At 27.7% G+C, this 118,203-nt stretch overlaps 2 protein-coding genes across 6 annotated transcripts in view; both read left to right on the forward strand.

Annotated features, from left to right (window-relative positions):
• Window positions 1-5,774, forward strand: part of LOC107441560 (Negative elongation factor A) — a 29,794-nt gene extending 24,020 nt beyond the window's left edge. For all 5 annotated transcript variants that reach the window (XM_016054869.3, XM_071178707.1, XM_043041721.2 and 2 more), the window contains one exon: window positions 1,016-5,774. In XM_016054869.3, the coding sequence (XP_015910355.1) occupies window positions 1,016-1,191 (176 nt within the window). In that variant the 3' untranslated portion in view covers window positions 1,192-5,774. The remainder of the gene's footprint in view (window positions 1-1,015) is intronic.
• A 25,978-nt stretch (window positions 5,775-31,752) lies between these two features.
• On the forward strand, window positions 31,753-104,613 carry LOC107441561 (uncharacterized). Its single transcript, XM_016054871.4, has 2 exons — window positions 31,753-33,525; window positions 102,620-104,613. Exons 1-2 carry the CDS (start codon window positions 32,172-32,174, stop codon window positions 102,907-102,909), a joined length of 1,644 nt encoding a protein of 547 aa, XP_015910357.2. The 5' UTR covers window positions 31,753-32,171; the 3' UTR covers window positions 102,910-104,613.
• The last annotated feature ends 13,590 nt before the right edge of the window (window positions 104,614-118,203 follow it).

Genomic DNA, 118,203 nt, shown 5'->3' on the forward strand with positions numbered 1-118,203 from the left:
GAACTTTCTTGTCCTATCAACACTGATGATCAAAAGTCTGCAAAACGCAGTCTACAGATCAGTCATGTTAATAAAAGACCATCGAAAAAACAAAGAACTGATGAGAAAGTCCATAAAGGTCCTTCGACCATTAAACAAATGTTTTTTAAAATGATGTGATACATAAAATCCTGCTTATGCATAATTACTCAAAGTTATCTAAATTATTAAAAAAAAATTATTTTAATCAAGATTTTATTTAAGAACATAATTACCATTTATTTATATTTATTTGAATAGATAATAATGTAATCATTATCAGATTGGCTATTGAATTCATATCATTTTTTCTTTTGCACGTTTAATGCTACAGTTATAAACTTCCTCTTTTTTGTGTTTTTGTCAATCACATCCCTGGAATTTACAATTTAAACCATGGTTTCTTAAATTTTTTTGAAATGTATACCTCATAATATTTACGAAAGTTTTATGAAACCCCAAGTAATAAGCTTTGTGCAAATACAACACAGGCATGAGTGAAACTTTGCTTTCTTTATGAAACCCCAAGAAATAAGCTTTATGCAAGCACAACATAGGCATGAGTGAAACTGTTACTTTCTTTACTTATTCTGTATACTTTGTTCTGTATACTTTTTACTTGTTCTGTATGCAGTTTTAATTTTAAGAAATATAAACTTTTTTTTTGTCTCTATTGTTTTAACTCACATACATTGTGTATAATTGTAATTCTAAGTTATAGAAATATCAAAATTTCTATAATTTTTGGCAGCCCCTGCTGCAGATTCCCCAACATTCGGGACCCACAGTTTAAGAAACTTTGATTTAGATAAATTGTGTGCATCAAATCAAAATTTTGTTCATTATGACCTCCGGAAAATCAAAACTTTTTATGGCCCTCTTACAAAAAAGATTCAGTACCAAGTGCATCTAGCTGTTAATCTTGTTGCAATGCTTATTAAAAACTGGAATTGCAAAATTAAACTTTTTTAATACTATTTTTTTTTTCTTTTTTTAGATAATCCATGTCCACATCTTGGACAGATTGTAACTATTATGTTGAGTGAAAATGAAGAAAAAGTTCAACAACCTGATGGTTCCATACAAACAATGATCGTTGAAACGCACTTCCAAATGAACTATAGTACTGGTGAATGGAAGCGTGTTAAAAAATATCGTAGAAATGATCTGTAATGTCTTCCACAGAGAAATAATTATATTGTATATTATTAGATCAATCATACTGAGATCCACGATTTATTTTGTTACCAGGAATTAGTGGTTCCAGTGTGGGTTGCTCCTTGTATATATTTTGTTTTTAAAAATTGTGAAAGTACAAAATTATGATGAATGATTCTTAAACTTGATTTAGCCAAATTTTTCTTCCGTGATAGTCAAAGTTCATGTTTAAAAATTATACCAAAAATAAAAATATTTTTTCATGTGTATATTTAACATGTTTATTCATTGATCATTCATCATTAGTTGTCAAAATTGTTTTGAAATGCTTTAAATGTGCATTTCTGCTCAAACCATTTAAATCTATTTTTAAGCATTTTTCTTTTTTTCTGCCATTGAAGAACTAGGCCTAGATTTTCAAACTGAAATAATTAGAAACATTTAAAATACTAAAATGCAGAATTTTTTTCCCCTGTAAAAAAAACTTAAATTCACAATGTTGCAATTAAAAGGACTTGGAAATTCCTTTACCTCTGCATTTAGCGTTCTAAAATCATTGAAAAACAAATCTATTTTTACTACAAAGTCAAAAGGTTAAAGCTTTGCGTCATTTAATTCGAATTAAAAAATTTTCCTTTGTGGGCTGTTCAAATATTACGTAGGGGAAAAGTTTGTGGGGTTGTATAGTTATGTATGATTTAAATTAAAAATAAAAGGGTAAGTTTTTAACATTTTATTTTTAAAATTAATTATTACACTATTAAATGAATTATTACACTATCAAATTTAAGTTAAATCAACAACACTTTGATCAAGTTTGACTAATGAACGAAAATATAGATCAATATACTGTTATACTTCACCTTTATAAGTTACACCTCACCGTAGTCTTCGAATTTTTTGATATATTTTGCAAGGAAAAAGAGTTGAACTACGAACTTCTTGTGCCTTCAATGTTAAAAATACTTTATCTTAACAACTTGACTGTAGCCAACTTTTAAAAACTAAATTTTTTTATGAACTTAAGAGACAGGTTAAATAATTTTTTAAAAAAATCTTGCCCTTATCTCTCTTTAATCAGTTGTCTGCTTGTGCATCCAACTTTCCGTTCCTCTTTTAATGTCCCAAGGTTCTAGAAGGGTTAGGTGACTTTAACAAAACAGACATTGTTAGCTGTGGATACTTCAAGTGTGTCGGAAAGCATATAAAGCAATTGTCTACTAAGGAAAAATTTTATTGGTAAAATATACTATTCTCCTAAACAACTAGTTCAAATTTTTGGTATTGAGGATTGATTTTTTTTTTTTTAATTGAGGATTGACCCAAAGGGAATCATCTAGTGTTGTACCCATCATTAATTGAAATAAATTGTACATTTGTTTAATTAGTGAATCTCACTTATTTCTGCACAAGAAATACAGAACAAAGCTGTGTCAACCAGAATAAAAAAGCTCTGCAAAATTTCACGTACATTGAATTTAAAGTTTCAAAGCCACTGCAAATCATGTTACTTTGACTTACTTAAGCTGACAGGAAAAAATTCATCATAATTATTTCTCCCTCAGAAAGCTTGAATGAGTGATTTGAAGACATGGAAAGGCTGTTAAAAATTCCTAAGACATTTGTGCGTAATATTTGAACTACCCTTTTTATGCTGTATAAGTATATCGAAATGTATTCAAACTGTAAAGAATAAAGTAGTAATGTAAACAAAACATATTTTACTTAAGGTTTTGTAATATAAGTTTTTGTCTGTGATCTAAGGTTATAGTTATGTAGAGATTATTTATTTTTATCAAATTAATATATGACTTATTATAATGCATTGATTATATTAACAGTTAAACTTTTTTTTCTTTTTGTATATATTGTAAATGAGAGAATTAAATATCTTATCTAATTGCCATTCAAATATGTCTATCTATAAAATATTATATATTTCTTATCCCACCCTTAAAATGAGTTTAGATATCCCTGAAAATATTTGTTAAACTTAGTATGGTTGTATAAATTTTCTTGTGTACTAATTATTAGCTCTCAACGGATATGTAATATATTGGGTTTTAATTTTTAATAACTTTATCTTTTCATTGCTATCTGATTTGTGTGTATATTTTGCTAACAGGTTGCTTTCAAAATAAGGAACTACATCTTGTTGGTCTACTTATTTATTGCATGCATTAAATTTCTTTTGTATGGTTTTGACTAACAGAGCTGGGGAGTCGAAGACAATTTTGCGAAAGTCTGAAGATTTGTTCAATTCTGTCTTCAGTTAGTTAATATTTTGATTTATTGATTTAAAAAAAGAATTTTAATACATGAAGATTTTCATAATTTTCCCAACAATAAATAAAATATGAATAAGAGGAATTGGACAATTTAAGTTAATTTTTGAAAAATTATATCCTGATACGCATTTATTGCTAATAAAACATTTATTTTTATAATAGTTTGGTGATACTGATAAGGGGAAAAAAGCATGCATTTCTCCGCAAATAATAAATTTTTGGATGCTATTTTATTTTTTAACTATCTTTCGAGTCTCAAAATCTGAAACTAAATTTATTCAATTAAGTATTTTAGATTTATTTAAATTACAAAGCTAATTTAATCATTTGTAAATGAATCATTTATTATAGTTTCTAATTAATAAATTCTCACTAAAAAAAATCTACATGCAGTTGGATGCTTACATCTATACATGCAATATACTGATATCAAGCTCTAGTAACAGTTTTGCAAAGATATTTGTTGTAATGCATTTTTCTAATTGTCATTTTATGAAATAAAATGTAATTTAAATGAAATATGATTAATTCTATTTGTACATTAAAGAGTAGAAATAAATAATTTAAAATTAATGATATTTTAAAGGATTCTGAGAAATTTTTGATTTGAGTATCACCATAGGCAAGCATTTCATGTATAGATGCCACAGCTCTGTTTCAGTCGTCCATATTGTAGGAATTTGTTTTTTGCCTTAAATATTTCTTGAACACACATTTAGTTTTAAAATTAATTGTTCATTGCTTTTTATATTAGTGCAATTTGTTTTATATCTCATTTTTTATTGTATCTTAAAATAATGGGGGGGATTTTTGCCTTATGTTAAGTTTTGATGGTGGAGTTATATATATTTTTAATGTTTACGCCTTATGCCAACTATGCAAATTTTGCTGGTGTTCAGCAACGATATATCTACGCAATAATAATCCATGTTGTGAAACAAGTGTTTCACATGTTTTGTTGCCTTGACAGTTAAAATGTGGTATTTGACTAAGAATGTGCTTTTATTTTAAAGACTGGTACTGATTTTTGACAGTTGTAAGATAGCACTCTTATAAGTTCTTGAAATCATGAGTTATATAACATTAGTGTTTTCCCAAGTTCGCTTGTTTCTTCAAGCCTATTTCTTAGTTTACAAATTGTGGGGATAAATCATCTAATATGGCTATAAAATATTATATATAATGTGTGTTTTACTATAGATCGCCATTCGTGCTTTTGATACCAATCTCAATAATGTAACTATAAATAAAGAGAACCTTAAAGTTGTTGATAATTTGTTAAAAACCTGGAAACATTGTGCAACAAGGTGCTCTTTTATCAGCAGGTGTTGTGGTTTTTTGAAGCAGGAATGATACAAAGTGAATGATATCCACTAAGAACCATGGTAGGTGACAACTGGCTATGCCTACTAATTTGAAAATCTAAGTTAAAATATTGATGGTTAACACTTTGAGCATATTTTTAATAAAATCTCTGTCTAAGCTATCTGCGCTATAAAGGAGTGCTCATATTGTGGTATAGCAATGAGAAGCGCACTAATAATAGAATGAATTAAAAGTATCAATCACTGATGGCTGGTGTGACTTTAACATGAAATGTCTGTCACCGCTTACCGATGTTACACACATTGTGTTGTACATTATTAAATCTATATTATTCTTTTTTAATAATTTAGATACAAAACTTTTGCAAGTAAGAAAGATTTTTATTATTCAGTATAATAGTGTATAATTTATAGAAAGCATATATAATGTAAAATTTCAAATTCTTTAATTTATATATGCAAGAAGCATGGAGATTTTAAAGTATATTATCTGTATAATATAAATATATCATTAATATTTAATAGCTTAACTTGCAGGTTTATTACCTAGAGAAGTACAAGCTATGCTACCAATTAATATTCATTATTTTTTTCTTATTCCTCAAATGCATTGTCTTCAAAATAATTTGGCAATTTAGACCAATGATTTACTGTGCAAAGAAAGAGCATATTGCTTTTCGCCTAGCATTGTTTTTCCCAAGTCATTTTTAAATACTTGGTTATAATAACACATTTTATCATATCATGACATTCTATTTGAATGATTCAAATGAGATAGTTTTGGAATAGATCACAAAATGTAACTGTGATGGTATTTGTTAATGGAAAAATGTGATTGTTTATATAAACAAAACTAGACTGTTTTGTGATGCTGTAATTTTGTAATATATTGCTATGTACATGAACAATGAAACAAAAATTTTGCAATAAGATAATACTTAATCCCTATTTCTAGGATGAATAAATGTTTATGTTTAAAGTGGTATGTCATTTGATATTTCTTTTACTGTTACGAAATTTCAGATTTTTATGCGTATGAATGGCAGAAATGTGGAGAATGTACTCTCACCTGTTAAAATATTCAATCACATAGTCGCTTTGTTAGGTGTCTGAAATATTTTTGTCCAATTTGATATTAATTTATTCATTGATATTTTAATATCCGATTAGGAAAAGCATCAGTTTAGGAAATGTTAGGCAAGCAGAGATTATTGTGCTCTGGAAAAAATCTGAATTTCCGGATTTTTTCCAGATCGCGAACCGGAAGTTTCTGTAAATCCAAGGTCCAGAAGTTTCAAGAAATCATCAATCACATTTATGTATAAAAATTTTTGTATATTTTATTTAAAAATATTAGAACTAGAATTTATGCTTGGCATCTTTCATTCAGGGTATCCGCGCACCTGGAAAGTCATGAATTTCAGTATTGAACAAAATTGGTCATGGATTTTGGTTTTCTAGTGTTGCAAGTGCTGCGCCAATTGTGGAAACCTGGGCCTATATGCTCCAAATTGAAGTAGTAGGCTTAAATTGCCCTGATCTGCGCCAAAAGGGATATTTTCCCCCTGGGTATCGCCAAGTCACAATTTTGCGGCAACCAACTGCCATGTGATGGGTTGCTCTGGATTCAGTGCGAAGGATTCTTGCACTATCATGTGCAGGAATTTTCGGGGACCGACTAAACATTGCCAAAGTTTAATAGCAAAAGAAAATTTTATTTCTATTGTTAATTTCACCGTTATTGAAGTGCCACCGTCTTCGTCCATGGCAAGCTTATGGCCTTCTTGCTCTATTCTATTTATAGAATAGTACTCATGATCTTGGAATTAACTTGGGGGCCATTCTCTAAGTACATATTTTCATGTTGATCCTCAGAGCAGTCAAGAATCACAAAGCTTCATAACCTCAAAATTTCCATCTCCCTTTCATTCATTTAATTTAATAAAGATAAGAATTAATTGAGTTTCTTAAGTGTAAATTTTTATCTGAGGGGCCATCCACTAATTGCATATTGTTTTTAAACATTTATTTTACCTTATTACTTTTTTTTTACTAATATTTTTTTTATACTTATTGCATTTTATTATTGTGTTATTACTTTCGAAAATTTCAGTGCTCTTATTTTGTTTTAGGAAGGGTAAGATTTTAGATTTTAAATAAGTATGAATAGAGGGGCTTTCAGAATTTTTAAAGCAGCAAAAAAATCTTATGTTTTTCAGATTTGTCATTCAAAAATACTTTAATTCATCTCTTAATGATTTGATTTAAAACAATTGATATAAAAAATTTTAATTATCACAGATTTGTTAAATATTATGAGTGTAGGGACAATATAATAATTTACTTCTGACAAAATTTTTTTAGCTTCAATACTCATTGTATTTGCATTTAAAAATTATTTAATTTTTTTTAATCATTTCATTAATGCAGTACTTTATAAGTAACCAATTTTAATAAAAATTTATTAGGGGCCATTCACTAATTTACATTTGTAATATAAATTTATTAAAGTTTTCTTAATTTGCTTAATTCTTTACATATTTTTATAAATTTGGTATGATCAATATTAATCTTGTTAATGTTGTGTTGAATATACTATTACAAATAACATTTATTTAAATTTTAATAAAATTACACTCGATAACCTTAAATAATAGTTAAATTAATTAGAGTTTTGAATTACCTTTTACAGAATTAAATAAAGTAATTATTAATTTAAAAAATAGTATGAGCCACTCAATATTGAATTTATTTAAATTGCTTTTGCCAAAAGCTCTTTTTTAAGTAATATTTCACCTATATTAAATAAATGTTTAGGTTTTTTCCAAACTGAGACACCATTGATTCACTTGCTGTATTATAAAATGGTGTCTCTAGTTTAAGCATTGTTAGGGCGTTTTTTAAAAGAGTTCTGCTTTTCTTAGTTTGACAGGAAAGGACTTAAAATCTTTGGATGTAGAAAACGCAGAAATTTGGCAAAATTCAAATTTAATAGATGTTGGACTAGATACCACAAATGCGATGACATCATTATCTTCAGTAAGAAATTCTATGTATTTAGGTGCTAGGTCTATGGCACATGCAAAAAAGTTATTAAAAGCATTGCCTCTTGAAAATAGGTTACTGTACCATCTTAAATTGTTGCATCCTGTAATGAGAATGGAATTCTATTAAGTTAATAAGATATCTTGCAACAGAAACCCCATTCATTATAAAACCTGAAGAGGCATGTTTATTACGTGGAGAACCAGAAGGTTATTCTTGTGACTCAAATGAATATGCACCAATTGATGTGTTTTGGAAAAACTATTTTGTGAAGAAATATAATTTGGGAAATATCAAATATTCTCTTATAACAAAGCTTTTTAAAGCTCTTTTGTGCATACCACATGGGAATGCCGATGTTGAAAGAGGTTTAAGTACTAGAGAGGTTTTAGTTTTGTTCATATGTGTGAATAAAAAGCTACTTGACAAAGGGCAAGTTTAAATTTGCATAGTGTTAATGATTTGAGACAAGTTGTGTCACTGGGAATTTAAATAACTTTAAAGTTGTCAAAGATATGATTAAAGGAACTCGTGCAGCATTTAAAAATTATTCTGCTTGATTAGAGGTTGTGAAAAAAGAATGTGAACACTGAAACTGAGGAAAGCAGATTAAAAGTTGCTGAAATTGATTTGCTAAAAAAATTGAAGGCTTCTCAAGATCTCTTAGCCACTGATAAAAAAAATATTAAAGATGGGTTAAATAATAAAGACATGTTTATAGAAAGCGGACAGATCCTCTTATCTGAGGCTAAGTCGAGCATAGCAGAATATTTAACAGAATTGGAAGCTACCAAAAAGAAACTTAATTTGTTTATGCAGGGACCTTTAAAAAAGTGAAAAAAATAAGATATGCCATTAATGAACAAAATTAAAAACTCTTGTTTTAATTCTTTTTATTAAATATGCTCCAAATCTTTGTTTCGCTGCTCCAAAATTGCTTTTGTGTCGCTCGAAAGATGCCCCAAAACCATGTTTTGCCACTTGCACCACTGGTCTCCGAAAAATCTTATTTTTTAAATGGAATCCCTCCCCCCCAATTTCCTCCTGTTCCAAACATCTGAATTCCTAACAAAATCACCACTCAGGCATATTTTATTAGAATATAAAATGATTTTATCATGTTCTTTAAAAATTATGGTGTTCTTTCAAAAAATGAAGGAAAAAACATAATTTCTAGATCGAATTATCTTTTAAACTCTTTTGTGATTTAATAATTCTTATTATTTATTTTATTTAATTTTATCAATTTAAAATTCTAGTTGAAGCAAACCAGTCATTGCAAAAAAAGTTTTTATTCCTAAATGAGAACAGAAAAATCAGGAGTATTTCTTTCCTTTCAGATGAACAAGAAAAGTATCTTTGGAATATAATTCTACAGAAAAAAAATTATTTGCTTTTGTTTTTTTTCTAGCTATTTTATTGTTTCAATTCTTTCTTTACTCTTTATTTTAAATTTAAAATCTATAAATATGAAGATGCAGAGTATAGTTTTGGTTATGCCTTTTATTATGTTATTATAATGCTTTTTTAAATGCATTGTTGCGTTTTTGTCGGAGAAAATAGTAACTTCATTAAGTCATGAAAAATTCTTGGAATTAGTCATGGAAAATCATGAAAAGTCATGAATTTGAAAATCTAAAATGTAGCAGATACCCTGTTTATTTGTAAATATTTTTTCTGGTAGAATAATAAATGTCATTAGAGATAAAAGTAAACTTATACATAATTATTTATTTAAATGATGCTGCATATAATTTATTTAGAATTTCTTGTTTTGAAGATATCAATGATTTTAATTTTTAAAGGCATTAATTTTTTGAAATGCATCATTAATGATTTTTTTCAAGAAATTTTCAGTTGGGCTCACAATCACTCCTGGGCAAGTGTATATTGGCAATGATGCTTAACTAAATCTAGCATATACTTCGAATATTTACCATAACGACTATGAGACATTTGCCGGTGAAAGTTGGAATTCACAAATTTTGGTCTTTCACAACGATATATTTACATACTAATTTCCATTCAAAAAGTATATCAATTTTAACTCCAACTTAACATTATCACAAAAAAGACACAGAAAAAAGAAAAGTTTGTTGAAGTTTTAGTGTCTGGGAAATATGGTCCCCATAGTTTGATCAGGAGAGCAATCCAAAGTTTGGATTTCGCCATTACTTCTAGAAATTTTTAAGTGAATTGAAAAATTTTTGCACACAATTATGAAATTCATTATCCAAAAACAATTCCATACAAAAAATAAATTTTAGTAAATATTTTTTATTAAATGATAGTCCAAAAATTTTTTAATTGTAAAGCATACAATTTTTATATAATTTTAAAGTGTGTAATTTTGTATGTCGAAATTGGTCGAATTGTTCCTGAAAAATTGGAATTTTGAAAAAGTCCTATTTTAAATTCAATTTCTCAGGAACAACTCAACCGGTTTCGCACAAATTTTTTGTTCAATTCTGCACAAATTGTGTATACAATTCTAAATTTTTTCGCTTAAAAATTTCTCGAGCAAGAAGTTAACTTAGAATCGCTCTCCTGACCAAACTATGGGGACCATATGTTTCGGGGGTCAGAAATCCGAATCCGTTGGAAAAAGGGTATGTTTATTCAGAAAACGTGCGTTGTGTGTCTGATTTCGTAACTTAAAATATCGTCTGCCCTTAATTATTTGCATATTTAGTGTCATCCCCCAGTCGAGCCATTAAGATTGGGTCCTAGAACATGAAGATCCGATTATTAGATCAGAAGTTATTCCGGGTGGTCCGTTTTTTTTTTTTTTTTTTTTCTGCTAACTATACATTTCCTTTTCTACTGCAATAGGATTGGAATAAGAAAAGTTCTTGGATTGAATTAAATATTTTTCTTCGGATTGAACAAATATTTCTCTCTGAACAAGTAATAATTATTTGCGATTCATAAATTATTTAATATTTCGATTGCTAATAAACGGCATCATTCTTACAAATCTCATTAATGTAATTTTAATTTTTTCCCCTTTATTTTAAACACGTTCGAAGTTTCATGTCGAGTTCTCTTCTCCATTTTTCGAGAGAATGATCATGGGAAAAATTCCTGAAACAAAATAAAATTATACACGTTTGGTTGTAATTTTTTTCCCTTTATATTATTCAGAAGAGAAAATATTTTAAATCTCAGACATTAATGACGGCAATTTTTTTTTGTTTTTTTGTAGAATTTCATAAATAAAAAATCGCAAGAAATTCAAGTCTATGTAAATTCCCATTCAGACCAGCTGCAGACTTTGTATTTTGTGTGTTTTTGAAAAATATTGCCGGGTTGAATAAACATTTATCGATTTATTTGCTGAAAATTAAAGTCAATTTAAACATTCGCCAACATCTCTTCGGCAATTAGGTTAAATCGTGTAAGAAGGAACCTGATAAATGTCAAAAAGCATACTTTTCAGGTTGCAATAGATAAAATGGCCATTAATCTGAATTTATAGTCCATCCTAACAATCAATCGATCTTTTATTTTCAATTATCAAAAGAAATCTAAGCTCGTCGTGATTTTTATCTTTCAAATTTATAAAGTTAAAATTGTTAGTGACAGTTTAAAATGTTTCGACCGTTAAGGTGTAAAATAAAATTGGTTAGATCTTTTTAATGAATGAACTGTGAAATTCAAGCCAGCAATTTCATTTTGAACTTATTTACAATACGATTTAACTAAAAAAAGGTATGGAGAAAACTTTTTTAAAAACACATTGTAGAATACATACAAAAAGAGAAATCGAAAGGTGATTTGCTATACTTCGAACAAGGCAGCCAAATTGGTTTTTAGCTCATCTTCCAAAATTGTGATTCGAATTTCTATCTTCGCAACAATATTAATTTGTGGTCTCTTTGTGCATATTTTTTGACTTCATTTTCGACAAATATTCTGAAAATGTTTAAAATAGATGTCATGAAATTTTGATCTCGGTGAAATTCCATAGCAAGAGCGAAAAAATTCATGAATATCGTAATATGGTGATAATTATAAATATCGTGATCATATATCGATTTATGATCGTTGAGACTGATTTTATCAAAAAGGATTCCAGACAAAAAAAAAATTTCTTTACTTACATATCATCTATCAAAATTCTTGCGATTTCGCAAGCACTGATAGCCTCTTTTAAATCTGAACAAATTTCTCCACAATCTGCAAGAAGAAATTAACATTTTACTATACTATTACGCCTTTCACAATATTGTTCATCTATAATAATAAAATGAAGACTTTGCCTGATCCCAAAAAACGTTAACAAAAATTTTAATTCGATCGTTCGGGAATTCTTATAGCTTCAAAACTTGCCATCAATAAAAATAAAGCTGTAGCCGATTCTGATTTTTTTCTCAAATATTTAAACAATATTATCAGTTATGTTTGCTGGCTTATAGCTCTCATTAATCAAGAAATTAATTTACTGCAGTTTTCTAAATATTTAATTATTCTTTATTCATCATGACAGCTAATATCAATGATTAGCTTGAACTAGAGCCCCTGAATCAGACATGACTGAATTAGACTTAGCTTGAACATGGTAGCGTAGATGGACTACGTTATCAAATAAGTCTTCCTCAATTTATCTGAAATTATGTGTTTATTTTGTTTATAGTTGTGCTTTAGAAAGGTGTTTCAATAAAACTAAACATTTTCAAATCAATGGTATTTAAAATGTTGAAGAAATTGTATACTGAAGTGAAGAATTAATGGAGATATAGAACTAAGTCGTTTATGAGAAAGGTAAAAAAATTGCCATACTATTATTAATGTCAATGGTGTTTGATTAGCTTTGATACTTGATTTGATGGTAACTGATATAGAAAAAACTTTGTAATAAAAAGCAAACTTAATGGAGAAAGGGTAAAAAGTTATTTAGGAGAAGCGTGTGAAATAGCTATACAATTATTGCCTTAATGATGCTTACTTCATTTTAGTAAAAGATTCTAATTAAAAAAAATAATCTATAAAAAGCAAAATTAATGAAGATAGAAAATTTGTGAGTAACTTTTCTTATTTTTTTCTGGGTGTAATTGTATTATAAATGAAATAATTAGTCTTAATTTTCAAATTCGATCAACTTTTTAAATTACGAATTTCTCAGCATTTTTCACTCGAGGCCGACACGCAGTAATTATTTCTTCTAAGATTTCCGTAAACTTCTTGGACCCAATTTCCAAAGACATCAAAGGTCAAAAAAAGCACATTTTTATACATTCCTTCATTGAAATAGAAGATAAAAAAGACTTTTTTTTTCTTTTTTTTTTGGAAAAACGCAGGGGATAAGGGAGAAAATAGTTTTTGATCGATTCCATCAATTGGAATCGGTGATAAACGGCTGATGAACGGTGTCTTACTGCACTTGTTTTACCGACACTATTGACGTATGTTCTATTCAGAAAATTTCAAATTAAACGGGACATATTTTGCAATTGTTTTGTTTTATTTTATTTTACTACCAGTGTTGAACAGCTAACCCAAATCTCGGTTTACGACTACATATCTTCAACTCCGTAATCTTGTAATTTTGAATCCTGTCCAGAAGACAAGGGAACTCCTGGATCAAGTATCGGGAGAGATTTGCCTTCGTGGAAGACTTTTTGATGGAACTAACCCACATGGAGAGGAAAACCACGAAAACCTCCCATGCTTAGTCTGAGGTCAAGGGGACTCTAACCCATGAACCGTCTACCACTGGGGATATTCTTTACGTCAGCACTGTGATCGATGCGAGTCGGGTGTGGAATTCGTATTCACCAGCCATCGCTGGGATTCGAACCCGGAAATTCCATATTACTAATTTGGAAAAGCTCGAGCTTTTCAAAGAAACCTGTAGCCAAACTCAATTCGCTCTATTGAGCTAATTACGCTGATTACTGAGCTACAATGCGTTAATTATATTGAGGCTAACAATTATTTTGTTCGTGCTCTTTCAGAAAAATTGCTTCAACTTTGTAGCACACCGTCGGTACTTAGAACCATACAAGCATGGTGCTATCTTTGCCGTAACCTAAGTTTTTAAATTGAACCGAAGTATCGAGTAATAAAATTAAATATATATGATAATATGAAATGAATACAGCAAATTTTTGAGAATGTAGCACAGTAGAACGTTGAATATTTTTATATTAAAAATAACGCGTAATGTAATTTTTATTAAATTTGCAATGTATGCAAATCTTTCTGCAATTGATTGCACAATTAAAAAAATACTTTTTTTAATAATTGAACAAAAATTAAGATTATTGCATTTTCACTATGCCGACCGGCCTGCGTGGGGGTTAGGGAACTGCCTTTGCATCAGAAAGGTTCTGGGTTCGAATCCCGGGCAAGTCATGGATGTTCTTTCCTTCTCTGTCCTTACTGTGGGAGCAACGTTGACCCACCTAATATGGTGCCCCTGAAAGAGAGGTCAACAAAATTGCCCTGTAAATGCCTGAATTGACGAAAAATGTTAACACAGGTGGTCATTGGGGTGGAAAAAAAACATTTTTACTATTGCTGTTGTATTTTTTTATTTATGTATTTTCCCGCTTATTATTTTTCTTTTTTACTTAGTTCATCTTATTATTCTATGCGTCCATCACACAAAGATAAAAGGTCACTTTTAAAGAGAGAAAGAGATTTTAAATTATTGACTTAATAATCGTCTGCTTTAGGAAGCTATTTGGGTATTTTTGTTCCATGTATTAACTTGTGGGTGCTCGCAAAAGCAGCTGTTTGAAAAAGCAGGTGAAGTGAATACGACCTATTTTTTAAAAAAGAATAAAAGGGGTTGTTGATTACTAATTGAAGCTTCGATAATGCACCCATTTTCTGGAATCCATAAGTTTGGTTTTTCAATTCAAGATCGTTTGCTTCATTTAAAATCAGAATTTTAACACTCATAAAGAAAAGCCCCTTTAAAAAATTTTCTCTTTTCTTCTAGTTTTTTTTTCAACAAATAAATCGCATTTCTTTCAAGGTAAGTAAAATATTTTTATTTTAAAATTACAAAAATAACATTTATTTAAATTGTATTAATAACATTAAGGTCTAGTAATAAAACATAATTTTATTTTACAAATTTATAGTTACTTTTTTTAACTATTCTTTTTTACCGGTATACTTACTTGTTTTATCTGGATAAAACATTAATTAGTCGATGTTTTGAATTTAAATGTTAAATCAAAACAAAGCATTAATAATAATAATAATTACAGAAGGAATAACCCTGCAGATGATAGGAATGAAATAAAATCCTGCCCTTTCAGTATTACAAATATTGCCATAAAAAATAGTTTTTATATATTAAACTCTTTAAAAGTTAAAGCTTCTATGAGAGAAACTCATTACCATACAATCATTTAAAGGGAGAAATAAAAAGGTGTAATTTACTAAGCCGTCGCTAATCTAGCCAAATGTTTGAATTAAAATAAAGAATGAAGTGAAAAATGTCTTGGTGTTTTTCAGTTTTTTTTTTGTTTTTGTTTTTTTTAGTCTTTTAAAGTTTATATTTATGTAGTGCACACCTTTTATATGAAAGCGTTAATTTAAAATTGCTTGGTAAAAGCTGTTTTGAGTACGGCTCAAAAATTAAATTGCCCGACGTGCCCGTGATGTGCAATTTTTACACTTATATGCCCGGTTTGGCATGTAAATATTTACCAATATCGTAAAATACTGATTAATCTTCTCTAAAATTTTGAAGAAATCCTTGGAAAGGGCGAATCAAGGGCACAGAAGGGAAAGATAATAAATAAAATCAATTATATTTGATAAGACCTAAATATTACATTTAATTATCTATATAAGAGTTTATTAAACAAAGTCTTATAATATTTTACTTTTGTAATAATACTTATTTTTATTTTAATATATATATATATATAGTTACATAATATAAACACAAGCTTTTTGCCTTGTGTTTAAGTATTTGGCATATTTTTGAATAATTTGATTCTTATGCGCATAAATGTCAGTTGTCATAATTGTCTGAAAATCAAAGTAAATTAATAAATACTTTCGTTTTAAAACGCCTTTCTTCTTAATTTAGAATACTTTATTTTTGAATTGTATAACTTAATATCGCTTACTTTATTTCATTCGCTCCCTAATGTCAATGAAAATTTTATAAAAATTGCTGTCTTCTTTTAAAATTAAGTTTTCTTATATCTTAAGCTACATTTAAAAAATGATAGTAATGCATCAAAAATAAAGTTTCCTCCTTTTCGAAACTCTTTAAGACTGTAATTTCATGTAATATGCGACAACTGTGTTTTCAAATCTATTTTTCACTTCAAATCTGAAGGCCGGGGTAGACTGGTCGGTAGGGCGCTGGACCCATGTCCCAGAGTTCGTGGTTTCGAACCCTGCCGGACGAAGCCTCCCCGTGTAGTAAAGTGACTGATGCACGTTAAGTCTGTCGAGTCGCAAAAGTCCTCCATGTTCCCATAGCAAATCAATACCTCTAGAGGTACTGGATTGGAGATCGTTCGTTCTCTGACTCAGGTCAAAATTACGATCTGTGGATGAATGAATGGATGTATTAATGGATCCGCCCTATAAACGGGTGTGACGTATGGTGTGGCAGAAGTCGAATTCTCGGCCATAGATGGCGCCACTGGAAAACAAGAACAATCACACCCCCTCTGCCTAAACAGGCATACGTCAACAACTTCAATTCTGGACTAGTTCTAATGACTATAGAGCAAGAAATAGCGAAACAATTAATGGAACCTAAAGGATTCAAAATGTTGACCATTTTGCTAAATCAAGAAGAATGATTTTAGTCAAGGTTGTTTCCTGCATCAATGTATATAATAAGGGCTGAAATGTATGTTTAGTGCTTAATATAAGCAAAATTAGCTTTATAACTCCTTTAAAATCTTTAAAAAAAATTTTCAAATGTAAACTGAAATAACTCAAGTGAAAGCCGATTAATTTGCTAAGCGATTTGGTGAGACTGCTTTAATGTGCTGGAATGGCTGGTTAGATAGGTTCAAAGAGCAGAATAACATACATTCAGGGTAAATTATCAGAGAGTAGGGAAGTGTTTCCATATCAGATACTGAGGATTGCTCATCAACTAAAGATTACTACTTTTTGTGTACACAAGACGAAGAGTAATAAAAAATAAAAGTTAACACATTTTTGTTACTACGTATGATTTTTCAGTCATTTTTTGTATTTCATTTTATTGGTCATTTATTTAAATAATGTGTAATAAATGAGGGAGTTTGGAACCGTTAGTTAAAATTGTTTGCGGAACGGATATAGTGAAGTCCCGGTTATAGTGAACCGAAATTTCGGTCCCTTGAAGGTTCACTATTGCGGGGTTTGACTGTATAGTTACCTTTTTGGAAAAACTTTGTAGCTAGTTGTTCATTTCCTCTCATTAAAAGCTTCTAGAGTAGACTAATAGAAACAATTCATATCCCTTGAAATAATTTTCTTTGAAAAAGAAATGGGGAAAAAAATAGAAATACCAAAAAAATTTAGGTATTACTTTAAATTGACAATATTTAGACTTCACCCATATAGTAAATGTACAAATTTTGAACAAACACAAGTAATACTATTTCGAATCTCTATGATTTCCAAGTCATTACTAAACTTTTGACGTATAAAATGATTTAGTAAAATAAAAACAAGACAACAAAAATGCTCATTGTTACATCAGTTTTAACCAGTGCCGTATGCAGACTCTTGGGCCGAATAAATGTATATTTAGAAATTAATTCATCAATATTATATACAAAAAAAATTTACCCAGCGAATGCAAGACAAGCACTTTAAATTCATCTTCAGTTTTCAAAATTTTCTTTATCTGTTATTAATAAAATATAACTTTAGACTTATAACTCATAAAAAATGCAAATAAGAATTCAACAAATTCCATTTCCTATAGTTTTGTTCTACGCATTATTACAAATTAAACTGCAGAATGCAGACGATTCTGTTTCATCAACTATAATCGATAACATCCATAACATCGGAGATACTTGCTAACTTACAACTGTTTTTAATCAATATCGAATTTCGAATTTATTGCACGTTCTTCAAAAAGTTTTTGATTCATTATATTGTAAGATTTAACGTGGGGTGGCGTCATCGAATCAGTAGTTAGAATGCTATCTAAAGCCGGGTGATTATTTATTCCATAATTATGCTTTTGAGGCGCATTTTTATACACTAAATTAACAAAAAATTAAAGGTACTTAAAATGAAAAATTAAGTTACTAACTGAAGTCGAAATTCATCAGGCACATTGCTTAGTTGGATACTTGCAATTCAAGACAAAGTGAAGTGATTATTCCTAACCATGTAATTTAAATCAGATTTAATTGGATATCTAAAAGCTACGTCAAGCGTGTGTGCCGAGACTCATTGGCTTCTGCATTGACAAATACCACGTCAATTGCAGGTATCCAATTGTAGTAAAACTAAACTATAATGCATTAACTATTAATAATCAAAAACATAATTTTGGGTGCCGACTGATTCTGAGTTTTATTGATCTTTATTTTGATAAGTGATTGCTTTGCTTAATCTAATTAAGTCACCGGAAAAGGCCACAAATGATATTAAAAAGCTTACTGATGATTTTAACTAATTTAATTAAATCGTTATATGGCTTTGTATATGACTTTCAATTTTGAACTTGATAGCGTAGTGTTGCTTAATATCAATTTATCAATTTTTAACTTTTTATTCCGTACGAAGATCGAGTATTCAGCTAGTTAGAATTAAATTAGTAGGAATTTCTTCTCAATATGATTCGTACCCAAAGTAGAGATAATTTCATTCAAAGTTTTTAAAGCAATTTGTAACAATATTAATTCTAAATGACGCTTTAACAATCGCTTGTATCACGGTCTACAAAAACAATCGATTTTATATGGCTTTCGTTTTTTGGGCAGTTTCACATATTCTGTGACTAAAAATATCATGTGGGCTTAAGTTGTTAAGAATTATAATGGCGAATATTAAAAACTCAAAATGAAACTGGATGATGTTTATTTTATGCATACATTTTTAAACCATCCCCTAACTTTTCTCGATAGTAAAAAATTTTAACGATCCGCCTTGATGAACATTCTTTTTCGAATTTGTTGTTTTTCATCAGAAAATTCTTATTTGGTGAGCTGATAGCAGATATCCGCAACTGTGGGTCAGTTCAAAAAGTCCTCCACGACGGCAAAATTTCTCCCAATATTTGATCCAGGAGTTCCCTTGTCTTCTGGATTGGGTTTAAAATTACAAGGCTACGGAGTTTAGCATTAGTAGTCGTAGACCCAAAAATTGGGTCGGCTGTTCAACGATTATTATAAAATATAAAATTAAAAAAATTGTTCAGTGTACCGTTGTCCTATTGCTCTATGTTCTAAATTCTATGTTCTATTGCTCTATGTTCTATTGCTCTATGTTCTATTGATCTATGTTCTATTCTCTATGTTCTATTGTTCTATGTTTTATTGTTCTATATTCTTTTGTTCTATGTTCTATATTCTTTTGTTCTATGTTCTATATTCGTTTGTTATATGTTCTATATTCTATTGTTCTATTTTTCGATGTTCCATTGTTCGGTGTTCTAATGTTCGATGTTCTATTGTTTTTCAATGTTTTCTTGTGCCATGTAACCTTTTGCATGACCATCGGAAATTAAAAAAAGTTTTGTTTAACTTATTGCGACAAAACGTGAAATAACAAAGTAGTAATTGCCTAAAACGTCTTAAACATAAGAAAAAACATAAACTTCGTATGAGAATATAGAATATGTATAATAAAAACTAAATACAATTAACTCTATAAGTACGAAGTACCTATCAATACAAATTATCTTCTATTTTTACAATTCGTACATTTATTATATAAAATCCATGAGCATCAGAACAATTATTTTTATCCTAAAGGTTAAAGAAATTTTTTATAAAACTTAAAGGAATTTTTGTTGACTTCTACTTGTAATAAAAATTCAAACACCACCTTCTTAGTGAGCTTAATAAAGTTCGAGAGTATTTAGAATTCCAAACTACTATTCAAGATTTGTAATAAACCAGCCGCCTCCGATGAACGTCTGCCCTACCTTTTTAAATAAGTAGAATTTACTGGATATCGAATTTTGAAATCGTACAGTCAAAAATCAAGACAATATGTTAGTATAATAAACTTTTACTGTTCATGTGAATCTAGATTTTATTTTTGTCCCTAGATTTTATTTTGCTCATATGATATCGTGGAGAAGTTGTTATTAAAATTTTACTATAATATATGCAGAATAACTAAAATTTAAAAAAAAAAAAAAACAAATACGCCAATTATCTAAATTGGGCCTTTGATGGATAATAAATCAAATTAGCAACATTTTCAAAATAAAACTATGCACTTTTTTTTTGACAAAACAAAACGAAATTTAACTATTATAAATATCTTTAAGTTAAAAAATTACTCAGATCTGGAACAGAAAACAGTACATTTTAAAGTATATAAACCTTAAAAAAATAATTTAGCTTAATGGAAGACAAGAACTAAACTAAAAGACATAACCAAGGTATGACTATTTACGTTAAAAAGTTAAAAACAGTTTTTACATTTATTTAACACGTTTAATTGGTAATTAAAATGGACTTAAAGCTTGTCAACCAATTATTATTTAACTTTTTTAAATCTAGACGAAAGAGTTTTGCTATTAAAAACTTTAATTTTTTTCTTAATATTGAGACCCAGGAGATGAGATATAACTAACTCAGTGTGTTCACTCAAGGGTGTAATTTATGTATGTTTGGGTCATCTATCGTCTACCAAGCGTTGGCCACTCTCTTTTTGAGTTGTAAACCACACAAACATTAACACCCATGACTAATGAATATAAATTTCAATATCGCAATGCATTGTCAAAACTTTATCGCCATATTTTTGCAATTAATCTTATTTCTACATTGGTGCCAATATTTTTGTTACCTAAATGAAATTCAGTAGCATTCACAATAATATGTTATTCAATAATTACTGCTTTGCATATTTTTCACGATATTGTCACATTCGATATTGTGCTCCTAGCTCCATGATATTGTGTGTCATCGGTCCTGTATTAAAGTTTTCTTTTTGATACTATATTATTTATTAGTATAAATAAGATGGCAAATCGCTATTTTATTAAAAATTAAGAAATGGAATTATAATGCAAGGAAACGTGAAGAATGGAAACTTCACTGAGGCAGGTTAGAGCCAGTAACTGATTGTTAAACTATTGAGTTGTAATAATATACCACCATTTTATAACTTAATTACTTCCGACTAACAAGAAGCAAAAACTTTAAAATAAAAAAAAGTTTAGTTAATTTGTTTTTTAATTAACAAAAGTGTTATTTAAATTGTATTAATGCGGTTGTGTTGTATTCAGTAAACGGATAAGCTAAAATATCCCAATTTGAAGGAAAGAAAAAAACCTTTTGGAAATGAAAATGTCCCCGTCAGATGCATGCCTGTATATAAATATATGTGTATATATATATATATATAATNATCAGGAAAATGTTAGTCTTTAAAACTCTTTTTCACTACTTGCTAATTCATCTTTCAAAAGTCATTTCCCTACTACTATCGGTGCATTTATGCTTTGTTTCATTTGAGTTAACAATAAATATAATTTATCGTTAGCATTGGTTCTAGCTGATTCGATAAAGGAAAAATTCTGTTTGCAATCACAAAATGTAAACTGTTTAAATTTTTATTAAAAAATTATGGTAAAATAATCGGCAGCAATCAGTCCTTCCAATTAGGATAAAGAACATTTTTTACCTTTAGGGTTTTGAAACCGTTTAGAACTAGTACTGTTATAAAACCATGAATACAAAATACAGTTTTTAACCATTTAGAACTAGCATGGTTTCAAAATCGTAAAAAAGAAATTTAACTGACTTGGCTTTTATGCCAGGCTTTTCATTAGGTAATGGGCTTTAGAGAGTGCAGGACACTGGAAACTGTTCATGTGGTGAAATGAATGAAGGAAATATAGTGGCGTCAGCGCTGAGACTCGAACCCCAATGCTGTCGGTTATGAGATTGACAGATTAGCCCTCTTGGCTATAATATGTACGCAGTTACAAGAAACTAGGCGGCTTCCTTAGGTGAGCTTAGTTGGTGCTATAAATTTCAGGTTGTTTAACCATATTAGAAGAAAGCAGTTACGAAACAATTTTTCTCTCAGTTAACTATTTAAATACCATCTTATTTATGGTTATTTGACCGTATTGTTTGAATATGGTAAAACAACAATTAAATCAATCTAAAATATTCGTGAAAAAAAGCATTTGCTTACGCAAAATTTTGCGTAATTTTTCTGTTTTTTGGCTTACTATTTTCTGCTATAACTCGACGCTTCAACTTGCGTAAATTTTGACGCATTTTTGACATAAATATTATGTAAAAATAACGTACTCATCTCCTTCTTGCCTAGAAAAAAGTGGTAGATAAAATATTCGTGAAACAAACGTATTTGTTTACGCAAAATTTTACGTAAATTTTCCGTTTTTTGGCTAACCATTTTTTGATATAATTCGACGTTTCAACTTACGTAAATTTTGACCTACTTTTGACGTAAATAATACATAAACTGATTCATATCTAGTAAAAAGTGGTTGGTATAATATTCGTAATAGAAACGAATTTTTTTAAGCATAATTTTACGTGAATTTCACGTTTTTTCGGACATCCATTTTTTGCTATAATTCGACCTTTCAGTTTTATGTAAATTTTACGAATGCTTAGTAAAATTTGACGGTTAAATATACGTATTTTTGATGCAAAATTGATGTTTCTCTGATGGGTAGCATTTTTTTTCACGTGTACAAAAATGTTTCTAAATAAGAAAAAAGTTTTTGGTTTTATACTTCATTCATTCCTTTCAATTATTCTATTCGTTATGCGTTATTCAATTGACAGAACTTTACTACTATGTATTGGACCCCTCAAATATGGAGTCAGAAGAGCTGTTATGAAATTTGGATCCTTTAATAATAATTTTGCTTGTTTACTTCACCGTATCTCTGGAAGCTTTTAAGAATCGAAAGTTTTTGTGCACAGTGATAAAATACTTTTAATCAAAGAAAATTACAAGTTAAAAAGAATCGTCTTAAATATTTATCCGTTATTTTTGTAATTATTTTTATTATGTTATTTAACCCTTTAAAACTATCCACCTAATTGTATTGTATACTCAAGTCATTTTGAATAGTGGGAAGCTATTAATGATTAATTAATAGTCAAATTAAATTTTAATTTTAGGGGTATGCCAATTTTTACTTGACAATTTTTTGTTAATTTGCAATTTTTACAAAGTGCGTAATTTGAAAAGGCAAAATACAAAATTCGAACGAAATTGGTCGAAGAGTTGTTGGGAAATGTCACTTTAAAAATGCGGCTTTTTGAAAAGATTTTAAATCAAAAACTATTACCCCGATTTTGTTAAAATTTCGTATTTTGTTGAAATTACATTGTTAAAAAATTTGAGATAGTGGGTTCTCGGGTCTGATTCTTTAACTTAATTAATAGTTAGCGATATTTAATTGGGGTATTGAGTTCACGCCATTAAACCAATAAGACTGACTTTTAATTTGTGAAAATCCGGTCAATAGAACAAAAGTTATTCATGGTAATATCTTTTTTTTTTTCCTCTTTTTTTCCCCTTCTAATTACACTCTACATCTATTTCCTATGGTGATTTACTGTAATACATTTTTATCGAAAAAAAAAATTTTTTTTTATGTGTCGATTTATATACTCTCAGAAATAAAAGTCTCACCTTTGATGATTCAACAATCCTTGAACAGTATTTCTTTAATTCTGAAATCTCAAATATATGACGAAAATGTTTCCTCACCTCGAAACTTCATCGTAGTGTATTATGGGAGATTGTTCACTAGAATGATGAAACTAGAATAAAAACTGGACAATCGAAAATTTATGACAACCGGCTGTATGGTGGACAGGATATTGTCCTAGCACTAGGAAGATCGGAAGTTCTAATCCCGCATAGTTCATGGGAAAAATTGTTCTCTTTGTTTTATTTATCATTGTTGTGTTGTTACCCCTTTATGGTGCTCATGTTAAACTGAATGTTAGAAAAGTTACTACGGCAGACCCCATAAGATCTTTTTTATTTATTTATTTTTTGGACAAAATAGAATGATGAAACGTTTCTTTAATTTTGACGAAATTCGTTTCCTCGAAGAAGTGACGATAGTTATTTCATCACTTGGACGAAATTTTTGCTCAGAGCACATACAAGGAAACGCTTTCGTTAAAAACAAAGAATGTTTCGTGATAACAATTTCTTACAGCGCATCAGTCTCTTGAAAAACGCATAAACGGTGCTTTAATGTAATATATTTTCATCATAAAAAATGTTTTTTATTATTTACTATTAACTCTCAAAATGTTAAAATGAAAAAAGAAATCTTAGCAATTGATAGCGTCTGCGTCAAAAATTTGTGATCCATAACTTAATGAAATTTGTAATAACAAATAAATAAACCATAATATTAACAACTATAACATTCAAAATAAATTGCACGACACATTATTTTATTAGAATATTCAATGAAGCATAATTTTATTTTCACTTGAGTGCGTTTACAGAAAAGAAAAAAGAAAAGCCTCTAGAGCATGTCAAAACGTAATATAAAAGCACGATTTAGCATGTAAAAGCAAGATTTAGTTAAACAAATAAAGATAAGGAAACCAAAGTTATTTAAGGTGGAGTTCAAGCAAATGAGGCGGTTTACAATTATGAATCGATCCAATGAAGTGAATGTTTGAAACTTCTTGGATAAAATTATGTGGTATAAGGCAATTTTAGTGATTAGAATAATATTGTTCATTTTATTCCATTTGGAATGTTATTATTATTCGTAATGTTATTATTATTTTATCATTATAAGAATTTACCTTGAAATAATTATCGTTTTTTGAATTATTTTTTCTCGAAATTTTTAGTTTCCTTTATTTATTTAATAAAATTCAGATATTTAAAATAATGAAGTAACTTATAGCACAAAAATCTTTAACTCTGCAAAAAATTATAATGATAAATGGCAAAACATTTAAGAAAAATGCAACATTTATTACTTTTTCTCAACTCTTTGAAATGATTGAGGAAAAATATGAAGTATATTTTATGTTTTCGCAAGTTTCTTAACTTTAATAATTTTTTAACATAGTGTCATTGAGGTAATACAGGTAAATAAAACATCAAAACCAATTAATTCTACTTTTATTTTATTGCATATTTTCTTACGCAAATATTACTGGAGCCATAGTCCTTATAAAATAAGTTATAAAATATTTTCTAGTTAAAACGTTAATTTTTAACGCTCTTTAACGTAATGACAGTATTAAATATTATTTTCAGGAAATGTCAATGATTAAAATTGTGTTTTATTAAGGGGAGTTTTATTCATTTTTTTCAGGAAAATGCTAGTCTTTAAAACTCTTTTTCATAATTGTCTTTCACTACTTGCTAATTCAGCTTTCAAAAGCCATTTCCTTACTACTGTCGGTGCATTTATGCGTTGTTTCATTTGGGTTAACAATAAATATAATTTATCGTTAGTATTGGTTCTAACATTACCCAAAATTGAAAATTATGATTCGATAAAGGAAAAATTATGTTTGCAATCACAAAATGTAAACTGTTTAAATTTTCATTAAAAAATTATGGTAAAATAATCGGCAGCAATCAGTCCTTCCAATTACGATAAAGAACATTTTTTACCTTTAATGTTTTGAAACCGTTTAGAACTTGTACGGATATAAAACCATGAATACAAAATACAGTTTTTAACCATTTAGAACTGCATGGTTTCAAAATCATAAAAAAGACATTTAACTGGCTTTTCTTTTTTGCTAGGGTTTTCATTAGGTAATGGGCTTTGAATGGAATAAAGGGAATATCGTGGGGTCAACTCGAACTCCAATGCTGTCGGTTATGAGATTGACAGATTAGCCCTACTGACAATAATATGTATGCAGTTACAAGAAACTTGGCGACTTCATTACGTGAGCTTAGCTGGTGCAATAAATTTCAGGTTGTTTAACCATATTAGAAGAAAGCAGTTACGAAACAATTTTTCTCTCAGTTAACTATTTAAATACCATCTTATTTACGGTTATTTGACTGTTTTGTTTGAATATGGTAAAACAACAATTAAATCAATCTAAAATATTCGTGAAAAAACGTATTTGTTTACGCAAAATTTTACGTAAATTTTCTGTTTTTTGGCTTACTATTTTCTGCTATAACTCGACGCTTCAACTTGCGTAAATTTTGACGCATTTTTGACATAAATATTATGTAAAAATAACGTACTCATCTCCTTCTTGCCTAGAAAAAAGTGGTAGATAAAATATTCGTAAAACAAACGTATTTGTTTACGCAAAATTTTACGTAAATTTTCCGTTTTTTGGCTAACCATTTTTTGATATAATTCGACGTTTCAACTTACGTAAATTTTGACCTACTTTTGACGTAAATAATACATAAACTGATTCATATCTAGTAAAAAGTGGTTGGTATAATATTCGTAATAGAAACGAATTTTTTTAAGCATAATTTTACGTGAATTTCACGTTTTTTCGGACATCCATTTTTTGCTATAATTCGACCTTTCAGTTTTATGTAAATTTTACGAATGCTTAGTAAAATTTAACGGTTAAATATACGTATTTTTGATGCAAAATTGATGTTTCTCTGATGGGTAGCATTTTTTTTCACGTGTACAAAAATGTTTCTAAATAAGAAAAAAGTTTTTGGTTTTATACTTCATTCATTCCTTTCGATTATTCTATTCGTTATGCGTTATTCAATTGACAGAACTTTACTACTATGTAATAGCTCTTCCTATTTTGCTGTCATTCCGGCAAATTCTTCAGCTCATCAATTATAAGGCCTTTGATTGGTAATGTTACTGGAATTACTAATGGACTAAGATACGTGAATGTAGCTAGCCCAGGTTGAAATGTTCCAATCAATTTAATCACGCAATTGAAAAAGTTTTGCTGGGAGACATAGATTTCTAAGTCTGACATCGTTTGATTTCTTTTTAAACCATTTGGCATCATCACACCTTTTAGTCACCAACTGTTAGAAATACCGATGTCAAGTTTGAATTGAAATAAAGATAAAAAAGAATGGCGTATAAAAGCAGAACTTTTTTTTTTAGAAATTGATTCATTTTATTGGGAAATATTTTGAAAATAATTTCATATCAAATGTGTCTAATTATTGAATAGCAATATATATATATATTTTTAGCATTTAGTGTTAGTGTGCATATACTGTAGACTGCGTTCAGTTTGACAATCAATCGTCGGATAAAGATATGTTTTTTACGATAGTTAACTCTAAGTATTTAAGGGAATTTTTGCATTTCGAAAAAGTGGGTTTTGAATTAAAAGAAATTTTATAGTTTTGAGATTTTGTGTTCGAATTAATTGTGTTCGATAATAATTGTGTTCGAATGAGATGTTAATAATTGTGTTCGAATGAGATTTTGTTTAGAATTAAAATTCTAACAGTGTACTGTTAGAATTTTAATTCTAAAAATACTTTAAAATAAGCAGCAGTACTCTGCCCATCCAATTAACCGCAAAATTTACGGTGAAGAAATTTTTTTTTTACTTTTACGGTTGTGAAATCGTTTAGAACTAGTATGGTTATTAAACCATGAATACAAAACTATACAGTTTTTATACAGTTACCGTTTTTTAGAGATTTGTAACAGTAAAACTTTACAGTTTTTCGTACAGGTTTCTTACAGTTTCATACAGGTCTACCATTTACATCACTAGCAGGGTTTCAAAACCGTAAAAAAGAATTTAACTAGACAGAGCTTGTCCTTTCGTTATGTAATGGTTATTGGAGAGTGCTGGACACTAGAAACTCTTCATGTGTAGAAGAGAAAGGAGGAAATACTGTGGTGTCAACGCAAGGACTCGAACCCCCGTTCTGACCGCCATGAGACTGACAGATTAGGTCTCCCTCTCTCACTGCATAAATACGTACGCAATTTTAAGGAACTAAGTGGCTTCATTAGGTGAGTTATATAGTGCGATAAATTTCAGGTTGTTTAACCGCATAAAATGAAAGCAGTTTGTAAACGATTTTTCTCACAGTTAATTATTTAAATACCATCTTATTATGCTTCTTTGACTGTTTTGTTTGAATATGGTAAAATAACAATTAAATCAATTGTTATGTAACCATTTATTCCGAGAAATTTTTCAACAGTGTTGTAGTGAATACTCTGTATAACATTAAATGATTTTTAAATTTTAACTATACTAAAATTTTTATCTACAAGTTACAAATTGTAACATCTTAACAAATGAAATGCTTTGATGAAATTAAATTATTTGAAATGCATTCATTTATCACTAAATTATATTCATTTTATTTTAATAAACTCTGTTTTATTTAAATCATTGCACGCCCGATATTTGCACGCCGCATTGCCTAGGCATTGCACGCCCGATCAATAATACCCAATGGGTCATTTCATTTTTCAGAATGTGGGATATGTTATCCCTTGCCTTTTTTTTAAACTAATTTTCTTATAAAGATTTAGATTTTTTTTTGTCCTTAAGAAACTTTTTAAGGTTTTTAGTTTTATATTTTAAAAGGATTGAATTTACCATGTCATAAATATTATGATTAGCAGCTTGATATAATTAATGACACATAAAAGCAAAGTTCTTTTTTTCTTTAAGAGTTGCTTCGTTTTATTGGGATTATTGTATTGAAATTATTTTATTCTATTGAGATTATTATGATTTTATCAAATACTTTTAAAATTCATAATTGTCTTTAAAAATTCACTATTATAAGTCAGCAAATTCCACAAAAGTTATACTGAGAGAAAACAGGATTGTTAACATTTTATTTACACCATTTGAGTTCTTATATTAGAGTTTTATTATTTTTTCACTGATGACTTTCGAACCTAATTTTAGATAATTTATTCGATTCACTGTGTAAAATTGTTTGAAATTTGTTTCTTTTTCTTGAAAAATTTATATTAAAAACTAACGTCTCAGATTAGTTTTTTTATTTTTTTTTTATTGTCTAATTATATTTACTTTTGTTGAGTATCAATAAATATCATCAATATTCATTTTGTTCAGTTCGTTTTAAAAGAAACATTTGTTTATCTAACTGCTGTTGCGAAGAATGAAAAATAATTAACTATTTGGTTTAGACTCACATTTTTATAAGACTTAAATTTAAGTAGATAATGTTCATTATCTTAATGTCGATAATCTTAAATATTATTTTGTTAAGACAATATTCTTAATCTTTAACAGAACAAAAAAAAAACTAAAATTGGGTTTTAAGATGGATTTAGTTTTGTTTCAAATTGGAAATATACTCTCTTTGAAACTATAAATGGTTAAAAAAAAAAACTATCCAATATGCCTTCGTTTCATAAAGAACCTAAAATGTACACATTTTAGTATAAAAATTACTAAAATGTACACAATTTTGATCTATTTTAGCGACACTAAAAACCAATATGTGCTAATTGTTAAAGCTAATTTTGGTTTTTAAGCCTATTCCATTGTGGATACATTATTATTCCAATTTAGTTTACAGGGGTCTGTCCAGACATTTTGTGAAAGATCCGTTTTTCGTGAAATTGGGAAAAAATTACTCACATTTTTTCAATCAGCTTCCGCTTTTATGAATTTGTGCAAATAGGGTCCGTTATTGCAAAAAAAAAAAAATTTTCAAGGAGTTTTTAAATTGTAAAGACATTCATGATAATGCTCAACACTGTAAAATTATAATTAAAAAAATTAAATTTAAAAAAATAAACAACAATTGCTGCTTTTAAATTAGAGATGCAACATGCAAATATTTGGTATTTAGCCTATACTGCTGAACGCAGAATATTCATTTCGGACGAATAATGGAAGAATCGTCTGCCGAAGACAAAACTTAATTCGTTTACATCCATCTTTCTTATTTTCTGCCCTGGAAAGGGTTTATTCGATTAACAAAATAATAATGAAGATAAACAAATTTGTGAAGGGTCCGATTAAAAGAAAAATCATTTTATGAAGGGTCCGTTTTCATAGAAAGATATTTTGTGAAGGGTCCGTTAACGGTCCCAAATTTCTTCTAAACAGACAGACCCCTGGTTTATCTGTATATCCAAAATAGATTAAAATTTTATCCACTTTGGAAACATCACTTTTGCAATTTAGATTCTATAGGTATTCAAAATGTATTATAAAAACCGTTTATTTGATTAAATTTATACATTTTCAATACTTCATTACAATATTTCCCGAATTTTTTTCTCCTTGTAGTTTAAAACAATAAACCCCTTTATTAATAAGTGTTTCACCTCCAACTAATTAGAATTTTTAAAACATCATGATAAAACAATTAATAGACCTTTGATTGGTAGCGTTAGTAGAGTTATACTAAATAGACAATTCTAATATACCTAATTCCTTTTAAAATGTTCCAATAAATTTAAACATGTTAACCGATGAAAAAACAAATTAATATTTTTTTAACATAACATGTAATGATCACAAATTAAAACTAGACCATTTGTGTTGATTTTACTTTTTTATGGTTAAAAAATTTCGTTTCATGAAAAAGTATCCATATTATGGAACTAAGTATCTCCACCTATATAGTGATTGACGAATCATGGGTTATAGTTCCCTTGTCGTAAGGCTAACCGTAAGAGGATTTTGTGGTTTTGCTTAGTTCAAAATTACAACACTACGGAGCTAAACATTGTCCGATATAGATCAGCTGTTCAACTCCGGTTGAAAAATAAATTAAAAATAATTTGGAGTAAGTCCCTGAAATGATTGAGCAAAATTGGTGGCGAATTTTTTTTTATATTCTTGGAAAGCAATGAAATAAAGATACATATTTTAAGTGTTAGTAATAGTAATTTTGCAAAAGCTATCTTATATCAAGAGAAAAGAAAGAAAATGCTAGCTAAAACCGGAAGATTTTAAGTACTTATACTTTTGAATTTATCGTTTCATTTCAAGAATAAAATAATTTTTCATTCATTTAAGATAAAGCGATTTTCAACATAAAAGATAAAATAGTTTCACATACTGAGTATATCAAAATTAGGCAAAGTATCGTGTTTAATACATGAAGGTCATGGAACATATTCTTTCTAAAGGAGACATTTTGTTTCAAACTGTTTATCAGTAGGTATTGTTTCGAGATAGGTATCTTATAAGTTTCCGGAATTTCCAAAATTTCCTAATACCCCTAAACCACTGACACAGACATGTTTTTCACCATAAAACTCTCGAATAATGCTTTAATGAACCTTTAAAGTTGTTGCTTATCATTATATTGTATTATTCTCAAACATCTTATACATTCTAATTTCAATGCTCAAATTACAAGTATTTAATAAAATTAAAATGCGAAAATAATGCTTTCGCTGATACTACGCTAAATCTGGTTGAAAATTTGCTTAAATCAATAAAATGTATGAGAAAAAGATTTCTTAGAAATAATACCTCGAATAATTTTTCTTTGAAGTAAAATAGATCTTTTTTTATCTCACTGCGATTTGAATGGACTGCGGTAGGCTAACGATGTGTTATCAGAATAAATGATTTTAAATCAAATCATAAGACCTCCCATGGTAGGGAATATCATTGAAATAATAAGCAAATCACTTCTCTTTTTACAAGAACAATAGCTGTGAAGGGAGTGGAAATATTATCTTTACTACGCGCATTTGTCGGAAGAGAGACCATGTGAAAAAATAAAATAAAAAGATTCAACCAGGTCGTCAGTCCACATTTTTTTACAGTCCTCCTTGTGTCGTATTAAAAGCCCGAGTTGTAAAAAGGAATTCTGAGGTGGGCCGCCATTCTCCGTGGGTGTCCGCCTCACGACTGCAAACAAACGATCAGTTTATAGTTAAAAACCAACATTTTTTACTTTCCCTCTATCATTTGCTCACTGTTACAATAGGATCGGCATGTGAACTCATGAGGAATTTCTCATGCATGACGTCACGAACGAATGGGCGGAGTTTCGGAAGTGCTCTCGTCCTATGAGCAATATTCATCAAATAGAAAACGAAACGATCGATGCATGTCCACCACCCCAAACTCAGAAAAATAAAACCAAAACAAACAAAAACAAAACAAAAAAAAGGCGGGAGAAGAGAACATCGTAGTTTCGAATAACAAGATTCTTCGAGTCAACTCTGTTAAGAAATCGTCTGCTACGATTTAAGTTCTATCCAAGTTACGGTTTTGTAAAAGGTTTCGAATTGATGCTTGGCGGAATGGATGTGGAAGGCGGTCGCCGCATCGAACCGCCCTCCTCCCGTTGTGGGAGCGGCGGAAATCTTCTAACTTTCTCCATCGAAAGGATATTAGCGCCTGATTTCGGGCCCAAGGCCGATTTTAAACAAACCGGTAATTTGCGGTATCTCGGTTATTCCCTTCCCGCAGTCACTAGTGAAAAGCTCCCGGTGAAAAATTTCGAGAAGTCGTTTCTTCGTGAACAATCGAATGGTATTCACATTGAAGAGTCAGAATTGAAATTGCCTAGTTTTGAATTTCACAATCTTTTCAACTTTAAACCATATACGATTCGCGATGATAGATTTATAGCCAATGAATCATTCCTTAAATCTAATCCCATCAAAGCGTGGGAATATTTAAGAAATTATTGTTCCTTTGACCGAAAAGATTTGACAAAACTCTCCAGCAAAATAGACCACAGTTCACACATTAATGTGCCTAAAGATATTGCTAATAGTTTTAAATTTCCATCATCAGATGTTTCCTACAACAAATGTTCATATTCACCAAATGGAAATTCACACTCGAGTCCGATGGTACTTGATGAAGCTTCTCTAAAGAGTAATTCAGACACCAAATGTGAAAAAGACTATCTTCTCAATGACTGTTCCTTATCTCCCGCTTTAAACCTTAAAAAGCTAGGAAATGAGGCATTCAATTGGCCGAGAGCTATCTCGCCAAAAGACGATTCAATCTCAGACGATATTTATGTCAAACTTCATCAAACTACCGCAAAATACTCACCTGCGGATTCAAAGACATTGAAACTAACACCTTGCAAAACACCCGAGTTAAAGCCCTCTTATCACTATACAGATTATTTTGATCTATCATCTTCGCAATCTTCATCGGAAGAGAATAAATCCGAATTGATGAAACTTGAACTGAAACTAAGACACTCTTTCAACGATACCTGTGATACCCGAGGATCTACGGTGATTAGCGATTCCAACAGGTGCTCTCCGAGAAGTAACAGCTGTTCGTCTTTTAAGTCAAGCCCCCCAGCAGTCCGAGAAAATCACTTAAGACAATGCGATCTTGAGAAGACACCACCAATAGAACAATTAAATGCAGCAGTCAATGGAAAATCGATTAAATCGGTACAGACGTCGCAGTCTGCTAATAATAGGTCCGTTAATTGTGTTTCAAGCAGCAGCAATGAAAAGACAATAAACATTGAAGAACCAAAGCTCCCCAGTAATGAAACAACGAAACCTAGTGACTCTAGTGCAATAGAAGGAAAGGAAATTGACTTAGATAATGAAGAGGCTTGGCCTGTCTGGGTGTTCGCCACACGATACAGTTGTCGACCTTCTTCCGGTAAGTAAAAGATATGAATCAAAAATAATTTTATCGAAATTAGAGATTACAATGAGATTTTTTTCTCCATTAAGTCAAAGATTATATGAGTTACAATTACGAAGCATTATTCCTTACACAACAAGTATAAAATAAACATAATTTAATTTCTATATTAATATACATAGTTTCTTCTGTATCTCCAGCTACGCAAACTTTAAATAATGGTATAAAATGTGTCTTTAATATGTAGATTTAAATAAAACAAAATCATGCGTTAAAAAAAAATTTCAAATTTAATTAATAAATTTTTTTTTAATCATTCCTTAAAAGTATGGTAACGTATAATTTTTAGCATTTTCAATTTATTGTAAGATATTTTTATTGTGTTCTTCCTATTTTAGTCATGAAACTAAACCCAAATAATAAAACTTTGTTTCGTAGAATTTCATAAATTATTTAATTGTAATTAAAAAAAGTCGATCAACGAGGGTAATTATTTCATAACATAAACAAACACTATGTAAAAGCATACAAACTGGAAGAAAAAAAAAGGAAAAAAAAGAATTATACCAAATGTTCTCCAATGCATTGGACAAAATTTTCCAATGTATTGGTCTCAAAAAATGGAGGAAAAAAGGGAAAGAAAAATAGCATTTAAAGAAAAACAAGTTTTTTATGCTATACTCATTTCAATATAATAGATACGATATCAATTTAAAAGTGATAAGTGTAATAAAATACTGCAAGAAAAGTTATCTTTAAATAATTACAATTCTCCTGAATCGGTTGAAATTGTAAATACAATTTAAAAACAAAGGTCTTTATAAAGATAACTGCTTCAAAAAATTTTAATCAAAACAGTTCTCTAATTCTATGAATAATTAAAAAATAAAAGAATGGTAATTTGGTTGCTTTGTGGTTCTGAAAATAATTTCACGCAAAATTGAAAGATACAAGAATTTGATTATAATTAATACTCATGAAATGCTTGTAATTTTTTTTAATCTTAAAAAAATAATTAAGACACTAAATATATAAATAATAGTTTTCCTATAATGTTCCATATTTCCCACCAAATTAACCAATTTGCTTTAGATACCTTTTCGTGTTTTGAAAATTTTTAACTATAATTCTTTTAATGCCTTTTATATACAATATGAAATATATAATTATTGTAATAACGAAAATATACATGCAGTAGGTATCTGTTATCGATATTTATATGCAGCAATATAATTTTATCTAGATAACTTTTGTAAATTATTATAAAATATATGTTTCGTATTAGATATATATAAGGGAATATTTTTATAGTAAAAATGCAACACACTAATGAAAATCTTCTCCAATTATGGAGAACTCATAAAGAATAAATTTTTTTTTTGTTGTTTATTCATAAACTCTGAGTTATACAATTATTATATTCTCTATTTAGTAAAATGAATAAACTATGTGTTGGATAAAAATACATTTTTTTAAAGTTCATATAATCGAGAAACTACGAAAACAAAAGCTTTTATGAGTAAGCTACTGGAATACTGATGCATGTGTAAATCAATAATAGTAAATAATAAATGTTCAATAACTAGGGGTACTATTTCTCTCAATCTTTTTCACCTTATACTTTGTCTCGCCATCTTTCTTCGTAGTTTATAGATATTTTTTTATCTTTCAAAGTACGTAAAAGAAAGAATTCTTATCATTCGTATTAAGGTTTATTAATTAAGAGATTGAGGCATTATAATTATAAGTCACATTTCAAATTGTTCAGGAAAACGTTTATGTTTGTAAACACTCCAGTTTCCACGTAAGAAATAACATATTTCTGTGTATTCGTATTTTGCTGTTGTCTACTAAGGGAAACTTGCAAGGTACTTATCTGGAAACAATGCTAAGCAGCAGTTTAATGTACAACGACCATCTTTGGCTTTTCATTATGTTGCTCCAAACCCTCTCAATTTTTCACTCAAGTCATAATTAAGCTATAGCTTTGAATTGCATTGACTGCAAATAACGTAGATCATGACATAAGCATTGGTTGTAAGTGACGATTGTCATGACAATCATCCTAGACAATTTTTAAGTTTTGATCATCTTTTCGGTGCTTTAAATTTAACATTTTCAAAAATCGCTGATTTAAATTTTCAAATGGAATAATATTTTTATTCTTTGATGTATAAAAAAAATGTCTTTCAATTTCGACTTTTTTTTCTTCTTCAAATCATCATAAAACACCCGTAAATTTTTCAATAGCGAATTCCGTCTTGAATTAAAAATAAATAAATAAGGTATTCGAAAGGTGTTGTTAATAAGGTTGTTGTTGTTGTTAATTTACGTCGCACTAGAGCTGCACAATGGGCTATTGGCGACGGTCTGGGAAACATCCCGGAGGATGATCCGAAGACACGCCATCACAATTTTGATCCTCTGCNAGCTTTTATGAGTAAGCTACTGGAATACTGATACATAAATAAATCAATAATAGTAAATCATAAATGTTTAATAACTAGGGGTACTTTTTCGCCTTCTACTTTGTCTCGGGATCTTTCTTTGTATTTTGTAGACATTTTTTATCTTCCAAAGTACATAAAAGGATTCTTATCATTCTTATTAAGGTTTATTAATTAAGAGATTGAGGCATTATAATTATAAGTCACATTTCAAATTGTTCAGGAAAACGTTTATGCTTGTTAACACTCCAGTTTCCATGCATTTCTGTGTATTCGTATTTTGCTGTTGTCTACTAAGGGAAACTTGTAAGGTACTTATCTGGAAACAATGCTAAGCAGCAGTTTAATGTAAAACGGCCATCTTTGGCTTATCATTATGTTGCCCCAAACCCTCTCAATTTTTCACTCAAGTTATAATTAAGAGATAGCTTTGAATTGCATTGACTGCAAATAACGTAGGTTATGACATAAACATTGATTGCAAGTGACGATTGTCATGACAATCATCCTACATAATTTTTAAGTTTTGATCAACTTTTTGGTGCTTTAAATTTAACATTTTCTAAAATCGTTGATTTAAATTTTCAAATGAAATAATATTTTTAATCTTTGATGTTTAAAAAAACTGTCCATCAATTTTGATTTTTTTTCCTTCAAATTACCATAAAACACCTGTCAATTTTTCAACATCGAATTCCATCTTGAATTAAAAATAAATAAATAAGGTACTCGAAATCAGACTGTAGGTGATTTGAACTAAAATATTGGTACTTTGAATTAGAATGCAAGATTTTATCACCTGTTTAAAATTACAGCAATTTATAGAATATTAAGCTGAATTGATAATTTAGAGTGCTCATTTTCAGAAAAATCGGTTCAACCATAAACCATACTATCGGCACTTTGAACTGGAACATTGTGCGAATTTGCACTATGTTGAGAATAAAAACACGATTAATAAGATATGCTGATGATTCAATTTAATGTCGCACTAAAAAAGAAAAATCAGTATTGAATTCTAAAATCAATACTTTGAACCACATAAACGGTACTGTGAACCAGAGCATCGGTGCTCCGGACTAGAATATTGGTACTTTGAGCTAGAATATCAGTACTTTGAATTGGATCATCAGAATCAAAACATCGGTACTCGGAATCAAAATATCAGTACTTGGAGTCAGAATATCGGTACTTTGAACTGAAATATTGGTACTTTGAACCAGAATATGGGAGCTTTGAACAAGATTATCAGTACTTTGAATAATAACATCGGTACTTTGAGCCAGAATATCGGTACTTTGAACTAAAATATTGGTACTTTAAACCAGAATATGGGAACTTTGAACAAGATTATCGGTACTTTGAATAAGAACATCGGTACTTCGAACCAGAATAATCTTATTTTACTTGGAAAATTTGAAATCTTAAGCCTAAGTTTTTGTAATAATCCGTGAGAAAGTGAGAAAACCACTTGTCTATCAATCAAAGTACACTACTACTTCCTTTGAAGTTGTTACATCATCTGCTCCGTGACAAGAACATTAAATACAGTTTACCCAATCATTAGAGACAACCTCTTCAACTGCTTGCCAAAATCTCTGGAGCTGCTTTCCATTTAAGAAAAGAAGAAGAAAAAAAATGCCAGGGTTAAAGACAGAATTATCTGATTTATCGCACTCGCTGTCCCAAGTATATCATATTCTGATAAAGGAACACACGCAGTTGTATAATGTAAATCTCAGAAAGAAATTATTGTGACGATTTCTAAATAGTTAACAAATTGAATCGCCATTTGAGGAAAAACTTGATTTATGTTTCACCTGGATTGTAAAAAGTAATCTTGTTAGTTCCTTAAGTGGAGAAAAAAATCTTTATTAACTTTGCACAGTATCGAACATATATGCGTTCCATTTTTCTTATGAGCCACTAAAATTTACAGTTTTTTTTTATTTATTATTATTTTTATTATTTACGTTAGCACTTCTTACTAAGCATTTAAATTTAAATGCAATCCTCTTCATTTTTAAAACACTGCACATGCTGAGAAAAATTGGTTATACCATACTATCAGAACATAGAACCATACATATCAAGTTTTAAAAGGAAATACATTGTGTCGATTAGGTAATAGTTACAGAAAAATATTTAAAGCTGCACTGTAAAAATCCTGGATCAAATTACGGTAAAAAGTAACGGCACTCAGGGTGTCGGTACTTTTTAATCGGATCATGTTATAGAACAAAAAATCTGATTTACCATAATTTTTACAGTTATAAATAGCTTGAAATCAGCGAATCACTCTAATTAAATAAATATTACTGTAAAAATTACAATAAAGTATTTTACGGTAAAAAATTTGGTATTACTGGTAAAGAACACAAAGGGTCGATACTTTATACTCTAATTTGATTCTGAATTTTTTACAGTGTATTTCAGATGTTCCCAGATATTTCTTTTAGTGTTTCCATTGGTTTAATTGAATTTTCAGCTAAAAACCCAATAGAGAAAAGGAAATATTAGTAATCATTCATCTGCAGATCCTAAAGTTAAATGTTTTTAAGCATTTTTTCCTCTAAAGCAATGATGTAATAGATATCAATAAATAAATTTTTTTCACTCAATAATGGCAATTATTTTCACTAACTTACTTAAATTAATTCTAGGTTTTAAATAAAGTTTAATTTATAAAGAAAATTTCCTCCAAAATAATGAAAAATGTTCATTTCTGAAGCAGCGAAATCTCTATAGTGGTTAGTTATTTAAAATTCATTTGAATTTCAAAAATAGTTAGATTAAGAAATTGCTTATTTATTTCGTGTTTTAAAGAGATGGAGGGTTAAGGGACTTCTATTATTTCTATAAATATCTTATAATATGGATTTAATTTAATGATGTTATTTGCCCAGAATAAATTAAAATATTTAAAGCATCGATATACAATAATTAAATGTTTTGTAAACGGCTTGAACATTAGATGAATAAAATAAAGCTTTTGCGTTTTATTTGCACTTTCGTTTAATATGCATTTTGATACATAACTAATACAATAAATAACTGTCTTGGTCTTCTTGATCAATGTGTACACGTAAATTTTATAGCCAATGTAGAACTTTATATCAATGTAGACTACATACATTGATTATAAATTTTATGATCAATGTAGAACTTATAAACTATTTATTTTGATCTTCCTTTTCCTTTTTTGTTTGAGAAATTACAATCAATTTAAAAGAAGAAAAAAATTATCGTCATATTATCCATTATCGGGAAGGCATTTGAACAGATTATATAAAATACGGAATTGAACAATATGACATTGCGAATTATGGATACATTTATTATTGCAATATATTACACAATACAATATTATGAACAATATTTCCTACAATAATACGAACACAAAGTAGCTTTTGACTCAGTTTAAAGCATTCAAGTTATGTTAAGGTAACTTAATCTTTTAAGCATATTTAAAAGATTATTTAAAGATTATTTATTTATTTTAAAAATAATGTATTAAAATCAGCAACAATTAGCAAGAAAAACTTAGGTAAGCAACTGATAAGCAAAACAATTAATTAGGCAAAAATAAATGCATTATAAAACCTTATTAACATATTATATTTTTAAATCACTAAATATTTGTGCCGCGTATAACTTAATCTTAAGAACACTTAATTATATTTTACATCATTTATATTTTTTAATACAAATATGCTTTTTTTTTTAAATTAGGAAAACCTTTTTTAAAAATATTAAGATAAAGCTGTCTTTCGAATACAGAACATTTTTAAATCAATAAAAAGTTTTCAAGAAATGCTTATGTAAAGTAATCTTATGAACACGCAATAGTTTTTCAATGAATGAGTTTTTAAGAAATGTTAAGGTAACAAAAGCATATAAACATATATTTTTTTAAATCAATAACATTTTGATGAAATGTTGAGGAAAAGTTATCTTACAAACACTAATTTAACGAATTGCTTTCCTGAATTGTTCAGGAAACGTAATCTTATCAACATTTATTTCTTTTTGAAATCAATATTTTTTAATCAAGATAAATATGTATATTTTTTTAATAGAGAAAGCCTGTCAAGAAATATTTAGGTAAAGTAATCGTTGGAAAAAGTAATATTTTTTTTAATTAATAAATTGTTTTCTTGAATTGTTCAGGAATCGTAATCTTATCCACATTTAATTCTTTTTTAAATCAATAATACTTTTTAATCAATGCAAATATTTTTTTAATTTTAAATCAAGAAAACTTTTCCAAGAAATGTTTAGGCAAAGTAATTTTCGGAACAAGTAATATTTTTTAAATCATTAAAAAGTTTTTAAGAAGTATTAACATAAAGCACTCTTTAGAACATTTAATTATTTTTGAAATCTATAACATTTTTTAATGCAAAAACACCTTCTTTTCTTTTCTTTTTTTCAAATCAGTGGAACTTTTTTAATAAATACGAAGGTAAAGAAATCTCAATAAAATATTTAGAATGATTAGATATATTTTAGAAAAATGCAACAATCATCATAATATATGATTGTTTATCAGAAAAAAACATTATCAAAACCAGATCAATCTCAGAAACCGAAAAATCTTATAAGAACCATTTGAAAATGATTTTTAATAAAATGGGCAAATAGTATGTTTCATTATTACGATGCATTACGCAAATATTTAAACCATCCTCCTATACTACTACTCATTTTATGCAAAACTAAATCAAATATTCTCTTATCAAAAACTAAACCAGATCAAAAACTAAAACTAAAATTCTCGCATCTTGGAATTTTAATAATTAATTAATAAATTATTGCAGTTATTCAAATATTTCAGTTTCTAGACAGTTTTCAATTAAAAATGGAATTTTAGCCATGCCCTAATATGTATCCTGTTTATACCGGTTTGAAAAACCACAAGCACTAAAAAAGCTTTAAAATGTTCATTTTATTATTTATTTACTTTTATTTTCTTTTTTCCAAGATGATTCCTGACTTTGACATTCGTTTTGGGCATCAAGCAATTGATACGATAATATGGTGTTCAAAGTTGATTTGGTTGAAGTACAGTTTCTTGTTTTTTTTTTTATTAAAAATATATATTAACGAACTATAAAGTTTATTTTAAGTCATAGAGTAGGAATTTAAGACGCAAATTTTATTTTTGTGAACCAATTACAATGAATTATTTTTAAACTTTATTAGGCTTAATTTGCTGAAGTATCCTAACCTTGCTTGTAAATTCATTTTATGGATTAAAATTTGCTCCTTATATTTATGTAATCTGAATTTCGGAGAAACAAATTATAAAATATAAAGAAGAAAAAAGGTAATTAAAGGGGGAAAAAATTCACTTGAAAACTCGCGTGATTTTTTAAACATTTTGAGATACAAAAATAAAATAAAAAGTATAATTAATTTTATAAATTTTACATAAAATTTGTTTTATAAAAATCTAAATTATTAATCATGAATAAATACTATAAAAGAAAAACATGAAACATTTAAAGAAAATTGTCCGATAATTGTTTGTATATAGCTTACGTATATAGCTCAAAATTATTTGAAATAAAAGGTTTGTGTAGTAGTTTAAAATTCATAACGAATTAAATTTGTAATTTAAACGAGACAGAACTTTTTCTTATTAAAACTTTTGCATTAAAATAAACATTGTACATACATCGCTTAACCATCAGACGATTACATTTTATCTGCGTTCGTTTCATAAAATGAATTAGTGACTTCCTAAAACCGAATTCGAGTTTGATATTAAAGTTATTCTCGTCCGAGTTTGATATTACAATTTAACCCATTCTTCGTATGGGGAACAAAAAACGTAATGAATATAAGAATTTTTGTTAATCAACACTACGAAATCATGTACAAATCTGAAAGGGATACTCCAACACATTTAATGACGCTAAAAGAACAATTCCAAACTTATTTATTATTATTCGGTGGATTTCATGGTGACTTTAAGTTATTAGAATTAGCAAAACACGTTTTTAGAATTCCATCTCAGCCAGATAAATATTAACTGTACTAAGTATCATTTGGAATGTTAACTATTTATCGTAGTCAGCTTATTATATCCAAGATTTTTCATAATCAAGGGATTTTCTCCTGTATTTATCCCTTTCGAAAAACCGTAAAAGTTACCCATACTACCAACATTAAAAAACCTATGCTAAGCTTGTGCTTATTTATTTACGCAGACCCTATTTTCAAGATTAAAAAAAAGCAATATTGGCATCAAAAATAGTTTGGTAATTTTTTTACATTTCTCCTAAACTAATGAGTACTTTTTCTCCATTCATTTTTTTTTAAGTGTATAATTTTTCTTATTATTTTAATTGACAGGGAATTTAAAATTATTTAGTTTTGAAGAAACAAGTTTTTAAAGAGAAACTTTAAGCAAAAAAGAAAAGAAAAAAATAACGTGGTATCAGATAACATTAGGAAAACTAATTTGGTGACGTAGTCTGCATACGTTACCCCTCTCACGTTGCTCATCGAGCTAACTTAAATAACGAATAAAAATTATTAAATATTAAAGAGCGTGCATTAAATTCCTTTTTATTAAATATAACTAAAAACTTCCAAACATCACTGATTTTATCTTAAATATATTAGAAAAATCAGTGTTGTCTATATTTTCATTTAAAGCACTGGCTACTATTATACCAATCATAAAAATTCCAATTTTTTTTTAATGTCTATCCTTAACGATCTAAATGAAATTTTTGAATAACTTTCAGAATTAGAGGCTAAAATTTCTCCGCTCACCGTCCAAATTTCAAGATGACAGCTCAAACTGTTCTGAAGTTATAGGAGAAACACGCAAACTCTTTATTTTATTATTATAGATTAGAGTATTTAAATGGATTTTAAAAAAATGTTTTACTGTAGGTTTTTCTAATTATAATTTAGTCGAATTACTTAAAGATTTTCAGTCAAAAGGGATATATTGGGATACTTAGTATTAGTATTTCTTTCCTAGTCTTTAGTTTATTTTAACATGCTATATTTTTTCACTCCTGTTTGTTCGCTGAAACTTTTACGTATGACATAAATATAACATGTTTCTAAGCTTTATTTCTAAGCCACTGGTAAAAGCATTTCATTTATAAAAGCATAGAGAGTGGATACTTTTTTGAATGTTTCTTCAGCAAATGAAGAATTTTAAGTAAGGGTTAAACATTTTGTGAAAAGTACTTTTAAATAATATTCATTCAATTAAATCAACCATAAATTTATTCTTTCTATTATAGTTTTTTTTTTTTAACTTTAAGGTCATGTTAGTATAAACTAATTTAAAAAATAATTACAAATGCGAAAAAAATAGCTTAAAAATTGTGAGAAAAAGAAAAGAAAAGGAAATTCATACTCGAGTAGCACTTTGTATTTCTTTTAAAGTTTTTTTATAACCTGAACTGGGTACATTGAATTTAGCATGCATTTTGAACTAAGCTTTTTCGTTTTTCCATAAGTAAGCATATTTTCATAAAATTCTCAACATTATAAATAAGATTTTTATTCCTCTATGTAAGAAATTGTATATTTGTAATGCCTTGGAAGTAATTATTTAACATCACTTTAATAAATATTAACCATGAAATATGTGGTTTTTCAAAAAAATGACTGAAAAATTGATAAAATTTTTAATATTTATTATAATTTTCATATTTCTTACTTCACATAAAAAACATTTGTCATCATATAAAATGCCATGGCATTTTGTTCCGTACAATATCTAGGTAAAGTATATAATAATTTTCATATTTCTTACTTAGTTTAAAACACCAGACATTCTAAAGCATTAATTCTCAACCACCGGTCCACGGACAGTTGTAAGTTGATGTTATTAGTTAGCCGTTGTAGGTTCGTGGATTAATGTCTGTATTAGAATAAATTTAAACTTTATTTATATTTAAATAAATCAAAATGTTTTTCGTTGTACAGAGGTATCTGAATAACCAGAACTGGACAAAATTTGTATTTACGAAAATTTTGCTAATTGTCTAAATTAGTAACCTTATTAGTCCGCGATAAAATTCCAAAATATTTCACCGGTCCTTTGTGTAGATCAGAATTAAGAAGTAATGTTCGATAGAATTCCGACATATAATTCGCTACATGCTGAATTTTTTTTATAAATCTTCCATCGCTAAATGTATAATAAATCTATATTAACAACGATCGAGGTAGATGTAAATAACAGTGATAGTAGAATGTTTTATGTACAGTGACGACACCGGCAATGATCATTTTTTGCTGGGAGTAATGTCAAAGCTATTTAATAGGCGTTTTAAAAATAACTAACTTATTTAAATGCAATTGAATTGGTATTTTCCAGTGTAGTTTTTCAAGCTCTTTTATTTTAAAAAGATTTTGAAAATCATGTTTGTTGTCCATTTCCTTGCCGTCGGGTTTACCGTGGGAGGTTTTATTGGTTTTTCTCACCCCACAACGAAAATGCGGTTTAGTTCCCTCAAAAAAAATTCTCCATGTAGGCTAGTTTGTCTCAATACTTGATCCAGCAGTTCCCTTGTTTTCTGAGTTGAGTTAAAAATTACAAGGCTACGGAGTTGAATATTGATAGTTCTAAAGTCAAAATTGGGTCGGCTGTTGTTTTTGGGATGGTAGTTATATATGTCAGACCACGAGGGGAATTATAGATGGACTAAGGGATATAGGATTATAGCAAACATTTCATTATAATCTTCCTAGTTTTAAAAAAAATTAAAAAGAAAGAGAGAAATTGAAAAAAAAAAAAGCAAAAGCACTTTTTTTTTTTTTTTTTTATAAAAATACTTGTTCAAATTCAAACTATTCAAACTCGTGCTGATTTTAAAGACGCAACTGTTGAATGGTGATTGTAAAAAAAAGGTCGAATTCGCTCACATTATTGCTAGTAAGCAACTGAAAGTAACTATTTTAGCATCTTTCTATTTAGTATCGCAGGCCATCGTAAATTCAATGAAGCTTAACTGTAGTTGTAATAATTTTCGAAAACTGCAATTTCAATTAAACATATAATATCTATATGACATATAATAATCAAATAACTGTTAAAGAACACCATATAATTGCAAAATTGATTTTTTTTTATTGATTGATGATTTAAATAAACTGCTCAAATTTTTTATTAGTAATTATTCTGAGGATTTTTATTTCAAAATTATATTTTCTATCATCTAAATTACATTACTGTTTTTCTTAATACAATAGTTGATACAAAAGTTTTATAGTACAGTACTTGAAGAGTAATTTTTCGAAAAACTATAAAGCTATACTAATTTTAATAGTAATAATGTTATAATAACATTCTGCAGTTTTAAGTTCCAATTCTTGTAGTCGTATTTATCTATTTCTTTCCTTTTTATTTTTTACAGGTAATCTATTTCATTGTACACTGTTCATTGTGACTGCAAATTCCATTTGTGGCTAGAGTTACAAAATTATAATTTTAGGAATATAAGTTCTAAATTATACTATAATTTACTCTGAAATATATTTAAATATGAAAGATGAAAACAAATTTGTAATGTATTTAAAATTTTGTTAGACCCAATAAATTAGCTATTAAATTAACAATAAATGAATTAATTGGACAAAAATTTTAAATTTTATTTCAAATGAATCAATTTTAAAATACAACTTTTTATTCATGTTGAGTTTAACTTGTTTTTTGCACTCACAAACATGGAATTTATATCCTCACTGTATCTTGCAAATCAATTTTAAAAAATGTATTCTACGCATTAGATGGAACAAAACATAAATCGCGCCACAACAAATTATCAAAATATGTAATTACATCTTTTTTGTATGCAAAATGCATAGAATAAAAAGCTACTCCCTATGTTAAGAAAAAAATCGTTATCAGGAAAAAAAAGCCACAAAGAAAAACTATTATTAAATGTACTAAATATTTACTTAATAACCCTTTTTTTTCTTCTTTTTTTTGCAATTCATCACAAAGTCACTTTCTCAAATAACACTAATCGACTACATTTATTTATTGTTCTTTTCAAATCGAGGTATGATTGCTTCCTAATATCTATTATATCGCCAAGGCATCAAAGAAATTAAACATAATATATAAATCCAAGATAGGGAGAAGAAAAAAAAAACGTAATAAACAACTATTGACCAATTCATTTAGGTTGCCTTTGGCAACTATATCAACAAAGCCAAATCAAATGAATATTCTTTAGTATGACTTTATTCCAATCAACCGCTTGGTACATGAAGATTCTATTTTTGCTGGTGACAATAAAACATAAATAATGATACCCTTCTCAATTGCAAAAGTCGAGCAACATCTGTCGATCAGTCTTTCATCTCAAAAATAAAATTAATTTTACCTTCAAAACATTGACAGTTCGTTGCTAAACTAATAACAGGATGTAAAATCTCTCCGCCCTAAACCCTTTTGGTCCTGATAAAACATATGGTTCAGAACTCAAATAGAAGTTATTAACGCTCTAAAAGATGCAAATGTTTGATGGGGGGAAAAAATAAGATAGGTGGGTATTAATCGTTAGCCAAAAACACACTTAAATTTTGACATCTATCGGTGGGCAATAATGTAGATATTAAATTTGTCAAAGATCAGGTTGTTGTCTTGGCAACGCGGGCGGGCGTGGCCACCTGGTGGTCCTTTTCGGAACTTAAAATTACCTAGCACGCACTCATGGTTTATTAACGGTGGCTATTAGACACGGACACGTGACTTGTGTGTCCCCTCTTCCCCTGTCATCTTTTTGTGTACCACCTCTTTTTTTCAACATCTGAGTCACGGAGATTTTCCGAGTTATCTTGGAAGGAAGAAGAAGAAAAAAAAATGAAGTAGAATAAAGAAGGAAAAGATTAATAAGTAGAGAATGCTATCGTAATGTATCCTTCTTCAAAGAAATGAACGGATATAAAAAAAGGGAGGAACATTTCAATCAAAAAGCTCTAGATTCTTGATCTGTTGTGAAATGTATATATTATATATNTACGCATGCAACGTTACTTGCAGACATCTGATTATTTGTTGATATAAACTATTCGCTTTTAACATTTAATTTTTCCCTGCTTATAGCTCAGTTAGTTTCAGCTTTTCACTATCAACTCGATATATATAAATATATATATACAAATATATATATATATATATATATATATCTGAATGAATTTGCACATGAATTTTACCTAGGGAGCATTTTTCCACCTATTAATTTTTTTTCACTCAATTGTATAAAAGCTAAAGTAAGATGTATCCGCAGGAAAATATATAGCTTAAATTTGATAATTAGAACTAGTTTAAACTTATTTTTTATTCAAACAAAATTTATGTTTTTCTATTATGACATATATTGCAATAACCACTTGTAAAATATCAAAATTACCAAGAACTAAAAATTCGTTCTCATTAAAAATTTTAATAAAAATCAATGGTTTCTGATATCTTATAGTCGAATTTCATCTATTTTCAAATAAAACTAGTTTTCGAAATAAAAGTTTCACTGGTAAATGTATTTTATGCATAGTTATTTTTTGGAAATCTGAATTAGAACAAATTAAGTTCGTTCAATTTATTCAATTTTTTCATCCAATTTCTAACAGTGTTTGAACTTTTTCTACAACAAACTCGCTTTCAATGGTATGATTTGTATTTCATGATGATTACAGTTTCGATTTTATTTTATGTCATAAAATATCATGATTTTCAATTAATGACTAATCTAAAATGTAATATATTTTAAGTTAAGTTTTATGTATTTTATCTGAAAAATAGGAGGGATAAAACAATTATAAGGACTTGTATGGACTTGTGAACATATTATCCTTTTAACACTAGAAAGACTGAAATACCTATATTGCTCAAAAGCATTCAAAATTACTGCATTGTGAAAGAATATCTAATGTATAAAGAAATTCGTTTAAGATTAATTTTTAATATTTTTGATCAGTTACATAACAAGTTATTAGTAAATATCATCAATAAATATAATTATAAAAGTCACAAAATTCTAAGAAATTATATCATTACATACAACATTGATTTTCTAATTGAAATTAAAAAGCAGTCAAAATGACTTCCTTGAAAAAAAGAGTGTCTTAAAATAAAAGTGACTAATTCCTTGAAAGTGCTTGAAAACATGGAAAAGTCATGCCATGGTCATAATTATAGACTAAATTTTCTAATGTAAATTCTAGTGCATTTACCCCTATTTTGAAATAATAAAAAACAACCTTTTCCCACTTTTAAAAGTGTATTTAAAAAAAAATAAAAGTGTATTGACATAAAAAAGAAATTAAATATGTAATAGATTAGTTAGTTACATCAATACCTAACATTTCATGTGAGAGATATGTTTTTGCATTTCAGAAATGAAACATATTTTGTTTTTGAAAATGAGCATTAGTTTCTAAAGTTATTTGTAACATGTAATTATTTCTTGTTAATAAATCTATGAAAATTTACTTACTTTCTCAGAAATTCATGTTTGTATTTTAATGAATATTCATATTACCTGACAATACTATTTCAACTGAGTAATAAAAAGTTGTAATAAACAAATGAAGAAAATATTTTGGTTTTGTTTTGCTTAGTTTCGTGCACAATAATTTCTAAAAGCACTAATTATTCAATCGTTTCTGCACAGAGAAAGAAATTCTAATAAAATTAGTGTACTGTATGGAGCAGACATTTCCTATAAAAATAATAATATTAAATAAATAAATAAAAACACGATTCTGATTCAAAAGTCAAAATATACGGTATTTAAACCATTCATTATAGTAAATTTTCCGTTCATAAGGTACCGGTTTACCGGAAATTCTAATTTTCAAATTTATAGTTCTATACCACACATGTAGTAAAAAATACAAAACTGATAATTTAATTTAACCGAATAAATGTTTTTTTTTATGCTCTATGTTATTATGTTAAAATAACCAAATTTATCAAATTTTATCACAAATTGAAGAACCATATTTTATTCTTAATGTTACCGAAATCATTACGAAACACTTCGGTAAAAATTTCCAAACTTTTTGGAGTAACCATAAAAACAAATTACCAAAGAGCCAGAAACAAAGAGCCGATAATTTTTTATTTTATTATTCTGGTAGTTTTAACCATTTTTTCCCCTCAGAATGACGAAATATTATAGTTTCCATCAAAAAGAAATCAATATTACTTTATTTATTTTTTCTGTCTTTAACTTACATAATATATAATTTTCAAAAAGGAATTTGTTTAAAATTGGTACAAAAATTTCAAAAAATCAAATTGTTTCCAAATTTTTTGAAATTACGACCTAATTTGCCGAATACAACAGAAAATGTACATTATTTACAATTGACATTAGCTGAATACGGACATACAGTAAAATGGCCATTGAAATTGAAAATGTTTACAGTATGTATAAAATTTTTCCTTACAACTATAACTTACTTTTTTTTTTTCAAAAATTCGTTTTTTTACCTTTATGCACAGTTACGCTATCTGAGGTACTAATGAAATTCTGCAATAAATTGATAAATAAATAAAATAAAGAAAAAAAAATAAAAATTTATTTCAGAATACTTCGCGATATACTTCAGAATACTTCGCGACTACTTATTTAAGCGCTTCTGAAGGAACAATAACAACAACCAAGAGAAATCAATGATATTATATTTCTTTAACTTCTCGTAATAATATATCAATTGCAAAATTTCTGCAAATGACGAAAAATGTGTACATTTTGGTATGCTTACATTTTTCCGATTGTAGTTAGATCTCTTAAATATCATGTGTAATTCTAGATATACTATACAGATCTTTCAACAGATTGCAATTGTACTTTATGATAGGGTAATTTTAAACAATTACTTTCATCATTGCCACCACATCGCCGAAATAAAACACTTCTTGGTGCCATTGTGTACAAACAATCAAGAACTTTATTTTAAAAAAATCACTAGAAGTCGAGGATTCGCTTCCTCAAACCTAGCAATCAAATATTTTTGTTTACAGGTATACCGCAATGCATCGATGCCTGTAAAAAAAAGTAAAAAATTTTCTGTTTTATTTACAAATGTGATTTTAAATCTCCGCATCTAATATTTTTTCCTTATCACATACCTTTAACAGACAATTTTTTGGAAGAAGAAAAAAATATTTAGAAAAACAAAAATCAAAAATATTATTGTTGCTACGGTATTCAACAATAGAACAATATTTATGTCTTTCAAAAAATATATATATAAATGATGTCTGCTCTGGCGTAACCTAATGAATAGAATTCACTTTGAGATATCGGAGGTAGCGTTGCGTAAAAGAACCAAAAGACAGATCGGCCTGACTCCTTTGCCGCCCACAGAGACAATCCCCCTGGGTGGTCTACCCACCCTCACTAGTGGGGGTCAAGAGTTTTTGCTCAAGCTACTGAAAAATAAAGCAACTTGTGTTTTTTGCCGGTTCTTCTCAACGCGCTTTATAACAAGCACCCGCTTTATTTTACCCATAAAGGCAAAGATTTACTTTTAACGCCACGCCTGCTTGTTAGAAGCTGAAGTATCCTATTTCGAAGGGGAAGAAAGTGCCCGTCAAAGTGCCAAAACTGAAACACTGTTGAAAGTCAAGCCTAGAGATAATTACTATTTTTTAGAAACACAGTCTTCATTTAGATGAATAAAAAGTTGTAAATGGTAACTCGACAGGAAAAATCATACGACTCACTCTCTTATATTTCTAAATTTATACCGCAAGGCATTTAATTTGAATTATATATGGCATAAGAACTTTTTCCGAACTTTTTTTCATTAAAGGGGTTTTTAAAGCTCTTTCCCCTTAATTACATTAAAATGCTTAAGCAATTTAAAGTAAAGTCAAGAATTTAAATAACAGCTTTACGTACCATCTTAATGAAAACATTTTGTTGAAATTCCAAAGGAACAAATATTTTTATTTAAAAAAAATTATGTATGAAAAAAATTATGTTAAAAAAATCATTAAATTTGACAAAATTTTACCTCATAGAGGAAAACTATCAAAGGCAACAATTATTGCATATTTTTAAGATCCTACTCAGTAAAAAGTTCAGAATCAAAATAAATTATTCAAAATAAAAGTACTGGTACTCAGAGCGCCGGTACTTTTCAATGTGGAATACATTTTTCACACAAATACCGGAACATATTACGGAAAGAAAAATCTACCATAATTTTTGAAGCAATAATTACAGTAAAATCGCTGAATCACTCAAATTAAAATATTACTGTAAAAATTACGGTATAATATTTTACGGTATATACTTCACCGTAATTTTTACGGAAGAAAGATTTTACGGTAAAAGTATTATACGGATGATGTACCCAAAGTACCGGTAATTTATACCGGAATTTCTTACAATATAGGCAATGCAATGTTTGAATAACCTTTCAAATATTAAAGATTGGATAAATATAAAAATTTGAACAATTTTATTTTCAAAATCTGTGGCTTTTTTTTTTTTTCATTTGAGTCAAATACATATTGGGCCAATTTTAAAATCATACTTTTAAACGTGTATTCTATCATACTACACTTACGTTTACAAGATGCCTTTAATAATTTAGCAATAAATAATAATAATTGACTTTATAAAATCCTTCAAATTTTTGCACGGACAATTAAGAAGTTATTTATCTTCTCATTTTCAATTTTATAATATGCAAGCTCTGTTTCTTTTTAATAATTCATGTGAGCAAACTGACGCTAATGATGGATCTTTTAAATTGCAAAAAAATATATTTCCTCTCAGACAAAATCCTAATTATAATATTTTAAAATCTTATTCATAATGAGTTCTTAGTAAATTATTCTTTTGATATCATTAATCTAATAAATTACAATTGCTCAAATATAGCATCGTTGTCTTTCTTTCCGAGCACGCGAGTTTGTCAACTATTATTTGATTAAAATAGACATAAAAAAATCCTAAATGAAACCTAGGTCTAAATGATTTCTTTGTTTTATGAAAATAAAATCATTAAAAGCTTAGAATAAAAGGATAGGCTATTTCCACTTCAGCTTGTAATGGGAAATTGCATTTTAGCGTGTTGAGATTTTCTACAGTCTTCGTGCAGGACTGAAAAATATCTTGTTCTAATTCAGAAAGGAAACCAAATAATTTAACTAAAGAGGCGAATGTAGTAAATATCGGAAATAACTTTGAGTCTAGCTCGCTTTCATGTTCGTCTGAAACTATGTTAGAAGTATAAAATAGCTCGTAACTTAGATCTTAATTTCAATCGCATATGGAATTGAGAGAAAGAAAAACATACTTGAGGTAGTTCAAATAAGATTTGTAACTATTTTGAGTGACTCTGAGTTATATTTCATCCGCACTGTAAAAAACTCTGGATCAAATTGCAGTATTAAGTACTGGCACTTCATCCATAAAATCAATTTTTACTGTAAAATTTCAAACCGTAGTTTTTTTGTATGATTTTACAGTAATTATTACTGTAAAAATTACGGTATATAATATTTCTTGTTCTGGTAAAAATAGATTTTAAGGTAAAAAGTACAGGCACCCTGAGAGCCATTACTTTTTACCGCAATTTGATCCATCATTTTTTACAGTGTAAGTATGCATATTTTAAAACTAAACACACTCACATTAATGTAATAAACTAAAGATTAATATTTATAACTAAGCATTAATGTCTAAAACTAACCATTAATGTATAAAGTTAAACATTAATGCACCATTTGTTTCCTAATTGCGATTATAGGATTAAGTAACTATTAACGAGCTCTAAATTTTTCAATGAATAAAAATTTATAATTTTTTAGTTTGTATATTGTCTTCATATTTTAAAATATTAAGAAAACAATTGCTAGGGGTATAAAAACATAATATTTTAATCTATTTAATCCAATTTAGTGTTATATTTTTATGTAAGTTGTATGATGTATAAAACTGAGAATTGCTGGCTTTTTCTCCCTTTTTTAAGGAAAAAAAAGAAAATATCAGAAATCCTAAATGTTATTTGAGTTATGCTTATATATAGTTTTTATAGCGCTAAATAATGTACAATGATATAACTTGTATTCATTCAATTTGTATTCATTCATGAAGAAATTCAATGTATTCACTACTGCGCATTAATTTTAATATATTCCCAGCTTCTCTTTTTGTTTGTTTCTGTTCAATTTTCTAAAGATATGCAAAGTAATAATAAATGGATGTTGCTCTGCAAATAACAGCTACTTGAATAAAATATGCTTAATATGTTTTGAATATGCGTTTGACAAGTATATTTTGCAAGCTTTTGTTGCAAAATTCAAAATACAGATCAGTAGTGTAATTAAAATAAACAATAATGCTTAAAGCATATATGAACCTCAATGTTTTTTGTTTTCTTATAATGCTTTTAAATTTTAACCTAATGTCGTATGAAGTATTTTTTTTCCTTACGTTGATTAAAGTAATAAATATAACATTTTATGAATGCGAGTCTGAAATAATCAGAAAGTTACATAGTACAACAATTTTAGATATTGTAATTTTCTACTTAAATTAGAGAAACTTATGTCAATAAGTTTGGCTCTTACGTTTTCATTATCATTTTATTCTTTATGTTCTTAAAATATATTCTACATTACGTGTGTTAGATGTTTTACTAAAGCAAATGTTTTCTAAACATTAGTAGAGCATAACAACAAAATGCTACAGTGAAAATGAATGAAATGAAAAAAAGGGTAGGGGATAAAAGAGCACCAGCAAAAAGTGCATCAGAAAAAAGCACCAGAAAATCACTCCTAAGGATATATCATAATTATGATTAAATTATTATTAGGGATATAATTAAATTAATTTAATTAATTTTAATTCATTATTTATATTTTTAATTAATTATTTTTTATTAGGTATTTAAATCTAAAGTAATCACTTTGAAATCATACTACAATTAAAAGCTGTAATCACTTAAAAATTCTTCAATTTTTCTAGAAAATCATATTAAAAAATTTTATAACTACAAACTTTTTCTCTTACAAAGCAACTATTATTGTGAGCTAATTTTCATGTGAATTATAAAGTGTTCGAAAAATAAATTGTCATTAAAAGAAATCAAAAATTTAAAAAAAAGTATTATTCCATTAAATATTGTAGTTTTTATCTTGCTTATCTTGATTTTATAACAATAGAATATTATAAAAGTAATTTTTTTACATATTAAACATATGCAACTCGATATTTTTTTTCTATTTTTAAATCATATTTTAATATTTATTTATTTTAAAGTAAATATTTAATTACTTTAAATTACTACAATTATAATTGAAAAGAAATAAAATATAAATTGATAGTTATCTGATTTCTTAAAAATAAAATTAAGAATAAATTTCAGAGGAAAGAAAGAAATGTTTTGTTGAAAACAAACTTATTCGTCTCGACAGTAAATTTCCTTATAGCGCTGTTAAATATATTTTAAGCTTCTTTTATTTTACATAATATTTAATTAAAATATAATATTTTTTAAATACAATTACAGATTAAATTGAAGGTAATAAAACTTAAATATTTTTTATTTCTTTAACAATTAACAATAAAAAAATATTATTCACTATTAAAAGAAATGATTTTTTTTCTCAAAACTGAAAAGTTTGAAAATCTCATCAACTATTTATCTAAAAATGTCTAATCACATAAAAATACATTGAAAAATAACTTCTTTTCTTTGCATAAATTGTTACAGAAATCTTGAGACAGTATTTAAAAAAGAATTTCTTCAAAAAGTTGATACGAAAAAATTTCGTACTTTTAAAAATGACCATAGTATTAATACTAATAGTGAGATAAACGATAATGCGTGCATTTCTTGAATCTGCGAAATGTTCTAACTTTTTAAAACTTTAAAGCTATTTTAATTACGAATATATTAAGCATTATAATCCAAAACTTAAGGCTCAAAACAGAAAGAAAAGTTGCTTTGAAATTGAAAAAAAAAATTTTTTTTTAAATTTTACAATTGGCTATCTTATAATTTAAAAAGTTGTTCGCGCAATTTAGTCGAGTTCGGTTAACAGATTTTGCTGAATATAAACGAGAAAAAATACGAGGATGCCACCCTGTAGTCAATATACTAATTTTTTTCCTCTCTCTCTTTTTCTTCCTGTTTATATTAAAAAAGCTGACCACCTTTTTTTACTTTCTTTTTTTTTTTAATCCAATACTTTAAAACAAGTTTTTAAATTCTAATTTGGAATATTAAAATTACATATTTTAGCATATATTTACTTACGGAAAAATAAAAAAAATAGTAATTCATTTCAAAAAAACTCTTGAATTTGAGTGTTCGAATTGTTTAGTCTTTTTTCTAAAGCGAGGAGGGAAATAATTATTAACTCTCTTAATACTTATAATTTCTGGTCATTTACACCATAAAGTGTAACTCTAGAAAAAGAAACCTATAATCAAAAAGTCATAAAGGGTGAGAATAGAGACTGTATTCTTCTTTTAGAGAGTCAGTAAATAAAAACAAACAGAAAATGTATGAAAAAAACTGACTGGCTTGTTTGTTCTAGACGATTTTATTTATTTTGTTTTTCACCTTTAAAAATTTCAATTATTTTTGGTTTCACTTGCAATAATAAATATATCAAATTTAAATAAAACTTTTAATTGCTTTTNGAAAAAAACTGACTGGCTTGTTTGTTTGTTTGTTCTAGACGATTTTATTTACTTTGTTTTTCACCTTTAAAAATTTCAATTATTTTTGGTTTCACTTGCAATAATAAATATATCAAATTTAAATAAAACTTTTAATTGCTTTTACCCGAAAATATAAACACCCTTTTACTAAAAGTATTATACATTCAAGGATTACAGCGGTTTAAAAATCATAATTACAGAAGTAATAAAAATTTTCTTCTTTTTAAGGTAACATAAAATTTGTATTTCTCGTTCTTCAATTAAAAGATGGCTCTAAAAAACAAAATTTAGAACCAAAGTAAAATGAAATTTTAATAGCTTTTCAATATAGTAAAACGCATTTAATTACAGCATGGGGACTATTGAAAATTAGTTTCGAAAAATGTTTCAACATTGTTTAGTTATTGTTTTTAATAGACATGTAGTTGCTAAAGTACTTGTGTTTAAAGAAAATAACTTATTGAAGGCCAATCAATACAAATTTAGTATTTTTCTCTTACTGTCAGTGCATGATTATGCGTATTTTTGGATCTGATAAAATTGTTGAAAACTAAACAACACAAATTAGGCATATTTTTTTCATTAGCATAATATTTTGAGTCTAAAATTATAAATTATTACTTTAATATCGAAAATTCTAACATTTAAAGATAGTTCATGAAGAAATATATGTCAAACAGATCATTCGCGCAGCATAATGGAGTATTTTTAGAACCGTTCGTAAAAAGATATGTCATATATTAAAGATCTTAATCTTAAATAAAGGAGAAAAATATTTATAACTATCATTATTTCTAATTTATTTATTAAATTTTAAATTTTGAAATATTTAATTCATCTATGCATATGAGAAGCACGCTATTACATGAGATAAAAGCTTTTCTATAATATTTCATGCTAGTTTCTCTTTCAATTTTTTAAATATTTAGATATTTTTTATCTTCAAAATAAGTTTGAACTTTTCAATTTTTATTTACTGTTTTTCTTACTTTTAAGAACTTTAAACATAGCAAAACATTTTTTTTAGAAATGGGAAAACATTAGTAGAAAGAAAAGACTAACATTAGTGAATTAATAAAAACTTATTCTTTTTGCTTTGATCATACTTACTTTTGAGTTGAGTCTAATAACGCAAAATATTTTTAAAAAAATATGACTTGAATACTTACGAATAACTTATACAAAATGTTTGTCAAAAACATTATTATGAAGTATTTTTACATCCTTTAAAAGAGACGATAGTTATAAAGATCTTATACTTAGGTTTACGAAAGAATTATCTATAGTTATCGTTTCTAATACATATATTCATTAAATTTTTAAATTTAAAATATTTCATTCATAAAAATATATGAAAAATGCTTTTTCAGAAATAAAATTTTGTTTTCTCCATTTATCACTAACTAGAGATATTCAAAACTTAGTTTGCTTATTTGTTTGTTTTCATAGTAGTTGCCACGATAGTATAAATTTCTCATGAGTAAATATAATAAATTTCGTTTTTGGTTTATAAATCAAAATTTTTGGTCTATTAATAACATAACTATGGAAAACTGTGGAATAAATTCTTATGAACTTTATCTAGCTAACTCTATTAAAACCCTTAAAATATAAAAAAAAAACAAAAGCCATTTGTGCGATTGCGTGCTTAAAGTAATGTGTCGCATAGTAATGATGCATTAATTTTTCGTACAAATGATAATGATGTGAAATGCGATGTATAAGAGTTAATTAACAAATCAGTCGTAGAAGTTATAGTTCGCAAAATTTATTTGACTACCATTGTTAATTAATGATTTTCGTGTTATTTAATTCAGTGACAATATTTTGTTAGTAACAATGAAACCATTAATCAATTATTCAGTGATTATATTATTAAATTAGTAATTGAGTATTAGTAAGACTGTTAAGTATTTCAAGTTTTAAAATAAATGTAAATCATTTCAAACAGTATTTAATGCGACAACTATTTATATAGATATAGATCTTATGCGTTTGACAAGTNTGCTTTGAACTATCTGTATGCCAAGTTTCATAACTTTCGGTCTGTTGGTTTAGGAGTCTATAAAGAACACACACACAGACATTCATTTATATGTATTGTACATAAAGTAGAATAAACACAGTTATTAAAAATGTGAGGCTAATATCCATTCAATTATTCATGGAAAAAAATCGATTGACTAAAGAATGATCTCAAAGAAAAATAAAACATAAGAGTTGATAAAGAGTCATGCATTACAGATACTAGGTGTATAAACGTTGAAAGAGGAGATAATTAAGGAAAAATGTAGGAATGATTGCGCGCTTTAAGACAGAAGCGTGTATCGAATAAAGCTATGGAAAGTTAATGAGTTTCGTGGCCGAAAGTAATTATTTCCCCTGACTAGTGGAATTTCCATTGGAGGAATAGTAATTATTATGTCCTCTATACTTCTTGAAGTTAAAGTGATTGATGAATATATGTTATTTGAAATTTCGGTAATACTTGTTTTAGATAACCCCAAAGATTAGTGTGTTTATTTATTGATATAGTGACTTATTACTATGCAGATATTGGCTTGAAAAAAATGTGCAACATACGAAATAAAAAAAAATTTTAAAAAAACTGCACCATAATATTTGTTCCATTAATCTAATATTAAAATGTAATTTTTTTTTAAAATTTCAGAACTTAAACTCATTTAGATGACGATTTTAAAAAATATATATGAATTAAAATGATGGTAAAAATCTATATTTCTTACAATTATAAAAAATATTATTTTTAAATGATATCTTCTGCACTGTAGAAATTTCCGGATCAATGTAAGATTAAAAGTACTGGCAATTAGGATTACAGTGCTGTTTACCGTAAAATCCATTTTTACCGCGAAATTTCACGGGACGAAAAATTCCGATGTTCTGTAATATATATATATATATATATATACAGTAGTACCATGATTAACCCCGAGGTTTCTGTTAATCGAGCCGATAATAAAGTTTTTTTTTTCCCTGATATTCTTGTAGTATAATCATTTCGAAAGTGGTCTCTGTAATTCAATAACTCTTGTCCATTGTTGTTCTATATAAATTAATAAACCATAATTAATGAACCATAGTAAATAATTTAAAAACTATAAATTTATGGCAAAAATTTGGTATATATAAAATTACCATAGGATATTCCTACAAGACATTGCTTTTGGTAACATTTTACCATATACTTTTACCGCATACTTATGGCAACTATTATTATGGCAATTATTAAATTGGTAAATTGAATTGCTGAATCAGGATAATTTAATCATATATTACACAAAAATTATGAGACATATGCCACACGGAAACTTTTTTTTGCAAGAAGTTAGCATTAATGCGGTAAAAGCGCTGCACGAATAGAGGATTCATTATTCTTTACAATTTCTATATTCTTGTCGTTAATAAAATATAAATTGTATTTCTGTTATGAATTTAAATGATCCTTATAAATAAATTTTGAATGACACATGAAATAATATAAATACATTTTCTATTTCATAGAAACGGAATTAATATTTTCTATTAGCATTATGAAAACGGAATTAGACTTACATTATGACTTAAGTTTTTCCATATTATCAAAAATCGTTTATTCACTGTGTTGAATTTATTCTCTTAAGTCAATATTACGGGCTATAAATCATAAATAGTGAATATAAAAAAGTTAAAGCCAGGTTCTTTTACCATATTTATTATTTATTATTGTCATGCATACTTTTTTTGATAGAAAAATAATAATGCGAGGGACATGTAATTTTATGAATTTTTCAATATCATGACAAGGAATAACATAAAACTATAGTATATAATGCTATCAGTTAATTATGTTCTATAGCTGAATCTATTCTGCGTAAAATTGAAATTATGAATTTATTATTCTCTCTTTTATGCAAAAAAAATAACTTTTTAAACTTTTGAAACCGGTGTGTTGCAAATTTGACTGAAAATATTTCAAACATTGTACGATTGATTTGAAATTTAAATTAAAATTTTCCGAGAAGAATCTGATCTTATTGAAGTTTACATGAAAATTATTTATTATGACATTTTTTTAAATGTTAAATTCTTTTTTTTTTTTTTTTTTTTTTTTTTTTTTTTTTTTTTTTTTTTTTAATTNTTTTTTTTTTTTTTTTTTTGAAATTTTTTCTTTAGTATAATACAAATCCAAACAAAAATAGTTCAAACATTTCACGGACAAATTATACTTCCTTTTTAAAAGTTAAATCGTTAATTCTTTACACGTTTTCAACTGGTCTGTCACAAATTCGAGCGGAAATAGTTCAAATATTTCATGACCAAATTTAAATTCGTATCACGAATTTTATTAACGGGTTAAAAACCTTTAACGAATACCAGTGTAGTGACAATGACTTAAGAAAAGTTCCTTTTTTGGAAGTTTAAAAGAAAAAGAAATTGGAATTTCATTAATGTTTACTGCATTAGAATAATTGTTAGATTTTTAATATTTTTAACATTTCCTATTTTATTCAAAAACATGAAATTTGCTCGCGATAATTTCGAAATAACTATCTGAAGTGAAATTGGTTATATAAACTGTGAAATGTCTTTATTGTATAATATCAACGTAGTCCGAAAAAAACATCTAGACATCTTTTTTCTTGTTAATTTCAACATTAACAAAATATTATGTAAAACAAAAAATATTATGTAAAACAAAATATATTATGTAAAACAAAAAATATTATGTAAAACAAAATATATCATGTAAAACAAAAAATATTATGTAAAACAAAATATATTATGTAAAACAAAAAATATTATGTAAAACGAAAATATTGCGTAAAACGGTTGAACATGTGTTGGGGAATTATACGATACTAAAAGAAATATCCAAAATCTGATTATCAAAACACACGCTCAAAAATAGTTTTAAAAGAAATTCTTAAGTAACAACACTGTAAAACAAATTCTGTTAAAAAATGTAATAAATCTATAAATTTTCTACAAAAAGCATCTGCGCGCTAATATTAAAGAAATTTATTGCTTAACTGCATCGCAATTTGTCAAGAAAGAGATTTTTTCTGTTATCTGTAACCATCTATACAGATTGTATCTGTTAGGTACAGAACTTTTCAGTTTCGAAAATGAAAAACTTTGATATCAAAGAGGCAACAAATAATTTGATGCATAAAACAGATGATGATCGGTCTGTGTAACGGTCAAGGAGTCGGCCTTATACCTAGAAGGCGAAGGGCTCAAATTCTATTTCAAGATGTCTGAACTTAAGTTCAATGAAGAAATAAATAAATAAATAAAAGTTCTACAACGATTCTTTCAGACGAGATTGATTTCGATGTCTCAAGAATCGCAAAAAATCTCACGAAAAATGGAATAATTTAAAAAAACAAACTGAAATTTTAAAAATCTGGCTCAATATGCAAACCAAAAGGTATACAGCTATCTTTTTAACAAATTCCTTTGCCGTAACCTGACCTACGGAAAATGTGCGATGCGTACAAATACTTTCCGTAGTGTTCAGCTACAGGAAATTTCTGTTAACTTGTTTTCTTCCGTGGCATACGAATAATCTCTAGTAATTTTGATACCAAAAATTTTCCTTAATATAACAGAAATATTTTTTACAGTGAAATACGGAAGAGTGGAACTATTATATTATATACTATTATATACTTGTGTAGATTATTTTTATTCTAATTTTTAATTTCTACTTTTACAACTCCTGATACAAAACTTGCTAAAAATATTTTCACCTCTTAACTACATTGAACAACTCTTAAGTCGATTTTTTTTAAAAAGTACAGAGTCTGCCAAGTTAGATGAATGACTTTAAAAATTACTTTAGCTAATGACAATAAAGATGTAGAAAATCAAACTTGATTGAGTACAAATTGGCTCTTTGATTTATTTTAATAACAAAGCACGTTTGTTAATTTAATAATAAACAATTAATTTTGCAAATAGGAAAATTTTAAAGGGAGAGAACTATTATAAATTTCATTTGGTAAAGCATACAAAAATAGTTTTTTTTATTTTTTATTTCAAGTTGATAAATGAGTTATAATGTTATACCATGAAATTAATGAGCCATTAAATATACTAAACGAAATTAAAAACCGAAATTAATACTAGTTTAAAACTCGAAATACCGTGAAGAATAACAATTAAATGATTTAAATATTTCTAATTTAATAGTATCTTAAGGGAAAAAACTAAAATTATAATAAATTTCAATGTTAATGATTCAATGTTTTAAACGAAAATAAAAGACGAAATTAACTCTAAAATTCGAAATACCGTGAAGAATAACAATTAAATGATTTAAATATTTCTGCTTTAATAGTGAAAAAAGTAAAATTCTAACGGATTTTAATGTTAATAATGTTAATTTCTTTCAATGTTTTAAACGAAAATAGCCAAAATTAACACTAAACTAAAAATTCGAAATACCGTGAAGTATAACAATTAAATGATTTAAATATTTCTGATTTAATAGTATCTTAAGGAAAACAAAACTAAAATGATAATAAGTTTTTATGTTACACAGAAAATATGTGAATTTTCTTTTTAATGTTTAAAAAAACAAAACCATAATAAAGAAACAAAATCCATATAATAATTTAAACAGAAAAAAAAGCACAATTATTATTTTTAAGAATAAAATTATTTTATTTCTAATTAATTTTAGAACATTCAAAAATATAATTGCACAATGTGCTTCAAGTGAGAGTCTTAAGTGAAAATTTCTAATTTTCAAAAATATTTTTCTTTTCATTTTAAACCCAAATTATCATAGAACCAGTGATAGAAAATGTAAAATTAAATAATGAACTTAAAGACAACTCAAACATTTTATTTTCTTCTGAAATGTTTTTTAATTTATTTATATTTTTGCAAGAATAACTTATTTAACTACACGTATCAATAAGAAGAACCTGTTCGGTGCATTCACTTGGATTTAAACAACCACAAACAATTTTTTTTTTTTAATTAATAGTGATAGCATTCAGTCGATTAAATATAACATAATATGTTTAAGGCACTGAACCTTAGCAAATAAATTAAATAGATTTTGTTTATTTAATTGCTTTATTGATTTTTAAATAATATTTTAAACAATACAAAATACTTTTATTTATTTTAGAAACATTACATTGAGAGGCAATAAACAATGAAATTGCAGTTTTTTTTCTGTAAGCAATCACTTCAATTCCTTATTATTAAATAAATATGTTATCTGTAGTAACTAAATATTTCAATTAATTTTATTTTATTTTTAAAATAGCAAATTTTTTTTAAAAAAAAGCGTTTCATAGTTTTTGACTGAGAAATGTATCAATAAATACAAATAAAAAAGAAATGCAAAGTGTTCATAACGACTTAGTTTTTGCTTTTAAAAATATAAAATAAGTAATGACGAGAATAAATTTTATTAATTATTGCGAATGTTTTAAGAAATAAGAAATAAAAAATACTTGATATTTACTAGGAGTTCAATGAAATTTTCATTCTTCTAACGAATTGGTCTCAAAAACTACATTATTTAATATTAATATTTAATTTAACTTAAACTTTGATATTGTGCTTGTATTTAATTTCATTATCCTACTTCAAATTAAAATAAACTTATTTTAACATTTAGATTGTGATATTAAAAGAGTAAGTTATTGACTGACTTAGTTGATTTCATATCAGTTAAAGTGAAAATATTTTGCTCGATTTTCGAAACTCTAATAAAGATTAGCAAAAATTAATTTTTTAAGATACAATAAGCATTTAAATAGCGCAAATTTAAAGTTAATTTTTAAAATCAGAATTTTGCAGCATATACTTCCTCACGCAATGTAACTATTTTTGAAATTTTATACTAAGTGGAATTAACCCGGAGCTATGAAGAAAGGAAATAAAAAATTCTGCTTATAATTTTCCTTTACTTACAATTTACGTTAATATAACTTACATAATTTCTAGAGTTTCAGAAGTTTATTTTCACATTATTAGAACGTTATTTATAATCACTAGATTTTTCTTTGAGATTTATCAAGTAGACAAATAAAATAAATTTACATTCAATCTGAAAAAAAAAAATATTTATTTTATTTTGCATGCATCGTACCGTATTTTTAAACCTTTACACGAAGTTATGACAAAATTATAAAAAATTACAAGACAAAATTGCAAAAAAAATTACAGCTTTTAAATTTATCAAGAGGGAAAAATAAGGGAAATTTAAAATTGATGCTTAAAAATTAAAAAAAAAAAAGACAATTTAAAACTATAAGTAAATTTTTTTTCACGAGTAACGATAATGAAGCAAGATAAGGATTTGCAAAAAAAAAAAAAAAAAATCCGTTGCTTAAACTGTAAAAAAATTTCCGGATCAGATCCGGTAGAAATTACCGGCACTCCGAGTACATATTACCGGAACATGTTACGGAAAAAAAATCTGATGCACCATAATTTTTACAGAAATAATTACCTTAAAATCACTGAATCAGTCTGAATAAATATTACTGCAAAACTTACGGTGTAATATTTTACAGCAAAATGGATTTTACAGATAATTCACCGAGAGTACCGGCACTTTGTACCGTAATCTGATCCGGAATTTTTTACAGCTTACTGATATTTTTAAATCGAAATTTTGAACTCTAGCGAATAGATAAAAAAAAAGTAAATTTAAATTTTATTCTTTAAAAATTTTTTTGTACATTTCATCATCATTTCGTACATCATTATACATCTCATACATCATTTTGCATTTCATACAGCTCATCATACATTTCATTTCGTACATTACGTAAATGATTTTTTAACTTTAATCTGAAATCAAGGTAAAAATTTTTTAAAACGTTCCCCCCTCCCATTATTAACCTGATTTTAATGATTAAAAATTCCCTCTTCGAGATCTAGGAAGCTAATAAATAAGGTAAATTTAAATTTTTTCTTAAAGTATACTTTTGAATATATGCATCATTTTGAACGTAGCTGACTGATTATTAAACTTTATTTATGAAGTAATTATTTATTGAAAATTAATTTGCAGAAATTCACTTCATTTTAGTTTCCGAAAGTTATAAGAAAAATAAATACTCGCTTTGTGCAATAACCTTGAATTCAAGAACAACAAAAAAAATTATCCTTCACTCTTACAACTAACACGATCTTTTATCAAATATGACATAGATCACTTTACTACAATGTAACACTTATAATTGATTTGCATACTCAAATTATGTTGAATATTCATAAATTATTAACTGAACAAAGGTAACAATTGTTTTACTACAATATGAATACAAAACATAACCATTAATTATTCTCTTCATTATTAAACTTTAAATGTGTATCCAGGATTCAGGAAACATTAATCATTAGACCTTTCTTCGAAATTCTATAGACTCAAATTGCTCCATTCACATATATTTAGAAGCAGTTATCTTTCTCTATTCATATGCATATCCGCTTTTTTATAACCATAATAGGACAGCCCACTCACTTCGCGAAAATTCCTCTTGCTGTGGTAGTTAATTCTAATAAAAAATAAAGCCAATATTTTGCGTCCATAACTATATTTTTCTTCCTCTTACTATAGTTAAATATAATTAAAACCGTGATCAAATTAAAATTTGTGAAAAATTCAAAACTGAGATTCTTATAAATATCCGGTCTTTTTGCATAATAAGCTACATCTCTCGAAAAAACTTTTTTCTTCTTACCAGTTTTCTGAAATTCTATTTTCCTGTTGATAGTATTAACAAAGAAAAGTTGGCAAGCCAATTTTCTCGAAATACAAACAGCAAAATTTTATGTATTTTAAAAAAAAGAAACAATAGCATTTAGAATCAGTTTAAAACTGCATTCTATTTTAGTAAAACTCTAATGACTTTAATTTAGCGTTTTTTCTTTGTTACCATCTTTTATCTCTCAAATAAGGGCTTTTTTTCCGGACAAAGCTGAAGTTCAATGTGGAAGTTTACTTTAAATTTTAAGCTGAAACTTTAAGAGAAGCGCATTAGCAAATGGATTAAAAAGCTCTCTCTCTCTCCCTGTCTTTAAAAAAATAATTATTATTATTATGCTTAAAAATTGGAATGATGCGCCAAGCGTCATTCCCTGAATTTGCTGATTTTATGTATACAAACATTTTCTTGTCTAACATAGGGTTATTCTGAATTTTATAAATAATTTTTCTTACACGGCTTAATATGACGATATTTGTCAGTAAATTGAACGTTTTTGTATTAAAAGGGTACAGCATTTTTTTTCTGGTTCACGTGAATACTTCAGATTAACTTGACTTCGTCATTGCGGACTTACACTAAATCTGACGGTGGGGCTGAAAAAGTTTTAATAAATATCTCAAAATCACATAGTCCAAGAACCATTTTTTAAGAACGCATTTTTTTCGTAACAAAGTGCTACCCTGCAGCAGAATAGTCACAACAACAAAGTAGACTGTTGTTTCATTTATTTTTCAGTATTTGCCGTTGAATACGAATTATAATCAAAAACTAAAGAATAATATATTTTACGAATTCTTAGTTAGTTATGATTATATTTAGATAAGTAATAACACATGCAAAAAGACTTACCCATATACAATTTGTAATAAATGCTGTTTCTGATTGAAATTTTAAAAAAAATTTCGGATGTAAAGTTAATAAAGTAGATTTGTTGACTCAAAAGAAACTCTGGGCAAGTGAATTCATTAAAATTTTAATTTAATTTTAAACTCTACATTTTTGAAAATAATATACTTTTATAATAAGAGCCTAAATAATTTTCACGAATCACTATTTAATAATATTGTGTATACATTGTTAGAAATTTCTGGGAAAGAATGGTTAAATAACAATATATTTAACTGTTAATTTACCATATTCAAACAAAACATCCAAATAACCGTAAATAAGATGGTCTTCAAACTGTTAGTTGTGAAAAAAACGGTTTATTAACTGCTTTCACCTAATACGGTTAACAATAAGAATTTTATCGCTCCAACTAAGCCCACCTAATGAAGCCACTTAGTTCCTTGCAGCTGAGTACATGTTATAGCCGAGCGGGCTAATCAACCTGCCTTGTAACCGTCAGAACGAGGGTTCAAGTCCCAGCGTTGATATCACAATATTTCTTCCATTCCCTTCAACACATGTAGAATTTCCAGTGTCCTGCACTCTCCAATGTCCATTACTTAACGAAAAGCGCAGCTCTAATGTCCAATTATTTCGTACTTATTTTTTTTCTTCACCATTCTAGCTGTTAACTGTTTCAAAACCGTAAAGATAAAAAACATTCCTTTCCGTAAACTTTAATGTTAATTGGATGAGCAGACTGCTGCTGGTTATTTTACCATAGTCTTAGAATGAAAATTCTAACAGTGTAGACAAATTATGGGCCGCACAATGGGGCATAATATGTTCCTGTGATGTGTCCCAAAACTCATCGTGTTTAGCAAGTCACTTTCGCTATGTCTTCCTTGTAATTTTCATCCCAAATAATCTGAATAACATAAATTAGTTGAAATAACTGTTAAATTTGGAAACAAATTTCCAGCTTTACTTTGTTAAAATTCGAAATGTCTTGCATTTTAAAGAGTGCTAACTCGGCAAGTGGAATTGTGGAACCATACAATTGTTAACCATACAGAGGGAATTCTTAAATTACTGGGACTATACAATAGGAAATTTTCGTACATTTAAGAATTTAATGAATCAAATTGGAATTTTGGAATATGAAAAACTTTCTTCGATGTAACATTATTTCGTGACAATATGTATTTATGTACTTAGATTCGCCGTGATTAACAAGTGACTTTCAGAAACCTTCCTTGTAAATTTTGTTCCCAATAATCTGCACATCATTAATCAATTGGATTAACTATTTAAATATTTTAAAGTTTTCAAATTTTAAATTAGAATTTTGTAATTCTACAATAGAAATAATGAAAACTTTCTTCTATATATCATTATTTTAGCACAGTATGTATTTATGTACTCAGATTTACCGTGATTCACGAGTGGCTTTGGAAAACTTTCCTTGTAAATTTTGCTCCCAATAATCAAAATAACTATTTAAATGTTTTAAAATTTTCTAATTATTATGTAAATTTAGAATCAAGAATTTTCTCATAGATTTGTTTTCGGTTAATATTCGCATAATACTTAAAATTAATATACTGAATAATTAATTACTTAATAATTAATTACTGAATAATTAATAATATTCAAAATTAAAATGATTAGATAAGATATATAAGATTACATAAGGCTTTTCTCCAAGCTGACGCTTAGCTCCATTTTTAGAATAAGCATAGAGAGACCTAGCTATGGATAGGCTAAACTAGACCTAATAGTCATGAATAACTGTTGCAAACCTACAGCAGTTATGAAAATAGCATATTATTTGCAAAAAGGCATCATTTCATATAACGACGGAGCATTCGAAAAACAGCTTTTACACAAATTTGTTTTATTTGTTGCTATTTTTTTTTAAAAAATTTTTAGAAATAATCTTTGTAGTTTTTCTCCTGTATCCTTTTAATCTTCTCTCTCAGCTTTTTTACATCAATGTTATATCTAGACCTTTTTTTATGAATTTTAATTACAATTCATTTTTTGACCAAATAAAAAAGTAACATCTATGGCACAGTGCACTCACATATTAATTACTGAAAATTAAAATGATTATATAAGATATATAAGATTACATAAAATAAGAATATAAGGTGGTTGCTTTAAAGAATTGACAGAACTTTCAAGTTTTTTTTGAAAAAAAGCACCACCGTCCCAGTTATATCAAAATAGTGAAACTAGAAATTTTGTTTTGTTCAAAGTTATTTGAACTTAACATAGCTTTAGAACTGGTTTTACAAATTCTCATGAGCTCAGATTATGTGGCATGAGAGTAAGTTTTTAAATATTAAAAATTCAGACATTAACCCTTAGCATTTTCGCAAAACTGTGGCTTTTCTCCAAGCTGGTGTTTAGCTCCATTTTCAGAATAAGCATAGAGAGACCTAGCTATGGATAGGCTAAACTAGACCTAATAGTCATAAGTAACTGTTGCAAACCTACAGCAGTTATGAAAATAGCTTATTAGTTGCGCAAAAGCATCATTTCATGTAACGACGGAGCCTTCGAAAACAACTTTTACTCAAATTTGTTTTATTTGTTGCTATTTTTTTTATTTTTTTTTTGGAAAGAATCTTTGTAGTTTTTCTCCTGTATCCTTTTAATCTTCTCTCTCAGCTTTTTTACATCAATGTGATATCTAGACTTTTTTTTATGAATTTTAATTACAATTCATTTTCTAACCAAATAAAAAAGTAACATCTATAGCACAGTGCTCTCACATATATTCAATGAAAACCTAAAAATTATTCAATAAATAAATAAATGAAATTGAAAAAACATATTCTATGAGTGTTTTTTTTTTTTTTTTTAATTAAAAGGACCTAAAGTTAGTTGGTATGTAGCCTGCTATTTAATGCCTTTTTGCTATCATATTTTGTAAGCACTTCTGTATGGAAACGATAAATATTACTAATGTCAGATGCCATGGACCTTGGTAGTCGTTATCTGAGTCGCCTCTGTGTGTGGTCGTTGCGGATGTATAATCTCTTAACTCTTTTCACCTGCTTAAAAAAACAGAAACCATTCTAAGAAACATAAACACATTCTTGTCTTCATTTATTTTAACTGAGGAAGTAGCATTTATAAATATTATAATGCGGTTTGGTTTGTTTTATATTTATCGTTTATCATGATTTTTTTATTATTTATTAATGTAAAACGTATGGTGTATAGTAATTCTTTTTTCAATTAAACAAAAATCTTACATAAATTTACAGGTACAAAGCATGCGTTCTTTAGTCTTAAACACATATTATTATTATCACAGGAACTAATATTGCTTTTTTTTTAAATAAAAATTACAGACTAAAGATTTAAATAAAAGAAATAGCAGGTTTCAACCTGCATATTTTTAATTTAAATAAAAATTATTTACTTGAATTATTTTAAATACAAATTACAGAATTGTTTCCTTCAAATACAAATTAAGGAATTGCTTCTTTTAAATACAAATTATGGACTTAACATTTAAATAAAAAATAGCAGGCTTTAAAATAAAATTTAAATTGCATTTTTTAAAATCTAAATAGAAGTTGTTTATTGTATTTAGCAGCGATGCTCAAAAAAGACAATTAATAAGGTTTTATAAATGAGCTAATTATGCTTTTATATTCAGAATCTTTTAAAGTTCAAATATAAATTACACACTTAAATAAATAAAAATTATTTGCATTTTTTTTATACAAATTACAGAATATCTTCTTTTAAACACAAATTACAGGCTTAAAATTTAAATAAAATATAACAGGCTTTAAAGTAAATTCAAATTGCAAATTTTCAACTTTAAAAACTGTTTATTTACATTCTTTAAGACACGAAGCTTAAAAAGGACAATTATTAAGGTTACAAAAATGAACTTGTGCTTTCATATTCACAATGTTTTTAGAATCATGATCCACTAAACACTTTAATTATAATTGTATGGTTTATAATTTGGTTCATGTTTCATATTAAATAAAATTCTCATATCTTGCATTTTCTTTTAAATATGAATAGCTCAAATGCAGGAATTATTACTCTTTAATAAATTAATCCATAATGTATATTCCTGGAATATTATACAGCATACAATAATGTTATGTTACATATCATGCCTTTTTAACTATTGAACTGGCTCAGTTATTTCAATTGATTAATAAAATATTAAATGAATTCATATTGGTCATTAATAAAACTAGTTTTATTGTAAGCAGATGTACTTTGTCAGGTTTTTAAAATATGATTTTCGCACTTTGACAGGTTTCTGTGGATGTACAAAAAAATAATATAATTTATTGTTACCATCCCTCTGTTGCCAAAAAAATTTTTATATTCAATAAATTATTTAGGACTGTTATATCTAACAATCCATTTTGGACTCCCTAAGTTAAGAAGTTTCATGAATTATTTACATATATTGGACTAGGACATCATCTAATATTTTCTTTGCACCTTCTTACTCATTCATTATGACTACCTGCCAAGAAATACAACAACAGATGATGTCAGAATCTTAGTTGCCATCCGTTTTATACTTTCTTTCGTGTAATATTAATGAGGACCACATTCACTTGCCGCTTTCTATAGTTATTCTGCAGTAAAAAAATTCTAATTTTTTCTCCTCCCCCCCTCCAGAAATTTGCACTCACGAACATATTGCACGCAATAGCCTGTAAAATATAAATCGATGTGATTGAAGTACAGCATTCTTGCATCTAGTTAAGGTAAATATGTTTCAAATATGTATTAACTAAATTCAGAGCTGGTAAAAAGTTAATGAATTTTAATAGCAAGGCAATTCCAGGATAGATGGATATAGCTAAGGATTTCATAAAAGGGACCAAAAAAAAGCCAAATTATTTTCATGTTTGCTACTGAAAAAGCATAATAGCTGTTAATTTTTATTTAGAATTTATTTATCGTTTACAGTAGTTAAAAATAATAGAGAATGATGGCGGTTTCGAAACCGTAATACCAATGATAATTCGATAATGATGACGGTTTCGAAACCAATGATAATTTTTTGTAGAGGCAAAAAAAAAAAAAGCCGAATTAGTTTCATGTTTGCTACTGAAAAAGCATAATAGCTGTTAATTTTTATTAAGAATTTATTTATCGTTTACAGTAGTTAAAAATAATAGAGAATGATGACGGTTTCGAAACTGTAATTTATCAACAAAGATAATTTTCTGTATTATCGTTCATAAGTTTTAATACACTTCTGCATTGTTTCTGTTTTTATCAACAGAATGCAAAATGTACTCGTGAATGTATTATTTAAGTAGCTGTTGTTTATAAAGCTATTTTCATCTGTTTCTGTATTTAGCGTTCGTCGAGCACGGTGAAAAAATTCTGGTAGCATAACCGCACTGTCTGGTAAAGTAGTACTTCTAGTTAAACTAAAATATACGGTTTTTAAACCATTTACTTGGTAATTTTTCCGTTTATATGGTAACAGTTTTGTCCGAAATTTCAATTATCAAAATTATAATTCTTATTACCATACATTTAGTAAAAATACAAATCTGAAAAGTAAATTTAACCAAATAAATGGTTCTTGTGCCATGTTCGAAGGAATCACGGTGAAATTATCAACTTTTACCCCAATTACTACCAAACAGCATGGTAATAAAACCGTATTTTATTGTTAGTTTGATCAGCAGTCAATACCAAAGCACTTCGGTAAAAATTACCGTGCTTTTCGGTGTTCCCATTGAGCCAGAAATGTGGTAAATTTTATCATAGTCTAGTTTTGACCATACTATATTTTTTTTTTAGTGTAAGAAAAAAAAAGTAAATTATTTTTTGGCGTGTTTGGCAATTTTAATTTTAAAACTTTGTGTATTTTTTGGAAAAACTGTAAAAAATATGGGGGAATTGAAATTAATAAATAGTATTATATTTGTTTCTCGAATAAAGTAATTATATGAGATGGAAATTTTATCTATTTATGGGTTATAAATTCAAAAAAACTCTTAAAACTAGCAGATGGTGCAAAATATTAAGTTTTAAGCATGCCTGAATACCTGAATATTTTCACGATAAAAAAAAAATAAAAACAGAAAAGATTTTTTTTTAAACAGAACTTCTATTATTGTATTTTTTAACTTGCATAATTATCTGTGCATTAAAACTATATATCATACTTCTGATCAATTTATTTTCAGATTACATTAAATTTAAAATAATAATTGTCTTAATGTAATTTCATTAAAGGAAAAAGCTGTTATGCTGCTTATCAGCCCGAAGCATTTTAAATTTCAGCCCAAGCCCAAAGCATATCTGGCTCCAAGAAATTTTAAATTTTTATATGATCCTGAGTAGATAAATAATTTATTTATTCAGAATTAAGTATGCGCACTATAAAGTTTCTTTTGAATTAATTGTTTAAATACTTTTTTTTTCAAGTTACATTTCATTGATATATTTTCTTCTCAAGTTAAAAATTTCCGGCATTCAGAAGTCCGTTGCAAATCAAAATGTGATTTCGCTTAACTCTATTTTTAACAAAGCTATGGATTGATAAATAAGTGTCTAGTACTTACACATCGTTTCAGGTTGTGTTTGTGCTTGCAATACTAATGATGAAAAAACTAACAAAATATTACGACATTTCCTTCACGTAGACAGCTCGAAATAGCACATTCAGTCTCTGGTGAAAAACTATTATATTGATAACAATCCATATCATTCGATTGTCGTATAATTTCAGATTCAAAATGAAATGCATTTGATTTTAATTGTTACTAATTTGTATACAATTCCGGTCCTTCGAATATTTTTTCATCTAATAATCCTACTGATAAGAAAATGAATTGTGCTTAATATGCTGTCATCCATAATAAATCTTCCAGTATGTCATCGAATTGTCCCTCTTCCTTTTGATAAATTATTATCAGTATAGTATTAAAAATGTGTTTTGCATTAGAATTCCATATATTTTGACTGAAGCAAAAATAAAGATTTTTTGGTATTTTTGCACGAAATTTCAGTTACGCTGCAAGCATAGTTTTATATTTAAACTTTAATACATAGCTCAGGTTTGATATTCTCCCGATTTGACTTCCTGAAATTAAGTATTAGCTAAAATGAGTAACTATCCGTTTCATTATGAAAAATTCCAAATCAAATACCATTTGAGTACAGGCACTCTGGGTACCGGTACTTTTAACCGTAAAATACGTTTTCACTGGAATATGTTACGAAGCAAAAAATTTGATGTACCGTAATTTTCACAGTATTAATTAGAGTTAAATCACTAAATCACTCAAATTAAATAAATATTATTGTAAAAATTATGGTTTAGTATTTTGCGATGAAAATGAATTTTACAGATGATGCACCCAAATGCTTGTACTATGTATCGAAATTTGATCCGGAATTTTTTACAGAGTGCACATTATTCCACCATCTTCTCACGATGAGGTTTTCACATATTCAGCCAAAAATTACCCATCCTTCATTATGAATTTCTGAGCAGAGCAGATTGTATTTTTTCCTTTTTTCCTTTTGAATAATTATTATCATTCTAATATAAAAATACATTTTGTTTCCCAATTGCATAAATTTGGCAGAAGAAATAATCAAAGTTTTTAATTTATGATACACGGATAGTTTTATATTTTATCTTTAATAAACTCAATAATATTAATATATAATTTTAATATGTAATATTTATAATATTAATGCTGAATATTAAATATTAACATATAATATTATCATATAAAATTATCAGATATTATTCAGTTGTAACGTAAATTTGATATTTTCTTAATCGAAAGTTTTAACTAAAATAAGAAAACAATCTGACACCCATTACTTTGCTACAGAATCACACGGAGAAAACAAATTTTGACAAAATTACCGTACTGTATGACAATGAAACTTCTTTTAGATAAAATAAAATAATAATAATTTTGGAAAGTAAAATCAAAGTATATGGTATTTAAACCTTTCATTTTGTAATTTTTCCGTTCATATGGTGATGGTTTATTAGAAATTAGGGTTTTCAAAATTATTGCCACACAGTTACAACTAAATTTAATCGAATAAAAAGGATTTTTATACCATGCTCTAAGGTATCATGTTAAATTACCAAATTTTATTTCATTTATTAAATTTTATCACCTATCACGAAATAATATTTTACTTCGAATAATATAATATTATTATATTATGAATTTTACTAAAATCATAACTAAAGCACTTTGGTAATAATAACCGAGCTTTTTGATATTCATAGATCCAGAAACATGGTAAATTTTATCACATTCTGGTAGTTTTGACCATACTTTTTTCTCGGTGCACAATGGAGCCTTTATCTCTTTGTCAAAAGAATCCCCAAATACAACTTATAACTGGAAATATCCTTAAAAAAAGGATAAGAAACCAGGGAAGGAAATGCATTTTGTTTAGAAAAGATAATTTGAGAAATGAAACTTAAACAATACGACTACTGCTAAATTTCATAGCTCAGAAACTATTCGACCGATTTCGTTCAAATTCTGTCATCAAAAGTTACAAATTTTAAAATGATGTGAAAATTTGTACACTCTATTACTAAAAACTTTTTCGACTATTATGAAATAAAATTATAATAAATAATAAATAATCCTTAAAAAAAAATTTTTCATGGAATTATCTTTGGATAAACGATTTTCGAGAGCAAGCATTTCTTGATTCGTTTAAAAAGCTTGTGAGATATAGCAAATAACGCAAAGTTAAGATTAACAGTTTATAAAACTTCCTACCCGTACTCTTACTAAACTATTGGGATCATATTTACCGGCTACACCCACCACTCCCATATTTTGAGAGGTGTAAAATCCATATCCGGTGAAATATCCATCAAAAGAAGTACGTTTTTCTGTTTTATTCCGAATCTTAATCAATAGTTAACATTGACAAATTAATTAGCCTATTTTAAGACTACTATTTGAATATTTGAGATTGGTATTCAGTACATGAAAATACGAGCATTTCAGCAAAAATTATTCAGGGTGATATTTTTTTTTTGTTTATTTAATTATTTATCACTTAACTATATCACTAACTGCATTAAGCTTTTCTGAGTTAATAAATTTTTATAATGTGTTTTTTTTTGGCAAAATGAAACTAGTAAAATAACTATAATAGTTAATGATTGTAATATCTATTTTGTTTAATACACTAATTTTTCAAAGCCTTGTTAATTCTTAGTTGTAATGCTTTAATATATTTAACATTGAATTGTATTGCATTAGCTTACATTTAATATACTAACGTAAGTATAGTTTAAGCTTTATAAAGCTTAAGTGTAAATATTATAATACGGGGTCTTTTAATGGAAAAACACATAATTCTAGCTTGAAAATTCTGAGATAAAATTATAAAATTTTTAATCATTTCTGCGACTACACTGAGATAAAAAGTAAGGTTAAAACCACCAAGATAAGGTAAAATTTACCTTGTTTATAGCTCTATGGGAACACCAAAAAGCTCGGCAATTTTTACCGAATCGCAATGATTTTGGTAAAATTAACAATGAAATATGGTTTTATAATTTGGGATATATAGACTCTGCAGCATCTTTGTTTCTGTTCTTATTTTTATTAGAGGTTCATGTATGCTGTTACTGTATATACTCTGCCATTGGAAATAAAAATAAAAAAATAATTTAGAATAAACTTTGGTAAATATGGTAAAATTTGTTAATTTTATCATGATACTTTAGAGCATGGCATAAAAACCATTCATTCGTTTAAGTTTTTCCTTTCAGTTTTGTATTTTTTACTAAATGTGCAGCAATAAGAACTATAGTTTTAAAAACCAGAATTTATGGTAAATTGTTACCATTTGAGTGGAAAAATTACCAAATGAATGGTTTAAATACCGTATATTTAAGTTTTATTAACCAGAATTATGTTTGTGTGCTTTTTTTTAAAATTTAATTTCATTTTTTTATCAGAAATTTTATTACAATACAGTACGGTAATTTTACCAGAATTTTATTCTCCATTTAGGTTGTCTTTAAAATATGTTAATTAACATACGTCCTTAAGTACAAAAATCTGTAAGACCGGAGCATGCCAATGTTTAAAATTGTTTTTCAATTAAAACTTTCTCTATTCATTTAAACCTTTTATGTAGCTTCTGAAATCCTATTAACAATCTCTGGCTGTAACTTATGCATCGTTCATTAATCAGCTGAAATAGGAAACAAATTCCTAAAGCTTCGTTACCTATTGTACAAAATCTTTTATTCTTAAATCCTTTTATTACAATTTCATTGTTTATGTTTACAGTTTTGTTCATTTGCCTTTTCAAGATATTATATATTGGTTATTTTTTAAAAATCAAATACGTTTAAAATTATTCTTGTAATAATTGAAAAATATTAAATTTCTTTTATTGTTTACTACTCATTTTTTTAAATTTCAGTTGAAAATTAACCAACAATTTTGTTCATTTGTCTTCAAAAGAGATTAAATATTGGTTATTATTTCTCAAACGAGAAAATGTGTTTAAAATGTCACTGATAATTTATTTTCTGGGTGATAAGTACGTACTATCAAAATTTCACTAAAAATTTGGTTCTTTTTTCGTTTTAAAATATAAATTGTTGGTTAATTTTATTTTTAAGAAATATAGTAAAAAAAAAAAACTAAAAATAATCAAAAAATACGTGTTCAAAAAATGCGTTTAACTTTTTTAGCTTAATTTTGCTTACTGAAACTATATTACACTGTAATTTTTAGTTCAACTGAAAACTTATCAACTTTTATTATTATTATTATGTAATATTGATTTTTTTTTATTCAGAAGAAAAAATGTGTTTGAAATGATAACGAAACATATTACGGAACAAAAATTCGGACTAACCATAATTTTTATAATAATCACTCATTTACTCTAATTAAATGACTGTTGCTGTAAAAAATTAATGTATAACATTTTACGGTAAAATGTTTTTTACAGATAATACACCGTAACTTGATTCGGAATTTTTTACTGTGAATATGATCAAATGGATACTGAAAATAATTGAAAAATCTGAGTGCTGAATATTGTTGCTTTATTTTTCTTACTGCTACTTTAGTTTTTAAAATAGAACTGAAAATTTAGCCATACCTACAGTTTTGCTCATTTGTCTTTACGGGATATTAAGCAAGGTTATTTTTTATTCAAGAGTATAGGGCATTTAAGAAGCATGTTTAAATTACTGCTAATTATAGAAAAATATGATTTTTGAAATGTTTTCTGCATTTCTCTTACTATTTCATAATTTTTTAAAATATGCAACTGAAAATTCACCCACAGATAAACATCTACCTATTTAACGTAAGTATTTTAAATTTGAATTTTAAGCTTATTATTTAATTCATCACACATTTAGAATACATATCAACATTTCAAGAAGTTAACGGTTATTGAATTTGCAATTTTAGAACAGAATTAGCAGTACTCTAGTGAAAGTAAACTGAATTCATTAAAGTAAAATTATGTGTAATATTAGGTTCCATACTCTGTAAAAAATTCTGAATTAAATTACGGTAAAAAGTACCGACACTCAGGGTACTACTATTTTTTACAATAAAATTTTGCTTAACAAAAAATTCTGATATACCGTAATTTTTATACTGTTATCTTGACTGTAAAATCCATAGTAATTAAATAAATATTACAGCAGAAATTACGATATGAAATCTTACGGTAAAATGGATTTTACTAATGCTGCACTCAAGGTGCCAGCCAGTACTTTTTACCGTAATTTGATCTGGAATTTTTCTTTTACAATGTATCTCACATTTTAAAATTTTGAGATCAAATATTCCTCATCTTGGCTGCACTACCTTTTGTTTCTGAAATCTTTTTTTCTTTAAAAACACAGATTCCTAATTTATATTCTCAAAAGTTTTCAGTTTCTTTTTTACCGATTATTGTAATCAAATATTATATGATTGTGATTTTTAATTTACTTCTCCCTTTTCGTACTTTAAATTATTCTTGCGTCAACTTGCATAAAAAATGAAAGCATTTCGTTTAATGTAGTACATCTAATTACTAAACAAAAAATTTACTACGCAGCTAGATTTTAAATTTCTAATTTTGTTTTTCTATAGATTCATTAGTTGGTAAGGTACTTTTTCTTAATTATTTTCATATTGTTTTAAAATCAAAAATTAAAGTTACATCGAAAAGCAAATACTTTTTTCAACTCGTGTATACGATATTTCAATTCATTCAACGATTTGCGAAAGCTATTTTTGTGCTTTTATAATGATAAGTTGACAAGCATTACTTTTATTTCAATAATAACTAGTAAATTTATTTCCATAATAAAAAACCTAATTATCGTAACGACGTATCCAGTCAATCCAGATAGTAATAAGAGTAATACGCTTAAGTAATTTGGAAGAAAGCCAATATCTGCTTCGATTTGTGTGTAATTAGTTTATTTTTTGCATTCCCTTTTAATTAAACACTAATTACATTTTACAAAAAATATATAAATTAAACTTGAAAACTTAATGCTGCAGAAAAAAAAAGCTTCCTGCGTCACTTGTTGCTTGAAGAAAAATAACCAGTATTTGTTCCTGTTTTGCATTCACCAATCTACAAACATTTTTTTTTTTTTTTTTTTTTTTTTTTTTTTTTTTTTTTTTTTTTTTTTTTTTTNTTACTTAGTTCCGAAGTTTGAGTATTGCGGCTATTGGGTCATTTTTAAAATAATATTATTTTTTGCCTTCGCTTTTAAGAAAACACTAATTACATTTTACAAAATGCATGAAATTTCAATTTAAAAACTTATTGCAACAGAAAATAAAACTTATTGCACCATTTGTTGCTAGAAGAAAAACCAGCATTCCTATTTTATATTCACCAATCTGCAAATATTTTTCTTTTCTATTACATGGTCCTTAAGTTTGAGTTTTATCATTATTGGGTCGTTTTTAAAATGATTTTTTCTCAGAAGAATTTTTAAATTTCACCTTTATATTAAATTTTATTTATATATTTATTTTTATTTATTTGTTTACGTTTTTGAAGCATTACTTAAGAGATGTGTAATACGGTTTTTTCGCTGTAAAATATTCATGCTTTCTATATTGAACTATTTATAATTTTTGATTTTTGCAGCAGATAAGTTTTTATTGTATTAATGTTTAATTTTTTAAAAGTACAAAGTATTTTATTAAGTTTTACTTCCGCACAAACAAATTTAGTTTCCAAAGAGGAAGGTTATGCAAGGAGGAAGGTCTGTGCAATTATGTATTAAAGTATTTAATATAACTTTTTTGTCTTCTAACTATTAATATATTTATCTTCGTTTTTTAAAATAGTTTTTTTTATCTAGCAAAAATATATTGGCTAAAATATTTTAAACAAACATATTATTCAAAATATATTGGCTAAAATATGTTAAGTAAGACAAAATATTCAGAGATCTCTAATCTATAACAAAATTATAATTCACAGGGGTTTGTCCAGGCCGAATTTACTACCGTTTAGCGGTACCTTCACAAATTCAATTTTAGGTAAAACGGAAGTTTCACAAATTCAACTTTAGGAAAAACGGTAGTTTCACAAAATACTTTTTCTTAAAATTTTATTTTTGTATCTCTTAAGAAACGATAAATCTATATTTTTACCAAGTTTTTGTATTAATTTTTTAATATAATTTTTAATTTTTCACAAATTATTTCTAAATTTTCACAAAATAGGTATCTTTCAGAAAAACCTAGACAGATCCCTGATTCAGTATCCTAACATTCAGTTTTTAATGACATGAAGCGTAAAGATTTTAAGTACTAAAAGTATATGAAATGAAATATTTGAAGCATGTAAAATTTTTCCGTTATATCTATTATGAATTGCATATACATATCTAATATAACTGATATTTGCACTGTGAAAAAAAAGTCTGGAAAAAGCAACCAAAATATGATAAAATTTACCGTGTTTCTGTCTCTATGGAAACAACAAAAGCCCAGTAATTTTTACTTAAGCACTTCGATAATGATTTTGGAAAAATTAAAAATAAAATATGGTTTTATTATATATGATAAAATGTGGTAAATGTGGTAATATTTAGTAATTTTATCATAATATCTTAAAAAACATGGCATAAAAACCATTTGTTCAGTTAAATTTACTCTTTGTATAGTTTTCAAAATACAATATATTTTGCTTTGCAACCCAGAATCGTGTTTTTTGTTTTGTTTTGTCTTTTAAACCAAAAGTGTCATACATAACCATAGTGTACGGTAATTTAACCAGAATTTTTTTTCCCCTGTGATAATATTTGTTTATTTCCGTATCCATTTCCGGAATATTTTTAAACTTCAAAGTATTTAAAGTTTTGTTTCAATGCCCAGACAATTTTTAAGCCCTAAAGTATAAGTTTTCACAATATAATATAGTATAATTTGTGAAAACAAGTAAAAAAATTTCTAGATTAAAGAATTTTAAAGAAAACAGCTAAGAATTGAAACTTTTTAAAATCTTTTTCTAGTTCATCTAGCAATTTTGTAGATAAATTTTATAACAGCACTACTCATCTTTCATTAACTACGTGTGTGTGTTTAACAAGCGCACACAATAGAGTCTTTGTTTACATGATTGAAACACCTGGTTGATTCCATCCAATAATTCGGCCTATGATTTATTACTTATACCTTTACTCGAGAGGCTACTATACCTTCAGCTCAGTTGTTTTTAAATTAAATACAATAGCTTCCTTTTGACATGATAACCTTAAGTGAAACTATTGTAAATGAAAAGAGCGGCAGCTGTTGGATTGAACGCCAGGCTTGATCATCTAGGTGTGGTTATGGATGAATCTCATGCCAAAGAGGGTAAATAAAACGGTCGACTCGGATGTGGTTCGTGAGACATTGTAGATTTATAAGTACCTCGCCTTCTATAATGTCGAAATTCACCTTGTCGAGTTTTTTTCCCGCTAGATAGTACTGATTAGTATGATGGAAACAACACTGCGACTTTGGTGTTCATGAAATAATCACCTGATTTAGACTGTCAGCATCACAGCCTATTATTTTTTCCCCTACGACTAGCTTTGTAATTTATTATTATTATTTATTTCTTATTTATTCATTTTTTTTTTGGTTAAATTTAACATGATTTTAGCTGTATAAATTTTTTTTTTTTCAAATAGTAACAACATTCATTTTATCAATTTTGATTCGATTAATAGTGTTCCTTAGTATGACGGAACGAGCATTTTTAATTCCATATTCATGATCGAAAGATAATCAATCTACTTACTACTTATGCCCTGGTATTTCAGTCCGTTTTAAATTATTCACCACTGATTATTTCGTACCAAGTCAGTAGAACTATAAGTATGAAAGTTATAAAGTTTTCTTGCATACTAAGCACAATTTTCGTATTTGTACCTATTTATGCGTCTGGTATTGCTATCATCTAATGCATTTCTTAAATGTATTTCTTGGCGTTAATTTAATAAAACATTAGTAAATCGATGGAAAAAATAGGTTTCGCCAATTTTTAATCTGCTTCATTTAAATCGTGATTATATTCAAGATTTAAATAACTTTGATTCCATTTTTAAAAAAATCACTGATTTAAATCAACAAAGAAACGAAGAAAAATTCTTGCTTATAACTAGTTTTCATTTTTCTGTAAAATTTTGTGCAACTTTAAACTATTTAACATTTAGTAAAAAGAATTTTGCGGCTATAAGTTTACATTCTTTTAATTATTTACTTACTTTATTTATTTACTTTTTGAAGGGGAAACGACCGTTTTACTGTGGAACAGAAAGTAGTCGCTCCCCAGAGGTTTCACTGTATTATCAAAACTGCTTTTGACAACATAAAATCTATGCAACCTACTTGATTGAAGTGATAGGGCATTCATTTCCCAGCTTGTTTTCTGAGAAGAAAAAAATTTAATAAATATATGAAGAGAACTTCTGTAAGCTATGAAGAAATATTCCAAAAATTTCATAACATTAATTGAAAAATTCAGAAATATTCATATCAGATATAATATATCAGATTCTTCCTATTCTTTTTTTTTTTTTTTTTNTTTTTTTTTTTTTTTTTTTTGTAGGAAGATCTTGCATTTAATTTGTTCTTCATGGAATGGTGGAAGACTTAGTCGACATTCTAATTTTTCTGAAGCTTTTTCTGAAGCAACAAAAGAAAAAGCAGTTGCTTACTTCTACCTCTATGACAAATTCGTTTATTTTTTCTGCAAATGGTTTAATGAACTAAAGAATTAGAAATAAAAAAGCTTCAAAATTAATATTTTTTACTTTAAGTTTATGCCTTTATTTCCAGAAAATGTTAAATGCAATATAGTATTACTTGAAGTATTTTTATTATCTTTTATTCTAAAAAAAAGTTCTAATTATTTTCAATCAATATTACAAAAACACAAGTAAACATCTTTCATATTGTTATCGGACAAAATGCTTAAGCAAGTGGAAAATATCCTTTCTTAGTTTCATTTATTCATATCATTCTTTTTTTTTTCTGAGTAGGTGTGTCGTAAACATGTGATAAATAGCAAACTAATAAATGTGTATGTGTTCTCATAAATTGAACAATAATTCATTGGCTCCGATAGCTAATTTTATTACGCGATATTTAAACAGTTTTTTTTTCTTTCTTTTTTTTTATCAAATTTGGAGGATATCTTGTTTCTGAATCTAACCTTTATGCAATATTTAAAATTTTACTTAAATATTTCAATGACATTTCATATTTTCAAGTACATTTTAACATTTTTAAGTACACCTTACAAGTACAACATTAACATTTTTAAACTTTATTCTTTTGTATATAATACTTAATTTCCAAATTGCAATAAATATACTTCTGCAAAAATTTAATATTCTATAAAAGTTACAGTCTAATAAAAATCCAAAGAAAAAGAAAAATGAATAAATAAATTATTTATTTACTTTAAGTCATGCTTTTTTAAAACCCTGGAAATAATAGTTTTGAAATTATAAGGTTTTTATGCATAAAAAAACTTAAATGAAAAATTATATATTTAATGTTTGAAACTCTCATAACTTCTTCTAAACTATTATTTCTAACGACTTGGTTTTCATCTATCAATAATTGAATAAAGATTTAAACATTATGCAATTATAGTTAAGTTGAATACTATAATTGTATTAAGTTTGAATCATGATAATCAATTTTGAATTTAACTAGAATCTAATTTTTTAACTACGTGATTTGAAATTAATACATCAGCTTCGTAATTTTATTAATTATCAGAATTAAAACAAATTAACTCTTCACCAGTTACGTGAAAATATTAATTATTAAAATTCAGTTATTTCACCAAGTGCCTTATTAACTATATATGTGCAGTCTTATACATTTTATGCTAGCTTAAGTTTATCCAGCTCAAAATTTTCATTTATTCAAAATCTCATTTCCAACTAGGTAAGAAAGTTGAATAGAAGTTGAGACTTCACATTTGTTAAAATTAAAATTTTTTATTTTACATTATTTATTAAATACAGCTATTTTAAAGGAAGGTATTTAGTGAAAATTAAGCCAAAACTCAGCCTTTGTAAAAAATACAATTTCATATTATTTATTTATCATTAAATAATATTTATTTTATTTATCATAAAAAATATTTATTCTATTTATCATTAAATAATATTTTTTTATTAAATTCCCATTATTTTAATACGTTCCTCATTAAATATAATTATTCTAATATATTCATAGGTGCCTAACATATAACCAGTCCTAAACTCTAAGGTATTCCGATTTCAATTATTGTGGAGGAATAAGAAAGTGGAATGGAAGAAGAAACTCAACTCTCTTCTCTCTTCCAGTTTTTTATATTGATGCTCTACCGCACATGGGGGCATAAATTGGAAATGAAGCCAGAACTCCACCTTTGTGTGAGCAATGTTCGAAAATCAAGCTGGGTGGTCTGATTTTGGCCCCACTCAGCACGCGCCCGCCCGCCAAAACGTCAGCTGCCGCGGGCATCGATCAAGGAAGTAGGGATGGGAAAAAAAACTTTCGCGCCATTGGCGATATTACCAATCGCCAAAGAAGCTTCCTCTCCTCTTACGTCACGGTTAAAAAATGATTGACGTGCCGATAGATTTTATTATTCGTTCAATTATTATGTTTGCTTTGTGATTGATGATGGAGCACTTAAATTATGTTAGAATTATGTCATTGTAAAATGCATATAAAGGCGTGAAAGTAGATTTTGAATATTATTCTATTATTATTGCGAAATTTAATGAATGATGTGTAATTGAATAATTATTTCCGTTTTTTTTCTTTGCATTGTGAATAGTGTATAACTTCACCAGAGAATTTTTTTTTTTTAATTTAATAAGTGGTTCATTGCAACATAAAAAAAACATAGTCATTTTTTTTAAAATTGTAATATTTTTTTAAGACTGGTGCAATCAATGATAATTTTAATGCAAAAATTCAATGTAACAATGTTTTTGTACCTCTCCCTTNACAATACTATGTCTTTGATGATAAAATACTATGTCTTTGATGATAATATATTATGTCTTTGTGCTAGAACATTGTGTTCATTGGCGAGCGAGCGCAACGAGCCACGTTCACGGCGTGATCCACATAGGATTGCTTAGCAATTCTCGAGGGTTGGCGAGCGTTAGCGAGCAGGGGGCGGAGCCTCCTAGTAAATTAATAAATAAATAATTTATTTGCTTTAAGTCATGTTTTTTTTAAAACCCAAGAAAATAATAGTCTTGAAATTATAAGGTTTTTATGTATACAAAAACATAAATGAAAAATTATATATTTAATGTTTGAAACTCGCATAGCTTCTTCTAAACTATTATTTCGAACGACTTGGTTTTGATCTATCAATAATTGAATAAATATTTAAACTTTATGCAATTATAGTAAAGTTAAATAGGTACCATAATTGTATTAATTTTGAATTTAGCTAGAATCTAATATTTTAACTACGTGATTTGAAATTAATACACCAGCTTCTTAATTTTATAAATTATCAGAATTAAAATAAATTAATTCTTCATCAGTTACATGAAATTATTAATTATTAAAATTCAGTTATTTCACCAAGTGCCTAATTAACTATATATGTACAGCAGGGGTGTCAAACTCGCGACCCGAGGTGAACATTTTTGTGGCCCAGTCAATGTATCCGAGGCAAAGTAAAAATAATTTGGAAATGTGAATTAGAAACGAAACCAGCATATAAAATTATAATATACTTTGTGAAAAAAACTATACGGATTATTTTAAATTGTACGAGCGAAAATGTAAAATTCTAATTGGCTGAAATAGAGACCGTTTCACATTAAGCTATCAATTAGATAGTACATATTCAGGTTTATCCTACTACAGCGAGGTAAGATGGTTATCTTGCCCCAAGGTTCTCAAACAATTCTGGGATTCGAAAGAAGAAATATGTAAGTTTTTACATACTAAAAATCAAGATACGAGCTTGTTCTTCGATTAAATATGGTTGCAAGATTTATCTTTTATGGTTGATACAACCCAACACTTATCCGATTTAAATTTATTGTTACAAGGCAAGGATCAGATCATTACAAACATGTTTGACATAATTAAAGTATTCAAATATAAACTATTTCTTTGGGAAAGGCAACTGAAAAATGAAAAAACGCACTTCCCAACGTGCAACAAGAACAAATCTAGCTCAGATGATACTACATTGTAACAAAAGTAAGCAGAAAATCTTAGAACAGATTTTGAAACAAGGTTTAAGGATTTTATTTCTTTAGAAGACAAATTTTGTTTGTTTTCTTCGATTTTCTTAATAAATATAGACTCAGTACCCAGTTATATGCAAATGGAAGTGATTGAGATTCAGTACGACTCAAATTTGAAGGCAAAATTCATTGAAGTGGGTATGCTTGAATTTTACGAATATTTACCGCAAGGTTTGAAAATACTCGAAAATACGCATATGAAATAATTTAGTATTATGTAATTATTTTAATTAAGTACTTATCAGTGAGAGCAATTGTTTTCCGTTAAGAATGGAAATAAATCTCTTGTCCGAAACCGTATTAATAACGCTCACGTTGGGTCAATTTTGAAAGTAGTCTCGGCCAATAAAATTTCTCCCCAAAATAGTTAAGATAGTAGCAGAGAAGAGATGTCAAGTATCAGGACGTAAACAATAATTTAACTTTATATATGTTTATTACAATGTACTATTCAAAATAAAAATATTTGTTTCTATGAACATTGATTTTTTTTTTGCGGTCCACCTAAAGTTAAGCATTGTTTATTTGGCCCAAGTTAGCTTTTGAGTTTGACACCCCTGATGTACAGTCTTATATACATTTCATGCTAGCTTAAGTTTATCCAGTTCTAAATTTTCATTTATTCAAAATCTCATTTCCAACTGGGTAAGAAAGTTGAATAGAAGTTGAGACTTCACATTTGTTAAAATTACAATTATTTTATACCGCATTTATTTAATATTATTTATTATATACAGTTATTTTAAATGGAGTTATTTAGTGAAAATTAAGCCAAAACTCAGCCTTTGTAAAAAATACAATTTTATATTATTTATTTATCATTAAATAATATTTATTTTATTTATCATTAAATAATATTTATTTTATTTATCATTAAATAATATTTTTTTACTTAATTCCCATTATTTTAATACGTTCCTCATTAAATATAATTATTCTAATATATTCATAGGTGCCTAACATATAACCAGTCCTAAACTCTAAGGTATTCCGATTTCAATTATTGTGGAGGAATAAGAAAGTGGAATGGAAGAAGAAACTCAACTCTCTTCTCTCTTCCAGTTTTTTATATTGATGCTCTACCGCACATGGGGGCATAAATTGGAAATGAAGCCAGAACTCCACCTTTGTGTGAGCAATGTTCGGAAATCAAGCTGGGTGGTCCGATTTTGGCCCCACTCGGCACGCGCCCGCCCGCCAAAACGTCAGCTGCCGCGGGCATCGATCAAGGAAGTAGGGATGGGAAAAAAAACTTTCGCGCCATTGGCGATATTACCAATCGCCAAAGAAGCTTCCTCTCCTCTTACGTCACGGTTAAAAAATGATTGACGTGCCGATAGATTTTATTATTCGTTCAATTATTATGCTTGCTTTGTGATTGATGATGGAGCACTTAAATTATGTTAGAATTATGTCATTGTAAAATGCATATAAAGGCGTGAAAGTAGATTTTGAATATTATTCTATTATTATTGCGAAATTTAATGAATGATGTGTAATTAAATAATTATTTCCGTTTTTTTTCTTTGCATTGTGAATAGTGTATAACTTCACCAAAAAATTTTTTTTTTCAATTCTGCTTTTTTTAATTTAATAAGTGGTTCAGTGCAACATAAAAAAAAAAAAACATAGTCATTTTTTTTTTAAAATTGTAATATTTTTTTAAGGCTGGTGCAATTAATGATAATTTTAATGCAAAATTCAACGTAACAATGTTTTTGTACCTCTCCCTTTTTTTACTTGCTGTGCGGTACTCACTCAGTGAGATTAGTTGCTGGTGCGATTTTCGGTACGCCGGAAGCAAGGAAAGTCAAATAATTTTTTTTTATTTACTTATTTACTTTTTTTTATGCCGTTTTGAATTTTTGGTGAGCTTCCATTTTTTTCAGTGTTTAAAAAATAAATATTTATAAAATAAAATAAAAAAAGTTGGCGAAGGTCTGAATTTTTCGGAGACTTTTCGCTTTCATCCTAGAAACTGAAAATTATCAAAATGACCATTAAAAATTTACTTTCTGTTAAAAATTATCTAGGTTATGTTAGTTATTTTAATAATGAATAGGAATGTTTTGATCAGAGTGATTAGTTTCAGAAAAATAGTAGAAATCGCGTAATTGCTCCAAATTTTTTCTGAGAAAAAATTTGGAGCAATTACGTGATTTCCTAATGAAACTATTGAATTTTACATTGGGAGATTAACATTTGCTGGTTTGCAGCTACCCATGTTTCATGGGTACCAGAATTTTAAAATAACTGTAGACAAAACATATGTTTATTCAGAGAAAGTACGTTCACGTGCCCTATTTCTGAACTAAAATTATAATCTCGTCTAATTAATTAACTGTTAGAATTTGGACTTATCCTAAAACCATGAAAGGATAATTTTATTTCGTAATAAGGACAATCATTTCAAAAATTACTCGTATATGATGTTTCTTACATTGTGCACTACATGAATCATTGTATGTACACATTTCATTATCCCATTCTTTTTTCCATTTGTAGCTTATTATTTCAATTAGTTTTTTCAAAAAAGTTTTTTAATTTTCTTTTTAATGTAAGTTTTATATTATATTTTCCTTATTTCTCTTGTTTAATACTGAAAATGGGTTTCGGATCAGGATACCTGTGATTACACTTAACAGACTCTTTTTCGGCAGTATTTCTAATCTATAACTATTGATTCTACATTTCAGCTTTTTATTAAAACATCTCACTCACTTAAGCAAAATTATTATGTAACCCGTATATATTATTAAACATCATTAAAGCTAAAATTCATTATTCAAGAATTATTCTATTTATTATTCTGCTCTGAATTATTTAATTCATTATACTCTATAAAAATCATTATTCTGCTCTGATTCATTATTCAAAAGAATCTTCTTCTTCTGTCTATTGTGTTAGCCCTAGAGTGAAGAGAAGGTACCCTCCCTGAAATGCGATATTCTTGTTTCCATAGCAGCAAACGGTCTCAAAATTTGTGGTGGAGGGAGTCCTTACCGTAGACAAACTATAGTTTATACAAACGGATTCAGCTTATAGCCCAGTTTGATCCAGCTCTTCGTAGTCACGTATGGAGATGTCAAAGCTGACGTCACTTCACTTACCTGTCATCTGTCATTCCGTCAATGATCAATCAATTACCTACAGCAACTAATAGGAATCAGGATGGGAATAGGAATCGTCCAATTAGGATTAAAATGACTACAATTGATTGATTTATTCCAATTAAGTGATATAGTTTAGCATCTCGCTTAGATGCCTCTATTAGATTGATTTTTTTTCTTTTAATTTCTTCTATTTTACTTAGGAAACAGTTTAAGTTTTACAAATGAATTGTATGCAAGAATGAGCCACAATTTTTCTCTTTTTTTAAATTAGCATCAAATCGGGCATTTGACAATGATGAGAAAAACGGATATGGATCTTAACACAAAACCATAATTGGAGAACGATATTGCCTAAGAAATTTTTAAAACAATACAAATATAAATCTTTTTTTATTTCATTTATTAATTTCAATCTTATACACAGAACCAAATCACTCAACATCTTCATTCATGCCATCTTAAACTAAAGAGAACAAACTTTTCTATGCAATTTTTTCTCCCTCCAATTATTTGATGAATGTCGTGTTAGTGTCAATAGTTAAACCGCTGTGCTTTCTCTATAATTACGAGAGTTGAGTTTCATTTCTGTTTGCCTTTGAAAGCTTAACTCTCGTTATCGCTGTCACTCATCCGCATTCTGCGACAACCTTTGCCTCATTTATCTTTCTAAACTCCTTGCCACTCTCCCAGCAATTAAAGCCTGAAGTTATTTTGGTCAAAAATGATCATTACGGGAAGAAAATCAGAAAAAAAAAAAATTTACTGAAAAATAAGGTTAATGTTTTGATTACCGTCGCTTAATGCTTGCTCTTATTACCAAAAATTACCCGATGTTGAATTAATGTAAAATTAATTCGATTTAATTAAAAAGAAAAGGAAAAAAAAAAACACTTTTTTAAGCCATTTTGTTTTTGCAAAAATTAAAAATATAATAATCTGCGTCCTTTAAATAAAATGAATCATAATATAATTATTTAATAACGTAATTTTTATTCCAAAACTAAAATATTATGTCCATTTTTAGAAACTTTAATTTGACTTTTGAAAAAAAAAGCTGTTATCATAATCTTCGATAATCAGAATTTTACAAATTGTCTCTCAACAAAATGAATTTTTTTTTTCTAAATCAACACAACATAAGTTAAAGAATAACAAAAATGGATATCCTATACACTAGTTAAATAACTTAGAAATCAAAATCAGATATTTTATGATTTGATAAAAAGAATCAACTCAGCGTAAGTCAAAGAATAACGAAAATGGATATCCTATGCACTAATTAAATGATTTAGAAATTAAAATCAGACATTTTATGACTTGATAAAATAAAAAAAATCAACACAGCTTAAGGTAAAGAATAACAAAAATGGATATCCTATGCACTAACTAAATGATTTAGAAATTAAAAACAGACATTTTATGCTTTGATAAAAAAAATCAACTCAGCATAAGTTAAAGAATAACAACAATGGATATTCTATACACTAATTAAATGATTTAGAAATTAAAAACAGATATTTTATGATTTGATAAAAAAAAAAATCAACTCAGCGTAAGTTGAAGAATAACAAAAATGGATATCCATTGCACTAATTAAATGATTTAGAAATTAAAAACAGACATTTTATGATTTGATTTATAAAAGACAAATCACTTAAAATAAGGTTAATCGTTTCAGATAAGATAATATTTTATAACGTTAGTTAAAAAAATTGTATAATACTTTAAAAGCAAAAATTCCGTACGTGTGAAGGTCTAACTAATTTAATATCGATACAAATCTAAGAGTTTACAAATTTAATACCGTTCTTTAGTATTTATTTATTTTATTTTCACACGCAATTTTTTTCCATATTACTTATTTTGAAAAATTATTAAATATTTTAGCATTTAAGATAAAGTGTTTATCTCAAATTAGTTAACTTCTTCGATTGTGTCAGTTTTTTGACATTTTCTATTGTGTGTATGATTTAATAATTATTAAAATTATTAACCATGCCGTTGGCTCAAAATTTTGGAGCATAAGCCCTCGGAAGCTTTCTGACTGACAAACTGAAAAGGTTTTACTTTTTATAATATTAATAATAATAATAATAATATGCCGTCATTCTTTTCAACTGTAATTAAATATTATTATTATTATTATTATCAAATAATAATAATGGTAATGATAATAATTTTTAGATAGACTAAAATTTAATGATAGACGTTGCCATGTTTCTAACGTTATGAGAACACCAAAAAGCTTCAATAATGATTTTAGTAAAACAAAAATTAAAATATGATCTCATAATCTGTGATAATTTTAGTAGATGACGTAATTTTATTACGATACTTTGGAGCATGTGGTACAAAAACCAGTTATTCGGTTAAATTTAATTTTCAGTTTTATGTTGTTTTCTTTTCTAAATATTTGGCAATACGAACTACAATTTTGAAAACCAACATAAACAAAACAAATGACCAAATAAATGGCTTGATACCGTATAATTTGGCTTATTGGCTTAGTCCTACTTGTGTGTGTGTTTTTTTAATTTATTTTTATTTTATTTTACAAGCAATGTCATTACCATATAGTACGGTAATTTAACCAAAGTTTTTTTTTATTCACCGTACATGTAGATAAACATTTTTAATGTTTCAAGTCCTGTTAAGCATTGCAGCTATTACTTTAATAAAATTATCTTAAAAATTAGGATTAAACAATTCTAAGTATCGGTGGGAAATGAAAAGAAAAGAAGAAGAAAGAAAAAAAACAATTGCAGGTAATTACGCGAATCGAAGATGCTTCGTTTCCCCAAGACCACCTACCGCCGTTTCTTAGATACTATAAAAAATAAAGGTAAATAAAAAATAATAAAAAGAAATCAGTTTGAAATGCATCCACCTGTCTGTAAGGGCGTGAAATGCCAGAATCAAATACCCTCGTATTTCAGGATTTCAACGAATATCATAAAACAAGGATCGCGTTTTGAGACCTGTTCTTCATCCAATGCTTGTTCAGGATGGTAAATCTTTTCTTCTTTTTTACTTCTAAACCNTAAAAATGGATACCCTATGCACTAATTAAATGATTTAGAAATTAAAAACAGATATTTTATGAACTGATAAAAAAATCAACACAGCGTAAGTTAAAGAATAACTAAAATGGATATCCAATGCACTAATTAAATGACTTAGAAATTAAAAACAGATATTTCATGATTTGATTAAAAAAAAAAATCACTTTTAAATAAGGTTAATCGTTTCAGATAAGGTAATTTTTTATTACGTTAGTTAAGAAAACTGTATAATAATTTAAAAGAAAAAATTCCGTATTTGCAAAGGTCTAACTAATTTAATATTGATACAAATCTAAGAGTTTACAAATTTAATATCGTTCTTTAGTATTTATTTATTTTATTTTCACACGCAATTTTTTTCCATATTAATTATTTTGAAAAATTATTAAATATTTTAGTATTTAAGACAAAGTGTTTCTATTTGACTTTTTTGATTGTGTCAGTTTTTGACATTTATTTTCTATTGTGTGTATGATTTAATAATTATTCAAATTATTGACCATGAGTTTGGCTCAAAATTTTGGAGCATAAGCCCTCGTGAGCTCTCTGACTGACAAACTGGCGGAATTGAAAATGTTTTACTTTTTATAATATTAATAATAATAATATACCGTCATTATTTTCAACTGTAATTAAATGTTATTATTAATATCCATATTAGTATTATTATTATTATCAAATAATAATAATAGTAATGATAATAATTTATTGTTTTTAAAGATATTTTGAATATTTTACCATGAGGAAAAGAGTCAAAACTACCAGAATATTCAAAACTCAAGATAACTCAAAATTACCAGATAAACTTTGCCATGTTTCTAGCTTTATGAGAACACCAAAAAGCTTGATAATTTTCACCGAAAAGCCTTAGCAATGATTTTAGTAAAATAAAAAATAAAACATGATCTCATAATCTGTGATAAATTATAATAGATGACGTAATTTTATTCCGATACTTTGGAGCATGTAGCATAAAAACCAGTTATTCGGTTTAACTTAATTTTTAGTTTTATGTTGTTTTCTTTTCTAAATATTTGGTAATACGAACTACAATTTTGAAAACCACATAAACAAAGCAACTGACCAAATAAATGGCTTGAATACCGTATAATTTGGTTTTATTAGCCATATTTGTATTTTTTATTTATTTTTATTTTATTTTACAAGCAATGTCATTACCATATAGTACGGTAATTTAACCAGAATTTTTTTTTTTCACCTTGCATGTGGATAAACATTTTTAATGTTTCAAGTCCTGTTAAGCATTGCAGCTATTACTTTAATAAAATTATCTTAAAAATTAGGATTAAACAATTCTAAGTATCGGTGGGAAATGAAAAGAAAAGAAGAAGAAAGAAAAAAAACAATTGCAGGTAATTACGCGAATCGAAGATGCTTCGTTTCCCCAAGACCACCTACCGCCGTTTCTTAGATACTATAAAAAATAAAGGTAAATAAAAAAGAAAAAGAAATCAGTTTGAAATGCATCCACCTGTCTGTAAGGGCGTGAAATGCCAGAATCAAATACCCTCGTATTTCAGGATTTCAACGAATATCATAAAACAAGGATCGCGTTTTGAGACCTGTTCTTCATCCAATGCTTGTTCAGGATGGTAAATCTTTTCTTCTTTTTTACTTCTAAACCAGTGAATCATGGTTGTAAAGGTTATTCATTATATCTAGCCTTGCGGATAATACGTTGAAGTGTAATTAATAAGCCGTGTTTAATTCTTTAAGACGCTCCCCTCCCCCCTTCTTTCTTTACTGTATTAAAACCGTTTCTGAATTATTTAGGTTTCTAGGGACATGCTTATTCTGTTGTGCTTCCTAATGATACAAGTTGGAGTTTATAGAAGTATTTTTTAAATCCATTGAAGTACGCATTATCTGCATTCTTCCATATGAAATATGTAATTATCCAGTCAGCATTTAAGTTCCTAATTGAACAAAAAAGAAGTAATAATTTCATTCATATAAAAGCACATTACATAAATGTCAATTTACTAAGATTTAAACTAATGTTTTTTTAACGATCAAATATGGTCAAACATGGTAAAGTTATTATAACTTAATGAGAACATGTCAAAAAACATCGCTGAATAAATAGGTTGGAAAACCAGAAATCGCCAAAAATTTAAAATACTTAATTATGATCAGTCTAAAAAAATGAATAAATTTCTTAAGCTAGTCGCTGTTTTATGTTTTCATGCTTCTTTTGTAAGAAATAAATGTTTATTTCTATAGTTGTGAAAAACAATAATTTTTATGCTTGAAGTAATTAGAAAATGCTTGAAGTAATTAGTAATTGAATTTCAAGAAGAAAAAAATCACAGATCTCCACACATGTGACCCATGACGTCAGCTCCAGCTGATCGCTTATAATTGGCGTAGAGTTGAGCTAAATTCCTCCACATAAGTAGGAATGTTAATAAAAGCGAAGTTAATTTAAATACAACGTCGTATCGCACATTTAATTTGTTAAAATATAATTCGTTAAAATATATAATTTGTTAAAATATAATTCGTTAAAATACATAATTTGTTAAAATATAATTCGTTAAAATACATAATTTGTTAAAATATAATTCGTTAAAATACATAATNTTGCATTCTTCTATATGAAATTATCCTGGCAGTATTTAAATTCCTAATTGAACAAAAAAGAAGTAATAATTTCATTCATATAAAAGCACATTACATAAATGTCAATTCACTAAGATTTAAACTAATGTTTTTTTATCGATCAAATATGGTCAAACATGGTAAAGTCATTATAACTTAATGAGAACATGTCAAAAAACATCGCTGAATAAATATTTACTGAGTTTATCGAAGTATTTTTTAAATCCTCTGAAGTATGCATTATTTGCATTCTTCTATATGAAATTATCCAGGCAGTATTTAAATTCCTAATTGAACAAAAAAGAAGTAATAATTTCATTCATATAAAAGCACATTACATAAATGTTAATTTACTAAGATTTAAACTAATGTTTTTTTAACGATCAAATATGGTCAAACATAGTAAAGTTATTATAACTTAATGAGAACATGTCAAAAAACATCGCTAAATAAATAAGTTGGAAAACCAGAAATCGCCAAAAATTTGAAATACTTAATTATGATCAGTCTAAAAAAATGAATAAATTTCTTAAGCTAGCCTCTGTTTTATGTTTTCGTGCTTCTTTTGTAAGAAATAAATGTTTATTTCTTTAGTTGCGTAAAATAATACTTTTTATGCTTGAAATAATTTGAAAACTGTTAAATTGTTTTAATTGAGAACTTGCACTTCAAGAAGCGGATTCAAGAAGCAAACCACAGATCTCCACACATGTGACCAATGTCGTCAGCTACAGCTGATCGCTTATAATTGGCGTGAAGTAGAGATAAATTCATCCACATAAGTAGGAATGTTAATAAAAGCGAAATTAATTAAATACAACGCCGTATAGCACATTTAATTTGTTAAAATATAATTCGTTAAAATATGTAGTTTGTTAAAATATAATTCTTTCTTGCCTAAGTCTTTTACTCAACTTAAATTTCTTATTTGTTTATGTATTTTATGGCAATCGTGATATATTTTTGTCCTGTGTAAATCGCAACTTTGATGCATAATTTGTTTGTTTATGTTCTATATGGCTTCGTGCCTGTCTTTGTGTTAAGTAAGAAATATAGTATATATAGTGAAAGAATTTAAATCTTTGTCAAAGAATATAGAATGTATCACTTAAGATAATTCATACTTGACGGGCTTGTCTTACTCGAAATAGAATGGGAAGAGCATTTTCTAACGTAAACAAATACCACGTTTTAACAACTAATAAGAATCGAGATTCAAGATACCAACACCACGTCACTTGCAACTATCCCATCTCTTATCATTGGACACAGACTTTCAAATGAATATAACACATAGTAGCACATTAGTTTAAATAGATATGAAAATAATATTTTTAAAAATGAGGTATTGTGAAAAATACTAATCTGTTCTACAAAATAGCAGCAAACTGCTGCTTTTAGAGTCTAAGATGTAACTGTATAATGAGGTTTTGTATATTTTTGATGTATTTTTTTATCACTATAAACAATAATTGTCTAGTTTTGTTTTTATCCTGTAAAAGAAGTTATTTTTGATCTGAAACCAAAGTTTGCCTTTTAGTTTATTACAGAAGATGTTCTCCCTCTCAAAATTAAAAGATCTTGAGAGGGTGTCTGTAAAAGTTATAAACTAGATGATTTATATCACAATAATAAAATATACTAGCCTCCTTTTACAACCAGCTTAGTCAACCTCACAAACTCGTCACTTTTTGGCTCGTCACTAAATGATAGTATGACATTTAAATAATTATTAAAAAGAGCTACTATGCAGCATTCTTACCCTTAATTTACCTTCAAAAAGTTTTAGACGGCCGAATCTAGAGAGTATTTTCTACTTAGGATATTGTTAGACACTTTCAAGTTTTAAGAAAGCAGACTATATTGGATATTAAATATTACCTGAATCAAATTTAACAAAATTCACTTGTTCATTTCTTCATAAGAGGCAATAAATTAGTTAAAATTGAGATTAAACAAGTAAATAAAGAATTCTAAATACATAAATTATTGATTTCTTTTTCATAATGATTATTGGATGTCAGAATTAATCATAAGTCATAGCATAATTTTAAGCCAGGTTTATTTGTATTTATTCAAGTGATTTTGTATTGATCATTTAACACATCAAAACACGTGGTACTTAAGCATTCTAAGGAGTTAGTTATTTAATACGAAGATATTATAACGGGCAGATGTCTTAAAATTAACTGGAACTTAAATACCACCAATGTTAAATGAAACTTTGGATTAGAATTGAATTAGAGTTTAAATTTTGCTTCACTGAAAAGGAATTTTAAATCTGAATAAATATTAAAATTTGATAATTAATGTAATAATAATACATTATATTCATAAAAAGCAATTTTAATTTAAGGAATGAATAAAATGCTAATTAAAAGACTCGTTGACAAATTAACACCGTTAATTTAATTTTTAATTCATGTATTGATGTTTTAATAATATAATGTAAAAGGAGCTTTCGATTTTCTCTCTCTTTTTTTTTTTATATTTTCGTTCTTTTATAAGTAGAATATAAAAATGTATTCGTATGCAAATTAATTAACCTGCTTTAATTGATTATAGGGAGCTGCTGATATTTACAAATATTATTATTATCTATTACAAAAAATTTTTAAAAATTATCAATATTTCTTCCTTTGAGGTAATAAAGTTGTATTAATTTTTTTTATAAAATATATTTTTATATAAGTTTTTTTACTACGATTAAGCTGCAAGTATATAGAAAGTATAAAATAAGTTAAAAATATAGATTGAACACGTAAAATAATAAAGATTAATGAAAAGTGAAGAAGAAAAATAGAATATTTAAAAAATATTTTTAAAAAAAATTAACAAAAATTACATACTAAAAAGCCGGAAAACAAAAAAAATGAACATAGATATAAGAAGATGTATAAAAATAGTTTCTGAAAAAATTATATTATAGTCTAATGAGTCATGATAAATGTGTGCAATTCCATGAGTTTCAAATAATTATGAGTTTCAAATTCCATGAGTTTTAAATAATTAATTTCCAAAGTACTCCACTAATTTATAACTTTCCCCAGAAAGTTCCTCCAGAAAAATTCTTTTTGTTCTACTTTTCACTTAAAATATTTAATGATTATTATTTACATATTAATTCTATAAGTGTTATTTGTATTCTCACTAATTCTATAAGTTTTCACTAATTTTTGTGTCAGAAATTTTCACAAATTTAGCTTTTATTTAAAAAAAAAAAAAAAAAAAAGTTTGCTCATAAATCATATTTTTGGGTGAAAAATTTTAACAATGTGTGAGACGAGAAAATTTCTGTTTTTCTATATCTAAATTTATATAAGATACTATAATCACTTCTACATTACTTAAGAGTAAAGTTTTCTAATATATTTAAGTAAAATGTAAATAATTATTGATAACGTGAAATTGTATCATGATAAGGTAGGAAACAAATGTAGGTTATTTTATAAACTTTTGGTTTGAATGTTTTAATTTGAATGTTCAGTTTGAAAGTTGAAAAATGTTCTTATTTTTATTCATAATTGAGTAAAAAAGTTTAAGAACATATAGCACGCAAATCACGTAATTTAATCATAATTTATAATTTCACTACAATCATTCTAAATAAATTTCCTAATTTATTTAAAATAAATATAAATAGCAATTTAACCTCAATCTGCATAAGTCTGTTAACTTACTTAGTCAAAATACAATTTTTATGTCACATATTATTATTTATTGTTATGAAACTTTAAACAAATCTCTTATTTTTATTAATAAAACAGTTGTATATTATCAAATTAGACAGTAGTGAATGTGCATAATCCTGATCAAAAAGTATTTTATTTTAACAATCCGAAGTATTTTTCCAGCATTCAGTAGAGACAAATTTATTTGTTAAAAGAGCAAAATCAGTTCTATATTGAAAATAAGTTGTAATTTTTTTAAAGATTTGAATTGTAACACAAATGCAATTTTAGAAACAGCCAATATCATGTGTTTTATGAAATATCTTGTTAAAATAATTGTTCATTTAACGATATATTTTTTCAATGATTACGTTTGCACCTAATATAGTTTTACGGAATAAAATTATTTGCGAATTGAGCAAATTTAGTAAAAAAAAATTAATAGAATTAGGGTTTAGAAATAGAGCAGAAAGAGGTTTTTAAAAATTAATGTTTATGCATTTCATCAAATATTTTGTTGTAAAACTTGACTATTTAATAACATTTTTTAAATAAACAAATTGTACTATTTTTTTCTCGTTCCATTTCATTACTTTTCAAAACAAATTTTCATTTATTGTATATTAGTAGACAATACATTAAATATAATTCAAATATTTGAACAAAGAAAAATGCTCGATATGTTTGAAACAACGTTTATATTCATATATTTTCTCTTTCCCTTAACAAAAATCAGTTTCAAGACATTTTTGAACAATTTTTTAGAAAATTACAAGAAATATTGTGTAAAACAATGGTGTATTCGAAATGACTTATTTCTAAAAATTGGGCAACGTTGATTTAATATATGTGTTTATGAACTATTTAATTCATTGAAATATTTTTTGAAATGGCATGAAACACGATTAAAGAAATAATATTTTTAAGTTTTATCGAGATTAATGATGTTTGTTTATGGTGTTGCTGTCTACTTTTTGTTTTGGTATATTTTCTTTCTGAAGAACTTCATCTGCAAATTTGAATGTGTCTAAGTTTAAATTGTATGTTATTTACGTTGATACCACTGGAATAGTCCCTAGTTTATTTTAAAAAAACAACTCTTACATCTATAGAAATGTACACGAAGAAAAAAATTCTGGTAAAATTACCGCACAGTATAGCAATGACATTTCTGCTTTTTTATTATTATTATTATTATTATTTATAAAAGAATAATAATAATTTTGATAATAAAATTCGAAAATTATACTAGTCTTTTGGTAATTTTTTCGTTCATACATATAATAATAGTTTACCGAAAATTCTGGTTTCCAAAGTTATAGTTCATATTACCACACATTTTGTGAAAACTGAAAAATAAATTTAACCAAATAAATGGTTTTCATGCTATGATAAATTACCAAATTGTACCACATTTACCAAATTTCAGTGCTCATTATAAAATAATATATTTTTTGCATATTTTATCAAAAATCATTATCTAAGCGTTTTGGTAAAAATAGCAGAGCTTTTGGGTATTCCTAGCAAGAATGGTAAATTTTACCATATTCAAGCAGTTTTGACCACACTCTTTTTCTCGGTGTATACTTTTTACCCCACCCAACCATTTTGTGTTAAAAAATATCAGTAAACACTTTTACGTCTTACACCTAAAATGAATTTACTTCATTCATGTATCGAATTTCTTTTATAACAGATTGATGAAGTACTAAAACTTTCAACATTACATCTACATTACACTTTACCAGTTAATAGTTTGCATACCGAATCCTGTTCTTAATTTTCATATTTTAATTCTTATAGTAAATATAGAGTTTTACACATTATGCATGATCATTTTTTTCTTTATCTTATTTTTTGCAGCAAAAATACCGTTTTATAAACGTCAGAAAGAAGAAAAAAAAGTTCTATAAATAAGAAAATTGTATATATTTATTAATACGTGTAAAGAACTTTCGCTAAGTAAATTTATTCATAAATTATATTTAAAGCCAAAACATTTCAACCAAAGTTGTAACAATTTTGCTTCTACGAAAGATGTATGCTGTTGAGTAAATCCTGACTGAATATTTTTATCGAAGGTTTCCAATTTAGAAGTGTCCGAGGTCCACAATCAAAAACTCTCGTCTATCGTTGGTTCGCAACGTAACTAAGTTAAAACCCATGATACTTTTTTTAGAGGTTTTTTTCGAGGATAAAATTGGTCAACTTTCATCAAGTTGTACAAACGTAGTGATAATGAAAGTTGACTATTTTTGATTCAAAGTGTTCTGATGTAAAATGTGCATAAAACCTTTAAAAAAAAATACTAAATGAAAAGAAAAAAGCATAAACAAAACTACCAAAATATGGTCAAATTTACTGCGTTTCTGGCTCAATGGGAACACAAAAAAGCTCAGTAATTTTTAACAATGCGCTTTGATAATGATTTTGGTAACATTAACAATAAAATAAAGTTTAATAATGTGTGATAACATTTGATAAATGTGAATTAAATTAGGTAATTTTATCATCATAACTTGGAGCATGTTATAAAAACTGTTTATTCGGTTAAATTTATACTTCATGTTTGTGTTTTTTACGAAATGTATGGTAATAGGAACTATAATTTTAAAAACTATAATTTCCGGTAAGCCTTTACCATATGATCGGAGAAATTTCCCAATGAGTTTTTTCAAATACCGTATGCTTTGATTTAATTGATCAGAATTATGTTTGTTTGTTTTTTGACCGGAAATGTCATTACCACACAGTACAATTATTTTCCTCTATGCAAAATTTTCCTACAAAATGTTCAGTGAGTTTTGTTCACCAAATGTTCAGGATATCTACGTTAAGTCTTGTTGTTGTTTTGTTGTTTGACTAGAGAAGAATCTTCTTGGAGGCTTCATGTTGGTTTTTTATAAATTTCAATGCAGAACACTTTAGCACAAGCTCGTTAAATGCGTTCCCGCGAAAATTAATGCAAATTTCCGAGATAGTCTAGCAAATTTTAAAAGCTTACCATAAAAACCCGTAAATTAACCTATTTGAGGCCTAAGACGCACCATTTCAAGAAATGGTTTTTAGTAGCACTGTGACGGAAATTTTTCATTAATTTTATTTTTCTGCTATTTTTAAGGGTTCTGAAGACATCTTTAAAATATTAGTAATCAGTAATAAATATTAGTAAACACTTTCTGATGAGAAACTTTCAAAGTTCTAGTTAGCTAGTTTTTCACTTTAATTTAAATGGGTTTTTTTTAACAAATTCGAGTTTGAGAAAACGCATAAATATTTTCCTTGAGATTAATCATGTGTTTTTATGATGGATTAAAATTGAAAATTCGGTAAATGGAGTAAAATAAAACAAATGTCACAAAAAACTAGCATTTAATTAAACGTCCATTGATTTGGTTAGTGGTGCATATACGCACCATTTTGTTCCTTAAATGAAGTATTATTTTTCAGGCATGAAACTTTTTGCGTCTTAATGAATGTAATTTAGGCATGTTTCAATGAAAATTATGCCATATTTTATAAAGTTTCTATACTGGACCTAAAATGGGTTAAAAAAAATAATAAACTTTCCACATTTGATTAGGGATGAAATAGTATGCAAATGAATGCATTACATTTTCATGGAAGCTGAGAGAAATCGAATTTGTTCGATAAAGAAAAATTTTTTGTAACTTTGTGTATTCCTTACACAAAATTGAAAGGAAAATATTTTCTTTCGCAGACTGTAAAAAACACACCTCGGGCCACAAGCAGTTCGCGGGCTGCCAGTTCAAAACCGTTAATCGATATACTCAATACCAAAACCGCTGTTGAAATCTACGAATCACTACTGAAGAAGACGAGACTGAAAGCATCAAAATCTGTTTGATTGCCTGATAGAACTTTGAGATGTTTATAATAATCTACGTATCAATTGCTCTCTGTTACCTCCAACGGTCAGAAAGATTTCCTTGTTTTCATTCCTGCCTACTTCAGTTGTGAGCTACAGATTTCGATATTTTTTTGTTTTTTTCTTCATTAAAATTTTATGTTGCTACCTCTAATGTAATTTTTACAAGGATTCTACGAATATATGTTAATAATATTTATTGTAAAACATGCTGTTTCTGTGATAATAATTATTATTTTAATTTTTAGGTCCTCGCTGTCGCAGGCTAAAGAAAAAAGAACGCAATGACGAGAAACGATGTCGAACAGCATTTTCAGGCAGTCAACTTCTAAGGCTGAAACAAGAATTCCTTGAGAATCCATACTTGAGTGAAAAAAGACGAGCTTCTTTAGCTCAGGACTTAAAATTGACAGAAAGTCAAGTCAAAATCTGGTTCCAGAATCACAGAGCGAAACAAAAACGTGCCAGTGGACGCAAAAACCCTTTAGCGCTGAAATTAATGGCGCATGGACTTTATAATCATTCTACTGTAAAATAGATATTGATAATGTCATAAAAATATTGTGTATTACGAACTCGTTGAACGTTTTAATTTAAAAGCATGAAATCTAAATAACAGTATATTTAAATTCTCATGGTACATTCAGAAACGTAGAGCGAAACAAAAACGAGCCAGTGTTCGCAAGAACCCTCTATCGCTGAGATTAATGACGCATAGACTTTATAATCATTCTTCTGTGTGAAATAGATATTGAAAACATCATCAATCTAAATATAACAGAATAACTAAATTCTCATATTACACGAAATGAACTTGTGTGATAATCCTATATTCTTACATCATTAAAAACATTTGTCTATGTTGTATTTCATTAAATTTTTTTAATTCATGCATTTTTAAGTTTTAAATGTGGAAATTAAATCTTACAAGCGTCTTAATTTAAAATTACAAAAACTTTTCAGTTTTTTTTAATTTTAAAAATCTGAGAATTAAGTCTTGCAACTAAATCAAATCGTGCATTTAAATTAAAACCTAAATAAATGGGTATTACACATATACAATGCATGAATGCAAAGAAATTAAAAAATTAAACTATCAGATAAGAAGTAAATTATACGTAAGATATACCGATGCTTGTGAAGTCAGAAACACTGATATTTTGGGGTATTTATATTTTACATACAATATTTAATGCATAAAATAGTATTTCCTTAATCATATTATAGTTGTATAAAGCTAAAACATTTTAATAAAGTTTTTTTTTTTTTGTTAAAAAAATTTCTTATTTTCCGCATTTTATTATGTTTAATATTTTATATTTTTCTGTATTTCTTTACTTTTGAAGAAGAAGAACTTTAGATTCATTTTAAATTTATTGTATACTCAAATAAATATTCTAACTTAAGCTTATTTGAAGGAAACATAAGCGTATAAAAATATTTTATTCCATAAGCTTGAGAAAAAGAATTGCATAAGTTAAGAAGAAGGAAAAAGAAGCTCTCCACGATCTACGGAACACAAATTGCAAACATAATATAACAATTTCAAAAAAGAAAAAAAAATTAAAATATATTTTGTTTTTTCATTTATGCACTGAATCCTTTTTTAAATTATGATTTTGCATGCTTTAAAGTTTAAAAATGTCAACTACATCTTATTTTGAAAATTATGTATTCCTCTACTTTAAAATATGGAATACTTTGACGTTCTTGTAAACTGAAATGAAAATTCTAACTTAAGGTTACTTAATTCAACTGTGATACGTATTATTATTATGGGATCTCATTCATTGTGTTTATGTAAATGAATGTTAGTGTTTATTTGTATTATTTATTGCGTTAATATTTTGTTAAATGTACATTCGGAATTTACCAATGAAGTATAGAACAAAGTCACGATATGTGTTCGGTGTTTGCATTACTATTCTCTATTTATTATTGTACATAAACACGTTCATTCCTAAGGTAAAAAGTCAGGAAAAATTTGTAAGAAATATACAAAACTGTTCTATTACACTTACTTGTTTATCGAACTGTTTCAAAATGGTGCTCGCTGCTTTAATCTAAACTGTAAATAAAATATTTGTACAGTTTCTGAAAACAACATATAAACTAGTCTGTAGTTGGAATATGTAACATTACAATCCAACCTTGCAATAATAAAGCTTTGGATTTGTGTTTGTCATCGAATCATATTTATCTATTCACGGAATAGCTTGCAATAAAATTAACTATTTTGAAACTGTGTCCTTCTTTTTAAAAATAAAACACATTAGTTGAATTATATACTCCACAGTGCTTAAGGCTATAATGACAGTGTTATGTATGAATTTTAACTATCTATTCACTGAATAACTAGCAATAAAAGTGAACTTTTAAAATTGTGTTTTTCTTTTTAAAAAAAAAAACACTTTCATTGAATTTTGTACTAAATACTTTCTAAAAGTTTGAAATCATTGTTATATTCGAATCATGTTATGATATGACAGCTTGAAACAACATTAAACTATTAAAAAATTGTATTTCTCTTTATAGAAATAAAAACGTTTGTTGAGTTTCATACTAAACAATGTCTAACAGTATGAAACCAGTGATTTAATTATAATCATATTTATCTGTTAACGGAATGACTCGCTATGAAATTGAACAATTAAAATGCTTTCCCCCCTTTTTTTAAACCCATTTATTTAGTTCTGAAATAAATAATGTCTAAAAGAATCAAACAAATTCATATTCCTTCATTTTTTATTTTATTAGTTTCACCTGGTTTAGAAGATCAAACACGGAACTTTACAAAGCATATAAGGAACATGATGTCATTAAATTTATCAAAATTCAAAGAATTAAATGGGCAGGCCACATTATAAGAATGGAGGATAGCAGGACAATCAAAAAAGTTTTCTGTGCCAGGCCAACAGGAACAAGAAAAGAAGACGACCAAACCTAAGATTTTTAGACCGCCATGAGAAGAACCTACAAGTTTTAAAGATAATAAACTGGAGAACCTTGGCTAAGGGAAGAATGTCTTGGCATAGGCTTGTTGAGAAGATCAAGGCCCATCCTGGGCTGTCGTGCCAATGAGAAGAAGAAGTTTCAAGAGACTTAACTGATTGTTTTGAGTAATTTTAATTTCCTGCATAAAAATCCATCAAAAACCATTTTCCTACTTCAATTCCAAGTATTTTTTTTCATCGAATAATGTTTTTATTTAGTTTTTAATCCTTCTATTAGGAAAGTACAAGAAGCATTACCTACCAATCTACTTGAAATTTAGTAAGGCTAGGAAATTATAGGTGTAAAACGCTTTCCTCATTTCACAAGTTTTCAAAATTTTCCAGCTTATTTTTCTTCAAACCATTAACTAGAACACTGTGACATCACAATGACGCATTTTTCATTGTTTCTTTTATACCCTACACTGTAAATTTTATTTAAAAAACATAAGAATCCTACAACTTTCTTGCAGAATATTTCTGTTCTTTGAAACTGAAGAAATTTATTGCTAGGTTATATCGAAATCTGTCACACTTACATCGTAAATATGTCGCACTAAAACTTCATAAATTTTGTTTCTGTTAGCGAATAAAATCTTTAACCATTGATTCAAATTGTATCTGTTGGGTACAGATTTTTTCAGTTTTGAATATGAAAAACTTTCGTATCAGAGTGGCAAAAAATAATTTGATGCATTGAAGCAGATGACGTCTGGATTGCATGGTGGTCAAAGAGTTGGCCTCAAACTAGGAAGGTTCCGGGATCGAGTCCCGCTTAAGAACATTTAAACCTATCATTGGAAGAAAAAGAATTCTACTATGATACTTCTAAACATATTGGTTTTCTATACCTGTAAAATCATGCAAAACATGGAATAATTAGAAAACTAATCACAATTTTAGAAATCTGTACTCTATGTAAAACAGAGGGTATAAAGCTACCTTTATGTCAAATTTCTCCACCGTATTCTGACCTCCAGAAAATATCTGGTGCATACAGATATTTTTGCAGTGTTTTGGTACAGAAAATAGCTGTCAACGTATTATTTTCGTAGCATACTGGTAACTTTGCTACCAGACATTTTCTGTAATATAACAGATTTCTTTTTTTTTTTTTTAAGTGTAGTTACCTAGCTTAAAATATACTATAGATATCAGGCGTAAATACTCTGACATATTTTTATTCACCCCTGTTTATTTATGTATCATGTAATGCCGCAACGTGATATATTCTACTTTAAACTCGGAAATGAAAAAATAATTTTAATGATTAATAGTAAATTTTTATGTAACAACTATGAGAAATATCACTTATCTGTATTTATTCCTCCATTATTTTAAAGGCATATAAAGCATACGAATGCCTTTTATATTCAATATAGAAATAAATTTACGAAAAATTAGAAAGAAGTAAAATTATTTAAATCAAATTAATTTTATCGCTCTTCTTACGAGAAATTGATATTACTTATTTATTTTTTCATTTATTTATTTATTTGGTGTTATTTATTCATTTGATATTATTTTTTGATTGATTAATTGTTTTTTTTTCTTCTTTAAAACATTTATACTTCCATGAAAAAGAAATTAGGCCTGAAAATAATTTTCAGGACTAATTTTCAGAATCACAATTTTTCCATCCCATTATCTTACCTCTAGGATTCTTTGCAATTCTTAAAAATTTCAAAATTCAATTCAATTGGCAGGTGACCATTTGTTGAATTAAGATTTTTTCTGTAATTTAAAATAAGGTTCTGCAAACCTGTAGCACACGTGCCACAGTGAGCTTTAACAGTGGCGCATGAAAACTTTTTAAAAAATAATAATAATTTTATCTTTAGAAACTTTGCAAATGTCCACATGAAAACCTACTCATATACTCCAACCGTCTCAAATAATATTAATTTTGGAAACTGTTGTACATTTCTAATCAACTTACGTTAATAAACATTTTTTAAACTTAATGAAGCTAAAAGTATTGCTCAAGAATAATTAATATACTTTTAAGCACCATTGTTTGCATCTTCAAGATCTTGTCTATCTTCGAAAATTAAAATACATATTCAAAAGCAAACCCAAATTAATAATTGACTGCTCAATAACTATTAAAAGTAGAAATGTTTAAAGTTATTCATTTTTATTTTTTGTATAACCCAATTGAACCTTTAAAAATGTGGACTAAAACTAAAACATATGTTCTTAATTTTATTTTATTTATGCTATTTAAGAGATCCTTTCTCGGACTAACATGAAAAAAAAAATTTTTTTGTTAATTAAGTTAAGAAGTTATATTATTATTATAACTTCTATAACCAGGATCGATTTAAAAAAAATTTCCCTAGTTTTTATATTTTTTTACTGTACCGGAAAAGTTGGTAGTGGCATGCATAATTTTTCTTTCTTCGGGTAGTTGCACTCTTCCAAAAAAGATTGACTACCCTCTTGTTTAGAATACATAGCCTGATTTCTAATTTGAAAAACATCCTCCCCTTCCCCCCAAAAAATCTTTGCACGTAACAACATTGAAATTGCGAATAAAAGAAGAAGAAAAAACTGGACACGACAGCTTTTTAGAAGCATACAACGGCAGACCTTATACACCACCAGTACATTACTGTTTTCACTACAACTTTTGTTCTGATTCAAGTCCAAAAAATTCCCGAAAACAACGAAGTGGAAACAAGAGGAATTTTAGAATCCTTGTAAAAATAAAAAAAACAATAAGTAAAAGAAATAATCATCAGGGAAAGCAAATTTATACTTTATCGAGTAATAAACAGCAATACTACTGGAATCTGTCGAATCATTTGTGAGGAGAGCTGTTTGGAAACATTAAAAACAGTTTGATTGCCTATTAAAACTTGGAGGTATTTCCAATAAACACCATTCCCCGTTTTCTTCCAATTCTTTTGACAATTAAACTGGTTTAGATGTTTCAGTTCCCCTTCCTCACTAATTAATTGATAGATTTTGATAGTGAATTTGTTTTTTCTTCGCTTAGATATTAAATTTTGATCCTTGATGTGTACACTTTTTGAGTAAGTTTTTGACAAGGATTCAAAAAGTAAAATATTAATGGCGTTCATTATGGTTCCACTCTGTGTGGGGAATTTTTATTAAAACTAAATAAAAGAATGAGGAAAAAAAGTAATTACAAAAGGCAAGTGTTTTGAATAAAAGGTAAAAGACTGAAAAGTTAAGTGCTTAGAATAATTTATATTTCTTTTTGTCCAATGATATTTTCCATCACGGGAATACCGAAAATGACAGAAATCTGCTCAGTTACTGATTAATTAAGAGATTGAATTTGCGATTCAGTAATTGATGGTACTTTAGTGATTCAGTAATTCAGTTAATAATTTTGTACGATATTCATTAAATAGTTAAACAAAATACCCAATTAATGATTCAGTAAGTGATGCAGTGAGTTATTCTATTAGCTAGTGGTTTAATAATTTTGTTATTTATTTTGGAACACTGTTAGAAATTTAGAGATTCAATTCGTGATTTTATGATACATCAGCAGTTTTGATTAACGATTTTAGTGATTCTGTTAATAATTTAATTAGTAGATAATGTATTTATTTGATGATTTAGTGATTTCATTAGGTATTTATGATATCATTTTGTTGGTTAAAAATATAATGAAGTTTGAATTCGTTCATAAACTATTTTAAATTTAAATAATGATTTAATGGGTTGATTAGTGATTTAGTTCAGAAATTTGTAATTAAAATAATTAGTTAAATATATATACATCAGATTCTAACTAATATTAGCTACAGTCAGTAAATTACAGTTTAAACAATACGCGATGCTTTACATTTTCTGTAGAACTTAGTGGTCCTACGTTCAGCTGGAATATCGGTACCTTGAACCATAATACGGTACAATTTTGATGCAATCTTAATCTGATGAATGGCCAATGGCAAGACTAAAAGACAACTAAGGCAACAAAAACAAGGAGCCATTTAAAGAACAAACATAAGGGGGAAAATACAGAGAACAAGAGAAACAACTGTAGCGACTGTCTGTGAATCATAAAAGGACCCTGGACTCCCAGTAGTGGTCCAAGTCCAAGCGACTACGTTTCGTTAAAGCTCAGCAGAAGATGAGGTGGTCACTATCCACGACCCGTCCAGATTACAGAGACTGTAGGTTGGACTAGAAACTAAGGAAAACGGTGCAAGTGTTTCGGGAAACAGTGGCAAGCCTAAACTCAGCTACCACACTAGAATTATATTACGGCAATAATTTTAAACCATATTATAGTTTAATAGGCTCCAAAATTTCTCACGGAGTAGATTGCTGTCTAAACCATAATAATAGTGCAAAAAAAATTTTTTTAAATAAACAGTTAATCGTTTTTTAAACAATAACAGAAACAATTTTTTGCTACCTAATTTTGAAACATGATGAGCAATAAAACATCACGGATGTAAATTAATATGATTATCGCAATACATAAATAATCATGGACAGGGGGAAATCATTCTCAAATTAAAAAAGCGAAGACAAAGGAAGAACTTAATCTCAACATTTTTTAAACAAGAAAGAAAAAAACATGAACTCTAATCACTTCTAATTTCGTATCATTTCTGAAAGAGAACGAATAAGCTACCCTTTTAAACAGTATCTGTCATTACAAATAACGATAACAATAGGTTTCAAGGTCCTCCGTGATTCATGGTGCAGAAAGCAAAATCTTTATAAATTTTAAATGTCTGCAACTAGCAAGGAATATTTAGTCATCAAAAGACGGTGGTCGAAAAAAGAAGCAGACGATATTGGTTAATCATTTGAAATGCAGAAACCGATAATTAGCCTCTTCTTGTGTTACATAGGGGGAAGGGTTGACTTGGCAGATAAGGGAGGGGGAGGGTAAAGAGAAGTAGGTGGGCTTCTAAATACCTACAGGATTGGACCGCCTCTACTGCTTCCTTCCTTCCGGGATGGTAGGGGCGGGGTGGGGGAAGGCCATTAGGCCTCTACTTCATAGGGGTCAAGAGATCGTCGGCGCCCGAGGGGACCACCGGCGGAGTTGCGACGGGAACGTTTCAATCTTTTCATTTCTTGACAGACACTATCGATAAACGCATTTTTTTTTTCGAAGTAGAGAAGGAGACAAGTATTTTTTTTTTTTTAATAAATGATATTATGTAACAATACCAGTTTTAAAGCTGATAATTTTTATATAGCAAATAGTGATAGTGTTTTCCCACATTTTAAATAGTCGCAGCTTTAATTAAGTTGTCATCGGACTTTCAAAAATATTGCACGAAGCAGAATAAATAAAAAATGTATGAGGAAACAGAATTTTGACTTTTATGAGCGGCACTGAATATTTTTTGGCAATTCAGCAACAGTGAATATCAGGACCATTTTCATTTGTTTTACCAAATGATGTTTATGAACTACTTTGGTAGAATAGTTAAGGCATTAAGCTGTTGTTGTGAAAGGTCGGGGTTTTATCCCCGGTGGCGGCTTGTAGCCCATCTAGACTGCCCCTGGGCCAAAGAATATAGAAGTGAATAAGTGCAAAAAGATTGTAAAGAAACTCACTTATATAGTCCTTGCCTGTGCAATGCTGACTTCAATTTCACCATCCTTGCTCAACTAAAACATACAATAAATACAGGTAATTTATTGTATGTTTTGGTTGAGCAAAAGAGCAATTACATATGGTAAAGTTACAATATTTTTTTTATTGTAATGAGTTTATAATAAGTTTGAGTTTGGTAAAATTAACACAAAATATGGTTTTATAATATGTGACATAATTTGATAAATGTGGTATAATTTGGTAATTTTATCATGATACGTTAGAGCTTGGCCAAAGCGTTAGAGCATAGCATAAAAACTATTTAGTCGGTTGAATTCATTCTTAAGTTTTTATTTCTTACTAAATGTGTGGTAAATAATTTTGAAAACCAGAATTTTCGATAAACCGTTACCGTAGGAACAAAAATAGCACCAGATGATTGTTTTAAATACTGTATATTTTGATTTTATTAACCAGAATTATGTTGTTTTTTGCCTTGTTTTTTTTCCCGAAATGTCCTTAACATACAGTCCTTAACATAATGCTCATAATATACAGTCCTTAGCATAATGTTTATAACATGCAACCCTTAACATAATGTCCTTAACATACAGTACGTTAATTTTACCATAATTTGTTTTCTATGTTGAGAGCAAACTTCTGTCATAAGTTGTGATTAAATCGCAGCGAAAACACATTTCAAGACAGCAAAAAGAAATATAGGAAAACGTATGATTTATTATGACTGCATGGTAAACTATGTATATATTGCAATTTTGCAAATAGATATATATATATATTTCATATAAATATATTTACAAAATTTTACGTATATTTATTTTATATAGAATTTCGCAGGACTGTTTAGCCCGCCTGATTTGATGTTCACTTTTGCCAGATTTGACGATATAATGAAAAATGTGGTATAGTTCTGTTTTTAAACACACATGATCTGAATTGTAAACAAAAGCCATTAATCAAATATCACAACTATTTGAGAGAAACCCTTCCCGGTAAATTCTTTATAAGTAATTTAAAGTTTAGAAAGAAGGAGTTTAGATTAAGTATACCAAAGTGCCGAAATGCAAATAAATTATGACAGGCTTACACTGTGGGAGAGTAATCCCGAAATAATTTGTTTACATTTCAATATTTTGAAAGAAAAAGAAGTTCAGCATATGGTTTACTCTATAGGTTTATCTGAAATCACTTTTACTTCAAACTACTTGTGTAGGTGTAAGAGAATAAGCCATAAAAAAAAATTTGCGGTACAGCGTCCTCCTAAATGCGCTGGAGGAAAGTTTGAAATTATCTTATACTGTTCTTTGTAATGTAATGCACATTGATATATTTATTTACATATTTATTTTCGTTTAGCTGTTAAATCATATGCTGTATTTAAAGTGATTCTCATTCTTTTTTTCCTTTTTTTTCCCCTTAGTTTGAGAAAAATAAATTCTCAATACTTTTTTTGTTTTTTTTTTTTTTTTGTTTGTCATAATCTTTCTTTTTATCTGTGTTAGCTTGCGAATTAATCTCCCGATAGAAAATAATATTATGCACTTATATTGTATGATTCAAACTAAATAGATGATAATACTGGCAAATTTGGCATCATCTTTAAGAATTTCGCGTCATCTTAAATTTGATTAATGAAGTTCGTATAACTTTTTAAAAAATTTTAGAAATTAATTTTAAAAATTACAAAAATCAAATCAAATATATTTATCAAATATATTTTCATGTAACCGTAAGAAGACTTGTTACTGAATAGATCATATTAATGAAGTCAAAAGATGATAATTGTAAAGGTCTATTTAAAATAATAATAAAACGCAGCATTATTTATCCAGGATTTTTGATTGAATGGATGTGCTGCTTTCGACTAAAATAACTGTAAATTACTAACTTATCTGCATAATACTGAAAGCAATTGTGCAATTAAAAACAAAAAGTAATTATCGATATACTATTGCTTTTTTCATTCTCATTTCTGAATCAGATCAACTAATATTAATAATGAAAGCAAACAGTTACATCATTTCGAAAAGATTTATATTTTATTTTATAACCGTCCTTTAACAGTTGATCTAACTCCTGGATCGAATATTGGAGGAAATTTCTCTTAGTGGAGGACTTTTTGGTGGGATAAACCCGCATTTGTGTTACATGGATATAAAAATCATGAACATTTTCCAAAGTTAGCTTGACAGTAAAAAGAATCAAACCCATGATCCGTCTAACACTGAGGATATTTTACATCAGTACTGAGGTCGCTGCGAGCCGGGTGCGGAATTCATGTCTTCCAGCCATCGGTGGGATTCGAACTCGGGTCACCTCATTGGAAGGCGAGTACTCTACACCACGACCCGAAAGATTTTAGATTTTATTTTATAACCGTCGTTGAACAGCCTACCCAAATTCGGATTTACGATCACCAATGTTCAACTCCGTAGTCTTGTAATTTTAAACCCCAAAAAGAAGACATGGGAAGACCTGGATCAAGTATAGGAAGAAATTTGCCTTCGTGGAGGACTTTTTGACGGAACTAACCCGCATATACGTTACGTGGAGAGAAAAACTTCCCACGGTTAGTCTGACTGCAAGGGGACTCTAATCCATCATACTACTACCACTGAGGATATTTTATGTCAGCACTGTGGCCAATGCAAGTCTGGGCCAGATTCGAATTGTCCAGCTATTGTTGGGATTCGAAGCTGGTTTACCTCATAGGAAAGCGAAAGTTCTACTATAGACAAATTTGCCCATCTCAAACCGTCATATAGCCTCAATAATTTGCGTATTATTAGTTCGACATCGGAAAAGACACTGATTTCCGCGTGTTTGAATTTAGATAATAGGCACGTTTGATATTATTATACAAAGATCTCGTATCGTAAATAANTAACGAAAAATGTGGTATAGTTCTGATTTTAAACACACATGATTTGAATTGTAAACAAAAGCCATTAATCAAATAACACAACTATTTGAGATAACGCTGTACCGCAAGGGAAACCCTTCCCGGTAAATTCTTTATAAATAATTTAAAGCTAAGAAAAAAAGGAGTTTAGGTAAGTATAGCGAAGTGCCGAAATGCAAATAAATTATGACAGGATTACACTGTGGGAGAGTAATCCCGAAATAATTTGTTTACATTTCAATATTTTGAAAGAAAAAAGAAGTTCAGCATATGGTTTACTATATAGGTTTATCTGAAATCACTTTTACTTTAAATTACTTGTGTAGGTGTAAGAGAATAAGCCATAAAAAGTTTTTTTTTTGCGGTACAGCATACTCCTAAATGCGCTAGAGGAAAGTATAAAATTATATTATACTGTTCTTTGTAATGTCACGCATATTGATATATTTATTCACATATTTATTTATTTTCGTTTAGCTGTCAAATCATCTGTTGTATTTAAAGTGATTCTCATTCTTTTTTTTTCCTTAGTTTGAGAAAAATAAATTCTCAGCACTTTTTTTTTTTTTTTTTGACATAATCCTTCTTTTTATCTGTGTTAACTTGCGAATTAATCCACCAATACAAAAATAATATTATGCACTTATATTGTACGATTCAAATTAAATAGATGATAATGCTGGCAAATTTGGCATCATCTTTATGAATTTTGCATCATCTTAAATTTGATTAATAAATTTCGCATAACTTTTTAAAAACCTTTAAAAATTATAAAAATCAAATCAAATATATTTATTAAATATATTTTCATGTAGCCATAAGAAGACTTGTCACTGAATAGATCAAATTAATGAAGTCAAAAGATGATGATTGTAAAGGTCACAATTTAAAATAATAATAAAACGCAGCATTATTTATCCAGGATTTCTGATTGAGTGGATCTGCTGATTTCGACTGAAATAACTGTAAATTATTAACTTATCAGCATAATCCTGAAAGCAATTGTGCAATTAAAAACAAACAAAAATATTATTATCGATATACTAATGCTTTTTTCATTCTCATTTCTAAATTAGTTCAACTAATATTAATAATAAAATCAAACAGTTACATTGCATCATTTCGAAAAGATTTTTATTTTATTTTATAACCATCCTTTAACAGTTGATCTAACTCCTGGATCGAATATTGGAAGAAATTTGTCTCCGTGGAGGACTTTTTGATGGGACTAACCCACATTTGTGTTACATGGATAGAAAAATCATGAACATTTTCCAAGGTTAGCTTGACAGTTAAGGGAATCAAACCCATAATCCGTCTAGCACTGATGATATTTTACATCAGTACTGGAGTCATTGCGAGACGGGTGCGGAATTCATATCTACCAGCCGTCGCTGGGATTCGAACTCGGGCCACCTCATTGGAAGACGAGTGCTCTACTACTACAGCCCGAAAGGTTTTATATTTTACTTTATAACCGTCGTTGAACAGCCTACCCAATTTCGGGTGAACGACTACCAATGTTCAACTCCGTAGTCTTGTAATTTTAAACCCAAAAAAGAAGACAAGGGAACTCCTGGATCGAGTATCGGAAGAAATTTGTCTTCGTGGAGGACTTTTTGACGGAACTAACCCGCATATGCGTTACGTGGAGAGAAAAACTTCCCACGGTTAGTCTGACTGCAAGGGGACTCTAATCCATCATACTACTACCACTGAGGATATTTTATGTCAGCACTGTGGCCAATGCAAGTCTGGGCCAGATTCGAATTGTCCAGCTATTGTTGGGATTCGAAGCTGGTTTACCTCATAGGAAAGCGAAAGTTCTACTATAGACAAATTTGCCCATCTCAAACCGTCATATAGCCTCAATAATTTGCGTATTATTAGTTCGACATCGGAAAAGACACTGATTTCCGCGTGTTTGAATTTAGATAATAGGCACGTTTGATATTATTATACAAAGATCTCGTATCGTAAATAAGTTTGCTTATTGACAGGTACAACTTTCAAAAACAATTTCCTCGCAAACACTTGACAACTTTGACTGAAGAATTTATTTATTTTTTCTTCTGTTGCCTGAGATTTTTTAGCAGATCTTAGATGGCCATATATCTCTGATTTCTAATCTGCAATCGATTTTTATCTCCAAGAAGTAAATTTTTCATTTTTTTTAAATTACATTTTTATTCTATCTTTTGACAAAATGTACAAGTGTTAAAGCAATAAGTTAAAAATTAAAGGGAATCACATATATGTTGCTACAAACTTCTAGGAGAATTAGGGCATATCATCAAGATTAAAACTGCATAGAAACTTATGCTTGGAAATGTCGCCATACGCTACTAGGGGGGGGGGAGGTTCCCCTATTTTGAACTGCTACTTCGTATGCTTCTAAACAGGCCATAATAGAGGAAGCGCCCCTAGCTGCGTATGGTAATATTTCAAGGCATGAGTTTTAATGTAATTTTATTCCTGATGATGTGCCCTTACTTCCTAGAAGTTTGCCGTAACATTTACGCTTCACCCTGTAACATATAACATTTTTAAACTTGTACGTTTCGACAAGAAATAAACTAAAAATGTCATTTTTAATAAAATCTATAGCTTTACGAGCAAAACTAATTTAAGATTAGACATCCCCGCTCCCGAATTAGGCAATATGAAGTATTTGCATAAATCCAACAAAAAATTTGATACCTAATGTAATTTATCATGTATGAAAATTAGTCGTAACTGCATCAGCTCGGTAAAACTTACCGATTTTTTACAAAAAATGTTGTGAAGTAAACACCTTTCTCCCTTCAACCCTGTTGCTAACATCAGCTCTATGAAAATTCTCGTTTGGAACTTGAAATCGGAAGATTTTATTGCTTTTTTTACGTCCACTTATTCGTTTTCATCTGTTATCTTAAAAAGAATCAAAGCACCTCAACAAACTTCATTTATTTATTTATTTTTTCATTTAAGAAACAATCAAAACTTTTTCAATCACGACTGGTTAAAGATATCTTCATAAAAAAGTAATAAAGTGTAAGTGTTTTAAGGTATGTATGGGAATTTTTAATGACTAGTTATAAGATCCGGGGAGTAATAAAATAAAAATTTTAATTCCTTTAAAGAAATTAAATAATAAATAGGACTCTGAAACGAGAAGTATAAATTGCGTTTTTATTTTATCTTGACTCGTTGCTTATAACTGTTCAACCAAGTAGACCCAAAATAAGGCATGTTTTATGTAATATCAGCCTTTTTTTTCGATTCGTACTATTAATTCACACTCTTCCTATATATATTTATAGATCTTGTTCAAATTTTCAATCGCTAATAACATATTTTTTATTCAGCCACTCAAGTTCAAATACATTTTTTTAAGCTTATAGTGGATGACACTTGATGTTAATACAGTTTTTTTTTTCAAATATTAATTAACTAGTAGGCTGCGCCGCCTGCTCGCTAACGCTCGCCAACCCCCAAAAATTGCTACGCAATCTTATATGGTTTGCTTCGCAAACCAAGCTCGCTTCGCTCGCTACTAACTTGGGTACAGTGCAAATGCACAAAATTCTAAAAATTCAAAACAATCATTCAAATCCATATAAAAACTTTTTTTTTTTTTTAAAATTACATCTTTTTATTAAATACTAAGTCATTAAAATAAATTTGAATTCAAATAAATGACATGTAATTCGTTAAACCTATTAGAAATGTACTATAATATAATTCGTGATAATATATAAATTCGTGAAAAAAAGTGCTTTCGACAAAATACTAAAATAGAGATCTATCGACAAAGATTACTCACTTCTGCCTAGCTTAGTATGAGATTGCCGCAGCTGATGCTCTCTGGTTATTTCAGTTTCAGTTTTTAAAAGCGCTATATGTTGAGCCACCTCAGCTATATTTGGCGTGTGACATTTTTAGCGTCAATCATTGATCGATTCGCCGTGTAAGAGAAATAGTAACGTAATAGTAAGAGAAATAGTAACGTAAACAAAACAAAGCAAACGTTGCCACCGGCGGAAAAGAAATACAGCCAAAATTTGGGAGCCTAAATTCGTAAAAAAAAGCGCTTTCGACGAAATACTAAAATAAAGATCTATCGACAAAGACTACTCACTTCTGCCTAGCTTAATAATGTGAGATTGCCGCAGCTGATGCTCTCTGGTTATTTCCATTTCAGTTTTTAAAAGCGCTATATGTTGAGCCACCTCAGCTAGATTTGGCATGTGACATTTTTAGTGGCAATCATTGGTTGATTCGCCGTGTAAGAGAAATAGTAACGTAAACAAAACAAAGCAAACGTTGCCACCGGCGTAAAAGAAATGCAGCCAAAATTTGGAAGCCACGTAAGAGAATTATATATATTAGATA

This window comes from Parasteatoda tepidariorum, chromosome 1, assembly GCF_043381705.1.
Source record: "Parasteatoda tepidariorum isolate YZ-2023 chromosome 1, CAS_Ptep_4.0, whole genome shotgun sequence".
Taxonomy (NCBI): domain Eukaryota; kingdom Metazoa; phylum Arthropoda; class Arachnida; order Araneae; family Theridiidae; genus Parasteatoda; species Parasteatoda tepidariorum.

Excerpts from the sequence above, each read along its gene's own strand:
- LOC107441561 (XM_016054871.4), top strand. The coding sequence starts at position 32,172 with ATGCTTGGCGGAATGGATGTGGAAGGCGGTCGCCGCATCGAACCGCCC. Across the intron at positions 33,526-102,619 it reads CAGTTGTCGACCTTCTTCCG|GTCCTCGCTGTCGCAGGCTA; the intron begins GTAAGTAAAAGA and ends TTTAATTTTTAG.